Below are 121,896 nucleotides of genomic sequence, written 5' to 3'. Positions count from 1 at the left end.
GTGAAATATTATGTCTGTAGTATAACACAATTATTGCTTGACCTAAAAAAATACATACTGTTTTATATAGATCACTTTCACAACCCATTTGATCCCCAGATGCAGCGCTGGGTTTGCCTATTTTTCACAAATACTAAATTTATTTTTTTTTTTGGCACTGTGTTAAGGAAATCACAGAATCAAGCCTGGAAAAATGAAGGAAGAACCCATAAGAAAAAACTAAGGCTGGTTGCTTGATCTATTTATATGAGGAAAACCAATATATTCATGGTTTTTTCTGTTCTCATAGAGGAGCCTGTTTTTTCGGGAGGATTATGCAGATACTCTTAGGAGCACTAAATGCAGAATGATTAAAGAAAATATAGACAAAAAGGAAAACTTTTCATCGTAAAAGCAACTGAAGCCTAGATTAACTTTTTAATTTATGACCAGATTATGGTAAAGAAAAAAGTATCATCTAAATTTACATTTTCAATTTACGTTGAAGCTAAAAAGAAGTTATCCTGCTGTTAAGAGGAACCATTCAAATTAGACCCACACTTCATAGTCTGCTGTTGAAAGCAGATTTCAAAACGTAATTTTCTGAAATGCCAGAAGTTGATGATTGCCTTTTGTGTTTATCACAAATCCCTATAACTCGGCAAAGAGTTATCACCACAGTGCTTATTTGTAAAATGTGTTTTGAGAAGCTGCCCTTTGTACTCTTCTGCCAGGAAAAGGTGAAAGAGTGCATTAAGAAAGTGAAAGAAGAGTTCAGTCTTGTTAGTATTTAGTCAGATTAAGGGGAAAAAGCTTTTTGGAAGCACTTCAAGCCAAAGAACAAACACTACTGCTGATGCTCAAAAGACTGTGAAAGCCTACAAAGTTCAAATGAAGCTAGTAAAAAGAAATATAGCATATATTCAAAATAATGCAAGTCTGTCTCTCTACTTCAGGGCTCACCAGTTCCTTCTTACACATACATTAACCCCAGATCATTTTTCCACACACTGGACTGGATTGTGGGTCAACTGAAGGATCAATAGGTGAAAAGTAGGTGGTGAGTAAATAGGAAAGGACTTTGCCTTTAGAAAAATAATGGGTGCAAAAGTTATTTTATGGTGAGTTTTCTGTGTTCTCTGTTTCATGCATATGCTGGGGAAATTTTTATTATTTTATTTTATTTTATTTATTTTATTATTTTTTTTTTAATTTCAGTTCATCTTGTTCTATTTTAATGTAGCTTTGGACTGGAATATTTTCCATATTCCTGGGAATCAAAATCCTACCCAATCTGAAAAATCTGTGATACCAGAGAACCAGCACAACGATCATTTTATACAAACTCACGGACAATCAAATAAAGCATAAGAAATTTTAAGCCTAAAAAGTTATGTATGCATTTGCTCTTTTGTTTTTGTGAGAGATGGAGAGAAAAATCCATATTTAATTACAATTATTTGTTTATATTTTGGAGAACAAATGCCTTTTTAAGAGTCAGAACACCTCCTTAAATTCAAGTATAGCATGGTCATGCAACACATTGACATGGATCACCGTTAAGTGCACACGTGTACCTAGCCATACTTTACAAGGAAGCCAAAGTGTGCAAATCCAATTAAAAACAATTGAAAGCAAAAAATGGCTTTTGCAAAGTCACCTTTAAAAGGCAATCTGTGAAAATGTCTCACTGTGAGTTCATAGTTGGCTATTTGTATAGCTGTACAAACAGATCAGGGTCCCTGACAAACAAGCCAGCCTGGACAATGGAAAGCAATTCTCCTCCTCCCTGATAAAGATTGGCACAACAGTGAGATTTTGGTGTGACCCCACCATGCAAAGTTGCCTTTCCAGTGACTTCAGGAATAGGAAACCCGTGCTGGTTGTGTTGACTTTTCAGCTGGGATATCTCTGTATGTGTTTCTCAACAAGAGGGTATTGGAGTGTTGACCTTGTGAATGTTAACTGTTTTTTATTATTATTTTTTATTTCTCTGGATTAAAATATAAAGGATCCATTAATATTTGTTTCTTTTCCTTCCAGTTTTAGTCACTGGAATCACTCAGTGATTGCATCAGCCCTAATCTTGGACAGTAGCCACATAGACCTAGAAACGAAACTGTCTCTGAAATTGAACCTTAGCAAGCTCCACAGTTTCTGCTGCTCTTAATTAGCTTCCCTCATTCTCTTTGTTCATGCAAGAGTGAGAAGTTCTTATTTTACCAGCTGCAAGTTTAACAAGCCTCTTCTGCTCCCTGGGGAGAGCATGAGCCCTGCTCCCAACAAAACTTCTTCCACAAAACCTCTGTCTTTGTCCCGAGCATAGACCATATTGGTGATGAAAATCGCCACTGTTCCTCACCATCCAGCTTGGGTCATGGAGGCCAGAGGCCCTGAGGAAAATTATGTGATTTTGACATGGAAATAAATTGTTTTTTTCAAGGCATAACTGCAGAGGAAATGAGAGGGTGGGGAAGGAAGGCAGAGTGAAAGTAACTTTGGCCTTAACAGTTCCCATTTCTGATCTCCTGCAAACATCTGAAAAGCATGGATTTGGACCCGTAGGAAGGTGAGGTACCTTTTCTCACCTTCTCCCCTTGTCTGACAGCTGAAATGAGAGTAGAAACCACAAGAGAAAGGGTGAAGGCAACTGTCTCTTTGAAAAAAGCTATGCCTAGAGCAGGCAAATCTTAGCCTTTGCTGAAGCAAGTTTGAAGCCAGAAACATTCTTGTTGCTACTGCTGCTGGTACTTTCTGGGACCACCAATTGACAGAAAGCACTTGCCATCCATCTGGTTTTGAGTCAGAGGGAGCTACAGCACTTGTGAAGAGCCCAGTGTAAAACAGGGAGCTGGTTTGTTGACACCTTACACCTTTTCCTATTCCCCTACCTCCTTGTCTAAAGCAGCTTGTCTGAAGAGCAAGGAAAGGTATGTCTCTTAGGCAAGGAGTGGGGTGAGATGCAGGCCTCTTCTCCCTCACAGTGCCAGCAGCCCTTTCTGCGAGCATGAATTTGCCTTACAAATAATGTAGTGGTGATTTAAGGCATCCATTGCTAATAATTATAGACACAGATTTAAATGTGGTGTATTAAAATGCAGTTTATCCCCAAAACTTTTGGATGGGCATGTAATCATTTCTGGGATTTGACCTTCCTGTTAATCAGATGGGCAATTTTCCATTTTCATTAGCCAACAAAATTATGTTTGTGAGACAACAATCCAGTAAAAGCTTGCAAAAATGAAACCCAGTAAGAGTTTTTGTTTGTCATTTCATTTGCCCTTGACCAAAACTGAATCCTGCACAGTTATTCCTGATATATATTTTGTCCCCTTTTTTGAGTATCTTGCCTTTTAAGAGACTGCGTCTTTCCTACAACCTGAAATGTCTTCAGCTGATGAATCATCTTATGTGCTCATGCTAATATGAGACTAATTACACTCTGGAAAAGCCCTCTGTCTTGACCATAAAGCAAAACTGGGCTGAGTAGCTCAAAGACACCTATTTTAATTTCACTTAAGTTAAAGCACAAATGCCATTAAGAACTACAGACCGAGACTGAGTTGTATAGGTAGATTTCCAGCACAACTCCTTTGGTGCTGTCTAAACTAGGATCTTTCTCTCAACTTTGGTGGACCACAGAGATGCCTGGAGCTAAGTAGAGAAGACCTGAAGAAGTAAAGTTCATAGAAAAGGGACCTGTCACTTACATTTGTCTCCATTTAGAAGTGCTTGACAGACACTTTTTAGTCATGGTGTCTTGTTTAATTTGGGGATTGACTTTGCCACATTTGTGAAAACTCCTCTCTGCATATGACTTCTAGCTGCTATCGTGAAAACACTGAATCTAGGAAGAGAATGAATGAATAATCAAATGCAAAACTGTGGCTTAGGCCAGAATGTCTCTCCCCAGGCTATTTAATCTGTGCATCACAAGCATGTCCATCATTATTGGTTGCACAGTTTTGCTAGTTATTAATAAATAACCAGCGTAGGCAATGTTCTTTGCTGCATTGTGCCATCAGCTCATTCCTTACAACATTCCTTACAACCTGCAGCTCAAGGGGAGATTGACAGTGGCTCTTTGGTGTTTCTGTTTTGCAGATGTAGAGTTTTGCAATGGAAAGGCTGGTATTTTTGATGAGCTATTGTTTGCTGTTGTCCAGTGCACAGCAAGCACCATCGTAAGTACATTTTATTAATAATTCTTCACTCCTAACAAATTGCTTGAAAGTAAGAATGCTAAAGGTTTTGATAGACAATCAACAAAGACTCTTTCTTTGACCACTGAGAATTTGTATTACCTTAAATAGGCAAAAAGTAAAAGGCTTAAAACTGGCCTTTCAAGGAACTTGTAAGGGGAGAGATTTCCATTCTGCAACAAACAATTTTAAATGTCCTACTGAAGCATGACATTCATGCTGTTATTGCTGCTTGCTCTTCTTTAGTTTATGACATTTACTGGACTGGAAAATCTTGGGAAAGAATAACTCTCCTTTCTGTAATTGATTTCTGCAGTGCTGGAAGCAAAGGTCTCACTTCTGGGAGAGATTCAGAATTTTTCTGTATTTATCTTCTATTTGAGTGGATCAAACATATGTTGATACTGGTTCTTCCAGTTCGACAAATTCCTCTGTTTGGGAAATAGATGTAACTAAGAAAATCAATAGAGCATTAGCAAAGTCCTTCAAATTGACTTTGAAGAGGAGACTCTTATTTTGTTACGACCAGGATCAAGTGTATTTAGGCGCTTGCCACGGCCAGACAAGAGCTTTGATGAGATATTTGGGCAGAAATATCAAACCCTTCTCCCCTTCCAAGTCAGAACACCTTTGAGGTTGTCTCCAGCCCCAGATACTTATTTCTCTGCCTGCAGTCTGGTACTGACCTCCAGTGTCCAGAGTGTTTACTCTGACTCACAAGGGGATGGACTACATGATCTCCACTGTCTCAAGCTTCACTATTCTGTTTTTTTCTTTAAAATTCATATTGGTTGGGCATTTCTGAATTATGCAAAAATAATCCTTCATGCTGGACAATCTGTTTTTCTGTTGGTTTAGATTTCTTATTACTGCCCCAAATGTGGTACATTTGGGTATACATGAGACAATAACAGCTCAAGTCCATGGAGCACAACATCCTGTGCAAGTTACTGCATACTTCAAAGATGAGACAAAAAACCAGCTCCTATCAGAGAGGGTCATCTTTAACCTTAACCAAAATAACAACTATCAAGACATGAAAAAATTAATGGTGAGTCTACCATCATAGTGATGTAAATGTTTTACTTTGGTGATAAAAGAACCATAATCTATACTAGGAATACATCGGAACAGAGACAGCACTGATCCTTAGACATAGATGGCAAAACACCAATCCCAGTGTCAGCAGCACCCTATTCACCCAAACAGCTAATAAAACAATCCCAAATATAATTTCAGTGATGATTGTGAGTGCTGTTTTGTGCCCAACTAGCATGCTCATCACACGGTGGTGAAGGAGCTTTTCATCACTGTAGATCTGTGATGAAATTAAATTTTAAAACGTAATTGTTTTATTGCTGTTTGGTTTTCTGCATAATTTAAACCAAGACTGCCTGTGGCATACTGCCCATTTTTACAAAACAGGAGAAACCTTTAAACACGTGCAGTCTCTCAGACCAAAGCCTGTGATGTTTCTGCAAACCTGTAAATTGATTAATTCTTTACATCCTGCTTTGCACCATTTGCTTCTGGCATGTCTCTCTGAAGTTTGGCAGCATTTAGTTCAGGAGTACTTGTTTGGGCTATTTGGTTGGAAAACAGCGCAGAGCAAGACTCAGTTTAGCTCTGATTGATTACTCACAAAGCTAAAACCTGAGCTTTCAAATCAGGTTCCTCTTGAGCATGATGTTTAGAAACATTGTATTAACCACCATGAGGTAAAGCTCTAATCCAATAGCCAAGATTTTAGCAAGTGAAGGACTAAAAGATGCTGCTACAACTTTGAAATGACATGGTAACTAGAATTTAACATGCACATAGACTAAAGAAAAAAGACTACTTAAAAAAGAAATGTTCACCCAATTAGAAAGATACAACACCCAGTGAGAAAGATATAATTTAGTATCTTCAGTTGAATAGTGCTCATAAAATGATTTAAACACTTCAGCTGTTTCGGGCGTTAGCTGTGTGGTTCCGAAATTACCAGGTTCTTGGGGGGGCTTTTTTCTTTTGTCCTCTTCAGGTCAAGCCAGGAACTCCACGACAGGATCTGTTCAAGAGGAGTCATCAGCCACATGTTCTGCTAGTCGCTGAAAGCAGAGACCTTTATAAGCAGACAGTTCAAAGCACTCGCATCCTCCTGTCTTCCAAGAAAGGCTACATTTTTATTCAGACAGATAAGCCTATATATACACCAAATTCCAAAGGTTAAAATACAAATGCTGCATTTCAGATGTCAAATATAAATATTACAAGGGCATGATTAGAAAAAGTAATAATGACTTGAATCTTCCTAGTATACATCCGTCTCGTTTAACCCCTGCTACTTCTGTCCTTACCAGCTGGTCCAGATTTTAAACTCACCTTTTACAGCCAGGGCTTCTACAGGGTCTGCTCTGCACATTGTATTAATCCATGTGGAAATGTCACCAGAGTTATGAAGTCATTCTCTCTTCTAATAAGAGCCAGGCAAAATCTGCTCCTTTTTAGTCAAAAAGCCTAACAATGGCTTTCCTTTGGAAAGCAAAATTGTGAGAAACCTGCAAAAAAACTCCTATTGCTTCTGCTTTCAACACCAGTATCCTTTGCACTTAAAGACCACAACTGTTTTGTTACTTAAAAATCTAATTAACAAGAAAGACAAGTCAAAAAAGTTCTTGAATTTGGATGCAGGCCTTGACTGCAAAAGGAATACAATATTGAGTGAAGCTCCTTGGGTATTTTTTGAAATTTGCTTCTAAAAGGTATCTGTCTGGTCATGCAACATGTAAAGCATTTTTTTTTTTTTATTTTCTCAGATTTCTTTTAATTAAAAGAAAATGTTTTATCTTAAATTTAGTAACCCATTTCAGAGCTTGTAATAATTGCTACCTAGAAAGGCCAGAAATGAATATGTGAACAAATTTATTCTTCTGTTAAACAGTAAAATACAGGATCTTCATTCTGGACAATGCTATGAGGCCAGCAGATGACACAGTTACAGTCGCTGTGCTAGTAAGTAGACAAAAACCAGTTAATAAGTGATTCTTTGGCACACAAACTATGAAAAAGATCTAAAAGTAAAATTATAACTATGCCTTCTCTCCAGAAAACAGTATTTACACATTTTGAGAAATGTCTACTCATTTTTGGCTAATTTCAGGAGCATGGAGGGAAACATAATGTGAATATTAAAGCAAGAAAGCAAGGAGAGCATTTTCTCTTCCTTAGGACTAGCATATGAACCTGAGCTTTTGGATGCAGACTTTTGACACCTGGTGTATAATTTTGTTTGTTTTTTCTCTCTCAACAGAATTCAAAAGGAATGGTGGTTAAAAAGTCAGATCGGAAAATAAAAACAGTGTTCACTGAAAACTTTGAAATACCTGACGTTGCTGAGTACGTTACTGCTGTGCCTTGAGCATTGAAAGAGTTCGCATGTCAAAATGTCTCTTGCAGCAGAACTATCTTCAAGATAAAAACAAGTCTTGTCTTTCACTTCCCCTCTTTCTGCAATGCTCCTGTTTTCCTCTCTTCTTTTTCTGTATTGTCTGCTTTACCATTTCTTCAGAACAGGAGGTGCACTAAAGAAGACAGTTGTGCTCTTATTAAACCTGGGAAGCACCATGGCACACTGGCAGCATGAGACACTAGTTAGCAGAGCATGGTTGCTCTGGGGCCTACTGTCATGCAGGGGTCTATACCTAAATGTGTCACCCCACGCTCCCTTCTCTGACACGGGAGAGACTTCAGAGAGACCTTAGAGCAGCCTTCCAGTACCTAAAAGGGGTCTACAAGAAATCTGGAGAGGGACTTTTTACAAGGGCATATAGGGATTGGACAAGCAGGAATGGCTTTAGAAAGGAAGAAGGTAGATTTAGATGAGGTATTAGGAAGAAATTCTTCACTGTGAAGGTGGTGAGACACTGGCACAGGTTGCCACTGAGATCCCTGGCAGCATTCAAGGTCAGGTTTGAATGGGGCTTTGAGCAACCAGGTCTAGTGGAAGGTGTTCCTGACTGTGGAAGAAGGTTTGGAGTTTTCACTAGAGTATCTTTAAAGTCCTTTCTAATCCAAGCCATATTATGATTCTACGATATTTAGGCTGTGATTCATCTGAGCTGTTTTAGATGCCTGTGTTAGGATGAGATGAGCCACATCTCATCACTGTCTGTTTTTCTCCATTGTCTGCCAAGGAGCCCAAGGGGATCTATGCAGATTAGAGACCTCACAGTGTAACGTTTAAAGTGAGGAGGACTCATCCCACTTCCTGTTAGCAGGATCAAACCATCCAGATTCATTCACCTTCCCTGTTGAAGTACTTAACATTTTTAACTGCTGATTTGAGTTACCTTTCAAAACTGATTTTCTCTCACCATGGAGCAGGGATTGAACCTATGATTAGTATCTTTTTACCTTTAAGCACCTTATCTTATAGAGATGAGTCCAGAATTTGATGTTAATATGCTGCAGTTAGTAACATTTCTCCTGGTAAGGAACAATTTAGTAAACTGCTTGCCTATCTGCTCAACCATATTGACTACACTGAGCAGAGCACTTCTGTAAGGGCTATGCTGGCAAAGTGTAATTAATTACCTCTGATTTCAAACAGTCAAGCTTTTACTTAATATTCAGTGCATTCTTGCATGCTAGATTGATTTTGGCATCACAGTGAAGATAAGCTATAGGAAATATATGGTGAATTACTTATTTCTGGGGGCTTTTCAAAGGCAGTGCATGCTACATGTGGCTTGCAAATATCTTATCTTGCAGTTCCTCATGAGTCTTTTTGAGTGTTTCCTAGGACATTTGAAAATACATTTCTGGCTTCTAGCAAAGAGAAATCCATTAATAAATTAGTTTGGGATGAGATCAAAGCAAGGAAAACATTAGCATTTAGTGATAATTTAAATATATTAGCGTCATAAAAATATCTAAAGAATCCTAATCAACCTTTTTCTGCTGAATCTGATCTTCAGGCCTGGAACTTGGAAAATCAAAGCCTGGTTTCATGAACATGACATGTCTAATGTTTCTGCTGAATTTGAAGTTAAAATTTATGGTAAGATAATAGGTAATTTGTGCTATAAATATATGAAGTCATCTCTATGTGTTAAAAGATATACTATAGTGATTAAACCTGGCTGTAACTAGGTACTAAGAACAAAATTCATAGTGTTTCAATTTCTCATTGCTATCTCTGCTGCACAGAAGAACTCTGGTTTTGTGTGTCTTCCACTTACAGCTCAAAAAAACCTTTTTTTTTATATAAATTAAGTAACTTCAATGTTTTTCACAAAATACCCTTTTTTGGAAGGGTTCTACTCCAGAAAAAAAAAAAAAAAATGGACATGAGCTCCATTTTAAAATCATTGTAATTCTGACCAAAGCTTTCAGTGAAGACTAGAATAAAAAAGAAAGCTGCCTATTTTCTCGCAATAGAATTCAGTTTGGAAGTTGTTTAGAGTTGTACCTATACTGAGAGAAGCTTTTTTAAAGTAAAGTAAAGTAAGGACACCGCAAAAGAAATAAAAATGTAGGAATTTAACAGTTCAGGGTAAGAAGTGGCTTGATTTATTTGCAGTGTAATTTAGTGTGGAGTTATTTTTTTTATTTTTTCTTAAAAGAAATTCTCAGGATTATATTAAAATCTCAGTTTAACAAAACTGGTCTTGCCTTAGCTAGTGGGTATAACATTATAGTGGAGGCTACAGCATCCTCTGTAAACACATCCAGGAGCAAATTCCTCTGTTTGTATTTACAGTAGCAGACAGGCTTTATAGGAACAAATTGCAGAGTGACACAGCTGATGCTGAGGACTTCATCCACATTCATTCCATTTCAGGGTGGGTTTACCTCAGATAGCTTCTGGTTCAGGACACTTAATGTCCATTTGTTAGCAGTTAAAGCTTATCTTCTGGCTTGTTTTCATTGTAAATGAAATTTTTATTTGATTTTTTTTCACTGTAAATGAAAATGTAAATCATTTTTGTGTGCTTGAAAACTGCTCTACTATATGAAGTAAAGCAGTATATGGGAAGGTGATTGGAATTTCCTTCAGAACTGCATTGCTGATTCAAAGTAAAACATCTTCTCAGCACAGCTGCATCCTCTCAGAGGGTGTTATCACACGCCAGGAGTTTAAGATAAGTTTGAAACTCACATGTCATGATCTTTCATCTTCTTTTTTTTCATGTAGAACTTCCATCTTTTGAAGTCAAACTCATCCCACTTCAGCCATACTACCACATCTGGAATGACAGCTTTGTGTTTGATATCGAGGCAAAGTATGTGTGCTGACGGCAAGGCTGTTTTACAAGGCAGAGAAGTAGATAATGAACTTTGCAGGTTCCTCCTTTTTCTCTTCATTAGCAATTAACCAGCTTTTGGCTTTACTTGAATCTGACTTTAATCCTATATACTCTGTGTTTCCACTAGTAACTTGAGATATTAGTGTAAAATGCTATCTGGGCCCAAGTGGAGGTGATGAAAATGAAACAAGATTTTCTGAATACTTTAGTTTGATAGTATAAAGTTGACTAGGATCCTGCTCTCTGTTGCTAGATAAGGTTCCAGACAAAACAATAACCGGCTTTTCTTTACACTTTTTGCTTTAAACATTTGGAAACATTCTAAAGCTTCAGATGTTGCTATTCAACGTAATTCAAGTAGAAATGGGTATGAAATTTTCTCAAAGTCCAGTGAAGTTTGCAAGTAATAAGGTACTGCTGATTTGAGAGTAATGATTTTGTGCTAAGATGTTTCCATGTGAATAAACACAGCTGACCAGAGGACTTTGCATGACCACGCTACAGGCACATGCAGTACTGCAGAGTGGTGCAACACTGATCTGGATGAGAGCTACAGATGGATGATCTGGATGAGCTACAGAGCTCAGACCTCAAACTGGCCAGATTATGAGGCAGGGCTCCATGGAGACTAAATTACACCTGATCCCATATCAAATTAGAAAGTTAGAATGGCCTCAGACATCTATTAATTTAGCAAGTCAGACAACAAAAATTTAACTCATCAAAATATTTTGAGTACTTCGGAAGAATCAAACTGAACCTTAATTGGATAAGTATTTTGTGCTATGTGGCTCAGGTATTTTTGATCTCATACTGGCAGATCTAAATTTGCTGGATGATCTAACAGTAGCTCATCAACATACATCAAGCCTTCTTGACTATGGAACGTTCAAGTTTCTTAGGAGTGGAAATACTAATGATTGCCTTCAAGGAGAAAGTTCTTCCTTTATTTACCTCTCAGCTGCACGCCAAAATGACTAGAAATGTCTTGCCCACCTCGCACATGAGGAAGACGGAGAGAGAAATAAGCTGGAAGATGATTAGATTTAGATTAGATATTAGAAATAAGTTCTTTACTGTGAGGGTGGTGAGGCACTGGCACAGGTTGCCCAGAGAAGCTGTGGCTGCCCCATCCCTGGCAGTGTTCAAGGCCAGGTTGGACGGGGCTTTGAGCAACCTGGTCTACTGGAAGGTGCTCCTGTCCATGGCAGGGGGGTTGGAAACAGATGGTCTTTAAGGCCCCTTCCAACCAAATCATTCTATGATTCTATGCTCTTTTGAGATATAATTTCTTAGATGTTTTCCTTCTATGTGGAATTACTCTCATACAGTATGAACTTTGCTTGGATTTGAAGGTAATACCGGAAAAGGTATTTGAGTAGCCTAGGTAGTAAATTAGGCAGTTTCAGGGAAGATTCCTGAGCCCGGAGTTCAGCTGCTGATGGCTTGGCTGGTGCGTGGCACAGGCTCAGCCTCAACTATACAGCTCTCCACGAAGAATTCCTGGAAACATTTTTGGAGGAAGCACAGACCAAGAGACACCCCAGGTCTGAATGTGGCCACCTTGCTGTGGAAGACAGGACATTTAGTAGAGCAGGAATGGTCTGTGCTGTGCTAGCCAGCTGCAGCTGCACAGCACTGCACTCAATTTAATTTAATTAACCTGGTCCAAACAGGGTGCAGTGGCTAAATGTACTACATTGACCCTGGCACTGTAACTAAGTGGAAGACTGATCCTCCAGCCCTCCAGTACTATTGGGTTTTATTTCTAGTCTAAATTCATCCTTGGCCAGCTTTTACCCTCTTGGTCTTCTGCCTGCTGTCCTTGAGCTCTTTGCCTTGATTGTGCTGGCCCTTCCTTTGCCCAGCACACCTTCAGAGTGCTCGCAGAACCCTGTATTCACCTCCTTTTGCTTGGCTGAACGAACTCAACTCTTCTAATCTCTTTTCGATCACCTTCACTTCTTTTTTTGGTTCTATTGAATAATAACTAGCTTTATTCATGATTACTTGATATTGTGATATAAAGTGATATCAGGTAACTGGGTTTAATATTTTAATACTTTCTAAGGTTTCCTCTGTATGTTATTGCAGCACTCACTTTTGAATTTATGGACTGTGCAACTCCTTCATATATACTTCACTACTCATTAACGTTGTAATTATTTAGTAGGAAAAATTGCAATTGAATAACTGGATAACGTTCTTTTGTCTATAGGACAAGGTTCTAGTGGTGCTACACCGGCCTGCCTGACTTTCATCAAAATCAGCATATGGAATTCATGATAATTGAACTTATTTCTCTGAACTGGGCATGCATTAAATGAACACTTATTTGGTATATTGACTGTTGTTTCCCATAATTACTAGTTCTGGCATTTTAAGCAGTTTTCCTAAGAACTGCCTCTCAGTTAGTTTCGTTGGTACAGATCAGTGCTGCTGATCAGGTCAGTTTGAAGGAGCCTTTGTTTAAACAAAAATAAGTCATTACAGAACTGAGATGAAGCAGTATTTCCACAAGTAAAATACAACACCATTGTTGTGACAGGTCTCACGGAGCACATTACATGCTGTGCTGCGGGAGGATGCCATCTACCAGGGTTTTGTTGAGTAAGGAGCCTGCCAGGTGCAATAACATGCTCTATCCACTGTCTCCATGACCTATGTGGAGAGTTCAGAGGTTTTCTGGACAGAGGTTCCTATGCTATACCATATAAATCCATAGGAGAGACATGGATCAGAGGATGTCTACTCTGCCTAATGCAGGTATTAAAATATCAGCAGGTAGTATCTGTCTCTAGAGGTCTTCAGAGCTACCAACTACTTTATGTAGGTCTCTGAGATCACAGAATCACACAGAATCACAGAACATTAGGAATTGGAAGGGACCTCAAAAGATCATCTAGTCCAATGATTCTCTGGTCCCTTATTTTAAATGGTCTGTTCACGAGGTTTCTTATACAAAGGAATTAGCTGTTCATCCAAGCTAAATACACTGGATACCTCTCTTGCTTCCTGTGAACGGGATGAGTTGTGTGAGACCTCACTGTGCAACTAAAGTTCTTATTAATTTGTAAAAGAAAAAACAAAAACAGAAAACCAAACCAAACCAAATTACTCTGGTGTAAATTCTGTCAGACAATGCCTTCACATGTAACTCTGCCAATGGGATTTACTCTATATATTTCTCTGCACACAGACCACTAAAAGTCTTCATGTCTGAATTATCAGTAAGTGGAACTAATTTTTGTTTCCAAGTTATTTCTTACAGATGGGATGCCTACAGATATCCCAGTTTTCTTTCAGCATAAAATAATTAGTCTGATTTATGCTCGCTTTTTATTAATGTAATGATTCATCTCCTCACTTTCCTTCCTTCCAAAGACACACTTACGGGAAAGGTATTCAAGGTGTTGCATTTGTGCGATTTGGCATAATGGATGAAAATGAGAGAAAAGTCTTTCTTCCAGGCCTGGAGCAACAGCTATCAGTAAGTACTGGAGTTCAGTGGAACTATTCTGATTGTGGTGACCTGAATACTGTCAGAAATGATCAAAACATAGATCCCTATAATACCGTAGTCATGCAATAAGCAACAGTTTTTTCATTCTAATGGCAACAAACCAGTAGAGGGTTGTCGCTTTTTTTTTCCCTCCACTTTTAGATTCAAAATGGAAAAGGAAGAGTTACTTTAAATAGTCCACTTTTGGAAGAGAAATTAGAAAAGAGTATTTCCACTCTGGAAGGACTTCATTTATATGTTATTGTTACCACTGTAGAAACTGCAAGTGAGTACACTATGCTTTAGCTGATACAGTCTGGAATATTTAGCTTGATTTTTCTCTGGTATAACCCTTAGTGTGTCAAATCTTGTCCACTGTACCAATCTTCACTGCAAAGCTTGCTCATACTATAGTGCATGACAGTCTTTCTCATCTGACCCCCTTCTTTGGACAAACTTTATCTTGGGTGGGATTCACTTATCTGAACACAAATGTCCAATGCTACTTTAAATGTCCTATGTAATCTTATGTGGTATTCCACTGCTGCTACAGAAGTGCTCAGGTCTACCGTAAGTACTCTCCTCTAGGGTCTGTCCCATGTTAAACATCCCTGTGAGGATATCTAAGGTACCCTAGTCCATCTGAAGTGATATCAGACACCGGTATGAACACAGATAAATTGCTCCCCTTGAGATCTTCTTTGAGTACCTCAGCCTCATCTATTCCTTCCATACAAAGAAAGTTATTAGTTGAGCTTGGTATCTTTGCTCGCTTTGTACCTCAGGTGGCTGAGCTATTAGTCTAAATGTAACGAATATGTATTACATCTACTGTGCAATGCAGATGATCTAGCCCTTGTGAGTCCTACTTGTCCTTTTATGCCTTCCCACAGTTTATCAGTCCATGATACTTCATATATGCGCAAGTACAGTCAACTCCAAATACCTTTGCCTTGCTGTTCATCTGAGATGAGCATGGAGCATACCTATCCAGAAGTTTTTCAGTAGCAATTAATCTTGAAAATAGAAATGATGGATGCTATGGTAATATGTGATCACATAGTTCCTGCTCTCATAGCAACACATACTGTTTGGTATTAACAGGTGGTGAGATGAGGGAAGAGGAACTCAGCAATGTGAAGTTTGTGAAATCTCCTTATGCTGTTGATCTGTCTAACACCAAAAAGTATTTTGTGCCTGGAGCCCCCTTCTCTGTTGTGGTATGTAGTATTGAGCTGACTGTTTGCCTCCATAGCAAGGGATTTATATCTGCCCTGTTAATAAAATCCTTATCTGATCCTGTGGGAGATCTGTAGAACAGAGACCTCTAGGAATAGGTCCAACACAGAGCTTTTGTTTGTGTGCCTGGTTTGTCTCATTTCTGCATGCACAGATCCTAAGCAGGGAAACTGAAGCCAGAAAATGCTCTTTTTCTGTTCTGGAAGTCATCTGTGCAGTGCTGCACAACAAGGCTTTATAAAATGTGTAGCAGTCTCTTCCTCACTTCCGTATCAAAAGATTAAAATAATAATGTATCAAATTAATCCCATGTCAAATTCAAATTTTGAAAACTAAAACAGGGTACTGTCTTCAAAAAAAAAAAAAGTTTTTAAGTTTTTTAGTTTTCAAACTTCAGACCTTCAAGTTTTTCTACAAAGTTTTCTACAAAGACTTAAAGTTAGAAATTTACCTTATTATAAGGTAAAGACAAATATCGCTGGGATCAGCTGAGATCTAATAGATGCTGAGTGAGAATCTGGGCAGTTGTTGTGTTCCAAGATTTTTACCATTAGCTCGAGCCCAGACTGAGTCAGTTGCTACCCATTCCCCCAAAGCCCAAATTTTCCAACACCAATGTGTTTTGTATCTTCCCAGTTTATAAAAGTAGTTGATTCTGGTTTGTGGGCAGTTTTTAAACCCAGGCATTTTGTCAAAGTAACAGATTAACATTTTTTTCCAATAGGCATCTGTCACTTCAGTTGATGGCTCTCCTGCTGCCTCTCTACCTGTCACTGCTACAGTTACCTTGCCTGGACACACCCCAATGAAGAAGACTGCAATTTCTAATGAAGAGGGTCTAATCCCCTTTAAATTTAACATCCCTGGAGATGCTCAGATGCTTGAAATAATGGTAAAGAAAACCCAAACATCTAGGTTTAAAAATATGCCACTGAGAATACCTCATAAAACAACCATTAATGACTGTGAAGATGATCTACTTTCATTAAATTAGCACAGAGAGTGGAACATGTTTTCTTACACTATCTGCACGGCTTTGTTCAGATTGTGTGAGGTACGTTGGAGAGACCAGGGGCCTGAAGGATGTCTCACTGAAGTGGACACTCTTGTACATTGGAGCTTTGGGAGTGCATGCATTGGTGGTAGTGGTGGGATTTTTTTTTTGTGGTTCAGGTATGTATTTTCCTGACATGAAGGATGGAAATGGGACTGAAAGAAGTATTGCCATGAGAAGTGACAGGAAATGATAAGAAGGTGAGGGAAAAATCCTGAGCAACGCAGACAGTAGGCTACATTTGAACACTCAGAGTTCTATTATGTGCACAATATAAAAATAGATAAATGATGTCTAAGTACAAAATCACTTGGTGATTTTGAGCCATTCGTTCTCACTCAGAAGGGGCAAAGGCTGAAAAATATCTAGTACAAATACAGCAAGAGACAAAAGAGGGAAAGAGAATAAAGTAGTCAAAACCCTGTTGTTTGATGCCAGGTTTTGCTAATGAGTTCTCAGCAGTGATTCATCTCATTTTCCAGCTGTTTCTGAATAACCTGCCAAGATTTGAATAAAGGGTGACACTATACTGTCTCCTGAAGGACACTTTACTTACTCCATCTTTTTCTTCCCTGACAGGTAAAGGCTGAAGAGGGAAAAGAAAAATTAGAATCACCAGAAACGAGTATCAGAGCTGAAAGATACCAGTCTGCTTCCCTGAACTACCTCAGCATCAGCATCCCGCACACTGTTATGGCACCTGGAGATACTTTACGTATCACCTTGAATGACATTCGTCAGCCTGGCAGTGGAAGCATTGACTATTTCTATTATATGGTAAACAGAATAGTAGCACATCAGTAATTTCTTTTAGAAACTATGCAACCTACAACATCTACCTACTTACTAGTACATGGGAAATCAGGGGGGATCCATCAAAAGGCATCTGAGATCAGAGTGTCCCAGAACAACCTGATCTACCAAATCAGGATGAGGGAATTGGGCTTGTTCAGTTTGGTGAAGAGGCTAAGTGAGTTAATAGCAGCCTAAAATTACTTGAAAAGGAATTACAAACGTAAAGGAGACACACCTTCCTAGGTGGTGCCATGCAATATAACAAGTGACAAAGGCTACAAATTATGGCCTGGAAGGTTCCTTTTTAAAAAATCTTATCACTAGTGATGAACCTGGTACTGGAAAAGGTTCCCTAGAGAGTTTAGAGAACGGTCATCCTCAGAAGCACTCAATACTCAGCTAGAGAAAACAACATCTGACCTAATCTTATGTTGGTGATGGCTCATCTTACAGCAGGCCGGTGAAGTAGAGATCTTCATCAGGCCCTTCCAGAAACTATTTTTATGATTCTGTTATTTTTTATATCTGCATATGTTTTGGACATGCAATACACAAATTTTTGTAATTTTTTTCTTCTGAAGAAAGACACATAAGTGTAAATGTTAGCCTGTAGTTTCTAATACAGTCTAGAGCAAGTAAATCCATATAGGGTAATTTTTGAATGCATAATTATGTGAACATTTTTGAAAGATACTAAATTGAAAGCTTGGAAGTGGAAATTCTAGACAGATAACTTCTATATCTGTGGCAACTTGATTTCCCTTAATCCAGATCTCATTCTTTCCTGCTCATACCAATTTGTATTCTTTCTTCATAATAAGCCAATGCTAGATATCATTTTTACTGGTCTGATTCACGTAAATACTTTTTTTCAGCTATTACAGAACTACCCACCTTGTTGTGGGTAGATCATACATATACAAAAGATTCTGTCCTTGCAATTAGAAAACCTAGTTGTATTCTAGGAGATTCTAGGAGGCCTCGACTATCTCAGAAAATGCCTTTTATAGTTTATTTAAAGGATAACACATAATTCTTATATTACCATGGCTCTGTATTACCTGCACCTGATCTTAGTTAACAAGTAGGTCAGTGTTATCTCCAACAGATAATGTTGCAAAGGACCCCTGAAGGCCCTGGCTGTTATGGCCCTTAATAGCATCCTGAAATTAGGTCTGAAAACTGATTCTATAGACAGAAAAGTGAGGAAACAATCCTGATCAGCCAGGACAAAGAATGCAAAGTATTTATTTTGCTGAAGGAGACAAACGTGTTCATGGATACATTCCAGGAGTGAATTTGTTAAACATCAAATGTGTTTAATGGCCTTCTATCTTCTTTGTCCTAATTTTCCTTGGCAGCTTGAATTTCCCAGGATGATAAGCACCACAGGCACCAGTTCCCATTTATTTTTAATAGGACTTTGATATATAGGAATAGTTGTATACCTAGGAGTTAAATTTAGATTTGTGGGTTTATTTTCATTGACTTACGACAGGGTTGGAATTGCTGCTGCTGTGCTATGGGTAGGCACAGTGCTCGGCAGACAAGGTGTGTGGAAGGGGTGGTGGGAGACACTGTTACAGCTTGATGGTGAGGCTCTCTCCCAAACTTTGGTCATCTACATAAAGGCAGTGAGGGTTTCAGACCAGGCTGCAGCATGTCTTTGTTTCTTCCTCAAGGCCATTTGTTGTGTGTTTAGGAAAGCTTTGTGTATTTTGTTCAGGGAGGAGCACTATCAGTAGCGCTACTGTGTCTGTTTTCTACTCCTCTGACCAGACGTGAATATAATTACTATAATATGAGAAGAAAGGAATTAAATAGTGAGAGATGGGCTGAAATCAGTTGTGGGCCAATCTATAATACTTTGACCTGAATAATACTTTTGGGTGAAACCTCCTGGTCCAATCCTCTCACACCATCTGAAAGATTCAATACTGATTACACATTAAACAAAGCTGATATCCTCTTGGAGGTGATGACCTGTTATTGGAGAAGGCAAAAATAAGACTGTCATCTGGGGCCCCCTGTTCGAGCTGTAAGACTGAGTGAGGTGTGACAGATCTGTGTTCAAACCTGGGCCTCAGGATCAGTGCAGCAGAGGCTTTATCACTACACTCCTGTGCTAGAAGCACTGTGTGCTGGTCTTCTCCAGGCTGTTGGTGTGCAGGTTGGGAATTAAAACAGTTAAGTGTCATCAGAAGAAAATAAATTTTAAACAGAAATAGTCTTGGAAAATTCTATATATGTATAGAAAAATATGCAATATAATGCCCCATTTACTGTGTATTCGCTATATTTGATTTCTGTTTGTTTATGCCCTGCAGGTTGTGACAAAGGGACAAGTTGAGCTTTTGGGAAGGGTCCCCTCTTCAAGCAAAATAATAAACCTTAAAATCACCAAGAAGATGGTGCCCGCCTTTCGCTTTTTAGCTTACTATTTCATTGCAAATGAGGACCGTCAAGAGATTGTTGCCGATTCTGTCTGGGTGGATGTTATGGATGTCTGTGAAGGAAAGGTACTTTCAAAGCAAGTAGCTTGTGTTATTGTATTCCAAAATAAAAACAAAAACATGGAGTATCAGCAGAGCAAGTGCAGGACTGGAGTAAAAAAGTGAAAGACATTTAAGTTTTACTGAAAAAGGGAGTCATCAGAAGTCTGGCTAGAAGATATAGCTGGGACTAAGGTACTTAAAAGAAATAAGTTCACATTAGAAAATGAAGTGTGGACAAAATAGGAGCCCCTTTAAGCCTTTCTTTCACCTTCGTGCTTCTCCTTATGTTGGTATCATAATGCAAAATGAAAAAAAAGAAAAAAGACACAACGATCATTCCCGATAGCATGAAACACAACTGCCAAAAAGTGTCAGCTGTCTAAAATAATGTTTTTCCAAAAAGAAAGTTGGTTTTGGTAAAAGAATGTGATACTACATTGGAAAAAAAAAAAGTTTTCAACAAAAATTATCCATCTCTAACATACAAGCCAATTCTTCATTTGTAAAATGACAAAACTCAGTTACATTCAAGTTAGCATTTCCATTAATAATTCCCTATTTATTCACAATCACTGTGGCTTCTTTCTCCTAAACCATAGAAGTATCTACATCAGATGTAAACAAGATCTGAATGCAGTCATGTTGAAAAATTCAAGTGTGAGATATTAAGGAGGTAACCATTACCTGGTTTAAACAAGCTAACTTTATACGTTAATTAGTCTTTTGCTGTATTTCATTGTGATTTTGTTTCCACTGGAAAATAATAAAATTATGAAGGCCTTAATTCAGAAAACCCTTTACACATGCCTTTAATTCCCATTGGTGCTTAAGTGTCATTGAAAGGCAGCACCCATTATTCTTCACAGAGTCATCTTTTAGCCTCCCGCCGTTGTCCTCCAGTAGGAGATACCTGCATCTACATCTTCCAAAATGCAGAATCCCAGACAGAAACATCACAAAACAGGAACATCCCTGTTGACAGTATTCCTAGCCCAAAGAGTCTTCGCTTTTTATTAACAAATGTGATATTTTTCTTTCAATCTTTTCTATTTAGATTAAAGTGCGAACAGAACGAGAGATGTATGAACCAACAGAAAAAGTCAATTTGCAGATTGAAACTGATCATGCAGGAGCAGTTGCCCTAGCTGTGGTTGATAAAGCAGTTTTTATTTTGAACAAGAAAAATAAGCTTACAGCTAAAAAAGTAAGATACCTGTAAGAAGAAATATCATATCTACTAGTCAAGCAAAAGTTTCCATGATTAATGAGAGAATCAAAAATATAATTAATGGCTATTAATTGCTGAATCACAGCTTTGCTAAATCTGAAACTGTTTTTGCTTTTGCAATTTAGAATCTATTTCAGATTAGTGATATATTTAAGATAGGGATTTCCACGCTACAGCATACAAGCTTTTAAATTAAAAAGGTATAACTTGGAAGCACTGCCAATCTAAAATATCTCTCAGCTTTAACCTCAGTTTGAAATCACTGCTTGTACCACCAGTTTGTCTTGCTTCTGCATGTCACTGACTACAAGAATTTTTCTAATATATATAAAAATAACCAAAACTTTTCAAGCATGTCCAGTCCACCTATGCTATTTTATTTGGTAGGTATTTAATGCTATGAATTCGTATGATCTTGGATGCTCTGCAGGTGGTGGTGCAGACAGTGCTCAAGTTTTTACTGATGTTGGTCTGGCTTTTTTATCAGATACAATTCAATCCAAAATTCGGGAAGGTAAGTGTAACCTGCCCTTTACTTTAGATGTTTGTACAATATCACTATAGATCTGGGGAGACTGATTGCTTAAATACCAGAAACATATTATCCTGATATTGCAAAATCTTCCTTAACTGTGGCTTTTTTCTATTTCTATTCTTCCACTGAGTGCTGGCAGCTCAGTTAGCCCAAATCATGGCTGCTGGTCCTTTGGTACCCAGCTTAGGATACCTGAGGCAGGCAGCAGTTGGGTAGGGCTGTAAGGTAATTCACCAAAATATGGGTCTTCTATGAATGAGATTAAGTCCCAGGATTGGTCTTCCATGAATGAACTGAATGATCAGGCTGTTACTGCCATAATATCATGACCAAGCTCTTCTGTGTTGCTTTCTCAGGCTATAAATGCCTCCAGGTTACCAAAAGGCAGAAGAGATCTTTGGATTTTCAGAAGAAAATGTCAGGACTTGGTATGTCTGCTCACCTGGGTGGCCTGAAAGGCTTAGCAGGGGGATTCAAAAGAGTCTGGCTGGGATCTAGGGGGAAAGAAGTGATGGAATAGTAAAGGATACTAAGATATGTTCCCACTTCTTGCATTAAGTGAAAAAACCTTGCACAAGTGCATATACTGTGTTGTGAGACCCAATGCATCATCTATCAAAATAATAATAAAAAAAAAAAACCCACCAAACCAAAGAGTGGCTCAGCTGCAGAAGAAAACGAATTTATCAGTTTATAATCCTAAATGTGAAGTACCTCTACTAGATAACATGTCATGGAGTCAGTCATGGTTTCAAAGTTTTTCAAAATTGTTTGTGTGGCCGAAAAATGTTTTATAGGTCGTATTTGTTTTCTTTACATTCTGCTTTGAAGTTGTGCTGCTTTTGGTACTTTGTGCTCCAGTTAAGAGAAGAGCAGGTATAGTATTTGGTATAAAAACCAAAACAAAATTAAAAAAAAAAAAAAATCAAACAAGCCCCAAAAACCCCCAGTGTACACAAATCTATATTTCCTTGCCAGGACACATGAAGACTTAAAGCCAGAATCTTTCCTACTTCTAAAATTGGTCTCTTTGTTCAAGGAGAACACTGCTATGGCTATTTCTATCAAGTTATCTCATTCCAGTCTGCCAAGGAAGCATTTATAATTCACAGTCTGAATTTGAAGAGAAAGCTTAGAATAGAATATCTAGGATGCCATAGGACCCATGCTTTCCTCCTGTGTTTGTGGACCGGTTTTAGAACAGAGAACAGGTCCCCAGCTGAAGGTGGTCTGTTGCAATAACAACTAACTGCAAAGAATGACAGGAATGAGCATGATAAGCACTTTTATGCTACTTCTACAGCACTAATTCTGGGCTTTAATTATATTGCAGCCAGAAAATATCAAAACATTGATCTACAAAAATGCTGTCAAGATGGAATGAAATTAAATCCCATGGGGTTTTCTTGTGTGAAAAGGCTAACAAAAGTGGCTGGCTCCCCTGAATGCAGAAGAGCCTTCCAGGACTGCTGTGAGAAAGCCACAGCCCTCAGAAAGAAGGAAAAGCGGACTAGGACCAGAGTGGGCTTGGCACGACGTAAGGAACTGTGGAATGCAACTGTCTACAGAAAAATGCCTTTCTCTTGGTGGCAATGAAGGGTTAAGGGGCATTTAATGCTGTGGGCAGAGGAGGAAGTTTTCACATCAGTATTTCAGTGCTTCTATTGCATTTTCACAACTGTGCATTGTGAAGGTCAGAGTGGGATTAATAACTTCTTGGGGTGAGAAAAGGCAGGAATCATCTAGCCATCAGAACAGCTTTATGAAGGAGGTCTTGGCCGCTGAAGCACCCCAGGAGGCTGCAAATAGAGTAGCAGAGAAGAAGGTGGTTGTTTTTGTTCAGGGCTCTGAGTGATCTCAGATTCATTATTTTATTAGTGATTCTACTGTTATAACAACCCAGTACCTCCAAAACACTACCTTGTGAGAAGGGGCCGCTTCAGCCAGGGACAATTTTGCCTTGCATCCTTTCTTCTTCCCAGAGTTCCCCTGATCACAAAGGAATCATATAACAACAACAACAAAAAAAAAATCCACAAAACAAACAAACAAAAACCAAACAACCAAACAAACAAATTGTGTTGACAATGACCTCATTCCAAGTGTAATTTCTGCTACCATTTTTCTCAGAGCTCCCTTTCATGTGCAGTCTGTCATGAATATGGGATGGTGGGAAAATCTTTGTTACACGCTGGTAAAGGGGAATGTTTTTTGTTTGGTAGTGTATGACCATTGAACTTGGAAAGTAGAATTAGCCCTTTGTTCAATGACAAGCTTTAGTCATTTTTTCTCTTCTTTAAGTTTGGTTGTTTGGTTTATTTAATGCACAAGATGAAACCCAGATGAAGACCTTTCATTCAGAGTATTTTTCATGCTGCTTTCTCTTTGACAAACTGACAAACCTTACCCTGCAAGGGTAAGGGTAAGGTTTGCAAGGCAAGGTAAGGTCAGCAGCCAAAGACTTCAAACAGAATCCTCGCTCTTGTGTTACAGACTATGACGACCAAGAAGAAGAGTTTTATGAAACCTCTCCCAACTTGCGGAGTTATTTTCCTGAGAGCTGGTGGTGGAATATTGAAGAAGTGAAAAACCCTGGAAATCATAGGTATTGTACTACATGACCAGGTGAATATGTCTGCATTTCTACAGTGGAATGTATATAAATATCAGTTTGATACAGATGACTTCAGAATATTTGGAAGTACTTTCTTTCCACAATTGAGGGACTATTTTTTTCCCTTACAATACTCAAGCTTCAGCAAATAAAAATGTTTGCATTTTATCCATCCTTCCTAATATATTTTATTTTGTGTTTCTTAGCATAGGAAATTTTGCTCCTGACTCTGTAACTTCCTGGGAAGTTCAGGCAATAAGCATATCTCTACAAAAAGGTATAAATATTGAGTATTTTATTGTGTTTTTTTGTACAGATGAATAGAGAGTGTATGTTTTTTAAAACAGAAGTACAATGTTGTGTTGACAGAATGAGACAGCCTGTACTGGAAAGCACAAAAGTGTTTTGGTTGTGACATTTACTCCTGTCTTTTATGCCATATTAAAGCCCAGCCAGAAACTGAGGGATAGATATTTTTAATTATTATCATTTATAAAAAACAATACAAAGTGGACTCTGAAGGAGGATGGATTATACAATCAAAACTGTCGCTTATTCTTTCCATTCTACGAACCATCTCATTTTAACTTCCACATGGCCAGGAAGCCACAAGAAACTTAGTGCTAATAGCATCACATTTCATCCACAAAAGCTACAAACATTCCTGCTAAATTTTACCAAAAATCAAAAATCATGGCAGTGACTCCAGAGGGCAAATCATCTATTCCTGAGATAGGTCTCTAGTGCAGGTGAGTTGAATGGATATACCTGTCTCCCTCTCCTGCTCTTTAACTCATGGATGCCCAGCCAATGACTTTTGATTAAACATTCAACCTTTTATCAGCTGATGTTAAGTGTGTAATTCTCAACTCTTTTTTTTCTCATCCCAGGATTTTGCGTAGCAGAACCCCACACCTTTGCAGTTTTCAAAGCCTTTTTTGTATCCCTGAGACTACCATACTCAGTCAGACGACATGAACAACTAGAAATAAAAGCAGTGATTTACAACTACCTGCCCAATGATGTCCAGGTAGTATTAACCACCAACTGTTTTGCTATAGAGATCTATCTAGCTAGATGCATGGCTATGTAATAGTTTAATGTAAATGACCCAAGCACATTTGAGTGCCCTCCTACAGTGCAGACATAGTGCTTCCATTTTGAAATTCTGCCCAAGGACAGGATCCAGTTCTATCTGCTAATCAATTTTAGTGTATAAAATGGATTTTATTTACCATAGTACACAGCCAAATTCCTTGCCTTCAGGCATGTCTTCTCCCCCTTCATTGAAGCAATCGACTACTTTTTTGCTGCCTGCCAATCTGGGCAACATGCAGCTGTTGATAAAGCAGATACACAGGGTACAGGGGTAAATTATTAGCATATAATCCAATGTTAGCCTCAAAATTCATTATGCATATAATAGAAAGCCACACTTTGTCTGCATATGACAGCTATCCAGCTCTGCCTATGGCATGGCCACAGTTATCACTGGGCTTAGGGCCTCCATGATCCTCAGGCTGATGCTTATTTTTTCATCTCTTCCTATCTCAGCCAGCTCTGCTTGACCAGTATCTTCTGCACTACATTGAATGGTGTACAACTGGGATGTATAAAAATGTACTATTCTTCTCACTTCCCTGTGGTTCAGAGATATGCCAAAACTATGTTGAAAATTCAGTGTAATGAAGAAATACTATCTGATTTACCTTCATGGCCATAGTCAATGCAGAAGAATATTAACAGACTATAGGATCATAGAACAATTTTGGTTGGAAGGGACCTCCAGTGGTCTTAGTCCAACCTGTTTTTCAGAGCAGGTCCAGTTAGATCAGGTTGTTCAAGGGCCTTGCCTGATTAGGTAACGATACCTCCAAAGATGGAGACCCCACAAACTCTTTGGACAAGCTATGCCAGCATTTGATCACTTCTTGGTGAAAAAGTTTTCCCGTTTTATAAATGAAGAATAGTAAACTCAGGTGATTGAAGTGAAAAATGCTTTCTGTCTTGCAAAATGTCTGCATTGCTTCTTTTGCTTTTTAAGCAAAAGCTAGTTTCCTGTTATACTTGTTTCTTATTTTCCATTCTTATCTAGACAGGCGTGGTAGAACTGGAGTATTTTTCCTGTGTGGTGTTGCACTAGGCCTGATTGTAGGCATTGCTTTGTCTCTGCAGGTTGTAGTGACAATGGAAGCAGCGAAGGGGCTGTGCACCACAGAGGCTATGGACAAGGCTGTGCAGCAGATTCTGGTGGCTAAAGGGAACTCTGCAACACCAGCCTACTTCTCGGTTGTCCCTCTGACTGTGGGAGAAATCCCAATTACTATTGTTACTTTTGAGACATCTTCTGGACACAGTGATAGCATTAGGAAAAACCTCAAAGTTGTGGTAGGTATAACTAGTTGAGGTCAGGCACTTCATAAATCATAGAACCAACCAGGTTAGAAAAGGCCTTTAAGATCAAGTTCAACCTTTACCTGAGCAATGCCAAGTCCACCACTAAACCATGTCACTAAGAGCCTTTTCTACTTGGTTTTTGAACACTTCCCTGGAAATATGTGTTTCTCCTCAAATATAACAGTCACTATGTGCAGAGCTCTTGTGCAGGGAATGAAATCATAGAAACATAAGGCTAGAAGCAATCTCAGGAAATCTGTATCTCAGCAAGGACTGAGCTATAGCATGGAGAAGAAATTTAACCCTGTGGTGAGCTTGTGTGTAGTGAATATGAAAAGAATTGTTCTCTACAGCAAAAAAGCCATACTTCTACCTATGACACAGCAACAACTTCCTTCATGCAGTCAGTGCTCATCTCGTAATCTTTAACTTCCACCTGCTTCATCAACATTTGTAAATTTTTTTTGTCCCTTATGTAGCCAAGATTGAATATGTCCCTCTAGCAATATTTTGAGAAGGAAATACTATCTGCTAGCCATGAAGTCAAACCCTATTTTATTCCTTCTAGTTAATGTATCTTCAATCTTAACAATTGCATGGGTAAAATACATACAGACAAACAAAAATGTGATAATTATTTAATACCTTACTTCTCTTCCAAAATGATGAAAGGGAGCAGACTTCTAGAAAAGATGACTTTCAAATGTCAACACTGACTGGCAGACTCACTACAATACGCAAGCCACCCACTGAGAGCTATTTTCAACCTACACAAAAAATGCAAAACATAAATCCCTGCACCATTAATGTCAGCATAATGGAGGTAAAGACGAAGCATGGGGTGCCAGGAACCTGATGTTGTTACAGGCCATAACTTTTCTAAGGATAGACAGAGTCTCAGAGTTCAATGGTACACCAAACAATAAAGGTATTTGTAAAAACAGCTTTATTAAAATAGAAACTCTAGGAAGAGGGATGTATGGAAGTCGAAGATAAAAAAAAGTTCAAGTTTTACCAACAGGATGAACTCAGAACTCGGTGGATTTCATAGATGATAGGTTTGTAAAAATGAGTCCAACTATGAACTTGACTTGCAAAAAAAACTCAGCTCACAAAGCTGAGAATAAACTTTGAAGTTTAATTTTTCTGGGTTAGTTTTGGTTAAAGGAATTTCATCCAGGGAAATATGTCAATAATAATAATTAAAAAAAAAAATAATTCAGTAGATTGTTTTACCTTTACCTGCTGAGAAATCTCACTCAAAAATTACTTATTTCTGCCACCTGCTGGTCTGGTGAAGGACAGAGGTTGCACCTTTCATGCAGTTTGCTTTCAGGTGCCAGTGTTTGCAAAAGTTTTGACCTTTCTTTCCTCAATTGTGCAGGCTGAAGGTGTTTTACAGAGAGAAGAAAAGACCATTTGCATTAACAGTGACTGTAAGTTACAGGCGATGTAAAGCCTGGTGTAAATATCAGATGGGTGCAGTTAAATACTTAACGTACAAGTGTTGTTTTGTTTGATTAGAGCTTGTCACAAATCTCTTAATCCAATAAAAAAAAGATTCAAGGAAGAAAAATCATTTAACTCTAAATGTTTATAATTGATTTGTATTACTTTTTTACTTCAAAGCACCATTCTTTAAATATTGTAGGCATTTATTTAATTTGCTAATGGTTCTTATAAGTTATTAAAACCAAGCCTCATTTTAAGGCAAAAAATACTGCTAACGATTAAAAACTAAATCAACTTCAAAAAGATAAGTATATTTCTTCTCATAAATTTCTATTTAACATTTCTGATGACCTTTTTGCTCTAATTGCCATCAGCTGTGAGATGCTTAATGAAAAACATGTTCTAAAATTGCACTTTAGGTTTTTAGGTTTAAAAAGCCTAGATGTAGATCTCTATTTACTATTTGTTTACAGTAAAGTCCCATACGCTGGACCTGAACAGACCATCTGATATGGTACCGGATTCTGATAGTCACGTGTTTGTTAGCCTGAAAGGTAAATGGAATTTTTTGTCAATATCTTCTCCATAGGTGACAAAAGACATCCCCCTTTGTGTTGCTTATTCCTGAATGTCCAGTCTCCATTCCTTCCTAGTTTTTCGGCTATGGCTCAAATGGGCTGTGCTACATGCCCAGATCACAAAACAAAACAGCCCGAAGGCTGATACAGTACCTTTCCTCTTTCTAAGTACTCCTTCTCACTTGTACTGGATAAAACCTTTATGTAGTCCTTTCCCACCTCACTGTGCTCAGGCTAAATTTATGGGAAGGCCAGAGAAGAAGGGAAGGGTTCACCTTCTCTAATAACCTCACACTGCATGTAGGTCTGTAGAAAACTGCTTTAGTCTTCACAAATAAGGATGCCAGACTGACGTGAAAGTTCTGTTTTTCTGAAGGGAAGATATCTACAATAACATATTCATTTAATCAAATAATTTTATACATATATATATGCTCATGTATATGTATTTTAAAAACATGTACTAGCAAGTACTCTTATTAATGATTAGAATATTTTTTCCCGGAAAATGAAAGTTAATGCATTCTAGACACAATGATTATTGGCTTCCATTTGAAATCGCTGTTCTAAGGTATGGAGATGCTTGAATTCACCAAATGAGAAAATTGCAGAGAGGAAAAACAAACCAAACTCTGCAAAATGTTTGGGATGATCAAGGCACAATCATTTTGCCTCCTGTGGGAGGATCAGATCTGGTTTGACAAGACTTTTTCAGCTCAAATCTGAATTACCAGTCTTTCCTGCTTTCCTTGCTTCCCTGACTCCAGTAGTCTCAGGACTATTTCTCCTTCATGCTCCTTTACTGCTCCAGTTTCCTTACTCCAGCTTTCCCAGGGCCTGGCACCTTTTTCTCCACCATCTTTACAAAGTCTTAAGTAGCTGAAAAGAGTATTTAATAAAGAGAAGTATTGGGCCATGCTGGAGTGCCAACCTATAGTTAGTACGATCTTTCTTCATGTTGCACTAGCTAGCTTTACACATGATATGCACTATGGCTTGTATTTTTTACAACAGGAAATATTATGGACGAGTCTGTTGGAAATTGTCTTAGTCTCAATGGAGTTGAGAAACTTATTCAAGTGCCCACAGGCTGTGCAGAGCAAACAATGGTGAAAATGGCCCCTGCAGTCTATGCTATTGAGTACTTGAATGCCAGTGAGCAGTGGGTGAACTTTAACCCTGAACAGAAGGAGAAAGCCATTAGCATGATTGAAAAAGGTATGAAAAAAAACCCAAGCCAAAACAGAAAAAAAACAACAAAAACAAAACCAGAGAACAACCTACAGCATCTTTGTTATCCTTTTTCACTGAATCTTGCCAAAGGAGTGAGCATTGTCTTAACATAGGCACACAAAAATGCCTCTGATTATCTGCAGACATGGAACAGAGCTGATGGGGATTTAGAAGACTAACTGCCCACATCTGACATTGTGCAGTATTGACATTCACAGTCCACCGTCCCTCTTACCTAATTTAGAAGAAAAAGTAAAATCTGAGCTGATCAATGTCTACTCTTTTCAGAGTAAATGGACAGAAAAGGCCGGTTGTTCATTTCCTCCTAATGTAGATGTGCAAAATAGATCAAGACTAATCATGTCCTAAAAGTCCTTATTTCTCCCCATGGATCATAGACAATCCTTAGGATGGCCAGTTGAGATGGAGATACCCCTGCTGGAGATGTCTCTAGTTGACAAGAGAAGTATCACTAAGGAAACAGTGGTAATCATGATATTCAGATTTTCTCTTCCACACTCATGTATTCATTACACAAGCTAGAATGACTCCAGCAGCCTTGGACCAACCCAGGAGGGAGTTTCCTTAGGGAGAGGACAGCTGCAAGGCTGCTTCTTAAAGAGCACACTTGAAGACATGATCGAACTGTACAGCAAAGCCAGGACCACAGCATGTGGAAGCATAGGTGTTCCAGCTCACAGGGACTAACACAGAGCTCAAGAGTTATCAGTGTTGCTTTTTCTAACTAGAATGGTGTGCACATGGTATAAAGCAATATAATGCACCTGCTTTCAAGATCTTTGGACAACATGTGACACACATTTCATCAGTGAAAAATGAGGGTATAAACAGAGACAAAAATATGCTAACAGTAGCTGAATGGAGGTCTTATTGCTTATTTATCTAAGATTGCCTAAAGTGACATAAAGTCCTGCTGATGAGTATTTGGTATTGTCAGGAGCATTTAGTCCGTATGTTATGCTTTTATTGATTCTTATTGAAGTTCACCAGAGTAGAAAATGAGTTGTGTAGCTATGATATACACTTTGTCAAGATAATCGCAGTCAAGATCAGAGTCCACAAATCATGATTTCTAAGCCGATGTCTTACGCAAGAGTTGATGGTTTGTATATGTTTTTGATTCTATGCACCATGAAGTCAGGAGCTTGAAAAATTTTCAGTAATAGGAAATAAGTTTCCCAAGATTCACTGCACAGAAAATGCTTTTTAGCTACAGATGCCTGCAGTTTTCAGGCTATTTTCATGGCTCAATTAAGTCAAACAAGACAGAGCACCTTCTGTCAAACACCTGCTGATACAATCATTTTCTCTTTAATGTACCAGTGAAGACCTCCATGTACTCTTCCAGTAGTCAATACTGAACATGTCCCTGTCAATACAAGTGAGGTATCAAAATGCCTAAGAAATATATGTATTCTCTGAACAATTATGTGCTGTTCTGTCCATGCAGGTTATACTAGAATTCTTGAGTTTCAAAAGGCAGATGGATCCTATGGAGCATTTAAAACAACTCCCAGTAGTGTATGGTAAGTGTATTTTTCTTCTTTTTTTTTTTTTTTTCCCCAAAATAAATCTATTATCATTTAATGCATCAGAAGTTGGATCTAGGAGGGCTGGATTTTCAAATTCTGGTGGCCATGGTGCTGCCTGTATAACTTTGTCGTAGATGATCAGCCCTGTAAGTCTCTGAGCACATTTAGTCCTTGATGAAGGAGATTTATATTGAGCAACTGATTGTTTTGCATTTGCCACAGACTAGAAATTTTCACACTGATGACAAGTGATAACTCACTAGGTTCCAACAAGTGCACTGTATCGAATATGAGTCTATGTACAAAATTAGTATGTTTATTTTCCTGCCAATATAGTCTTCTATAAATACATGCCAGCACATGTTTGAAAAATTTTCTTTTGTGCAGGTTAACTGCATTTATTGTTAAAGTACTCACAAGGAGCAGAGAATACATTAGTGTCCAGGACAGTCACATACACAACTCAATTTCCTATTTGGTCAATCAACAGCAGCCAGATGATTCATTCCATGACCATCACCCAGTATTGGACAGGACTATGCAGGTAGGTCATCCGTATTTAGAAGAATTTGTTCCACATCTAGGGTTGTTAGGGATTTAAAAGAATACTGTGAGCTGTTGAATAACAAGAAATGTATCTAAAGAAAAGAAACCTGCAATGTAAGAAGTACAAAATCTGTAATGTAAGAATAACTTGTTAAAATGTCTGTTATGTCAAAGATGCATAGCTAGCCTTCACCACCTTTATCTTCTAATCCAGTCTTAGATCATTTTGTAGCTGACCTATGCCTCTAGAGCACTTAGGAAATTAATCCTGAGATCCTTGTGTTTTGTAAAAATGTGTACATGTACATTTAACTTTTCCTTTTCATGTTTCATCTTTCAGGGAGGCATTGGGTCAGCAGAAGAGGATTTGGCTTTGACAGCCTTTGTAACTATAGCACTGCAACAGACTTTACAGGTCTTCAAGTCACCTGATGTGGTAGGAAGCCTGACTGTTTAAGTTTGAAGGCTATTGCAAACAGTATGTCCACCCTGCTGTTTTTAAGTATTGCAAATGAGGAAGTAAAAGTCTGTTTACAATCTGTGGTGGATAGGAAAAGATGCCGTGGCCTAATGTACAAGGTGTTTCAACCTACACGCACCATCATCAATAGCTTTAATCACTATATTATTATAAAATTATTAAAATTTTCTCAAAAATTACTACAATGATGTATTCTAATTTCCTAATACTCTTCCCAGCAGCAACAGTTAATAGGTCTGAATGACCTTTTTAAATGGATCCATTATGTTTTCACAGGTACAAACGATTAGAGGAGCAGTGGCTTACATGAAAAATCAGCTTTCAAGAAGTACTAACTGCTATTCTACAGCCATCACTGCTTATGCTCTGACACTTGTGCAGGCTGATAGTAAAGAAGCCCAGTCTGCAAAAGAAAAATTAAGGGGCTGTTCTGGTTTTGATGCAGGTACTGGTGACCATTCTTAAAAGTTCATTTAGAAAGTACTTTTCCTAATTCAAGCACTTTGAGCACTCCTACATGAGCAAACCAAATTCAAGTAAATGAAGACTGTTTAGTTTTACAGAGGCATGTATGTGCATGGGTAATATACTTAAATTACAAAATTGAATATTTCAGTGCTGAAATTGTAATATATCATTTGTATAACGAATATCACTATTAGCATTGTGAAGTTTGGAATGTCATCTCATCTGATACTGGAATTTGACAGAATCATGGTATATAGTCATTTAACTTCTTCTCTTGCTGTCAACAAAATTTTCCACACCCCTAAAGTGCATTTAAAACAAACAAAAAAAAAAAGTCCAAGCCAGCTGAGAAATAAGAAACTTTTGATGGGTAAATAAGAATGAAGAGCTACATATGGCAGCAGTCTAGACTGGATTTGTGATCAACAGACAAACTGCCTTTTCCAGCCCCACACCAGTTCTGTGTGCTTTGTTCCAGTTCCACATGGTTGTCACCTCTTTCCCCCCTCAGCGAGCAGCTGTGGTCAATGCTGAGTCAGTCGGTTATGTGGCTTCACTGACACACTATTAATTTCTCCTAATTCATTTGGTAAATACATTATGGTTTAATATCCATAGTTCAAGCAAGACTGGATTTCTGGCCATAATTAATACTATTATCTATCAGGGACCACCAGACACAGTGTTACCACTCTATCAGATGGGCATCACTGTACAAAGGGATCATTAGACTATGGTCTAATGGACTTCGACTTTTGGATAAGTCAAAATTGAAAATTGTGTGTTTCCTTTTCCATTATCTCTACTGTACAAATGGTTTGTTGCTCTTATGACGGCTCCTCAGCACTATGATATGAAATATCTCCTGTGTTGAACAATAGTTATTTTGGGCAAATGTCTTTACCAAGGGGATTCAGCACTGAGTTATTCTTGCAGCAATGCAGCAACGCTACTGGGGAAATGGCAATGATGCAGTCTCAGTGGAAACCACTGCCTATGCATTGCTTCAAACATTGCTCCTGAAAGACATGGATTATGCAAAGCCTATCGCTACGTGGCTGACAGAAAGAAGGAACTACGGTGGAGGATACTGCTCTACACAGGTGCCTGACCAACAGTCTGGGTGGAGTTCCAGGGAGAGGGAACTAAACAGAAGCCCCATAAAGACTTCTTCATTTTGGTTTGATAGCATCATAACAGTTGATAATAGAATCATAGAATGGTTTGGGTTGGAAGGAACCTTAAAGATCATCTGGTTCCAACCCCCCTGCCTTCCAAGTTGCTCAAAGGCCCATCCAACATAGCCTTGAACAGTTCCAGGGATGGGGCATCCACATTTCTGGGCAACCTCTTCTAGTGTCTTTCTACTCTCATAGTGAAGAATTTCTTCCTAATATCTAATCTAAATCTCCCCTCTTTTGGCTTAAAGCCATTCCCCCTTGGTTCTATCCCTACATGCCCTTGTAAAATGTACCTCTCCAGATTTCTTGCAATCCCAAACTTGTTGGGTGTATGAAGCACTAAAAATTTTGCTCATTAATAAAAATGGTCCAAAATAAAATCGATATAAGCCAGCAAAGATTCTTTGTCATTATGAAGACTTATGATAAATGAAGGTCAGAACTCCAGTGGTTTTAGCATTTAAACGATAAAAGAAGAAGCTGGAAAATGAGGTGAATAGTCTGTGCATGTAGAAATAGAGAGATACAGGAGAACTTCAAAGCAGCAAAATACATAAAACTGAATAATTGCTCCAGGTTACTGATCGTGTCATCTTACATACTGTTGAAATAACCTGGCATAATTGCTAGTTATTTTGCATTTCTTTCTCACTTAGGACACAGTGGTGGCCCTAGAAGCTCTGTCAGCATACAGCATACAGACATTGAACACTGGTCCTACCAACCTGACTGTAAAACTGGGAACACCTGGAAGACAAAAAGACTACAGTATTACTCTGACTGATACTGATGAAGCAATTCAGAAGGAGCTAGAGGTACACAACCATCCATTGCGTTAAGCTTTTTTTCCTCAAACAAGAGAAACATTGGCTCATCTGGTTTAGGTTTTGCAATGTTAAGCAATTACAATGTAGCTATTTTATAATAGTTTTAATACCTTAATCTGTAAAACAGGATATTTTTAAAGAATAAAAATCTCAGCAGAAGCTTAGCAGCACACTTCAGAAGCTCTCTCAGACCTCTTAGAGGATTTTGGTGATGTGAATCTCCCCCAGTAGTGAAGAGCAGCCAGGAGACTAAGTCTTGCTAGGGAATGAGAAAGAAGGGAAATATTCTGATATTCAGTGTGTAGGGACCTGTTAAGATGTCAAATCCAGGCTACAGAGGAGAGAATGAAGTTAGGAAAATGTGTCTCCTGGGACCCAGGAAAGTAGCACAGTATATTAAAAATCTGATGACATGAGGTCTCATAACTCCTTCTATAGCTAAAGGTTTTCCCTACTCCAGTTCTTAGGGTTAAAGGAATAGAAGAGCACTAAGATTGCAAGAAAAAAATAGATCAAATGCTGAGCACAGACTAAATATTTTCTTTTTTTTTCCTTTATGCCTTTGTCTGCAGTTTGAACTTGGGAGAAAACTTGAAGTGTCTGTACATGGCAGAGGAAATGGAACAATGAGTGTAAGCTTTAAATCAGAATTTCAGAGTCCAGCTGGACTTCTTTTAATCCCTTTCTGAAAACAGCATCCTTTATCCTTCCTGTTCCTACCTCCAAATTTCTAAAATTCAGGGCTTACAGACTGTCCATCAGGGCAAACAATTTTAACTGCTTATAACTTTAAGTCCATTAAATGTCAATACTGATAGAAGTGGTTGGAGTTTGAAAGACGCCCTTTGTGGTTGGGAATGGAGAGTTATCTCAAAGGTGCCACACTATTTATAATTTGCACTTGGGACCTCTCCTGCTTATACCCATGACAGTAATCTGCAACTAGTATGTGCCTCTGGGAGACTGGTGTTTCTCTCCACACTCCCATCAACATTTGCTGGATGAGTAAACCCCTTGTCATTTAAACAATATTTTTAGTGTTTTTCTGTTTATGTGTTCATCTTAGATATTAAAAGTGTACTGGTCATCTGAGCTGAAGAACAACACATGTAATGATTTGATTTTGACAGTGGAAATGGAAGGGAACATTAAGTACTCTGGTGAGTGAAAAGGGAAGTGGTTGGGTCTCAAAGATGACACATTTAGACAGCTGCTGATGATACTCATTGGCTTTCCAAACTTGGAAAGTGCAAACAAATGAATGAAATAAGGAAAGAGAGAGGCCTCTGAACTTTACCTCGATATTGTTTCTTTCAGCTTATTAATATTTTGGAATAGTTCAATAACTATCTGAGTGACTGTAGGTGCAGCAAGTACCTAATAGGTACACAAGTACTATTAGTAACTCATCTTTGTTATTGGGAGACAATATTGGGAGACCATCTTTCATGGTGCTCCTGACTGCCATAAGAGGAGAGCCCAGCTCAGCTCCCTGGATAATAAGGGACCCACCATGTGGCCTTAAACTTCTTTTGGGCAGATCTGTCATAGGTCTTTTCATATGAGCAAGACTGTGTTTTCCATCCCCTGGTGTGTGTATGCATCATCCTCTCTGCTTATGTCTCCTTTTTTTTTCTGTTTGAATAGCTAGCTTTTGGAGGTAGGGATTGTCCTTTACATATTTATGCATAGCCTAGACCCAGTTATTAGCTAGATCTGTCGGTTATTCTCTACCCCTAAAATTTTAACTCTGAATTAATTAGAAATGCTGAGATGATATACAGCAAACTTACAAAACCCATAGACATGGCATGGTTGCCCACTGGTATTTATCATTATACAAAAAGAAGCCAAGTTACCAGGTCCTCAGTCAAATTTGTGCATGGCTGACCATGTCTGTCACCTCCAGAAAATGCATACTACGATGAAAACAATGATTATGAGGACTCATTTGATGCAGAAAACAGTGCGTTTGAGCCACAGTCTGAAATAGAGTGGTTTGATATCCACAGCAGAAGGAAAAGGGATGTGGTCTTTCCCAGTAAAACAGAACTGCTGCAGTACAAAGTCTGTGTCAGGTAGGTCTGCAAGATCAGCTCTTCATTGTAAAATGCATTAATATTTTGTAATTCTTCTTGGTCACCCTCACATCTGCAATCTCAGCATCCAACCTGGTGATCTTCTGTGAGTACACGCACATGGTGAGTGTGCTCTCTTTCCCATGGCAGAAGAAAAGGTTTCCACACAGAGTATTAAGTTTACACAGTTTACATAGACCTCAAATGTCCATTGCAGATTCTGCCCCATCAGACTCTGGGGAAACTCTAAAGCACCTGGCTGGGTAATCATTAGAAGTCTTTTATTAAATAAAGTAGATATGACTGGAATACAGTAATAACATGTTTACGGAGTTTTATGGCTTTCTGGAGAGATGCTGTTCCTTCCTTCATGAGCATACTTTGGCCTCATAAAAAATGAAAAGATGTCTACTACTATCTGGGAGACAAAGAAGCACAAGGGGTATCCTGTTGCGGCAACCAAGAAGTAGGCAAAGACAGAGTTAGTGAGAAAGAAATCCTCCCACGCAGAGTAACACTGAAACATTTGGGTTTGCTCCCTTTCACAGTCTGGCAAGGATCACAGAACCACAAAGTGGTGGCTGTCCTCAGTTCCCCTTCTAGAGAGATGAAGAGTGGCAGAAGCAGGTTATGCTTCCCAGAATTTAGCTTTTCCACTGAGTTTCGACAAAGCCTCAGAGACAGTGGGTTTTGTCCCCTCTCCCAGACAGTGGCATTAACAATGAGGGGAGGACTGAGGTTACCCTAATTCCTCGGTTTCACTCTCCCTAGTTAAATGTGTATTCAATGATTTGTGTCCTGGCTGAAACACAATTTTCCCCATTAATTGCTGTGTAACATTCATCAACTATCAGATCCACTGTTCTGCAGGACTTTGCTGAGTGCTAGGGTGAGGCTTAAACAATAATGCGAAGCTCCCTTTGCTGTAGTCAAGACACAGGAGAAAACCTGATGGCACTGACTACATAAACATCTCTGCACCATAGTATATCTCTTATGAGAAAAGGAGTACCAAAATAAGTTTTTGAAGTAATGCTAAGTGTATGCAGAATATCTAACAGCAATGCACCCTATGTGAATGTAGAACAACTTAATTTTCTAGCAATGATGCAACTACCTGATTTTTGAGAAGAAAGAATTAGAAAAGTTTGGAAATCTAATGTATTTACCTAATTGATAGTTACAGCATTGAAGATTGGATAGACTCAATTCCTGTCTCCACACTCTAGGTTATAGAGAACAGATACTTTGTCAGTGCTGTTTGCCTTCTCTGTCTTCAACAGTGCTTTTATGGTGGGATTAACTGTCCTTTGAAGGTGATTGTTTCTGCCTATCAACTATAAAGAAAGCCTAGATGACAAGCTCAGGCAAGACACCTGATTTTTGTGTGACCATTTGACAAGTTTAGATCACTAACTTTGCTCCATGACTTTTAAAGAGGCAGCAACTAATTTTCAATTCAAAATTCACTTAGGAAAATTATACAGAGCAAAATATTTTGTTTCACCATTAGCAAGCCTGAAGAGCCAAACTCTTCAGAACAAGCTGGCTGTTTAGTGCAGATGTTTACTGGTAATGGTCTCCCTTATAAAGGTCCACAGGTTCCAATCCACCAAAGATGTCCCTGGTAGATCTCCCTCTACTGAGTGGCTTGGAACCTGACACAAAGGATCTCGATCAGGTTAGAAACACACTTTTATGTTCAATCTTCTATAGCCTTTTCTATAAAAAATTTGTCTTTTGAAATATTACCAATATTAGAATAAAGAAAGGAAAACAGATTTTTGGTAGACTTATTTTCATTTGAATCATAAAATAGTTAGGGTTGGAAAGGACCTTAAGATCATCTAGTTTCAACCCCCCTGCCATGGGCAGGGACACCTCACACTAAACCATGTCACCCAAGGCTCTGTTCAACCTGGCCTTGAGCACTGCCAGGGATGGAGCATTCACAGCTTCCTTGGGCAACCCGTTCCAGTGCCTCACCACTCATTATTCTTGTTCTAATAAATATTTACTGAATATGTACAAGAAATTAAAAACTTGTGGTGAACAGAGTTCAGCCTTCTCAGTCCCTTCTAATAGAAATGAAAGCAAGGCACAGCAGGGCACTTAAATATATGCCCATCCTTAACAAATATTTCTTCCCCTTTGACACTGCTGTCTTGAAACATGCCAGGACAGTTTGTCCTGTGCTTGCAGGGGAGAAAGCAAGCACATCTTCTTGAGGTGGTTGCTGGGAGGGCACAGTGACAGGGAGAGGAGCCACAGCGCTCTGCAAAGGTGGCTGCATAGTTTTGGGTTCTGGAGCCTGCACAGCTGGGGAAGGTTTGCTCAGGTTCATGCTCTCAAGGACTGTCTCCTTTAAGGAGGAAGAAAGAGGGCAGAACAAAGCAAACAGCTGAACAAAGCAAACCAGAATATAAAGGATAGTAGCAAAGGTGTTCCTGTTGTGCTAGGGGTTTGTTCTCATTTTAATTGTTTTCCTGCAGTTGGTGAAGTCTTCAGACCAGTACATTCAGCACTATGAGTACAAGGAAGGAAAGGTTTTGCTATACTTTGGTGAGGTAAGAAAACCCAATGATTTTCCAATCTCTGCCCATATCTGTTTCAGATAGCATATATAAATTTCATTTTAAACCTAATCATTATTGATTTTCACACTCCATTACCTTCCTGTGCTTTTTGTGATATATTATTATTGAACAGCTCAGTTGAAACAGGGTGAAGAAGAAGTGAAACATGCACCTTCATCCTCCACCTTTCTATATTCCAGGAGATGTAGTCCATGTTTGAGATTTGGGCTTTGGCCATAAAAGACAAGTCCTCTCTACTCAGAAGAGATGCTTTTTGTCCAGGATTAAAATAGTGTTAACAGTACTGGATAGGCTGTGAACATATATTACAACCACTACTCCTATGCAAGGCGGCTTTAGGCAAAAGCAAGAAAGTAAACCCCAAAGTAGTGATGATGTGAGCCTGGAACGAACAGTTTCAGGGAGAGAAGACTTGCACACATCTCACAAAACTGCCTTTACCAGGCTTATCTCATCCACAAAGTCTCCCAATAAAATCATGGAAAGAAGCGCCTTCTTCAGGTTGAGACTGCAGCTACCAGGATTAACTCACCTGTGCCATCAGAAGCAAGCATTCAGCAGCTAGTACAGGCAGCAATGAATAAGGAACTGACTGGGCAGAAAGAGTTAATTTACTTGTCATAACTATTGTTCTTTTTTCCTCCAGATTACAAGCGGACCAGACCCAGATTGTATATCATTTGGAGCAAAGCAAATCAATCCTATGGGCTTGGTTCAGCCAGCAAATGCCATCTTTTATGATTTTTACAACCCAGGTAAGGGCACAGAAAAATCATACATAACTGATTGAAAAAGAGACCCTCAAGAACAAGCTCCAGTCCATAGCAAGGTGGTTTCGATGTAGTGTGTGAAACCACATGATTTTGTTGAGTGTTAATATAACCTGCCTCGAATTCTGTCTCCTCTACTGCCATGGCTTAAGATCATCTAGATAGAGACCCTCTCAGGAAAGGCCTTTATTACAAATGAACTGAAAATACAAACTTTAACACTCACAGGTTTTTCAATCAGGTTTCCCGAGTTCCTGTTTCTCATGGTGCTTTTAATTGTGTTCTATTCACGTTTGTTTTTGGTTAGGCTGTCTTTCTATGCCTCTAAGATTGGCAACCTTAGAAGTTTGCCTTATGTACTGTGTTTGCTGGGGGAATCAGTTTCATTCCCCACTCAAAGGTAAAATGCAAATCATCCCCATTTGGCAGAGTTATGTAAACAATATTTGAAAATTAGGCCAAATTTCTACTTTGCCTGAAGCTGAGGGATCCAGGACAGTTTACACTACATTTAAACCACTAACTCTTGGTGATCTTATCTCCTCTCCCTGAAACAGTGATATCCTCACTGTAGCTTTATGGTCTGAAGATGCTTCTTAAGACAGATGCTTTTCACAAGAAAAAAAGAAATTAAAAAAAAAAAAAAGAAAAGGAAGAGTACAGCTAAAAAAAAAACAAACCCAACAACCAATAACAAAACCAAAAAAAACCCCAAAACCAACCAAACAACAGCAACAACAGAACCCACAGAAGCAAAAATCCAGGTTGCTGCCCAGCTGAAAGGCGAGGAGATCCCTGAACTCTAGGTGCCTAAGCTATAGGCCTTTGTGGACTGCTGATGTGCATCTAACCCCTTAATGCCCTTACTTATCTGGACCAAGGAATAGTTGACCTTCAAATGTAACTTCTACTGCATAGGTTTTTCCAATGGAGCTCTCTGAGGAAAACCATTTTGTTTCTTCTCCATAGACAGAAAGTGCAGCGTGTTCTACAGTGCTCCTAAGAACAGTGCCATGCTTTCAAAGGTGTGCCACGTCAATGTTTGCCAGTGTGCAGAAGGTAAGGAATGGCTACATAGACCACTCTAAGATAAGATAGCTATTTCTAAATAATACAGGAGTCAAAGCATCCTCTAGTATGTTTGGTACCAAACAGAAAAATTTTTGTTAAGATATCCAGGATTGACTTGATAGTTGAATACGTGTGTAAAAACCCTCCAACACACCTCTAAGAAAGTTGTTCTGCCATTTTACTTTATTCTCTGTTATAATGTTGAGTAAATGAGTATGTGTAAACTATATCTATCTAAATATCTATGCTTACTCAGACAGATGTATCATTTATTTATATATAAGGAAGAGATAAGATTAGATATAACGAAGAAATTCTTTAGTATGAGAACACTGAGCCAGTGGAACAGGTTGCTCAGAAAAGCTGTGGCTGCCCCATTTCTGGCAGCATTCAAGGTCAAGGTTGGACGGGGCCTTGAGCAACCTGATCTAGTGGAAGGTGTCTGCCCATGGCAGGGGAGTTGGAACTGGGTGATCTTAAAGTCATTTCCAACATTAACCATTCTATGATTTATTTTCTTCACTCTAGGTCCCTGCCCAAGACAAAAATCAACTTTCAGTAAAACTGTAACGCAAATGTCACGCTCTAGTTTTGTCTGCTACTACCCTATTGCAGATTATGGTAAGGCATGAAAGACATCTGTCAATTTAGTTTAAACATTGTTCTTTTTAATAAAGATAAATTTCTATTTTTATATGCCCCTCTCCTGAAATGGGTGAGGTTTCTGTATTTGGCCTAGAAGCTGAGTTGATGAAACAACGCTGTGTGTTATCACAGTCATCAGGGGGGTGAAAGGGAAAATTAAAAGCCATGGAAAGATGCAATGGGATGCTGGGGAATGAGCAACATCATGTTACATGGTTTCGAAAAGACCTGTGGTGTGAGCAACACCATCCCTTACATCCCTAATGTTGCAGGATGGAGATAAAGAGTAGACTTGGCATGGCATGCCACAGTTCAGTGACTCCTTCTGCAGAGCCAGATAAATATTTTCTCCTTTGTTAATTTACATTTCTGGCCTTTTCTTTGGATGGAAAGTTGGAAGAGCTACTGAATGAAAACTGGTTCATCAGCTTCAGTAAGTTAGATGCTGACAGAGGACAGGAAAAAAAGTGAAAACCCAATCAATCATACATGAGATTCTTTAAAAAAAAATAATATACACAAAAAGAATACCAATCTCGAGGTTGATGATTTTCTGACTGATGACCTGACTTTCTAAAAGCATACTAGGTATTCAGGATTACTATCCTGTTGTCTTTCATACCCCCATGATTTGTGAACAGATGGTACACAGGGGTCTGTAGAGACATCTGGTAAAAGCATACCTATTTTTCAGGTTTTGGATGCAATTTCTTGTTTCCATCTGGCCTCATACAGTTGTTGTCTATTGCAGTGTACGAGGTGGAACTCCTGAATAGTACTCAGAAGAATGTTTTTAATTACTATGAGGCCAAAATCCACCGAATCCTTAAAGCCAGTAAGTATCAAAAAGTCTGGCTCCTTTCATTTACCTGTAGGAAAATTAGGTTGATTCAGTGTTAGCCAGTACAAGCCATTCAGATCCCTTCTCTTGCTGTAGGAAGTAGGATCAGATATACTTCTGTACTTAGGCTTGCAAGGAGGACTGATTCCTCGCAAGGCTTGTTTGGTGCAGCTACCTCCCTGTTCCTTTCAGCTCAGGGGTAGGTTGCTTCAGCTCACATTGTGCAGCAATCTCAGAGCACAAGAGCTTCAGTCTTTTCAGATGAAACTAAATCAGAAGACACATTCCAGCTGCATGTAGTCCATGGCTCCAAACTGGAGGTAGTCTAAAGATAAACCCTCCAAAAACATCTATAGTGCGGATATTAGGTCTTCTATATCAGCCAATTCACTTTATAGGTTGCTGTTATTGATTCACATTTTTTTTCTATTGTAGAAATGTCCACTGACCTCTGTTTTGATTCTAGATGAAGATCTGAAGTGCTTGTTACCCAATAAATTGTTAATCGCTTGCAATCCTAGCAGAACAGGCAGAGCTGTCCACAATGACTTGCCTGAAGTCAGTGAACACAGGAAAACTTCTAGAACTTCAATTTAATAGATGTGATAACAGGAAAGAAGCCTCTTTATTTTTTTAGGTGCAGTGTAAAGCTTTGCACTGCTCTCAGGCAATGTACTTTTGCAAGCCTGCCATCCCAGCTGTCCCTATGTGAACTTTATCAGCAGCGCCAGTGAACACTGATACTCCTCAAAGTAATTTCTGAAGAGTCTGTCATCTCAGACTTCAGCTGCTGTGGTATCACATGGTTGTCAGGTTTGAGTTTGGTAGCCAGAGATTGCCCTTAAAAAGCAGCTTCAAAGATTCTGAAACTTTCCTGGTCTGGAGCAGAATAATCAACCCACTCCCTTGATCTTTGTCTAGGGCACTGGCAGCGTCACCAAGTACTTTATGCGCACAACTTGTGATCTGTGCCGAGTGTTTGGTTTCTGTCTGAAAATGAGGTCCATACCTCGTGAGTTCAGAGACAGCATCTGTTCTACAAGGGACTTTCCATATGCAGAGAAATGATAATATACCTAATGATCAAAACACTGGCTATGAGAGATTAGAGTACCACGATGGAAAGTTTCATTAATCCCTTCAGAAAACCTGAGGATCTAAAGGATTTAGAGCTCTGAGCCCCAGTGCATTTGAACTCTCAACTCATAGGAAAGCACTGGAAACATTTTGTTTCTTGGCAGCTGAGAGAAACATCCTTTGATTGTGAAGTTAAAGGGAAGAGATGACTTCTCCCATTCCTACCTCCTCTTTATTTTATCCCTTAAAATCTGCTTTGGTTTGTGCTGTATGATGCAGCTTATGAGCATCAAGAGGCTTTCAACAGGCTTGGGAAAAGCTGGGAAGAGACATGAAGCCATGAGGCACGAAGAAAAAGCAAGGCATTTCATCCAAATAAGCTCATGACTAACTAGAGTTGTTATCTTTTGTTCTTTTCTGTACCTGTTTTCAGTGAGGTTGGTCTCTGTTGCCATCACCAAGGGTGATGAATTAGCAGGGTAAATTCTCATTGTCTAGACCCCTGGCATTATTTCAGTACCAATCCTTGCAAATAAAAGGTTGGTTCAGAAGACAGATGGAAACACTTACTTATGTAAGACAAAGACAGTTTTGCAGATGTGTACTCCTCAGACTACTTTGATTATTAACAAAATTAGTGAGCAGTGCAGTGCCCTGATGAATAATCTTCTGGGGCAGAATCCAGACCAGGATCTTCTAAGTTATTTTATGTAAAGTTCAGGTCAGATGCACTAAGAGTGAGGTTTTAATAGTGTCTGCTGCACTGTTGAGCCTCAAGATGTTTGAGTTTAGTTTGCTAGCTTTTAAGACCTTTATGAGCCTAAGCAATGTGAAAGATAGGAACATGTTTCCCTTGCCTTTTTCTTTAATCTCTGAAATTTAAACAAACTCCATAGGGCCTGAAAGTTCTTTATCACAAAACAACCCCTTCAGTAACTACTGAGGAGGTTCAGACAGCCAGCTAAGACAAAAATGGCTTACTTTTTCTCAGGTAATGTTAAGGAAAGTATATCCTACCATAGCAGGGCAATGTATTCTCATGCCAAGCCACAGCTCACAAGAGAAATATTACCTTGGCTTAGCAAAGTAAATTAGTAAATTAGTAAATGATCATAAGGGGTTGTGTCCTATGGGCTAAAGTTCTATATTAGAAAAGTTGATGAGGTTTTCTCTTATTGTGCCACAGCTAGGGATGAAAGCATCCAAGTGGGTGTCCACCGACAGTTCCTAACACGCTCTGCATGCAACTTAAACATGGTCGCTGGCAAACGGTACCTCATCATGGGGAGAGATGGGCAAACGGTTGATTTCCGCAACAAGTGAGTGCAATGATTTCTGAGCAGCAGTTATCATGGACCCTGAATCCAGAGGATACTCAGCCTCTTAAAATACATCCAGAAAGTAAAGGGAGGACCAAATTTTTTAGGGACCAATTCTGCCGGCTTTAGTACTATGAAAAGGGGCAAAAGGGTAGCTGTGGGGAACAGCTGAGACACCCAAACCTATCAGCTTATGGATCTGTGCAGAGCCTCATTCCCCCATTTGTCAGAATCAAAATCTGTCTCTGAGTCCACTGGGTTAAAAACTCACAGCTAGAAAAGTAGGATGGGAAATGCTCCATAGTTCCGTCTACTGCAGATGCCTTCCACAACTCCTATGGTTGCAAAAGAGATGGGTGGGACCATGGCTAAGAGCAACTCTCAGTTTCTGTTATATCATCCATGCAAATAGCATATTCTTCTGATTTCTCGTTGTCACACTTTAATGAGAAAAGAGAATTGATTTGAGGAGGAACTTAGTCTGGCACTATCAAATATTCAGTTAAGAAGACATCTTAAATGTTTAATTTTCCTGTGTGGACAAGGAGAAAAAGTAGTGCCTCTGAAAATTTCTAGGAGGGAGATCTTCTCAGTCAAATTATGACTGCCACTTCCTAAAACCTTAAAAAGTCCCTCTCCCATCTCTGTACTACAGCAGTTAGTGCTTAAGTCAGGGGTCTGCTTCAACAGAAGCCTGCTAAAAACTGAAGTCTCACAAAGACTTGTAGCTTCCAAAATCTTCTCCAACCCAGTCATAAAATGCCAGAAACTACACGGCTTATCACCACAGAAAATTAGGAAACATCTTGAAATAGTCTGTTGAAACTAAACCCCCCTTCACTGTGTTTCACTGGTGTGTACTGGGGCTTTTTGTTCTACTCCAGAAAACTAATAGAAACTCAGCTCAAGCTTACCTGGTGTCACCCAAAACACACATAGTTTTTTCAGTTAGTTAGGCCCAGTGTGGCACTGACACTTCCCTGACTTTATTCAAAGCACAGCTAACCTGCTGGTGAAACTTGGTTTCAGACAAGTTTCTTGGCTGGTATAACTCCTCCTGCTCCCAGAGATGCTTAAGTGGAGGGATACAGCACCATGGGGTTTACACTTTCTCATTGCTCCACATCAGTAGTCATGACTCACCTCTTCACCTGTCCCACTTACACTCAGGATGCAGTACCTCCTCGATTCACAAACCTGGGTAGAGAAAATTCCAGAAGATAGTGAGTGCCGCACCACCCTGCACCGGAAAGCCTGTGCTGACCTGCATGACTTCATGGACACATCTGAAAACCTGTGCTCCTTCTGAACCATTGCTCTGCTTCCCACATCCTGTCCGTGTGACTGCGACGTGGCTCCTTTCAGAATTTTTCTTGCTGACTCTGTTTTGCTGATTGGGCTATTTCTTGTCGACATAGGCCGTGGTGGGGGAGGGAAGTGTAATAAAAAAAGATTGCAGTTACTCTAATACTGATTGTGGGTTTTGTCCTTGATACTGGTGAAGAGAGCAGGAATTTCTGTCTCCCTGATCCATTATACAACAGTGCAATCATCTTGCAGGGGATCAAACAAAAAATCATTATGCTTGCAGAGCTTATTAATTCCTGCAGTCATTGTCACTGGACAGCAAAAGAGGCCAAGAAATTTACATGGGTCAGAAAGAAGACTAGGCATTCATGGAATTACCAAGTACAGCATCTGTTACACTGCTACTGAAAGAGATACTAACACTCATGCTTCAGCACATCAGTTAATTTCTGATTTTAATTGTGAGTCCTCAGGTAAAGAAATGAACAACCCCACTTACACCACAGCAGAATTCCCATACACGCATCTGAAGCTGGAACTGGCGCTGCATCAGGGATGAGCAACTGGATTGGATATGTCCTGTGCCTGACTCAGCAGTCCTGCATGGGCTAGTTAGCGCTGGTAGCTCACTGAGGGCACAGAACTGCTTTTTAATTGCACTCTGTAGTCATGTCTTTCAAGCTTTTCTTTTTTCAGAGTTTAATTAATTTGCACTACTTAAAAAACACCTGACTCAATCTGTGGTTGTATTTTTCTAAAGCACTGCTGCTACTGTAGCCATGCAAAGAGCTCTGTAGTAGAGATGCAACATTTGCTAAGGAAAGGTGGGGGTTTTGCTGCCACAGTTATAAAGACTTCGACAAATGGCAAACCAAGTTGACAGTGAAAAACAACTCCCCAAAACTCAAAACCTCTCTTTCCTTAGGATAAGAAAAAGCCTGTAGAAAGTGTTTTGATAACACTGATATATAGACGGTTTGCAAATACAGGTCTTAGTTCTTCAGTTTGCCAGCAGTATGCCACTTGACAGTCATGTCTGAAGCAGAGCAGAGAAGAAATGAAAAGCTGTGTTTGCTGAATAGGTCACCATTCTCAGATGCTCATAGCACTGTCCTTGTGCCAGCAGCTACTGACTGCAAAAATTTGTCACCTGGACAGCTTTGTGTTACACTGATGAAAATAAGAGGGACCTGTATCAACAATATGATAATTAGTAGGTCCATGCTGATCTAGATTAATTTGGAGTTAAATGACCCTACTGGATAGGAGGTGCAGCAGTAAGCCTTGCATGGACAAGATACTACATGGCAGCATCACCTACCAGAACATCTACGCCATGAGAGCCTTCGGATTCACAGCAGACAGCTCATCACTGTGTGCCAGTGCTGTGAACTGCCCAGCTGAAAGCTGTAAAGTATAACGACAGCTGAACTCAGATATCAACGATGTTCCCCACTGCTGCCAGGTGTTGCATGGATAGAGGGTGAGAAAGGTTTTCATTATGAAAACCTGAACCTCTGCTTCATGACACATGCAAAGGAGGATAAGAAACCTCCTGAACGTGCAAGACAAACACTTAAATCAACATAGGACAATTTGTTTTCCTTGAGGTTTTCCCCAGCTTTCAGATTTAGGAAATCTGACTGTAATGCCTGGACATATATTCTCTTCCTTTTATAACAGATCTCATAGAAATGTCAGTGATGGCAAATGGCAAAATCCAGCTGAGGCCAGTAAAGCAAGTGTTAATTTCTACTCATACGAGACAAACAGGCTGTTCCACTGACATACCATGTATCCAGTAATTCTCCTAGTCATTATGAAAGAATACCTCTAAGGTTAGGGCCTAAATCTTTCTTTCCACTCCACAGAATGTGAGTTAAATAACACTGACTGGCCTCCTTTTGTGTGGATTACTTCAAAAGCTCAGAGGTTCTTGCCTAGCAGACAAACTACCAAATAATTTCTATACTCAAGACTCTGTAAAATGTGGTGAAAGCATCATTAAAATTTCATACTAGGTCTAACGTGCATTTTATATATTTTCTTCCATTTCACTTAAAGATAACTCAGCTGAAACTGGTTAGCACCTGAACTTTGCAAATGCAGTCATAAAATGTTGGAGCTATGTGTGATTATTTAACTATTTTCACTCTTATTTTTGATACAGGGGATCCAAGCATGCTTCTACTTTAATTCTGGTAGTCTGGAACCCCTAGAGTCCTGGGAAACCATTTAAATCTCTCTGTCCAAGAAGCTAGCATAGAACAGTCTCTAACCCCCTTTACTTTTCTGCTCCAAAGTCACAAGCATATTTATAGGGAGACGGAAAACAATGGTGGAATTATTTTTTGATGCCAAGGTTGTCAATGTTTGCAGGTAGCACAGCTGGAGATCTGCTGGAGACTCAGCCAGCACCATGGAGGCCTGCTTGAGGGCTTTAGAAGCATTTATTTCTCCTTCTGCTGCCACAACCTGTAAAGTAGGAGAGGTGGAAATGGCTCTGTGACACTGTCCATTGTGGGGAAACCCCACCTTTACAATGAAGAGAAAAAAAAAAAAAAAGAAAAGGCACTTGGATGCCTGGAACAAGGATTCAAGAGCTTGGGGGTAGACACTGCTGTGAATCTCACCTTAGCTCTTGTCTCTCGAGCAGCCTCTGCTTCGGCTGCCATGGCCCTCTGCATGGCCACAGGAATCCTGACATCTTTGACCTCCACACAGGCCACTTTGATTCCCCACTGCTCTGTAGCGCTGTTGAGGATAGCCTTGGGACAAACACACAACCCATCACAAAAGGCGCAGTGAGGGCAGAGAGGAAACCATGCCATGTACCCGCTTCTAGGACAGAAGGAAAGTCAGCATGCAAACCTGCGTAACAGAAAGATGGAGCCCTACCATCCAGTGGGTGTAAGTACAGCGGGTACCACAACCTATGAAACTCTTGCTGATCAATACATGTCTCCTGTGTGGCTTCTCTACTGCCTCCTAAATTATGATCCCCATCCTTTCTTTAGGTGGGTGCTGATCAAACTTCTGCCTTTTACAAAGTAATTCTGTGGCAACTTCCTAAACTAGCACAACACAGTAAAAGCACATAAAGGCACACTATGAGTGAAAGACACAGCACAGCCCTGTAGCACTGGCATGCTCTTCTGCGCTCAGGCTGCTATGCGCTACTGTGCCTGTGTTGCCACCATGACCCTGGCTCTGCCCACTGCTGCTCTCCTGGCTGGAGAGGTATACAGTCTCTCTTTGATTTGACTGTGCCTCATCTCTGACTGAAAAAAGAGTAAAGCAGGTTTTGGATTTCTCTGCTTCCTCCCTGGCTACCAAATAAAATAGCAAAAACAGATGGCATTTTAAAGCATAAGCCAACTCAGTTCTGTACTGTATGTTATGACAGGAGATAAAGCCTTGTCTTGATTAAACCTCAGTCAAAGGTCTGATCAAGACAGAGTTTCCCACGAGCAGCAGACTTTCTCACCACTTGCAGCAGCCTCTGTGCAAAGACTAAACTGACTTATTCAAGTCACTGGATAATTGCAGAATCTTTGTTGCTTTTTGATAGGAAATAACTCTTCTACAAGAACCTGGGGAAATACCTTTAGAATAATTCTGACTCTAGGCAAGCAGATGCATAACTGAAAGAAACATAATGGAAAATTTTGTTATTTTTGAAAAGAAAGAGAGATTAGTTCTGATTTGCTACTCCCCAGAATACATCTCCGTGCTTGTCAGTGAATTTTGAGAGCTGGATTTACCTGGATACTGTGTGCAATTTCCTCACGGCCTGCCAGGAGCTGAGCCAAGGTCTGCGTACCCAGAACATGTCTCAGGGTTGCCTGTGCCAAGAGGAAGGTAGCTGAATGGACATCAGTGACGTTAGCAACAGCGCTGACAGCACTGTGGATCCTGTAGTACAGCACCCCATCGACTTGGGTAGTAACAGCATCTTTTGTGAGAATCGGCATTCAAGAAATGTACAGAATTAGAGAAGGATCCAATGACACATCTTTTGCCAAGGAAAGGAATTTTTTTTTCCTCTTAGTGAAAAAAGACCCTGATAATGCAAGGAAACCAAGAATTTCTTTTTGTTTCTGTGTCATTCCCCTGAGAAATAACTTTAAGGAAGCTATCCAGCATCACCAAAGTACATACCCTTTAAATAACTCTTCCAACAGTAAGTAAATCTCATAACTTGAATCAATTTCTTCTGCAGTGATAGTTACATGATCATGGTTATTCTCCTCCTTTCTTGTAGCAAGGGCCATTCATGCTTTTATACATTACACACAGTTTAGAAAAATCTGTGCTACTTCCCCTAAACAAAGTATTTCCAAGAAACTCCAGCAAATTAAAACAAAAATGAAAAGCAAAGTACAAGAAATTTTGCACTTTGAAATTTGCAACAAAGAAATTTGAAAAATATTTAATCATTCACAGAGAAGTTGCGTCACCTTTTGCCAGACAGGTCCCCTGTGCTTCAGCAGACAGTTTGCCTCAGCAGAGCTCTCATGATGATCCGCTATTTGTTCCCTCCTCGACATGTTTTGTCTTCAAGAAGTTTTGTAAGCAGTTTGAAAGTCAGAAAATACAGCAAATAAGCTAAATTCTGTGGTAGTTTACAGCTGTACGACTATAAAACACCTGCATTACTTTAGATCATGCCATGAATCACCTCTACCTTTTATGTCTGTCTTAGATGGCTGCTAGAGAATAGTTACCTCTTGTGGAGGAATGTTACAGGTAACCTTTCTAAGATCAACCTTGACGAATGTATCTGTACATGGAAGTATAAGGATTATACCTGAAAAACAAAAATAACTACATGAAATGCCACTGAAAGCTAACTCTAGAATCAGGTATCCTGCATCAAGCAAACAGATGGAAATATCCACAGGGTGGGGAAATTGGCCACCTTGTTACTACAACTGTACTTTCTGCAACAGGATGTGACAACAGTGAAGTTCTGCATTTTCAGGTAACTGAGGGAAATGCAGATATCTGCAAATAATGTTAGTTTATTGGAGCTTAGTGACCTAGGGCACTGGACTGGAAATGGCAAGAGTGCAGCTGTGGTCCCAAGTCTGCCACGAGACTTTTGACAAAAATTCCTTCTGTGCCTTTGTTTGGTTTCCCCTTCATAAATCATAAGCCATATGTGTCTCAAGGAAAGACATACCCCAGGCCCAGATTCCTGCACCGCCTGTAGGCTGCAACATGAGGAGCATTGTCCCAGGTTCTGACACATCCTGTGAAGGAGTTTCCACTCTCCTTTCACTGGAGAGGGAGGCTTGACATTGCTATTCTTCTCACCTCAGCACCTTGACTAGGTGCCCAGAGCCATCTAGAAGAGTTCTGCACCTGCCCTAGCTGCCCTTTGGACCACATGGTTGTTATTCAAGAGGAAAGACAGGACCTGAAAAGGACTTTTTTACCTTATTTCAGCTTCCAGTTTGCCCTGTTTCATTGCAGAAAGGTGGTAACCACATCAACACAAATACCTCATGTTGCTGGGTTTGGTCTGTATTTGTGATATATAACCTGATCCTAAGTGACTACACGAAACTCTGTATAGATGCAGAGTGTCCCTTTCCTGACACATTTACCATTTTCAGAGCAGAAGACAGCTAAATTGCTGGCAGCAGCCAGCAGTGTCGGAAGTGAGGCACATGTAGAGTGAGCGGCCCAATCACTCAAAAAAGTTCTTAGCAGGCCTGAAGACTGCATGTAACCCTCCCTGGTCCCCCATCAGTGTCTGCAGCATGAGCTCAACCTACCATTCATTGTCCAACCTATTCAACAGCAAAGCCATACCTAGTATCAAAGTCTTCTGCTGTGCTTCATGGACCTCTGCAGTTCTTGATGTGATCAGAGTGCATGGTAACAACATAAAACCAGTGTATCTTAAGAGAATAAAATTGAATGCACTCACCTGGTCCCTTTGCTTCCTTAGACAGTATACGTCCCAGACGAAATACAACAGCACGTTCATATTCTCTGATAACCTAGGAAAATATTTTAAGTTTAGAATTTTGCAACTAATTCTATTCCTACTCTCTGGTCCAATTTTTTTTTACTCTTTGGCATCCATACTATATGTAAAAAAATGTATAGATAATATTGGAACCAACAAAACTGCAAAACACTCTGCATCTTACATCTTCTCACCTGTTGCTTTGCTGGAAAAACTCAAACCCTGCTTCTCAAACAGGTTAAAAAAAACAGACAAAATACAAAAGAATTGCCACTCGTATGAGGCTACACACAACTCTCTCAACATCAGTACTACATTCAGAGGCATACGCCTCACCTCAGATAACCCAGCTAACTGCTTCAGTTAGTGTATCAGGACTCCTCAAGGCCTGGTGTTCAGGGCAATCATCCTGGTAACTCATCCTTAAAAACTGATTTAAATTACTCTTGTCTTGAAGGGGTATTTTGTGGCTTTAGGTTATAGAGCTGCTCAATGCAGGGACCCATGTGCCCATGTACTCATGTTAATTACCTGCAGCATCAAATATGAGTTCTTCAGAAAAGTTTGTAGATTTATTCCCTCAGTGTTGTAAAGCAAGGAAGTTTAACTAATGATGAAAGTTGAGATTGGAAGAAATCAAATGAGTAAATTGCAGTGATATAGAAAGTTAGTGGAAGAACATGGATCCCAGTCCTAGTCCACATCTTCACTAGAAACAATTATGATTTCCAAAAAGTGAATGTGAAGTGCCTTGTCTTAACAAAATCAATAAATCAATTAACATAAGTAACAGCAGTAATAATTGTGTTCTTTGTGTGCCTCAAATCCCACTAGCTTACCTTCATACATGCCCAGATGGAAATAGGAAAGGTAATAAGCACCAGGAAGAACGAAAAGGAAACCAGGATTCAGCCACAGACACCAATTCCTTCCCGCTTGTCAGCTATGAAAAAAATAAGGAAGAGCAGCAATGAATGCAAATTTTGAAGAGAGTTGTCCTAAGGATGTAGATCTAGCCCAGTGTAATCATGAGGGATTGCAAAATCCACAGAAACTCATTCCCTCTTCCTCCTTTTCATTGCTCATAGAAAGCTATGAAAGGCCTAACCAAACATCCAACTTCATGGCACTTCTGTGCAAAAGAATAAAAGGCTCAGAAAGTACATTTTGCACCAGGTAAGAAAGAAGAAAAATGAAAGGACTGCTACTGGCTGTGAAGGAGAAATAAATTATCAGGTGGAGTATCCATGGATGTGAATCTGTGTCAGTTTGCCATGGCTGGATTTAATTAGTATGAAACAGGTAATAAGGAAAATGAGGGTAATTCCTGCTGCCTTTATATGGGCATTTTGGGGAATACTGATGGTCCAGTTCACACACTGGACCACCAGAAGCTTCAAAATCAGTACTTGTCAAAATGCTCATGCATTTGAGCAGTTCTCCCCCTGCATTCAGCTTGTCTCATCCCAAAACTTCATTATAATGAAATCTCACTCAAATCAAAGTCAAAATAATTTCATTATTTTAGTGTCTGAAGGGAAGGCCCTGGTGAGTGTTTAGGAGGCCCTTTGTAAAAAAGGGTCATCAGGAGCAGCTGCTGTTTGAAGAGAAGAGCAGCTGGAGCTGCAGCGATCCTCAAAGAAGAGGCACAAAAGAGGGCAAGAAGTGAAACAGGACAGTCCTGATACCACAACAAAGTGTTGTAAGGTCAATTCAGTATTGCTAAATGCAGAAATGCCTTGGATCAGGAGAGTCATAAGAAAAGCAGAAGCAGCAGGGATGTAGGCTGGGCAAGACCCAAGGGCTGCCTGTCCGCCAGGTTTGGGCCAGAAGAGGATTTTTGCAGGTGTGAGCATCAAGAGATAGGAAGCCGAATGCCACAGCTTCTTTCCCAACGAAGGGAGAGAGGGACAAAGGCTCAGAGGTCTCCTCAGAAAACTTCCCCCGTGCTGATGAAATGGAAAGAAGCAGAGTGCTTTGGTTATGTTACTTTGTAGGCATAGGGTAGCACTGGGAATTTTTGACATCAAATAAAATTAATATGCAGATAGAAACTGGTAAATAGAAAATAATTCATTTTATACCTTGTGAGAAAAAATCTTGTCACCACAGTGAAACATGGTGAGGCTGCCTGATCTGTAAGGCACAAGCTAACAGACCAGCATAGCAGGACTTACAGGTTTGTGGGAAAACACCCAGCAGCCCTGGAGGACGAGACACAAGGCAGCTGTCCTGTAGCTCCTTCCCCTATAGATACCTCTGTGCATAGCTGGTCTGCACCTGCTGGTAATGTTCACTGCAAACCTGGGTGTTGCCACCAAGACCTTTGCTGATTGTGGTTTTGACCATCCTAATTTTGACAGCCCTGCTGCAGATTTAATGACTCACACATAAATATGTGTTCAAGACCTAGTTAAAAAAACCCCACCATAAATGTTCTCCAATTACCCTAAGTTTCAAACCATTTAGCCACAAGACAAATGAAAGACCCTAGAAAAACACAATAATGTAGAATAAGGACACTTGTAAGATTCAGTTCCTTTTTTCTTGAAATGCTCAACATGGTACATCATCAACACACTTGATATAGAAAATCACAATATGTGTGTTAAATCTGAAGAGCAAATGAAAAGCTCATCTCAAAGTTGTCTTGTGAAGAATATAAAGAACTCTAAGCAAAAACCTCCCAAGTCTCCCAGAGCAATGAAGAGATGGAGTAGACTCAGCCTCTTTTAACCACTAAGCAACCTCGTGCTTCCTACAAGTACCCAAATCAATCCTGCTGAGACTCATGCTTGTCCCATAACACCATTTATACTTATGGCTAGGCAGTACAGTGAAAACAGCATGCATTGCCAGCAATAACTAGGTTTGACATCAGTTCTGTTGCTTGAAGAGAGCATCAGATGTTCCATCACACAAATCCAAACACATAGAGTCTTTTTGGGGGGCTGAAAAATTCTTATACCTTTCTCTAACTTATATTTTCCCCTTTCCACCCCATCCCTACATACAGAAGTGTATCAGTAGCTGAATCAGCCATTTTAGCCCCTGGGGTTATTTTGCCCAAAGGAGATGCTGATACATGCTGGCACAGCAGAACAAGGCAATTTAGCTTCACCCACAAAGGCAGATCCTGAATTTTTCTCTACAGCCTATGTGGGAGACATGAGGAATGCCTGGGATCAAATTAACTTTTTTTTTGTTTGGTTAGTTTTGCTCCTTTTTATAGAGAAAAAACACACACACACACAAAGTGAGGCTTACCAATTAGGTGCTCTGTCTTGTTTTCTTTGGGTTTGTCTTTCTGGTGATCCATCACATTTGAGGGAAGCTCTGATCCCCTCACATGTGAGACAGCAGCATACCGCAAAGCCTCACAGTGCTCATGGGAATTGCTGAAGTGAGAAGCAGGGTGAAAGAAGGAAAAATCCCCACTTGTATGAAAGTCCTCTGGGAGTGAGTTACGCTGGTGAGGAGAGGATGTTTACAAAAACATTCGTGTGGATAAGAGTTGTCTCTGATGTAACTCTGTGGTCTTCCGTGGCTGTCTTCTTGTCCCAGCTGGTTTTAGACCCCACAAAATGCAAGTTGGAAATTATTTCTATGAATCAGTGATATCTGTCACCAGAGAAAAAAAACAAACACAAAGAGAAAATAAAGAGGAAATTCCCTATGAGGACTGATTGAGGAAACTGGGGTTGTTTAGCCTGGAGAAAAGGAGTCTGAGGAGCAACATTAGAATTCTGTGATTCTATGATTCAATCTCTACAACTACCTGAAAGGACTCTTCTCCCAAGCAATAAGTGATAGGACAAAAGGAAATGGCCTCAAGTTGCACCAGAGGAGGTTTAGATTGACTATCAGGAAAAGTTTCTTCACCAGAAAGGTTGTCAACCATTGGAACAGGCCACCGAGGGAAGTGGTCAAGTCTCTCCTTCATCCCTGGAGGTACTTCAAAAGATGTGTGGATGTGGCACTTAGGGACATGGTTTAGTGGTAGACTTGGCAGTGCTGGGTTAACTGTTGGACTCCATGATCTTAAAGGTCTTTTCCAACCTAGTCAATCTATGATTCTATAAAGCCAGAGGGTACAGATTGATTACTTTTCCTCTGCTGTACACCTCTTAATATAATGGGGCTCAACTACTGTTCAGATCTCAAACACTAGCAACAGAACTAGTCCTCCAGTTGAGGTCCCCATGCCACATAGAATAGCTTATCACACATTTCTTGATACTGTCCATCACTACAGGTTGAACCCCATTGTGTTAGATCTAAAAACCACAGTAGAAGCATTTTAGCTCCAAAGTCTTAAAACTTTTCCCCAAATAAGGATATTTTCCACAAAACACTTCTTAATATTGACAAACCAACCACAGCATTTCAGACTAAGACATTTCCAAAGGCTGCAGCAGCAGGGAGCAGCCTTCTCAAAGGACACAAATCTGTTGCTTGTTATTTGAGAAAAAAATGAGAGGCAGCTTTTAATATGTAATTTATGAGTTTGATGTATAGATGAATTAATGATATAGCTGTTTTCTGTGGGCATCCATCATCTAAATTATGTTTGAAGATCTGGTTCTAGCTTCATTTCACTTAAGTCTTCATCCCTGCCAGTATTCACATTGGTCCCAGACGGATCATTCAAAGCCAATTGCTCCCCCGAGACTCCTTTCTCAGCTTCACAAGAGAGGAAGCTACACCACTGAATGCATGTTTTAAATCATCATGAAAACCATAACAACAAGCAGCTTGCAACACTGGGATTGACATGCTTATTGCAATACCCAAATACATTATAATATCCATTTGAAGGCATTTGTAGCATTATCTTCATTACTAGGCTTCTCAGGCTGAGCTGCATGATCAAACCTGTTCAGAGCAGATGCCTACTAGGAGGGCAGCAAGGGTAAACAGAAGAAAGATATGCTTTAGAAAAATGGCTTTAATTATTGCAGAAGCAAAAACATCTGGCTGGATGGCTGCACGCAAAGAGTTGTGGTCAATGGCTCGATGTCCGGCTGGAGACCAGTAACGAGTGGTGTCCCTCAGGGATCGGTGTTGGGACCGGTCTTGTTCAACATCTTTGTTGGTGACATGGACAGTGGGATTGAGTGCGCCCTCAGCAAGTTTGCCAATGACACCAAGCTGTGTGGTTCGGTTGGTACGCCAGAGGGAAGGGATGCCATCCAGAGGGACTTCGACATGCTTGTGAGGTGGGCTGATGCCTGTGGATTGGCTAAGGGACGGTGAACGTTTTGTGACCGACCCAGACGTCTTAGCCTTAGGAGACGGTGGACATAAAGAATACAGCTGAACTATGGACATGTGAGCAATCCCAGCTGTTTGGTTTTAGCCAGACTCTGAACTAAGTTGCAAGGCCTGAACTTAAGTTATCCAGGCTGCAAAGCCTAGCCTTAGGTTACTAAAGGACAGTTATGTGCAGTAGAATAAGGAGCTTGGCATTCGCTCAAGGTTAACAGGTTGTGGGAGCAAAATGGTGAAACTGCAAGTTATGTGGGAAAGGTAGCAAATGGATAATTTTAGCTTGCTTAATATCTCTGCTTCACTTTTAGCTAGCTTGCTATCTGCTTTAGAAAAAATGTGTGGATTGCACTTTTGAGCCAATTAGAATCTGTATTAGATGCTTCAGCTAGTTCTGTAAACTATAAAAGCTCTCGGTGTGTGTGAATAAATTTGGCAATCGCTTGATCACATTGATCGTCTCTGCGTTGTCTGTGATTCCCGCGTCAACAGATGCCAACCTTATGAAGTTTAACCATGCCAAGTGCAAGGTCCTACACCTGGGTCAGAGCAATCCCAGGCACAGCTACAGGTTGGGCAGAGAAGAGATTCAGAGCAGCCCTGCAGAGAAGGACTTGGGGGTGTTGGTCGATGAGAAAATGAACATGAGCCGGCTTCAGTGTGCGCTCGCAGCCCAGAAAGCCAACTGTATCCTGGGCTGCATCAAAAGGAGAGAGACCAGCAGGTCGAAGGAGGTGATCCTGCCCCTCTACTCTGCTCTCGTGAGACCTCACTTGGAGTATTGTGTGCAGCTCTGGTGTCCTCAACATAAAAAGGCCATGGAACTGTTGGAACAAGTCCAGAGGAGGGCCACGAGGATGATCAGGGGACTGGAGCACCTCCCGTATGAAGAGAGGCTGAGAAAGTTGGGGCTGTTCAGCCTGGAAAAGAGAAGGGTGCATGGAGACCTCATCGCAGCCTTCCAGTATCTGAAGGGGGCCTACAAGGATGCTGGGGAGGGACTATTCATCAGGGACTGTAGTGACAGGACAAGGGGTAACGGGTTAAAACTTAAACAGGGGAAGTTTAGATTGGATCTAAGGAAGAAATTCTTTACTGAGAGGATGGTGAGGCACTGGAATGGGTTGCCTAAAGAAGTTGTGAATGCTCCATCCTTGGCGGTGTTCAAGGCCAGGTTGGATGAGGCCTTGGGTGACATGGTTTAGTGTGGGGTGTCCCTGCCCATGGCAGGGGGGTTGGAACTATATGATCTTAAGGTCCTTTCCAACCCTAACTATTCTATGATTCTATCATATGCAAAACTACCCCAACATTTGTATCTTAGAAGAACTCAGTTTTACTGAAAATAATTTTTTTCCAAGCCATCTGAATAGAACAATCTACACAGGTACTTATATTGTCAGATAGATGAACAAAACATATTACAATCTAACAGAAATAATTGCTCCCTGTTTATTGAGAATTCCCTGATGTGCCTGTAAATACAGCCCTTGAGAGGTAACTAAAGCAGATGGTGTTTTTCTTTTACATTCAGGAACATTGCTGTATTAGTTTCTGTGTGTTAACTTCAGCTGTACCTTAATTCCCTGTTTCAAAAATTCAAAAAGTCAAAGGTAGGGCCATCTTAATCCTTTCTCCTAGGGGTTACACTGGGGCATGTGGGTAACTCGCCACGAAACTCAGAGAATATACACGAGCACTCTGGGGCAAAGCAGTTTACAGGCTGCAAGTCCACTTGTGCTGAAGAGCCTGGCGCAGCCAGAGCTGTACAGCTCTGGTACAGCCAGAGCAGTACCACAGAGAAAACTAGTTTGAGTTCAATGCCACTTCAGCAGGCCTCATTTACAAGTAACATCAGATGAATGTGGCTCGAGTCACAAGCAGTTCAGCTATTTCTGCAGCATGCTGACGCAGCTAAAGCCTTCAATTTCTGTTCTGAAAACAGACTGAAGGCTCAGTTTGCATGGCGATTAGGTGCTTACCTGTAAGGAGGCCATTTTCCAGCACTTCTCTGCACCAACTGCTACATTTGCAAATGACACCAGTCCTTCAGACAAGAGGATCCTTTAGATCTCCTTTTCTCTAAAGTAGGCAGTTGCTCCCATTTATCATCCAGTTGCAAAGACTTAATCCTACAAACCAAGCACCCCCCACTTCAAAGTCTGTTAAAACCAGAATGGGGATTCTTACACACAGCCATTCCTAAACAGTGTCAATCCCAAAGGTATCAAAAAGTCATCAGGCAGTCCTCACATGGAATTTGCATATAACAAAGTTGTAGGTTTCAGTCTGTCTTTTTCTGAACCTTTTAGGCTAGTACCACTTTCCTTCCCATACACTGTGCTTTAGCCATTCCCTAAAGATTTTTCAGCCTGGTTATTTCCTGGCCCTGAATTCTGCCCCCAGAACAGATACTGGCCTATTTGCTTCAGGCTCACCATTCGTTTCCCCAGGTCAAAATTTACAAAGGACAGGACACAGAGTACATTAACAATACCACCCTATTGCTCCTCCTTATTAAGAGATTAACAATACACACGTTGCTCCTCCTCCTTGTGGGAATGGCATCAGCATTCAATAGCTGAAGATGGGGAGATACCAGAAGGCACCCACTAGGCTACATTTTGATAGAGCGTAAGTAAATGAGAGACAAAAGGATTGCTCCTGTCTCAATCCAGAAAGGAAGGCAATTTGCAAGGTAAGGACATTCACACCATAGCAAGTTTTCTTCCAGGCCCAGCCAAACTCACAACACTCACTTGCAAATCAGAGGAAGAATCAGACAGAAGATTGCTCTGTCTTTGTCATACTCACAACAGCTGCAATTAAAGTACTTGAAAGAAACATTGAAACTTGTATGCAAACACAAACCCAGTACTTCCTTAGTTGTTCCAAACAAAGATTTTATTTCAAAGAATATTTCACTCCACCTTATCTTTGCTGCCTGTCAACATAGCTGAAACATAGCAGTAATAACAACTTTAACAATGACACATCATAGTCCAGAATCAAAGACACACAGCAACTACCTCTTCCCAGCACCGGCTTAGTGTAAGATCCATCACGGTTTGTCGTAGGAGCAGACTTTTCCTTGGCTTTTTAAAAATGGTGCCCAAGTAAGCATGAAAGAGATCAGGACAAATCACCCCCTTCAGAAATCCCAAGGCTGGGTCACAGGAGCTTGCTGCAATGCAGAACATAGACCTTATTCCTGAAGAGAAAAAAAAATTAATAAAACACAACTTTACATCAGGAGAAATGCTTAAGAAATTGAAACTTACCTTAACCCTAACCACTGGAAAGTTCAATTTACAAAATCCTGCTCAGTATGATTCACTAAGAACCAGAGAGCCTATTCTAGACACAAAAACCAAGACACTTCAATGCTTCTTAACCTATTTGTTCACTTGTCTGACACTGTTAACATGCTTCTATGTAGAACTACACCAGCTGTGTACGAGATACTCTTTTTTTTTTTTACAGGTAAAGTGGCTAGACACCAGTTAGCAAGTAGATTGTTCCTGGAGAAGAGATTTTAATGCAGTAGATATACACTACTTCTCACTTGTTTTCATTTGGAGAAACAGGGCTTCACAATCTCAGGTATCTTTGAGCTGTCTAATGTTCAGACAGAAAAAAAACAACCCACACCCCATGACCATTCAATAGACATTCAATTTTCAGGAACAGATGTAGAAAATGCTTAGTTTTTTATAAAGCACTGCATAACATCTGGTATCCGGTACTTGCTTTTGAGTACAAAGTGATATGAATTAGTTCAAACTTTGATTGCTTGATGGGGAAACCAGGAATCAAATTGGAGATCAAACTCAGCACCTCAGTAAGGTTACAAAATGCTTAATGACTTTGAACTACTACATTCACATCCATGAGACAAAACCCAATTTGCCCTTAAGAACATACCTATATTTTTATTTTCTCCTTCTCTAATTTATCTACAAATCTAGAAATAACAAGCCATGAAAAGAATGAAAAGGGAAACATAATGAAAGATGGTAGAGATTTTTTTTCCACAGATTTCTTGAGTCAAGATATAAGGCACTGATTTTAAAAGAAGTTCAGAGTGGAGAATCACTAGAATTAAACCGGCTTCAGAAAGTAATGTCAAAATGCAATACATTTTTACCTTTAAAGTAATATGTAAATTTGATTACTAAAATGAAAGAATACCGAATCACTGACAAAGTATCGAGGACACTATCTAGTATTTTTTTTTTTTATCTGAACACGTCATAGGATATGTTTCTATTGCCAGTCTTTAGGAAAACAATTTTATAATTCAATATACAATCCTGTATCGTAAAGAAACAGCATAAGGAAGAACAAACATTAGGATGTGTCTTAGTAAAACCAAGTTTATTAATTTGTCTTTTAGGCAAATATGTAAACAGTGAGCAAAGCCTTTTTGCCATGACTGTAAACTTTTATTTAAAAAAAATGTGTTAAAAACCAATACAGGAATTTCCGTTAATGTTCTAAAAAAGTTTGTTCACATCTGGAAAGAAAATACATCAGCAACAACTCTCAGCAGAATTAATCTTTAAAAAAGTAAAACTCTAGGTGCAGAGCTTTTCTACAGTATAGTATCCTCTACATTTTAATTTAGCCACAAGATTGAATATCATTCATCTCTATTGGCTCTAGAACATGAACAAGAGTGTATCTTAAATAGATGATATTCAATGATGTGTTACACGCTGCCATAGGTGCTAACATTATTAGAAGAGTGCACAATGAATTTCACTAACAAAGCAAGACCTTTCTATATGCTCCATCATAACCCCTCCTAACCAATACAGTTAATTTAGCTATATGCCTTTAAAATCACATACATTTTCCAAGGAAAAAAACTAAAAAAATCCATGGTCCAAATTCTGCTCTCACTTATATTCACAGGATAAATAAAGCGCCATCAAGTTGTGGGGTTTAGCCAAAAAGCATATAGAGAACCAGTTCATTTAAGAGTATAAGGGAGAGAAGAACTTGAACCATGTCTGTAAACATTCACAAAAGTCTGCAGTCAAAAGTGCTGGATAGGTGTCCTATCCGCAGTCCAATTATTTCATTCACAGAGAGGTGTGGGGGCAGAGAGAATGTTATGGAACATTTATTTTAGAGGCAAATTAAAATGTTTTCATGTACTTTGGAAAGACACATTCTCAGCCAGCTAAACCATACTCCAGTAAAACAGAATACTCTTCTACCCAAACACAGTACAGCATCATTTCCTAGCTCTCCTATTCAGATTCAGACAAAAGGACTCAATTCAGCAGCAAGCCTATGACAGTATTTTGAAACATAAGAAAATCCCCACACCCCCCCAATGTAGCCTCTCCTTAACATACTGGTGATGCTAACAGGAGATCCTCACACATATGAATTAAAAATTCCAAAGAACCATAAATTTACCTTGATTTATGCACACACAAGAAGTGTGCATCTAGATGAAAGATCATCTACATCTTTAAGAATCTAGTTTCAGTCTAGATCTCATTCTATATTAACCACATATACCTTACAAAACATAACAGGATAGGCGTTTATGCACACTATTAAGTATACTTTTTCTCCTGTTCAGCTTGACAGCCACTTGTTCTATTTACATAAGCATCTGTTTGAATGTTTCTGATCCTGTACGACACCAAACATTCATCTCATAAGCTACAAGAAGAGTCAAGGATGCTCAGCAATTCACAGAATCACACCCTGAATCAATTGAATGCAATCAAAAATTAAGTTTGACATCTGACACAGCCTCCTGGAATCATTTTACCCTTGTGTTTTCCCTCCCTCTTTCCCCAATTCAGACCATGCTCCCACTAACGTTGAGACAGCTTTCAGAGTGAATAGGACCAGGCTCTGTCAAGCAACCACTGAAGTCTTTAAAATGTCTGGTTATCTTATTGCCATCCACTCTGGGGCAGACTTGTCTGCAATGAAAATGGTGTTCCTGGTGCTGATGGATAGTTAGCAAACCCTTCAGGCTGAGTTGGATAGTTCTCCAGAGCAGAAGCAGAATGTGCCTTCAAGGAAGAGAAGAAGTTAGGAAACAGCATTGATAAAAACAAAGAAACAAACAAAAATCTCAATTAAGCAAAATTTCAGGCACAGTACCAGTCCTAGTCAAGCCAAACCACAGTATAATCTGAAGTATGCAAAGAACAGAGATGAGCAATGCACCTATATGCAGATGTTAAGCTTTAGAGCAACAATTGCACTGAAATACCACAGAATGAGGAAAGCAATTGGATTAAGAGAAAACATGAAGAAAGCATTAATGGCATTTATGTTCCACTGAAGTGTGCACCAGATGATCTGGAAGGCATAGCTTAATCAGGAGCTGTGGTATTTCACCAACTCTGAACTTCATCTTCATTGCTTGAATAGCTGTTAATTTTAGTGACTGGAACTTGTGAACAAGAAAACTGATGTTTCTTCCATGCAATCTGGATACATAGATTTCTACAGAATAAATAAATTCCCAAGCTACAAAAGCAGTGTGGTCTAGGCAAAGAATTTTTTTCCAATCTATTTCCCCTGATACTTAAAAGATATCTGACAATACACTCCGCATACAGAACAGTACTGAGACACATGCTCCATTAAAAAAAAAAAAAAAAAAAATCAATGGATCACATAAGAGAGAAAATATTAACTCAAGACACTCAACTGCCTCTTAGTATTTTGTAGAGGACAAATTTCCTACCAGACTCCTTAATCCATACAGGGGCCATTTTTTACAAAAGGCAAAGTAAACATCTAAATACAAACTCTAATGATAGTTTCAGTTAAGCTTTGTAGGTTGAAGAGTGAAACAAGCTCTTACATGGACAAGAAATGTTGAAACTACACATCACCTAAAGCCACCTCAAGATTATTACAATTGCATTTGTGAGAACTATCAAGAGAAGCACAACCACAGTAGACACAAATTCATGACAATCAGACTGCACGTGTAGGGAGGCATGTAATTCACAACAAAGTGGTTTTCCACAGAAATCTGTAAGTATTAAAATGTCAGACTGGAACCAAGCACAAATTTTGCAACTACATGGTCAGTTCATTAGACTGAATACAAACCTACAAAAATTTCACTTGCATGTCTTTTCTTTTACTCCTCCCCATTTTACAAGGAGTTTTCAAAATGGGTTTAATCCCACTCGTAACATCCAGAAGCACTGTACATCGGCCTTGAGTAAGAAGTTAATATGAGTTGTTCTTTATCATCATCCTTGTACCAGTTCTCAAACAGGTTAGGGGTTTTAATAATTTACTGACTTAAGCGTTAACTTCTTGGGATTAGTTTAAGTACATGCTCAAATGATTACTGGAAGCAAAATAGCATTAATAAATGGGCACATTACCTGTAGTAGTGCTGACTGTGCAGCCGCACTATGCTGCAATTCCTGTAAGGAAGATTGTGCGGCACTTTGGGGAAAGCCAGGGATACCAGGGAGAGATAAAAGACCAGGAAAAACTGCATTTCCCGGTGTCTGCAGTCCAGAAGTCAAGCTGAAAGAACATCAAGATGCGGCTATTATCAGGAATATCTGCATCGTGTTTTACTTTAGGTTTCTCTCTCTACAAGCTTGTGTCTGTATCAGTCAAAAGCGCTTCCTTTTCTAAACCTCACGAAGGCCAGAATTTCCAAACAGAAGCCCAGTCTCTACCCACCTACAAATTATTCATGCACACACAAACCAAGACTGTCTAGAGCACATCTAAGAAGGGAACTCAAAAATTTTTGTATTTTGACTGTGCACACAAAAATTCGCACACAAAAAGTCTTCAGACAAAAGTTAATGCTGAATACTTCCTTAAAACATAGGAACATCTAAGATATTGTCTGCTATTACCTGAATATGTCAATGGATGCCCACATGGAATCCACTCTTGTAAAAATCTAGGAGGTGCCAAGTATCCCCATCTGGGAAATAAGATCACTCAGCACCTTAATGGATTAGTCTGTTGCAACAGGGACTACTGAGGACAGCCTATTTTGTAATTACGCTCTCAGTTTCTAAAGACAGGTGGAAAACTATTGGTGAACTCACTTTAAAAATTAACTGTAATTAGTTACTACGAGTGAAATAACATCTATGCCTAAGGTAAAATCAGTGTTTTGCTCAAGAGAAAAAGAAATGGTTCTGACCTCCTTCAGAAACAGAAACATACCCAGCCTGTGCAACAAGTGCAGAGTTGAAGTTTGAGCTAAAGGCCGAGGCAAACCCTGGCAGGACCGGAGCAGGAGATGGGGCTGTGGCAGCTGCTGGCAATGGTGCAACTGCTGCTACTGCAGAAGATGCCTGGAGGCCAGGGAAAGAAGGGAGAGCAGGAGTGACAGAGGGTGTGTTAGAGACAGGAAAACCAGGAAAGGATGGGTTTGATGATCCCAGAGGTCCCTGGGCAACAGAAAAAAGGGAAGGGACGGCACTGGACAAGTTAAGCGAGAAGGGTGGAGCAGTGACTGTTGCTGAGGCAGCAAGTTCTGAGAGTACGGCAGCAGTGGAACTCGTATGAGGGGCAGACACAGCTGAAGCAGTTGTAGATGGAGTAGCTAACAAAGACCCTGGGAGAGTGATGGGTGGCGTAAGTGCTGGATTACCAGTAAAAGCAAAGTTACTGGTTAGAGATGTAAAAGGAGGAAGTCCATTGAACACAGGGGCAATGGGAGCAGAGGAGCCATGTGAGGCAAGGGAAATGGAAGACAGAGAACTGGAATTGTTTAGAGGAGCACTCAAAGAAGAGAGACCTGATAGCGCTGGATTCAGGGAACTGGGTAAAGTGACTGGCACTGAAGCTGCTGAGGTGTATGCACGCCCAAGCGCTGACAGTCCTATAGCACCATGAGAAGGGCTGGCTGAATGAGAAGGACCCTTGAAGGCTGAGAGGGTAGGACTCATGGGCTCAGTCTTGACCATAACTGGGATACTTGTGGCAGCTGGGGCTGCTGAGAGCTGCTGATCAGGATTAGCAGGGCTTGCGCCATGCAAGAGGGAGGCGGATGAGCCACAGCTGACTGGCATAATCGATGGTGAAGTGGTTAAAGGTGACTGTGCAGACAATGCTGGAGGAGTGGAACTGGAATTGGTTACAGATGGGGATGGAAGACCTGGAAAAATGGCCAGCCCAGGTGTGGAAGAAGGCTGTGAAGTGGGGGTGGCTGATGGGGTGTAACATTTGACAGAGGAAGTGGGAGGGTCAGAGCTTTGATTAGCAAGAGCAGATAAAGAAGCAAGTTCACTTGTCATAGCAGAAGGTAAAGCAGATGAATTAATTAATGAAGTGTCATTTGATGTCAGAAATCCCTTTAAGACAGACAAAATTGGGTTAGGCAAGCTAAGCGAACCAGGAATGGTAGTGGCAGGAGAATTAGCAATTGTGGATGGAACAGGACTAGAAATCCCTTGGACACTGGGTGGCAAGGACAAAGGGAGGCCAGCAAAAACTGATGACAATGAAGCTGGATTATTAGCGGAAGCAATTGAAGAAGCTGCAGAAAATGGGAGGCCAGCAAATGGTGCAGTAGCAGATGCGAAAGCTTCACTAGGTGCAGGTGTAGTGCACGGTGTGGAAGAACTTTGCAGAGCTGGTGTAGCAGTGGGTATAGAAGCCAGCCCAGAAAAAACTGCAGGAATAGGCGTAGAGGTTGCATTGTGAACAGATGTGACAGGAACACCAGGCAATGAAAGGGATTTGATGACAGTAGGGGTTGGGGTGGATGGCTGAGATGTATGGATGGAAGAGGAGACCTGTCCTGGGAAAACAGGAAGGACAGGGGTAGACATGTTCATCCCAGAGATGAGTGGAGCTGCGGGTGCTAATGGATGGCTTATTGCCTTGACAGGTGATGGGGTAGGGACTGGAGTAGCAGCAGGTGTTGAAGGGTTAGAACCATGAGGAGTAAAGAGCTGATTCGCTTGTGCAGAAAAAGCTGCAAAGAAACAAAACTGTTAAGAATACTTGAAACTGTCAGAAATACTTGAAATCAACACAAACATATTATATAGCATTTCAAAATATAATACACAGGCAATAGCTAGCAAACAATGTCTGCATATAAACAATGAACACAGGAGCCTATGAAAACACAACAAAAAGATACACACAAACACATCACACAAGTTGTACAGCACATAGGCTACCACGCCTCTTTAAAACACTTTGTGACATCTACTACCTCTTCATGACCTCATGCAAGACAGTTAAGACACTCGTAAGAGTGTCTAAGTGACACAGGTAAACACCCTCCCTCTGGTCCCTAACACCTGGAAGTACCCAAAACAGATCTAATATTCCATGAGTATCAAATCACCTGGGCTCCTCTGCATCCACTCTCACTGAAGGTCAGAATTTCCTTCAGAAACAGTTAATTCAATGTATCGTTATTTCAGAGAAGTTTAGTCAACAACTGAAGAAAGCTGATTTCAGGTGCTGGTATTTTTCTTTCCTTCAAAATCAGGTCATTCTCTTCACTGTGTTTCCTTCAGATTTAGACTCTAAGAAGGTACACTTTTAAATTCATGTATCATGCTACAATATTAAACTAACATTGGCACTTTATCAAGAAATATTTCTGTAAGTCCTTAGTCAGGTGTCTGTGATAGAGGCAAGCACCTGCCACTAGGAATATCAGCTTATATCAACCCTCCAAAGTAAGTTAGAGGCATCAGTCAAACTGGAGAAAAACAGGCAGACACTCTGCAAATGGGGATATGGAGGTTAATGGAAAGAAGCTGCACTTATGAACACTGTCAGGAGCCTAGATATGCCCCTCTCTATTTTCCTGTGGAATATGAATGTGTAAATTAATAATTCATCTCAAACAACCCTCATGCTTTATTTTACTTTTAAAATAATCTGTTCAACTGTAAGCAAATCACTGATCCAACCAAACTCATCACCCTCAACTCTATAACATCGTAGATTTCTTTCTTGCCCAAATTCTACATCTGCACACACAAACCCAAAAATGGAATCTTTAAGTTCATGACAAACTCCTGTTTTATGTATCTTGAAAATCTAGAACTAGTAAGTTTGCAAACTACCTCCTTTTACACATTACTTTCCAAAACCCTAAACCAATTGATCAGCTCTGGATTCTGTTCTTTCCTCATCCTGTTTCCATGCTGAAGACTCTCCTAAAGATCACAGTTAAGATAATCACCAGAGAAATATATATGCAATAGAACCCAGAGCTGTTTCTGAATTTCTCTTCCTAAGTGATGATTTTATTCCTTACACTATATTCATTTAGCTGTACAAACTATCCTGTAAACACATGTACACTTAAACAGGTATATATGAATAAAGTGATTCTTTGAAGTAGCAACATTTCAGTAGGACCTTCCCTGGGCATAGAGAAGAAAAGACAAACCATATATATATTTGCCTATAAGCATTTACAGGAGATAAACTTATCACAGCCATTTAATTTATTTTAGGCATTTGTTAATAGGCCTGACTCAATAGCAGATACTCAGTTCCTATCTGTCAAATCTAACAAAGTATTATCAAAGCCTTTAAATAAATAGTGCAAATCATAATAAATCCCGTTATGAACTAAGTGTACAAAGCACACAAAGAACCACACAAATAAGAGACAAAAAAAAACCAAACCCATCCAAAAAAACCCCAGCAACCAAAAAAGCACAACTCTTTCTTTCATAAAAACAATTGGATTTTAAAGGGTAAGACAGAAGAGGAGGTGGACTTAGTTGAACAGTCCAGGATAAGATTCTACACAGGTATTTCAACAAACTATAAAAAAGGAATCTGTCCTTCTTGTATTCCTAACTTGCCACTGAAACTAATATATGAAATGAAAACATGAATGAGTTTTCAAATAATGTCCTGAGTTTTAACAACTGCGAAGACATTAATGAAGTGTTTCAGTGCATTACATTTCAAAGCTTATTTTGATTGTTTTTTTACATGATTTCTTACACACTACATGCTGAAGAATATAAAACTTTCATGAGGTAACACAGAAAGCTTAATTTTAATGCTTCAACACTTTTAAGTGCCAAATGCCCGAGATGATTTTATTTTTCCACTCTCAAAGGATCCTATTCCAACAGTAATTAAATACATAGAGGCTTATGGAAATCCCACTAAACAAACAAGCTGTTTACACTTTCTGAACAAATGACAAAGATAAAATCAACATAAAAATCCCCATGTGGATTTGCAATTTACCTTGATTTTGGGAAGGTTTTGCCTGGCTAGAAAGGTCCTCATTTTCTAAACAGAGAACAACAGCTTGTTATTTAAAAGCAAGTAGAACTCCAGCAGTGAATGATCCATTCACAACAATGAATTAGAAAAAAAATATCAACATTTTTAAGGGTATGCATACTTTACCTGATACCACCTGAGTAGCAGTGTATGGCTGAGGAGCTGGTAGGCCTGGAGCTATGACATTAGCCATTGGAACTAATCCAGCATTGTTGTAAGCACCTAAAATATCAAATGCATTCACATCTCAGTCATCAGAAGGATCCATATCTAAATGAACCAGTGTCTTTTCCTTTAAAAGAATATTTTCAAGATTGTAAGACATTCCTTCACTAAAAAGCTATACCAGCATCACATGCTGGATGCTGGCTTTTGCCCATGTCTGTCTGAATGACCTGCATTATGATCCAAATTTTAATAAGGGCAGTTCTCTTGAAAGAGACTGAAAAAGTCAGGTTTCAATTGTTTTCAATTCCTTTTTTGCTTGAAAAACTCAAAGGGAGGAGTGATTCAGTGTCTGCAGCATTATTTGCTCTTTTTCTATTTCTGACTTAAAGGCTGTTGCAACTCATCCTTTAACATTAAAGCCTTGACAAACAAAAGAGCCAAACATACACTATGTCCGGCCCTCCAACACTAATGTCAGAAATTTCAGAGAAAAATGTTCCATCTCAAATACTTAGTCTCTCATTCTTCAATATTTCTTTAAATGCTAAGAAATTCAAGTGGACTAGTAAGTCATTTTAATGTAAAATACTTATTGTACTTGAATTTATGTTTCATGGGGAAAACGTAGTACTTGAGCAATGCTTTAAGTGCTTCTGATTTCACACTTTCATAATAGCTCAAGTTAATGATAAGATTTCTTGCCTGACAACTCTTGGCTGAAAACCAATAAACTAACAATCACTGTGTCACCCAGGAAGGAAATGTTAAACCGATATAGTAAGAGTCAGAAAACAAAACATCATTCTGACCATTGCTTGAAAACAATCACATTCAACAGTTTCAGGTCAGAGTCTGCAATCTCATTAAACACATTTATTATGTACATAAATATATCATCAGTTATGAGTTCTGTGGTCTCAAGGGTTTTTTTTTAAAAAAACATGTTGCTGTCTGGTAAGACCCAAAACTCCAAAAGCCGTTTCATATCCTAAAATGTAGTAATACTTACATCCAGTCACAGGCCAAATTCTGTGCCTAACTGACTTTGGATATGATTTATTTAACATAAGTTTGAGCTAGTCTGCAATTTCCTGTACACTTTCCTGGGAGCAAGTCATCTGTAGGACACAAATCATCAGACTTACTTTAGCCACTAGTAGCACCCATTTTTCCAAACTGACTATAGAGAGACTTGCAGACATCAAGTTGGTTAGATGACTCGCCCTTCAACACGCATGCCAAGAGCTCTAGCACACTTTCTTATCAAATACCTTAAAAACACCCTGAAATCTCTAACATCAATGAAAAGCAAACTTCCTAACCAGAGCATTCTTTGTTTTGCAGTACTGAATTGCAAGATTAGGAAAAGCTTTCAGCAGCTGGTTAAAAAGACCAGAGTCTGACTATGTAAGTACTCTAACCTTTTCTTCCGCAGAACTGACCATTGCCTTGTTCCCTTCCGAAAATATCTGGAATCAAAAAACTGATGCAGCAGAGAGAAGAGTTTATGAAGAAAGACTCAATGTGTCTAAGGCACAGGGCTAGGAATAGCCAGATCAAACACAGGAATAGGCAATTACTATGTCCCTTCTGAGACTGAAATTTGCATACCTGAACATTTCTTTTAGGAAACTTTTCTCTCCATTGTGATGGAGAGAATGTAATGCTGAAGGCAACTGAGAAAGAAATATCCCCTTAACTGAGAAGCAGATTACTGTCCCTCAGCAGCTTCAGAGCTGTGTTTAACCACATCCTCAGTTTGGTACAACAGCAACAAGACTTGTCAAGCTACAGTTCAAACCTTGGTCAAACATTACAACAAAGTCACAGTCCTAGTCTTGTCTCACATGCACAATGCCTCCCATACAAGACATATTTTGTCATCCAAACAGGATTCTGAATTTTCCTTATGTGGATGTTGGAAAAGATGTTACATATTCCTTTTTCTATAAAATCTGCAGTCATGAAAGGAAGAAGTAGAAACCAGTACATAGAGTACATTTAGGGAGCTAATTTCAGGTATGATCACAGTCAGAGAAACTGACATTTGACACATTACTTAAAAGGCAAGTAGAACAATAGCATCAAGTTAAAACACATAGAAGCCTTACTTGGTGCAATAGTTGCATGTGGCCGACATGGTGGGATGGGGTATGGAACTGGTTTGTGAGGATTGTAGGTTGATGGAGCCTATATAAACAAACAAAAAAAAAGGAAAAAGCAATAGTGAAGGCATTACCTAATGTTTCTCAGACAAAAAGTTAACATTCAGATACAAGCAGTAGTGGTATCTTTTCTTCATTGGAAAAAGATTTTATGTCAAATTTCTTCATAATATGCATAGTAACTGCAAATATTTCACTCTTAATGAAAAGAATGAAACAAACATCACTAGTATACCTTTAGGTTTTAATATAATAATGAACACCAAGGGAACTTCTTCCTGCCTTGTAATCTTTACAAGCTGCAATCTTGGACTGACTTCTCACTTTAAAGATTTAGCGCATTTAAAACTAACCAAGACTTATGACACTTGTTCCTTTAAAATAATACAGCTTAGTGGGAAACATCCAACAATAAAAGTGAAAAAAGGTTCACTGAAAGTTTTTTGCACATGCTTAAAGGTTTTGAAATACAGATCAGCTGTCTTGTTAAGAAACAAGAACCCCCTAAGGCACTGCTGTAATTCAGGTTTCCAAGATGCAGGCATTTTTTAATGCTCATGTGGGAAACCCTTACTGACTGTAATAAAAAGTTTCACATATTTGTATCTAAAACTACAACTAGCTCATGATGGACTACTAAAAATGCTTTTAGTTTTCTAGTAGTCTTCTACTTCTTTTCTAGTAGTCTTCTACTACTGTAATTTAAATTCTGCTTTCAAATGCACACACACTGTATCCATTAGAGAATCCACAGACATAAACTAAAGCATCTTTTCAAGGTAAATAAAAAAATACTAGGTCACATGTATTTATTAGCTAAGATTAGCCTTGTTTAAATTGCTGCTCTACAGTCTTGTTACATAACAGCATTTTATATCAAAGCCTAATTGAAGTAACTAGTGGTTACTCCCCCCCCCCTTAAAGTTTAATTAATTAATTTATTTATTAGACATACTGGTTTGGATGGTCCAAGTATACGGGCTGCTATTCCCTTTCCTTCATTGATATACTCTTCTGTGTCCTTTTTGATAGGGGTTCCCTAAAACAAAAGAAAACTAAACAATTAAGTATTAATTCAGAAGTATATCTTGCTACAGGATTTCTGCCATATTTGATTTTTTTTTTCTAAACTACAATTGAGTTTCCGAATATTCTGAAACTGATACTTAATCATGTTTGTTATGGAAAAGAAACTGTGTTCTAGGGTTGTAAAATGGTAAGCAAGAGCATTTCAATAGCTTAGTTTATAACACTGAGCTTTTATAAAGAGATGCATATCAAACAGTCCATGTGTCTGACATACTTAGAACTCTGCATTTTGACTTGTGGACATGATAACTAACATTTTGCAGTTCCCTAAGGGTTCACAGGAAATACTTCACATGGTTGTTTAAGAACTACACTAAGATTAGCAGCAGTACTGTAAGTGACCATATTAGGTCATCTTATCAACCTATCAGTAAGGCTCTTTACACTTCTCCTGATTCTGCTAAATACTGCTACAGTTTACAATGTTTTCTTTGCATGAACGATGTCTTATTTATGCTGTAACCTTTACTTGAAGCAGCATGGAAAGAACAGATAAATAAAAATAACACAAGTTTCTATAAATGTGAAATGCAGTAATAAAAATACCCAACAACATTGCTTTTGATTCTACTCCTCCTTCCACATACATTAATCCTGGTTTTGGTTGTACTGTAATGAATCCTAAAGCAAAAACAGAGGATCATGCTTACTGGGAAAATTCCATTTATGCGGCTTGGTTTGCCCTTGGGATAAGGGTTGCCTGGAATCATGCCACAGGATGATATCATAGCATGAGGAGCCTTACAACCCGTTTTTGAAGCCTGCAAAATAATCAAGAAAAGACATTATTTCCTGTCACAGTCAATGCTTTAAGGAAACGAATTACTACTTTATGACATTAAGACTGCACGAAACAATCTACATGGAACAATTCAAAGCTTTGTCTCAAATCTTCCCAAATAGCCCAAATAGTGTAAGGTTCTGCTAAAGTCCCCTTTGTTTTGAGCAACTGTACTCGGACTATCTCTGATTTTACTGGACTTGGGGTTAAGTACTTGGTGTTCCTTCAGCACTGGTTGCAGTTCTGTGCCCCTTTTTCCATATGATCCTAATGCTTGACAGAAACTTTCTTTTTTTTGCACATGTATGAGATAGCTCCAATTGTCTTTTTGCAGCTGCTCCTTTCAGCTGGTCTTCCACCAGTAGTTCCCAGCAGTCCTCATGGAAAATCCTGACCCCACAATTACTATATGGATGGAAACAATACCATATTTGAGAGAATCAAGGATACTAGAGTATCATGACTACCTGTTCAAGAATTCTTCTGCATCTTTTCTTCTCTGACATATTAATTCTGAACAGATCTTCAATAAGGCGATAATTCTGAGCATCAACAATGTTGCTATAAATGAAAACACTGACAATTATTGCCACCTCCTACACTTAACAGAAATAATGGACTACTGAAAAGCAATCAACACATATTCAGCCAGTACTAACATATATTAAAAAAACATAATTAGTTAAGATCATAATATTACTATTAATATTAAAGTAAAAATCCCAGTCTTAAATATGGACTCCATACCTGTAAGTAAGGCATGGTATTAGAACTGAGTATCAATATGGAACAATGAACGACAATGGCTAAACTTTATGGCAAAAAATACTGTTGACAAAGTGAATTTTGCATCGCAACAGTTTGTTGGAAAACTTTAACTGCTACTAGCACACAACTCCCAGGACAGCAGAAAACCAGCAGCTACTTCATTTGCCACTGTTTGTTGCTAGACTAGATGAAAAATAAATTTTCACCTTATTTACTCTAGAATGAAAAAGAATAAAATACTGGCAATTCCCTCCATGACCTGCAGAGTTAGTGAAACCCCTCACATACATAGTTCAAAAAAGTACCCTTCCTTTCTCCTTGCTCCTTTCCTCAGAGTAACACTAGATACACTAAAGAGAACAACCAAATGTGCAAGTGCCTGATTCTACCTGCCTTTTTCAAAACCCTGACCTCAAAACCTTTACTGCTGTCAAAAATTACATGCCCCATCCAAACTACTGGAAATACAATATAGGTCCAAAAAGGGAGACTTCTCAAAAGAGGATAGAAGAATTGGAATCAACAGAATGTTGAACAAAGAGATGAAAACCACCTCAAAGAATAGTATTAAAATGTGAACGAATGATGAGCTTTGTTCTCTAGTTTTAATTAGCAAAGTAAGTAGTACATAGATTTGGGTTAGGAATTCCCTGACTCCCTTATTATGCTCTTACACTGTAGAAATTCAACAGTTAAAGAAGTTACCTCACTTTCTGCTCACACCATCTGAGGTATAGCAACTAAATGAGTCTATGAGTTCCAATCTCATTTCAAGCAAAACAGGTTAGTTTAATGAACCGCTGGACTTCCTTTAGGCTACCATGTTTTGTTTTGGTCTGAAAGAGAGTAGGAGCATTCATACAGCTTCTAAAAGATCAACTCCAAAAGCAAGATCGTGTCTACATCCTGTTTCTTATTTGTTTTATGGTATCTGTGTAATGAACTTATGTATCCCAAAATGCTCAAGCTGGCTGTAATATATAGCATTCATAGGCAAGGCAGACATACTTAATGCAACAAAACAAAAAAAAAAAACCACCAACAAACAACAACAAACCCCAACCTCAAACAGAACAGCACTTAAAATAATAAACCCCTCAAAGCAGGAAAAGTTCCAAAATAAACATATGTAAAAGGTAGATCCTTTAAAGCAGCTATGTTCAGCAAAATACCCCAACATCCTGTGTAAATATAAATATAGGATATCTATACAGCTTCTATCGATCTGTAAATTAAATTTTTCAATTTAAGAGAATGATTCCCTTAATTCATTTTTACATAGGTAATATTTAGAGGGCTTTTCAAATGTACAACGGTCAATTCCCAGAATACTCTGGTCTCAAGCCTCTTACATTTCAATGAGCAGAAATAAGCTTAAGGCCCTCTTTCATTCTCTACAAGATCTGAAGCCGCTGTAAAACATTAGCAAAGTAGCAGTTTTCCAGCAGGCAGAAGCCCACATAGCAGCATGCTCAAGACTTAGATGAACTATGCAGTTTTACATAATGTCTACTTCTAAGCCTTCTTTTTGCAGCCCTGTCAATAAGAGATTTGTGCTTTACCTTACCTGACACCACAGTGTTTCCTTCTAGAAGTATCTTAAGTTTTATACACTCAAACACCAGTAAAACCAATACAAGCTAAGGAAATACAACATGAGAGATACTTACGAAGCTAAGATTTCAAGGGCAATAAGTTTATCTTTACTGAATGTGAAGCAGTTGAGAATATTAACCATTTTCGATGCTGGAACTGCCACTATTTTCTGAGAAGTAAGCAAGAAAAAAAAAAGTGTATATAAAATAAGGCAGTACAATTATTTTAAACTCAGAATGCAACTCAGTAACAGCTTTATATATTTAAGTAAACATTTATTCAGTAAACATCTGCTTCCCATTGATAAGACGACTTTGTATGCTAACTTCAAAACTCCAAGAGGCACTTGCCAAAAGTAAAGAAATTAGGAAGTTAACAATAGTTACAAAGGGCTACATCTATTCTTGTGAAACACAGGAAAGTAAGGATTCCCTAGTTAAAGATTTTAGTCAGTAAAGATTCCCTGGTTAAAAGTATGAAGTTTCATATTTTGACACCATTGAAAAAGAAAGAGATGAAAAGGAAACTTTGAAGATAAGGGCAGACTGAGCCAGCAGTTGCAAAAGTAGAAATCACAAAACTAAAATGAGACTAAGTGGGCAAATTTACTCCACAAGATTATGTCACAAAAACTTACATGTTGTAAAGCTTTTATTGCCTTAAGCTGTGGTTCAGCCCAGGAAAAGTATCTCAGTAACTCAACAACCTGCAACAGAAAGATCTTCAATTAATCGTTTATATATATTAAAAAATTATGCTAACAACAGCAATAGGATCTTTCCATTTTGGGGGTATAGTGGTATACTGATAAAAAACATCTTTCTGTGATGTTTGACTATCAGTGCCTACCAGCATCTGAAGTTGGTTTTATTTATAAGGTGCTTTTGTAAGTAGGCACCTAAGAATACTATGTTACAAGAGATACCTTTTATATGGTAATATTCAAAATAGATACTTACTCTTCTCTATATATTTGCATATATGTACAGCAATTGCCAAGGTATTAGAATGATAATAAAAATAATAAAAAGAGTATTTCTGAAAAGGCTTCTGAACTCCCAGTATCTTAAACAGCATCTTCACCAAACATACACACACACATACACACACAAAAACCTAACAAAACAAACAACAAAACAAAGAAAGAAAAAAATCTATAAGTACCAAAATAAATTGGCTATCTGTTACTATGTGCCAGTTTAGAACATACATGCAAAATAATCCTAAATTCCATTATGATAAATATATCCAGTTTTCCCCACACAGCAAGAAGGACAACATAATAATATGGTAACAAAACAACTTGGAACTATTTTTAGCAGTTTAAGGCTGATATAATAATGAAGAATTAATCTTCTCAGTTAACAAATAAAAAAGCCAATATAATCAGCCTCAGTGTGACTGGAGACCCTGTCTTTCTATATTTCTGAATACACAAAACCAATAGCTCCCATTAAACCCATGATAGTGTTGGCTTTTACCTGTTCACTAGAAAAGTATCCATGAACATATTCAATAGCTTTTAATTTATATTCAGTCAGTACAGCCTAGAAGATATAGAAGAAAAAAGATGCAAAATTAGTCCATCAAAAATTATAATTATAGGACAATCATCTGGCTAGACTAATCTATTAATCTAAAAAAAGCCTGGCTGTATAAAGTGCTATTGCATCAATTACACTGCAATAATACCAAGTAACAGTATACTCTTTAGATAATTGAGAGAACAATGAAAAGCAGAGATATAATTATTTTGTAAAACAAAAAAAATATTTATTTTATTTTGCCTTTTTTTTTTTTTTTTGTTTAAAACTATATAAGGGAACATCATCATCACTCTTCCTCAAAAGTTTACATCAACTTTACGTTAAACAGCACAGATTATTATTCATACAGTATCTTTGTATGCTCCCTGTAAGATAAGTAGCAAAGCATCCTACTTCCACAAATTTATGAAGAGACTGCATATCAAGAATTAAGCATACAACAAAGCTTGTTGCAGAAGTTGATGCTGTCTTATCATTACCTTCCCATAGTTCAAACTTTAGTACAAAATCATACAATACAAAGGAAGTAGAGTAGTTTAATGCAGTACTGGCCACCACATTTTGACTTAGTGGCCAGTTTTCTTGATAACCATGTGGGCCCTCTCCTGGTCAGAGCTTCGTTCCTCTTCTCATACCCAGCTCACCAATATAGGTACAAGACAGCTGGATTCTGCCTCAATCTACTGCAAAAACCTTTCTTCCCCAGTTTTCCAGGCTTCCATCTATTGGTAGCTCTCATGCTTATTCTGAAATCACCTCCAGCTTCACCCACAAATCAATTCTATCTTCTTCCCACTAGCTCTAAACCCTACCCCTAATCTTTCTGTTGTTGTTCTTGTGCCTCCAGATTGACAGATGTGAAGTTCTCCATCAGTGCATCACTGCAACCCGACTGTCAGCAGCGCAGGTGCACAGAAAGCCACTTGCATCCTGTTTGAGACAACCCCTTTCTCTTCCGTACCTCATTAAGAGATTAACACTACCAGACACACTGGACTTCTTGCTTCATACTAATTTTTTCTTCCCTCCCTTCCTTCTCTTCACGTATTTTGGGGAAAAAAAAAAAAAAAAAAAAAAAAAAGGGAAAGAAAAAAGCCTAGTACGTCATATAGCAATTTCTTTACCAAAACAAATGTCACTCTTCCTCCTTAAATCAAGAACTGAATGATTTTATAAGAACACAAACAGAAAGCACTGATATGTATATTTATGGATAAACAAACAAAAAGCCCCCCAAAAAAAAAACAAAACCACTGATTCTGTTAAAAATTGTAAATATATATATGGAGAAAGGTGGAACTAAATTACACTTTAAGGCACTTAAATAATTGTTCCTGCTAACTGTAGGCCTGGAAATGGAATACACCAACACAACTGATTTGTGAATCACATAATAAAGAAGGTTATACCACAGAGCTAGAAATAAAGACCTAGCAACAAAGACACAAAATAAGCATTTGGAAAATGAGTACTGCAACAGCATAGCTATTAATAACACAGCCCAGCACTGATCCTTAGAGCAACAGTAAGTCAGGTTTACAGGAATAAAGGCAGATAGCATACAGAAAATATAACTGCCTAAAATCACTCATCAAAACCTTTTTGTTTGAAGTCTTTAGAAACCACAGAGCATATTCTTAAGGGCTGCACTGCAGCAGTAATATCTGAAACATTACTCCCACCATCAATTCTCAAAGTACTCATGCAGAGGTTGTTTCTTGATTTTTCCCCACAGACTTCCCATTGAAATTCTTAGTCACTGTGAGGGTGGTGAGGCACTGGAACAGGTTGCCCAAAGAAGCTGTGGCTGTCCCATCCCTGGAAGTGCTCTTGTTCAAACCGTTGTTCAGGTTGGACAGGGCCTTGAGCAACCTGGTCTAGTAAAAGGTGTCCCTGCCCATGGCAGGGGGGGTGAAACTAGGTGATCTTTAAGGTCCTTTCAAAACCAAACCATTCTATGGTTCTATGGAAGTCCACACCACGAAATCTCTTAGGCAGTCACGTTTTTATCTGGTTACACAGCATGGAAAAGACCTGTCTTATAAAAGAGAATTTATGACCACGACCTTATATAAAAATGCTCGTAAGTGCAGTTGTGATAACAAAGACTCATTCCTGGGGCTTTTATAAAGAGTGGTTTATACTTCAGCATGCTTCAAAATAATACTATTATAACTGTAGCCATTACTGCATCTAATGCTGAACAGAAGCTGACCTGAAACCCAACTCTCTAACATCCAAGCCCAAATAAAAGAAATGCCCTCTCCTAGATCAATCTATCATAACAAAAAACACCTATTACAAAAATGCTAAGTATTCCTTTTCTGCCATAAGGCAATCTTCTCCAAAACAAGCCTTTCATTTTCATAACAAGATAGCTCTATCAGGATACATAACTGTTCCACTGTGACACCTGAACCACCTCTTTGCTACAGCAAAACATGTTACCTCAGGTTTGTACTTCCCATTCAAGACAGTAACCATTAATCTCACAGGTGCTGATTTTTTTCGAACTCCTCTTCCACTTCCAGTATTTGAGGAACTACCCCCCACTAACCTCTAGCTTTCCTGTTAAATGCAAGCCTCTTTGCAGAAATGAGAGACCTGCCAGACATCAGGAAGCCAAGGTTTGTAACTCTGCTTCCCACAGTCAGCCAGTATTTTGCTCAGTGAGTTTTTACCAAATGTGCAAGCACAGTCCAGAGCATGCAGCAAAACCTGGGATTCTGTATCCTGGGGGAAGGTCTGCAGACAATCCTGAGCTGTGGGAGATGTGGCTTTGAACAAGAATAGCAGAGTGCAGCTTTCAAATTGAAACTGTCATGTCAACATGTGTGTTGTATCTCTTAAACCATCCTACAGAAGGCAGACAACTCACACTGTACGTCCCCATCTCCACTCAGGCCAAAACAAATGCAGTCCCAACCCCAAATACAACACTTGGCTATTTTTGCTTTTGTTCCTCATCTAGTGTAAACGTTGTGATAAACTTATTCAAGTGCTTGCTTTAAATGAGTGCTCTCCAAGCACATGTTAACTCAGTCGTAGCAGCCTGTACATTCAATCTTAGTTTTCTAAGAAAAATCAAAACATTTCAAAGAGAACACATTTTCATAGCAGCTTTACACTGCTACACCTGACGCACAAACACCAGGATACACCAGCAGCACAGGATTACAGTTCTTCATACCTAGATGAAACTTAGTCTTTATTGAATCCTGAAGCAATTATTAAACAGCACAAACACCTGACCTGGTGTGTTTATCCAGAGGCCCATTCTACCTTCAAATGGTTAAACTAACATGCAAACTGCGAAGTTACCTTTCTAATTTCATCCAGTACGGTTTCAAACGATTTCTTATCCATCTTGATCAGTTCGTTCAATGCAAATACTTAAATGTAGACGGGGAAAAAAGAAAAAAAATCCAGTCCAAAGATTTAAGAGTCTTCAGCTACCCAGAAAAAAAACCCCCAAACATATATATATGTATATATAATAATAATACTCAAAAGCAGCAGGGTAGGAAACGCAGCTTGGGACCTCTCCAGCCTCTGGAAATTTAGCGCTGACGCCTCTGCACTGCTGGACCCAGCGTTAGAGACAAAGGCAGACTCGCCTTTGCTGCTCGCCGCCACCCGCGGACACCCGTGCTCGCCTGATGTCCCGAAGCCGTTCTCCCCGGCCGGTCAGAATCATGAAGGGGCAGCAACCGCGGCCCCCCGGGGCGACCCCACCGCGCCGCTACCGTCAGCACGCGGCGCCTCCACACCCCATAGCTCGCCGCGACGCCGCCCTGCAGATTCCGGCGGCCACAGGCCTAGGCGCATCCGAAGGGCGGCCGCCGGGGAGCGCCGGGCAGCTGGACGGGAACAAGAACGCGCGGTGCTGCCCCTAACAGAGCACCCCTCTCCACCGGTCCTGCCGCTCGCCGTCGCGCTCCTATAACATCAGAGCGCGGCGCAGAAGGCCCCCGTAGTCACCCACAGCGGTGCCTGCAGAGAAGCAGCTAAAACTCCAGCTGGACTTGCCCCTCTTCCAGCCCCCGGGAGTCACGCCGCAAAGCTAAGCACTCCCGCGGGGCGCCACCGCGCTCTCTCTGCCATGCCTTCGTGCCGCTGCCGCTCGGCTCGGAGCAGGCGCGGTTCCACGCAGCCCGGCACTACGAGAATCGGCCAAGTGACACAAAGCCCCACACCCGCTCCCCTCGGCCCCTCCCGGGGGGGGAGGTACGTAGCTGCCATGACAACTCGGCCCTCCCCCCCGCGGCGCAGCACGCATGAGGCGGAAGCGGCTGCCGGGGCTGTGGTTGGTGATGGGCGGTGCGCTGCTGGCTGTGCTGGCCCTCCTCTGGGGCTCGCAGGTGGGCTGCGAGCTCAGCGAGCGGGCGAGGAGCAGGGTGTTCCGTGACGGCTTCTCGCCCAAAGGCGGATACCGAGGGAGGGTCCGGAGGAATGCGCTTGGGGGCGGCGGGGACGGGACTGCAGTTCTGGCTCACGTAGCGCTAGGCGTAGGGTTAGTTATGTGTTTCTACGGGCCTTGGGCGACATGGTCTAGTGTGAGCTGTCCCTGGCAGGGGGTTGGAGCTGGATGATCTTAAGGTGCTTTCCAGCCCAATCATTCTACTTATACAGCCCTTCTTAGATAAATGCGTACACGGGGTGATGCTTTTATAGGGGCTTCCAAGCAATAAGCTCTGCTTAAATGAAGGCGAACTTAATGATATCTGGGCAAGTAACTTTGCACTTCCTACTGTCTGATTTTCTCCGTGATTAAGTACTCTCGGTTTTCCTTCGGGGTAGTCTAGTCTTTCTGAAGCTGTTGGTGGCTCTGTGTGACGAACTTTGCTTCTAGCAAGGCATTTAACAGAAAAGTTAAATGTCCCTGGGCCTGCAGGGTCACCACTTGTTAGTTCTATCCCGATAGTTCTGTTTCAGTGCTGTGCTTGCAGCTGTGCTTAGCTTCCATTCTTCTGCTGGAAAATAGTACAACAAGTGAGAAGATTATAGTTTTCCATTATCCTTTAAAATATATACATGGATGCAAGTTTTGCCTTTCCTGGTATCTTACGCTTCCCCATTTTCAAGATGTGATTTTCCTTCCTGACCTGCATATTCCTTTTATTCTGATTTTCTTACTCTCATATCCTTTTGAGGTTGTTACTGATTCTGTTGTGTTTGGAACTGTCTCTACTATTTTCTTCGTTTTGGAGCACGATTTACAGATAGTATTAGCAACATCAATGCAAAAAATTTCAGGGTGTGTTTTTTGCCTTCTAATTCCAGAGCTCCCAAATCCAAAGGATTTCTTTAGCTAATTTCCAATTTGTTGAAATAATCTATCTTCTTAATTAAAATTGAAAAATCAATTTATGATGCTTCAGTACACAGTTGCTTTCTACTGCTGGTTATTCTGGTCCTGCTGTCATGGAATTTATCAACTACTCGATATTTATTTTGTATTTTCAGGTTTTAAAAGCATTTGATTATGTCTCTCCTTGGAAAGGACAGCAGCAGATGTACAAGTTGGACATAGCCTGGCCTAAAATTCCAGAATACTTCACTGGCCAAACATTTTGTGTTGCTGTTGACTCTCTTCATGGCTTGGTCTATGTGGGACAAGTGAGTGAGAATATTATATTCCCTATTTGTTGTTCTAGTGTATTTTTGCCTTTAAAGTAACTGGTTTAGATGAGGATATATGTGTGTGTGTCTGTGTATATATATATATATATGAATAATTATTTTGTCAAAATTAGTGAAAATACAAGAAGACTTGTTTCTGCTCTATTCATTTTTAAAGCAGTTCTGGCACCACACTTGTTTGTGTTTTTATAACATTAAATTTCTGGGGTGTGAATGCATGATTTAACTTAACTGAGTCACAATAGCTTCTTAACTCCAAAGGGCAGCTGAATCTTCCACTCTTTCAGCCTTTGTCCCATGAAATCAAAACCACATAGACTTTAGCCAGTTACAGTAGCTGCAGTTCAGTTATTTGCTGTACCCAGTTCCATGCATTGGTATCTCTAGGTCAGAGATGAAACATTCTCTCCATGGCAGGTGGTGGGATTTAATTATAAAGCACAGTATGAGTACTTGAGTGCTGTGCTACTAATAAGTACGGTTACAGTTTTTCATGCCTGTGTTACGCTTGTCGTATTTTTTAACAAGAACATATAAACACAATTCAAAATGAAGACCAGGATAGCTGCAGGAGCTTGGCTGCTCTGAAAACTGGACTCTTGATTCAAGTTGAAACTCTAGAGTGAGTGGAAGGATTTGCATGCTAAACTTAGACCCTTCTTCCTCTTTCCTTTTCTAGATGGAAAAAGTGAGATCTAGCAGACAGTCTCAGGAGATTCTTACAATTCATGAAGTGTTGTAAAAGACTTACAAAGAGTAATTTGAAAACATATGATTACTTGATTAATATGTTCTCTTAATAGACCCTTTTTTTTTTTTTTCAGCGGGGAGACAATGTACCAAAGGTACTTGTATTCTCAGAGGAAGGCTATTTCCTTTACTCCTGGAATGACACAGTTGAGATGCCGCATGGTATCTTTGTATTGAACACCGCAACAGATAGTTCAGTATGGATCACAGATGTTGGAACAGGTATGCATGGTGGTAGTATTAGCATTTCCTTCCCCACCTAATGCTAATGCTCCCGATACTACTTTAAACATCTCATTTAATGCTTTCAAACAATTCTGAGGCAGATTGGTGCTTTTCTTGTCATGAACCAACTTCTTAGGTGCTGCACAGAACACTCTGAAGGTTTAGGATTTGTGCTGTGTGTCTGCTTATAGTTAGTAAGTTAGTAAGCACTACCCCCACCCTGGCCAGGAGAAGTATCAGGGGAAAAATAAATGTTCTGGCTAGACTTATTGTCTGTCCTAGATCTGGTGACCCTAAAACAATGGATGCATATTGTAGCCTATGGGTTTACTAACATATTCTCACTATGGAATTTTATCTATTTGATTTATTAATATCACTTGTGAGTATCAGGAGATTTTCTTTTTTAATCTTTGTAATCTGTTGTATTGGTTTTGGTTTTGGTTTTTTTCATTCAGGAAAATATGGACACACTGTGAAGCAGTATAGCCCTTCAGGTAAACTTATGCAGATCTTGGGCACGCCAGGTAATGCTGGTTCAAGTTTGATTCCCCTACAATTTGATCAACCAGCAGACATCTTTGTAGAAGAAAGTGGAGATATTTATGTTGTGGATGGAGATGGAGGAATGAATAACAGATTGCTCAAGCTATCCAACGGTATGGAAAAATGAACTTCTGCAGTAGCTGATCACTGACAATTGAATTTTAAATAACAGAGCTTGAGAATACTTTTAAGTGAGGACCAGGTAGAGCTGTCATTTAACATTAGTTTGAAGACTTTGTTGAATCAGATCCTGTTTTGTCACTTGTCACTTCAGGAGAGATCTCCTATTCATTAACAACAAAAGGCTGATAAAATGAGTTTGTTCAGTCTTCAAGAGAGAAGGCTAAGGAGGATTCATGTTGCTATCTTCAGGTCTATAATGGGAGATTATAATAAGTCTCCATTTCTTGGAGATGCATAGTGAAGAATAAGGAACACTAAGCAAATGATACAAGAGGGGTCAATTACAGCTTGATTTTTGGAGGGAAAGGCTCACAATGAGGCTGAGCAGACAGTGAATAGTTTGTCCAGAGATGGTGTGCAATCTTCACTCTTGGAGGTGCTCAAAACTTGACAAGTAACCTGATCTAACTACAGAGTTGGATTTGTTATCAAGGTTACTCCTGCTTTGAGAAGCAGGTTGGACTGGATGACCTTGGATTTGTTATCAAGGCTAGTCCTGCTTTGAGAAGCAGATTGGCCTGGGTGAGGTCTGGAGATCTTTTATACTTAAATTATTCTGTAGTTCTAATTAGCTTGCTCATATTCCCCAGTTAGATGACCAGTGTTGGTTAGGGCAGTGAGTGAGGAGTCTGCTCTTGTCTATGGTTGGAAAAATGTGGAGGAGCTAGTTTCTCCTTTGTACTATCACAAAACAGTTGGTTTCGTAATATCTAGTTTGCAGATCGGTAAACTGTGAAAATGCAAAACTGACTCAAATCTTCAGGTAGCAAATGTAAAAAATCAATTTAGTAAGCAAATTAATATCATAATCATCGAACTATTTATATTTTTTCCCCTTTTATATGGTATTTAACCGAGCCTTGGACTATGGCTCTTTTATAATAGTAGCTACATTTCTGCAACCATAATCCTGAAACCATAAATAATAATCCAGTAGTCACTGTAGTAGTTCCAGTATTGCTTGGGTTTATGTGTCAGGAATACTGTGTTTAAAAAGTCTGAGTTTAGAAATGTCACCTTTTACAACTTAATCAAGGTAGCTTTGCCAAGGAATGACTTCAAGGTGGCTTATTTATTGTTTTCTTACTGTGTTTTATATTTTAATTTGATTTTTCATGGTTCTCACTGTTTAGATTACAGAGAGATATGGATGGCTGGAGCAAATGGGACCGGCATTGGTCAGTTCAAGATTCCTCACAGTGTAACAGTGGATCCTGTTGGACGGGTAAAGAATAAAGAGAGAATTTTTTCATCTTCCAACAGGCTTGTTTACATGTATTTGAGCAAAACAAACTGTATTTCTTTTTTAATTGAGCTGTTGTGATCTGGTTCATTTTATGGTAGTTACAGTTTTCAGTGTGATGGTGGGCATGAGCTGAAGTTTCATACTGCAGGTCTTACTGAAGTAGCTGACTCCAAGGCTAACACAGGGCTTCTGACCAGCGGTTATATTGTCAGTCCATGCAACAACAGGCTATTCTTCCTGCAGTTTCTAACAGGTTGTTATTGTGAGAGTACTGGAGAATTATGTTCAGTAATACATATCTACCCAAGCACTTACATTTTTTCAGGTGATTTAATTTCATATTTGGAAATTCTAAATAAGCTTAGGGTGGTAGTAAGGCTCTAGCTAGGTTGTGGACATCAGACCTTTTCTATATGCAGCTCAAGGCATTCAAGAGTCTACTTTTGCCAGATGTTAATCTTGGTCTGGCTTTTGCTCTGCTGCTCTTGTAGTCACTCCTTAATCTGTTTTGAGGAAAATTGATTGACTGAAACATCTTAATTCATTGGTTTGAGCTAATTCTGCTGATGCTGTCTGAACCAGAATAAGAAGCATATATAAAAATCACTTCTCTGCCAAAACCGGCAGGGTGGGAGGGAGAAGGGGAGGCACATGGTTGCTTTACATGAAGGGGTAACTCTGAGTATATACATTCAAAGACAGAAATTGTGATGGGCTCTGATTTTATTGCCAGCATAGTGTTGATCTGCCCCTGTTAAAAATAGTTGTTAATCCTTAAGAAATCTAAGGGAATGCTGCAGTAATGTGTCTCTTTAAAATTGTGGTGAAAGATCTCAGATGAACTTAGTTATTGCTCCCTTATAATGAATTTTATTTATCAGACTGATGGGCTGTCAACAGCTAAAACTTCAATGATTGTAGTACAAGAGATGCCTTCACTGAACTGTCTAGTGGTATTGCTAGCTTGCATTGTTTGTGAACTCAGCATAGGATGGGGCAGAGCTCTACAAAACTGATAAGACAAAACATGCTGAAAATACTCTTGGTGTTTAAGTTGCTCATATCAAGAGTGTTTGCAGATGCAGTCGTAAGCTGGGTCATTGGCATGAGACTACTTTTGAAAAACAAATTGTTAGCAAGTGACAGATCAGTATCTTCTGAGTTAAATAGTTAATACATCCTTGCTGTGGAGTGGGAATCCTACTAAACATATCCATATCACCGCCACAAAAATGAAGAGAAGGCATTGATTTCTCTGTTAAAGTAGTATAAAGTAATTTGTGTATATTAACTATATGGTGGTTTTGCTTTGTATCTGGAAGTCAGATTTACTTATGTACCTCCCTATTTAAAACTACATTCTTCCAAGGTGTACCTCTTTTTTACTACAGGATACTTTGCTCATGTAAGAAAGTAATGCATTTTGTTCTGTTTGTGAACAGCCATTATTTTTGTTCTTAACAGGTATGGGTTGCAGACAGAGACAACAAAAGAATCCAAGTTTTTGACAAAGTCACAGGGGAATGGCTTGGGTCTTGGAGCAGCTGTTTTGCAGAAGATGGACCGTATTCTGTCAGGTATTGTTGAACAGTTCTTTTGGACTTATGCAATTACATAAATAAGCTGTATTCTTAATGAATTAGAATGTTAATATTTAATGCCTGATGCCAAGGAATAACCAGTTTAATTAATAGAGTACTGGCCAATAAGATACTGCACAGTAGTATCTTGACAGGGAAATCCATAGGCCCATGGATTTGAGTGCAGGACTGGGAACTTCATTTTAAAGTTGCAGTGTGTTGTTGAGCTTACTGTTGCAGCTTTTACAGGAAGAGGGATTCTCTTAAATAGGCTTATTGTAGTATAATGTGTCTCAAGGAACAGCAATGTAAAGAGCAAGGCTTACAAGTTAATTCTCAGTGTTTCATTGCATTTAGTCTCCTGTAGCCTTCAAAAAGTTGACTGTTCAGGAGGTTTTTTTTTGTTTAAAATTGCATGGCTGTGTTAACATGAGGTGTCATGTGGAGTTTATGGTTCAAAATACATTTCTGTCTTTCACAGATTTACTGCCGATTACAAATACCTGATTGTTGCTCAGCTGAATATCAACCGGTTAGCAATCTTGGCAGCACCACTGGTTGGCTCTATTGGGGACTGTGTTGTGATCCAAACAATCCAGCTGGCAGATGAAACCAAGCCACACCTTGTGGATGTAGACATGAAGAATGGAGCAGTCTATGTTGCAGAGATTGGAGCCCAGCAAGTACAAAGATACATACCCTTAAGCTGATAGTTTCCCACAACTGCTGTGGCACAAGTTGTGTGATACGTAAGACCTATGGCCACATTTCCTTGAGTTTTCTATAGCTTGTGTTTCCTCAGACAAGCACAGAATATTGTGCTCCTGGAACTCCAGAGATAAGAATCTGTCCTAACTGTTCTTCAGTCCTGGAGAAATACTTGGTCTTGAGCTGCTACTCAATTTAGCAATGCTGTGGTGGCTTTTGCTTTTGTTGCTGCCAATTGTAAGATGACTTTGATAACCATCTTTATTATATAAAACTTTACAAACACAGCTGCTGTCCTTAAATATATAGGGTCATCCTAGGGCTCCTCTACATAGCCTGCTTGTGTTTGTTGTTAAATGAAGGTCAGAACTGTCTGAAAGAAGTGTATAAGTGTTTTCCTGGGAGGTAAGCACCTCAGTTTAATATTTCTTCCCTTTTTTTTTGTTTTGTTTATTTGTTTGTTTTTAAATCATTGTGCTGATAGTGTCCAACACTGAGTATAGGGATGCATTATGATGTTGAATAAGATGCTGCTGGATAGTGGTGTCAGTGCAGCCAAGTACTGGTTCTTAACTAGATCAATTCTTAGCCTGATTTGATTTTTATCAGCATGAGTTTTATGTTCTGTGAGATTTCATAGTGGAACATAATGAAGTTCAACTCAGTTAAGTTCCTCAAGATAAACAAATTGCAATTTACTGGGAGAACTTTAATCAGCATTAGGAACACACATGATATAACCCCCAATTTCGTGGAAGCTCTGTCAGTTAACAGTGGCACATCTATTTTGATTTGAGGATTTTCAACTGATTTATATCCGGAACTTTATCAACCCCATTAATGTCTACAGTTAAGTTTCTTACGCTGTATCCTAGCAGATGTCTGTAAGCTCTGTCCTAAAAAATGCTCTCTCTTTCCATTCCCAGTCCAGAGTGGTTCTATTCTCTTTACATGTTGCTACAAGGTTTTAAGTTAGTTCCCTTTATAGCACAGAGGGAACTGGGTATAGGGAAATGGGATGGGGAAAATAGCATGGAAGAAATTAGATGACGAATAACTAATTACCTCTGTAAAGCTATAGACCCACATTCCATGTTTATCTGCTAGCTCTTGAAAGTATTTGGGAGGGTTTTTTGCTGTTTCCACAGACATTTATTCTACAGTGTGGACTATTTTAATGCTAATTACCAGCTAAGAGAGGCTGACTCCTTTTCTACTTCCTTAGAAAAGGAGTATGGAAAACAGAATGATTCTGATGGGAAATACCCACTTTCGTGAACATTATCAAAAGCAAGTGCTTCTTAATTAGGCACATTTCAACTTATGATCACAAATCTGTGGGTCAGCAGATGGAAAATCTGTCCAGAAAAGTCAGATTCATATTTTCTGTGGAAACTCAGCCGTGGAGCCTGATGGCCTGATTTCAGTACTCTTGGAGATTAGTGCACTAAGTGGGTATTCTTTGTTGTTGGTTGCATCCACAATACCAAAAGCAGATTTTATCTGGCTGCCCTCATCCAGGCCTGAGAACCAGAGCTCCAGGGTTCTACACTAGCAAATTAAGGTCCGTCATTCACATGGTCTTGAATGGGAGCTAGTAAGCAATATTTATTAGCTGAAAAAGTGACAGTGCTTCCTCTAGACCTAGATGCATAAATCCACATTGCTTTGCACTGTGTTATGTGAATTTTCTAACTAGCTCAGGGATCTCTGCTTTGTGTGTAATGTAGCTATTTCTCACCTACACAAGGTGGATTTATTTTTGAAAATACTGCTGTGATATCATTAACTGTATTTTAACATCTCCAGGTGATGTAAGGGATCCAGGCACATCCATCATTCCTCACCACATCCTCTCCTTATTTATTTTTCCTTCATCACATTCATTAGAAACAGAACTCGAAGCTCTCTGGGAACATGCTTCTGTGTTCAGTAAAGGTGTAGTGTACTTTTGGATGTTGACAAACAACTTACCTATACAAGTTTATTTGCTGCATGGAACTGCTCCCAAAAAAAGTGTATTTTTACAAGGGCTTTTGCAGCACCTAGAAATGGGGAGCATTCATCCAGTTCTGTCTGGCTTTACTGAAGTAGGCCCTGGTGCTAAAATGTGCCTTGCCTATATGCATTTGGGTATCTGTGATAAGAAGGGATGCTCATTATTAACTGGTATGAGATGCTTAGACTTCTTTTACCTCTGTGTCTATGACCAGAAAATGATTGATTTGTGCAGTAACTTGCCAATTCTCTAAAGGTTTTCTTATGTATCATCTTAAAACTGGTTTCTGAAAAATTGCATAATAGGATAATTTGATAAAATAAATTGAGAATTTCCCATTATGAAAGGCTTGGCTGCTTTATTTCTGTACTAATAGCAACATTTTTCATTGCAATGGATTATTTTTTTTAAATACTGGGTCATCAGCACTTTAATAAGGTATGTAATATTTTCTGATACCAACATTCAAATGTAATCTAAAATTCCATGTTATCTTTATACATTACCTTTTCTGTGCACCATTTCTTCTGCTAACTTACGCATCAAAAAAGGCAGTAATTTTCATCCAGATGTTTTTCTCTGAGCAATTAGTAAAATAGGATGATGAGTTATATAATGCCAAGTATAAAGAAATACTTGAACTGTACCCTTTTGACACTAACAGGGAAATTAAAGACACACTAACAAAACTAAAAAATTCTTAATACAGAATAAGGTTTTATTTCCAGAAAAGATTTATTGAGCAGTCTGTTTAGTTTTTAGGAGATCAAAAGTGACTTCTCTATGGGTGAGAAATACTTGCACAAGAAGAAAAATAACATAGTACAGTATACAGTGCACAGGTATATCTGTAGGTCTGCTTGTTACTGTACATTCACTGCCCTAAAGTGGTTATTAACCTTTTGAAGCATGAAGTAGTTATCTTAGTGGATACTTTCTTAACAATATGTAACCTGAGAAGCCTTCGCAAGTGATCTATCCCCAAGAAGTGTTTGCAGTCACTGAAGTTGCTTGTACGAAACATAAGAGGGCACCAAACCCCTGCCCATGCTTGGCATACCCGGTGTAACAATATACTTGCAAATGTAAACAGATGGTAATTTCTGTACAGCTGGAGTAAGTCAACAAAGATAGTGGATTATTCCTGACTTCCTTTCTGTTTTCAACCTGGACTGATTTAAACATAAGCAGGTAATTGTATTATGGACATTTTGGTTTATTACTACTGGATATATGCCCATCTTTTATTTATTTTTGTTGTTTTTATTAGAAAAAAAAAAATCAGTAAATCAGTGTCCAGAGACAACTGGGTGTGGTGAATTGATTGTTCTAGTCTTTGTGTTATTGATTGCAATGGAATTACTCCTGATATCTTGCTTTGGAAACATAACAATTTTTAATAGTATAACTGTATCAGCATAATTATACCAAGAGAGCAATGCCAATGTATTACCCTACAGAGGTGATCCTGAGTGATATTAGAGCTAAGCTTACTGGGCCTCGTTTACCGATTTTATCCTACCCCTCCTTTCTTGGCATTTGTCTAAAAATCTAGCTCCAATTTTGCATTATTAGTTTATTCTACTTTGGAATTGCATCCGTAAAAATTTGCCAACAGTTGCCATAAAAATATTTTGAATGTGGAATTTTCTTCAGGTAAGGGATTCAAAATATTTGAGTCTTTCAGTGTTCATAAAGCATCAAAGTCATGTTGCTTGTGTGCAATTTTGAAGTAGGAGCATATTAATATATGCACACAGGATGATTTGTTACTGCATTAAAGCCAAAGTGAAATTGATAGAAATCTATATTTTTTAATTCTTCCTAGTAGTCAATAAACATCATTATAAAGGGAAGACTTTACATTTAGTCTGGATTCATTTGTCTTCAGCCTCATGTTTTCTGGTTTTGCGTAGCTTAGAGACTGACTATGGATTTTTTTTTTTTTTCTTATCCCCCATGGAGTCATCTACAGATGATGACTGAGTCATCTCTTGCTCTGCGTCTTGTTTAAACTATAGATCACAAAACTTGACTTGCAGTGGAAAACTGGTGAGACTTTAATTTCAAAATGTTTTCCTAGCACTTTTTATTAAAAACGAGCAAATCCAAAAGAATATTTACTGTGATAGGAAGTCTGGATACTGGAACTGCCAGCACTAAATCTACCTGCTATACAGGAGTAATACTATTTCACTTTGATTTGATGTGTCTGAACTTGTTTCTTCTACTAGTTTTCAGTACAGTACTGTCTCTGACAGTTGTCAAAGGATTTGGGTGACTAGGTAGTCAAGGTTCCCTTCTGGAAGAATAGACCGCAAAAAATACCACATTTTTAATCTGTGCTTGCTGTTGAAGTCCTTAGCAAATTTTCCATGCTGTTAACATTTTTTGACAGGGTCTTAATCAGAAGATCTGGCTGAAATTGAAGTGTCAGAAAATGAGTTATTGAAACAAACTGGTAAGTTGCTAGCAGATGTTAATTTCATTAAGGTTATTCATTATTTTCAGAAGATTTCTGAAATACTAATTTATGCTTAGAACTGCTTTAGTACCAGAGGAAAAAAAAAACAGCAAATATGACTTAAAAAAGGAAAAAAAACCAAACCAAAACAAAAAATAAACCGAAATCCACACCTGTGTGTGAGAATTCTGTAGAGATCCAAGAGAATTAATGGCTGTATCTTGCCAATTGACAGAAACCATAATGAAAAAGTAGATGTATTGGATACACAACCATGAAATCTATTACAAGTCTTTGGGAGAATCTCTGAGCATGTATGTCAGGATCACCTGGCTAATGAAGTTTGCTTAAATTTTTAAAAGGCTTTCAGCAACATCTAATGACAAGTGTCCATAAAGAAATTGTGTGGCATAAGAAAGAAGGGGTAATTATGGAAGACTAATTAAGAGATTTGTAAATGAATTATCCTAAAAACTAGTTTCATGCTACTCAATATATTGATAAATGACCTGGAAATGGACTTGGAAAGTCAGGGACAGAATTAACTGACTACCAACCTACTCTTTGCAAAGAGTTGCAGAAGGTTATAATGAGGTTGAATGCCTGGGCAATAAAATGGCAAAAGGAATATAACATTGATAAATATAAAACAAGGTACAATTAGTAAAAAGAAGTCTAATTTTATATAAACACTTTGATATACGTTGCCATATGGGAAATTATTCAGGCTCATAAAAGCTGAAAATATCAGCTTTCAAGCTCAGCAGCAGTCAGGAAACAAAGAGAGTAATGGGCGGTACTGGGAAAGTATGAGATAATTGTAACAGAAAGCATTGCAATGTATGTGGACTCTTGGTGCATGCTGATTTTGAATACTGCAGGCAATCATGGCTCTTCCTCCGCCCTTCTAATCTAACGAAGGCTACAGTGGAACTAGAAATAGTAGAGAAAAGGAGGAGAAGAGTATGTTAAAAATTCTTGACTATATCCAGCTACCGAGTTCAGTAGCATCAGTGTTTCATCATTCAAGGCATCTGCATGAACGTGCATTTTCCTTATAGCTGCTTCTCTGAACTGGTTTGGCTTCAGGACTCGATGAGGGCATACTGTCTGCTGGTGTGCAAAGGTGGGGTGGAGAATAAAGATGGGCAGAGATGTGGCATTTATTACACAGGTGTCCTGGGTTCAGCAGTAGCAGTCAGTTTTTCTCCTTAGTAGCTGTTGCAGCACTGTGTTTCTGACTTTTGGCCTGAGAACAGCTGATAACATTGATGTTTAGACTGACCAAGGACTTTGTGAGTCTCATGCTCTGCCAGGGAGGAGGAGGGGCCGGGAGGAAGCAGGGACAGGACACCTGATCCAAACTAGCCAAAGAGGTATTCCATACCACAGCACGTCATGCCCGGGGATGTAACTGGGAGCTACCCGGAAGGGCACGCCCTCTTTTTCGGTCAGGCTCTTTTCCGGCGAGCGGTATCATATTCTCTTCCCTTGTTACTTCCCTTATCATTATTATTATTGGTGGCAGCAGTAGTGATTTGTGTTATACCTTAGTTACTGGACTGTTCTTATCTCAACCCATGGGAGTTACATTCTTTCGATTCTCCTCCCCATCCCTCTGGGGAGTGGGGGGGGGGAAGTAGACTGCGTGGTTCTAATTTACAGCCGGGGCTTAAACCACGACAGCAGGAGAAGTTAGCTTGAAAGCAAGATAAGAGTTTGCAAATATCATAAGGCTTTAGTATTGAAGATACCTTTTAAATGCAACATAGAGTTACAAAGCCTAGTTCATTGCTCTTACCAAAAATAAAAAATTTAAGCAAAGGAGGCAGGAGTTGCCCTTACTTCAGTCTAGTCAGCTTTGATGTTCTCCCCAGGGGCATGCCCTGGCTGCCATTGTCCCAGAGATGAAAAGCACTCTACTCTCTGCATCAGTTAACAAAACTGGAAGGAGTGCTACATTTTTCTGTAACACATCATCACCCTTGCTCTGACACAAACATGAGGAGGGAGCACAAGCGTAGGCTAACTTTTGTACAAAGATCGGACCACTTGAAAAATCTTGGAATTAAAGTGAAGGTATTCTTTCAAATGCTTTAATAATTTCCAGCCAAGACATGATGCTGATGATTGTGCTGGTTCATTCTTATGCGCATAGGTGTAGCTGGAACCAGCAGGCAGAAAATGACCCAAATGGGGCCCTCCTTCTACATCCCAGCTGCAGCATTCATAGGCTCTGCAGGCAAATACCCATATCCATCTCTACAGGGATGCTGTAAAAGAGAAAGGAAGGAAGATTTCATCATATTACGGGCATGTGCTTCAATATGTGCTCCCGGCAGGCATGGCCAGCTGGCCCTGTCCCTAGCACATCCATGTGGATATACCTCCAGAACTCAGACAGCTGCAGAGGGCTGCCATACACTGCCTCCAGCATGGACTTACCTTCCTTCTGGCCTGCTGACTTCTGGTCACTGTTTTTTCTATTCCCACGCAGTTTTTAGCAATGCACAAGTCTTTATCCCTGCACAGAGGTCCCTCCCCAGCAGTGCACAGGAGAGAAGGATGGATTGCAAGTTGGGAAACTCTGGCAGTACTGGATTGGCTTATGTTAAATTCTCTTTTGTTAACCAAGTGTTTCAAAGAAAGACACAGCTTATCTGCAAAGGAAGACTTGCTGGCAGTCTTGGAGAGGCCACCTCTACAGCAGAGCCAGCCATCAGGCTGTCCTCAGAAGGCTGCCAGGTGCTGAGACCCATGCAGCTCTGCAGAGCAATCATGTAAGGTCTAGTGCATCATGTTGCTGCTCCAAGTGCCCTTTCTGTTCTGCACAGAACCCAAGGGCCCTTCAGTCATGATGGCTGCTCTCTGAGCATCACCTTCCTCCTTCAACAGAGGAAGCAATCACACACTGTTGTAGAACCCTTAATAGTCTGCAGACACAAGCACAGCAACATTTGCAAGGAAAAAAATAGTACTTAGCCCAGTTGAGGCAGATTAAAATGGAAGACGAGCTTCTGGGTATGCAAGACCTCATATAATTTTTTTAAACAACTATTTCTCCAGGTATAATAAAGGATATCACTTCCCATGGTGCTTAAGAAACAGAAGTCATATAACAAATTTAAGATTTTATATATTGCATCTCCTAAACACAAAGCACATCTATAGAGATAAATATATCAGGAGAGGTGTATGTGGCAGATGCAGTATATAGAATCTAACATTCATACGTATGTATGTTATTTTAATTTAGTTTTAATAGATCAAGTTTGGTCACAGGCATGCTGGGAGAGAAGAGTGGTAACAAATGTTTCTATAATGCAACTGCCTAAGCCACTCAATATCGGCAGCAGTTCCCTGCTGTGTTTAGAGTGCATATGCATGCAACAGAGACAGCCCTCGCCCTGAAAGCTATAGCCAGGGAAATGGGTTGGGTATAGAATTCAGAAAGACATATAAGCCAATCTGAAGCCTCCATGCTTTCAAAAGAAGGTCTGTTTTGGTGGGAGGGATCCATTAGATCAGCTCAGGTGTCCCAAGAAATGCCAGTGCACCAATCTAACTCGCTGTGTCAATTCCACTGTATGAGTTTTAACGGATTTTATAACATCCTCAGTTCTCACTGTTCTACCAGGGGGAAATTTCATCTGGGCTAGGAAAGGAATAATAGCTGCTTGACCCAAAATCTTCATCAGAGAAGAAAGATTTGCAGCTAGATCTAAAAATGTCAAATTGTATAATTATTTCAAAAGGAAAAAAACAGTGCTTGGCACTATACAATACAAGAGATAAAAGCTTCTGCCTTGCCAAGAGAGCTTGACGTAAGCACATTGCAGATAATAGAAACAGTGGAAAAATGAAGAGATATGAAATTCCAAGCAACTTCTGAAAAGTTTTATTATGAATATACGTGTTAGCCTGTGGAAGAATTTATTTTTCACTACAATTTGGTTAAAGGTGAATTTAAGTATATAAAGCATTAAGAATTATGTAGTCCACAGTGGCATTTAATGAAAGTACGAGTCAATGAGACAGGCTGGAAACATATCCTTTTTCTTAGACAAAGCTTTATGCAAGCCTAGTCAAATTAAATGTGATTACTGGTGCATATATTTAAAGAGCTAGCACCAGGATAGAGCTATCCCTGGGATAGTGATTTCAAATCTGAAGTGTAGATTAGTTTTCAAATCAGGAATGGTAACTGGTGATATTTAAATAAACACCAGCAGGCCCAGTAATGCCCCTGCTCATTCCTCACTAGCCCATGCCTCCTCAGCAGGGTGAGTGGCAAAACCGGGAACATCCTTTGAAGCGTAATAATTAAATGGGCTGAATCCTGAGCGGCCGGGTGTCCAAAATGCAAATGCTGCTGCTTTTTTAAATTCAGCAGAGAATATATTAGCCTTTTATAAAGAGAATCAGACACAATGGGGGAGGGATGAAGGGTAAAATTGAAGCAACACTGGTAAACCAGAAACTGTGGGATTGGGTTGCTTCATTCTTGTTATGGGCTAAGACTGCTTTAGCTGCTGCAGCTGGCTTAATTACCTGGCCTTAGTTTTTTACCTGGAGCCTTGTGTTGGCCCCTTACTTTTTTTCTCCAGTCTCTCTACAAAGGAAACGAATGAAGGAAAAGGGGAAGCTGGCTGCTGCTCCTGCACCTGCACAGGTGCCTCTGCACAGCCTGGAGAGGTTGCCAGGTGCCCAACACTGATGGCTTTTGCTGCAGAGCAACCTCACTCACCCATGGACCACCCTAAGGGGATAGATGGGGAGAGGGAATAGCACTGACCCTGAACAACTTCTCTCAGTTTCTTGAAAAAATCTTAGTTGGGGAGCAGTCTTTAGACACAAGACTCTGGTGTCCTGTTCCTCTTCTTCAATAAGGCTGCTGAAGAAACTCCCATGGACAAAGGTGGGCTTATCAAAATACCAGCTGTATGATAGGTAAAGTCAATTCTGTCACCAAACTGAAACTTTTCAACATTTGCCTTTATTAGGTGCTGGTTTTGCTTGCTTTTGACCTCCAAAGTTGGACTATGCAGGTTGAAATCATCCATCCGATGGATTTGCTTTATCTTCTGCTGAAATCAATGACTTCTGAGAAAGTATGTTGTTTTCCACTTATTTAGAAGAATTGTAAAGCATGGAGAAGCTCTAATGCCTTCCTACTAAATATGGCTTTAAATTCAGCAAAAGGCATGTTGTCTGCATGAGGTAATTTCCACTTGTTATTCCTGTGGAAAATATGTGGATGTTTGGCTGTGCAGTGAGCCTGGAGATGTCCAAGGAATGGGGAGCTGAAAGAGGAGCATCCAGCAGAGGACACTGGATAAGACAGGAGCTGTGGGGAGAAATTTAATTGCAGATCATGTTATTGAAGGTTGTAGCCATGATGCATGTGGGGAAAGGACAGATTTAGGGTAACACAGGCAGCATTAATTCTGACAGTTCCTAGGCTTTTGTGTGCTTGAGTTAGTAAACTTAATAAGTTTTTTAATGTGTGTATGTGCATGTAAAGTAATGTTTCTGAGATTGCCCCTGTAACCTGGTAATCCTTTTCACTATTCACAGTACCTTAGCACACAATATCACTCAATGAAAATAACAATTGTGCAAAGTGAACCCTCAGGAATAGCTGAGGAGCTTGTAAAATTAAAGTGCAAAGTGGGGTTTTGGTGTTACAGAGAAAGAAAACAATCTTGTCCCCAGACCTAGGCTGCTTCTTTGGATCTTATTCTCTTTTTACAGTTATAGCTATGTCTGATGATGTTTCCAGTGTATGTGCTTAAGTAAAGGGGAGAAAACTGTTCACTTGAAGTCTCAAGAACCTACAATAAAACATTCTTCCTGGTTTATCAGTTACTCACTTTTGTTACTTCTCTCATCAGCTCTATCTTTTGCTCCTTCTTAGCTTTAAATTTCCTTTTTCTCACTTTGGCTGTACATAGATACACCTACAGTCCCTTCTCACAATGTCAGTTTCAAAAAATAGCTTTTAGTGAAAGAAGATTCCAGTCTTTTGTAAACAGAAGTAGTAATTTGAGCCACAACAAGAAGTATTAAACAAGTAATTTCTTCTACTGAGCTGTAATAGGTGTTTTCCTCTCTATATATCTTCTAATGACTCACTATTATTCTTACTTTCTTATATAGCTTTAATGGGTTTTAATGTGCTTAAGATGTTTCTCCAGAGTATTTTCCTAGATTCTGGTGAGTAGAGATATTTTATAGTTGGTCCTTTTGTCTTCTTAGCATTTAAGTACTTTATTGGTTAAGATTTTATGAGTAGTTCTATCTTGCTAAAATTTGCAAATCCCTTTTAATTTAAAGGAGAGCGATTTGATGGTAGTGTCTGCTGGGTTCAGTTAAAATAAATCAAAACACAGTGTAGCTGAAATTGTCTTGAAAGCAGAAAGGCAGTTGCAGTGTAAATCTGTGGGGGTGGAGGTGATGAATTATACTGTGAAAGAAAATGAAAACCAGATGGCACTTGCCAAACAGCAACACAGTGTAATTGTGCATAGTGGAGGCACAACCACACAGCACATATACAAACCTGTTACCTAGATCTTCACCAGGCTGCTGAGTGGAGTGAAGTTTTGCTGAGGTTTCTGGAGCATCAGGGTTTTGTGAGATGAAGACAAAGCAGCAGCTTGGGCTGAATGAGCCCAGGATAGAGATGAGATGATGGACAGGCAGTTTGCCAGGAGCTCCCCAGCACGGATGACTTTGCCCAGAACTGCTGCAGGGTTTGGAGCCCTCATCAGCACTTGCAGCCAGGGATAAAACTGTCACTAACAGCTACAGCAGAAACAGGATTGCATCACAAAATCATACGGTTGGAAGGGACCTTAAAGATCATCCAGTTCCAACCCCCCTGCCATGGGCAGAGACACCTGTCACTAGACCAGGTTGCTCAAAGCCCTGTCCCACCTGGCCTTGAACACTACCAGGGATGGAGCATCCACAGCTTCTCTGGCAACCTGTTCCATTGCCTCACCACCCTCACAGTAAAGAACTTCTGCCTTATACCTAATCCAAATCTCCCCTCTTTCAGTTTAAAGCCATTACCCTTGTCCTATCCCTACATGTCCTTGTAAAAAGTCCCTCTCCACATTTCTTTTAGACCCCCTTAGGTACTCGAAGCTGCTCTAAGGGTCTCCCTGGAGCGTTCTCTTCTCCAGCCTGAATGAGCCCAACTCTCTCAGCTTGTCTTTTTAGGAGAGGTGCTCCAGCCCTCTGATCATATTCATGCCCCTCCTTTGGACTCATTATGCAAATACATCACCCTTTTTTTTCTTGTTGCCATTATGAGCCCATTTACTAGAAGCATAACGATCACAAGTAGGTACAACCTGGTGATGAGGGACTGACATAGGAGCTGGTTTGCTTGTGCTGCTCCAGAGCAGTTTACAGTCTGGGGACTGAAGCTGTAAGTGAACAGAGCTTTTGCACAGTGAGTTACTGCTTATTAAATGTCGTTGTTTGAATTTCCTTGCAACTTTAAAATAGATTTTCCAATCAACAGATGAATCATTCCCCTAATCCTCTTTGTTTTGCCAACAGGAAGTAAAAGGGACCAACTGATATAGTTTGGCATATTGCCATTTTATGATTCAATTTACGATTATAATTTTTTGTTGTTCTGCTTCGTTTCTGTGAAATTGATGGATTACAATAATTATTTTGCATATTGTATTTCTCTTTTAGTCTAGAAAGGTATTTGGAGCAGTTTTCGTGCAAGTGAACTGCAGCAGGGACATGCCATTTTTATTTAGAGATACATAGGTTAATCTTTATTATCAACACCTGCTATTAGCAACATTAAAAAGGAAAATCAATTCCCAAGAAATTTTTTCTGGGCTTTTTCCCATCAGCTAAAAGGTCGTGGCACTGCAGAGTTAAAACCTCTTCATCTCTACGTGACTATTCTTGCTGGGCTTGTTCCACTTAAAATGTCTTGTGAGACAGTCATATGACTGCTTTAGGACTGAATTAAGCAATTTATAGAAGATGTGTCTCCTCTGGTTGGAATTTTCCACCCAGCAGCCCAGATGCAGTAACTAACAGCAAGTCTGGTGCAAAGGAAGGTACAAATCAAAACAAGAGAGGCTAACAGATCATGTAGGTATACATTTGTAGGGGTTCTGCCATGCTGTGGCCCTGCAAGGTGCTCAAGTTGAGAAAGTTTGGTCCATTCACATTGTAAAACAGACCCATTCTTTAACTCAGCTGAATAATCACAGAATCAACTAGGTTGGAAAAGACCTTTAAGATCATCAATTCCAACTGTTACCCCAGTTCTGCCAAGTCCACCACTAAACCATATCACTGGGGGCCTCATCTACACAGTTTTGAACACTTCCAGGGACAGTGATTCCGTCACTCCCTTGGGCAGCCTGTTCCGATGCCTGACTATGCTTTAGGTGAAGAAAGTTTTCCTAACATGCAGTCTAAATGTCCCCTGGTGTAGCTTGAGGCCACTGCATCTTGTCCTATCACTCATTACTCTGGAGAAGAGACCAACCACCTCCTTGCTCCATCCTCCTTTGAAGCAGTTGTCTGTTGCATGTCGCAACATAGAAAGCCTCTCCATGGCAAGAGCTTCCAGACAAGATCTCGCATCTCACCACCTTGTGCAGGTGAGGGTCTAATAGATCTGTTAGCTACTTTTCCTGTAAGCCCCTCCTGCCAGAGGTAGCTAGGGGCAGGACGGCAGCGTGCCTCTGCCTGTGAGCTGGTGCTGATCTGGAATGTGCAGTTTCTGGCACAAATGAGCAGAAAGGGAGTGACATAAGTCAGATCCAGCATTGCGCATTCTCACTCACTGCCAGGAAGCAGACATTCCCATTGGATGCTGTTAGCTTAATCCACAAAGAAAAAATATAAAAAATTATATATATAGATACATCTGGCAGGGAAGGGATTTTATGGCTTTTAAGACAAAGTGCCTCCTGGGACTTTTCTTGGGGAGCAAAATGGATGCCCTACCTCAAGGTCCCATCCAAAATTATGGTTTCATCTTACACAAAACACCCTATTTTTTTTTTTTTTTTTTGGCAGAATACTTGAAAATTAATACGGCAGCACAATCGTGGAAATTCCTCTCTTTTTAATAGGATTTTCTGCCTGACTAATAAATAAATTGTCTTTCAAGTGAAAGCTGCCTCTGATTCTGTTCTCCCCTGGATTCCAGCCCAGTTAAGAGAGAAATTTTGCTGTCTCTGACAATGATCAATGCTGTTGAGTGATGGGTAATGGCAATCTATCTCATTATTTATTTATTTATTTATTTGCTATTGTTAATCTCTATTACACTGCTGCCTGCTGTCTCTCCCTACTGGTTTAAAAGAAATGTTACAATTTTCCTTTTTTTTTTTCCCTCCTACTACTTTTGCCACCTACCTCTTTTGTTGTTTTCCTTGACATTGCTGTTGTCTCCTATCTTCTAGCCCTGGGAACAGTTTTCTTCCATCCATGTTTTAGAGTTAGCTCTTGCAGTCCTTTTTCCCTAGAGGTGGGTGAATGAGTGGAAAAATGGGTTTAGCAATAAATGAGAGCAGCAGGGCTGCATACCCACTGGGGTAAAATGCTGACTTAATCAGCACTGCTTTAGACAACCAGTTTCTTCTTACTGGTCACAATCTCTACAGGTCATTGTGCTGTGTAGACACAAGCACCTCAGATCAAGAATTACACATTTTAACTTATCTGTGAGGCAACCAGCACTGCAGTGGCTCTTCTGAACATAGATGATTATTCACCTCTGCCATTGCCTTATGCTGTGCTAATATGAAAATGCAGTGATGATTTTGTTTATTTTCTGTAAGGAGATTGATGCTAAATTTCTCCCTGCAAATCCAACAGGATTGTTGCTGTTTAAGGTAATTGCATATCTTAGCATAGTTGTAAAACTGCAGTTGATTCTGGCACTGGAGCTTGCCTTTGATGTGCCTCAGGTTCATCTCCTGAAATTGAGTGTCAGTTTGTCCAACGATCCATCATTTATTTTTTTTTTTAAGTTTAAGATAATCACGATCAGTTTCTAGGGCTCTAGGGACCTGCCATAATAAATTATGCAAAAATGCCAGTAAGTTAAACGTCAGCAGTTCAGCCAGCCAGCTATCTACTTCCACTCTCAGCTGGAATGCATGTCTCTACCTCCTCTGAAAACCCTCTCACATGAATGTCTTTTGCAGTGTGCTTGAAAAATCAGCAAATTTGATGTCTTCCAAATGAGAAGAGGAACAATTTCCAGACCCATCAAATGTAACACATTGGAAGTTCAGTGTTTTTCCCAGTTTCTAGGTCCTAGAGTTTCTTATAAGATGCCATTTCTTGGTATTTCAGGCCCAGTCCAGAGAGGACCTTAGCGCGCAAACAGAACTGACAGTGTAAGAGGATATGGCACTGCAAATGCAAATTAATGAACATGGAGAATCAGTAAAATTGCAAGGGATGACCACAGATATATTCTCTCTGCTTTCCCAGGCAAACACCATGAACTCCAAGCAGGCTCTGAAGCACTGAACACACCTGCTGAGACACCAATATTTTATACTCTGTATCGGGTTTGCATGACTCTACCCACTAGCTTTTCATTATATTTTCTGTCCCTTCCCCAGCTGAGAAGGGGAGTGATAAAGTGGCTTGGTGGACACCTGGTGTCCAGCCAAGGACAAAACAGCACATACTCCCAAATGTTCTGCCTGGATTTCAGCTGTTAAGTTGCACGAGGTGTGTTAACAGCATCTAACCCTGAGGTATCCATCATGTGGATCATATTGTCAGTTTTTGTGCTCAAGACGGAAAGCTGTATGTGCCTAATGAGACACACATGATGAAAACTGGCTAAAGAAGATGCTAGCAAAGGAAGAACAAAGTTATATATAAAGCAAGCTTAAAAAACAGTGAAATTATTTAAACTATGACTTCTTCTGTAGAAGCTCTAAACTCCTGCTTTGTCCCTTAAACCACATGTCCCCAGTACCTCCTAAATAACTTCCCAGTATCCTATTTCTTTCTACTCTTGACAGAGCTGTGACAAAATGGTCAACTGTCACAAAATGACCTATGCTCATATTATTAAATTCCCTTACACTCCAAAATGTGTGGCTATGTCCAGTCTGCCTATTGGCACTGCTCTTTGATGTGTAGTAACTCCTGTGCTCATGAATCATCTAGAAAAGTGTTTGTGGGCACAGGCTAAAACCATGCCAAGAACTGTCTGCAAAAATTCAGCACCATTTGGTGAATTTCAGTTGCATGAAGCACATTCTGCAATCAACAGAGAGCAACAGATCATGTCCTGCCAAGGATGCTGCCCATCCAAAGAGACTCTTGACTCACGGATCTCAAGCTCTGTGGCTGAATCTGGGCTCGTTGCCACCTGCATCTTTGGTCACTTCAATAGCTGTGCCTTGGGATGGATTCTAAGAAGAGCCCAGGCAGACTATGGGCCCAGAATTAAATGGGAATAAATCACCTTTCTGAAACCTGATTCCTAAGAACTTAAAAGGGAGAGGTAATAGAAACTTGGCTGAATGAAGGCTTGACTTTGGCTAGATCCCTAAATCCCATTTTTCCAGATCTGATCTCTAGATCTCACAATACCAAGTAGAGCCACATACAAGCACTTTCAAATATAAAGGAGTTATACTCTCTTTGAAAATCATCAAGGCCACATCACAAATGGGGAGAACTGTGGGGTTCTATCATTCATTGTTTTGGTAAAGAAGCAGCCTCACAGGAATGCTAAACACCCTGTGAACAATACTGTTTACTGTGTAATCTTGGAAGGTCGCTTACCCTCTTCGGTATTTTGTGAATGAAAGACTCCTTAGAATGGGGAGAAGTAAAAGGCTGTAGACTGTTTCTATGTATTCAAAATAAGGGATTTAAAAATCAGAAGCAATAGTAGGGTCATCTGTTAGGCATCCTATTAACTGTGGCTATATATTGCCATTTCTAACGTGGCTTTGCTGAAATCTCTAAAATCTCAGCTTTGAAATCTTGCAAGAGCACTAAAAGATTATTCAGGGATCAGGAAGCACGATCCAGAGAACCAAAGTGGAAGAGTCTGTAACTAGTTTCGGTGAAATTACCAGCATACCTAATTCAATCACATGTATACATGCTGTATGTTTCAGCAAAGTTGCATTTAAGCTGCTTTTCTTCTTGAAGGACAGCAATAGCTGCATCTTTCCCACAGGGGAATATGGTTTAGATATGTTCATAGGTAAAACAGACACAGCAGCTGCAGGTTTAATTAAACGTTTGCCTCATCACATAAAAAGACAGTGATATATTTTCATAGCATCTGGCAGTTTAACCATTCACTAGTCATCCTATAATTAGCATGCTGGTGAATTTAATAGAAGACTGTTTTAATGTAGTGCCAGATGGTCCTTCTAGCCGACAAGGTGAATGACAATTTCTGCCATGTTTACTTCAAGGGTAGAACAGTCAAAAAGATCCTTCTTAGAGCACAGCACTGATGACGTAAGAGGTCACATTGCTGTCCTCAGAAAGCAATGGCTTTGAATGTTGCTATATGGAGTATAATTTATTAACGTCCATGAAAAGTTTTGGTTGGCTTTCCTTGTCCATTTCTCCTGTTTTGTAAAGACATTAGCCTGTTATGTTTGCAGAAGAGCTTTCTATAAGCCAGTGCTAGCATCCCAAGGTCCTGTGGGACAGGAGGAGGGAAAAAAAAGAGTAGATATTAGAAAGGTCTTCTCTGTAGCAAGGTCTGTGAGTTGACCCCTGACCATCTCAGTGGAGTCTTAAATTAGCCCAAACACCACACAAGTGACTCTTTGCTACAGCTCCATTAATTAGATAAACTAAATTTTACAGAAACAATTAGTGAAATGGCAAGGACACTAAAACGAGCAATATCCATGGAGAAGAAAATTAAAAGACAGAGACGTTTTTGCTGTTGATAAATGAAGACGATTTTTAGTGGCCAGTGGAGAATTTCAATAAACTTCATCATCATTCTGGAGTTTAGTGGAATAGTAGTGGTATAACAGATTTTAATAGAATTAGTAGTCAGACTATAGCAGTCTTGTTATCAAAGGATGTGTTGTAACAAAGAACTTCTGGGAGAAGATATCATGCATGACAGATAAATCTCAGTGGTTCTTTCATTTTGAAGCTGGATGCAGCCTGGTAGGCCAAAGACTCCTTCATAACAGGTATCAATCATGTTCCAGCTGAGATCCAACTAACGTTTTGAACATTAAAACTTGCTGACTGGTTTTTATTCAGCCTATCTCTGTGCAATTCATTTCTCTTAAATAATAAAAATTTGATTGATCCATCCATCTATACTGTCAAAATGTCAGTGTAGGGTCTCCTTACAGACTATTACCTTACCCACATGAGCAACACACTCCATACTAATATCCTAAATCCCTCTCTACGGAGAACAACTGCTCTTAATGTGAGGCCCTTTCAAAATGTAGCCAGACAGATGGAGATCCCGAACTACTTTTATGGACTCCTGCAGTGATCCTGACTGGAACGTCATGCACATCCAAGGATTAGTGATCCATGTGACAGCGAACCTGTGGAGGCACAGGTCAGTGCTGTGCATACAGCATCACCTGCAGGCCTGTGTTGTGCTCCACATCTCCCTCCGTGCAGGGCAGACACAATCGGATGATTGTGCTGGAGGAGCCTGCAGGCAGTTCCCACTTTGTACCAGCAAATACACACCTGCATGGCTTTGCCTTTGTCTCAGTGCAGCAACAAGTTCTCATAAGAAAATCCTCTCTGACAGAGAAAATATGAATGGTTTTTTTTAAGAAAATCCTGTAAGAGCACAAATGACCAGAATGGACTAATCCTTCCTACCAATGGGGTCTGCATGGCATGCTGCACGTGGATGGGAGGCCTGTCCAGTGCTGCACATCTTGGGGTTCCCAGCATCCAAAGGGATATAAGATGCTGGGAATACTACTTATATCTATTCTCTTTCTTTCTATTGTTAGCTCTAATAAGTGGTATTTTAATGATACTTCACAGCATCTGAATGCCTTTCTTACTGGGATCATAACTTGCTGGTGCAAAACGCTTGTTACAGTCAGCAGGTCCCAGTTAGAAATGCCTTTCTGGAGAAAGGACACTGGCTGGCCAGCAGGCAATCAGTGGTGGGGGCAGCTGCAAGGTGTGTAGCCCTGGTGGCTCTTGTGGTGGTTTAGAAAAGAGAGGAGGGGACAGAAGGGTTGAGGGTCCAGCCGGTGGTGACTGCTGAGGCAGGGCAAGGGGCAAAAGGGGCCCATGACTCTCTGATGCCAGGAACATGCACCTTCCTTTCCTCTTTCCAACTGCACCAGGAAAGAAATCTAACTGAACTCCCTTTCATGTATGTGGAGATAGTGAAATGTGTATCGAACAAGAAAAGGTGTGTGTGAGAGATCTGAATGTATTCAGCCATATCTCTATACATTTTTGCAATTAATCTTTCATTCTGAATATAAAACAGATATTTTCCAGGTTAATGGATGTGATGGTTTGCAGTTTTCCATGAGTGGCCATTGCTGAAGTCAAATGAGTGACACCATTAGAAATTGAAGCTGCACCTCAGTGGTCCACAATCACCAGCTCTCTGCCCAGAGACCCACAAAATCCTGTCACATCAAATCACAGAAAACTATACATGTTACCCTCCTGACAGAAGAGCTACAGCCTCAGAAAGCTCTTTATTGCTCAAGAATGGAGGAGGACTGAGGTGCAGGCTGTGAACAGCAGTAGTTTCTAGGATGTGAAGAGATGAAGACTGGCAACATCCTAGGGAGAAATTACAATAGTGGTGATACTGAGAGAGGAGGCAAGGACAGAAGAGGAGATAAGGATTTTCTGGAGAGGTGGAACGAAGGCAGAGTACTGTATGGGCTGACTGAATGCAATCTTTCACTCAAATTGTGCTAGCAAACTTGCAGGCAAGAGAGAGGTTTGAGAGAGAAAGTGTAAGAATCAAATGGTAAAAGCACATTGAAGGTCTAACGTAAGGTGGGGAATAGTATTGTGTTAGATGATGGTACAGTCGTTCAAAATACCCTTTCTGACTCAGAAACCTTTTCCAGTAGGTATTCAGCTGGAAATTGACTCCTCAGTTCAGCCATGTCTTAAGGAAAAATACCAAAAAATACCTGAAAGGCAGTATCTTATCCTCTTCCATCCTTTGTCTTTCCACAGAGAAAAGATATAAAAGAAAAGACAAAAAATTACATGAGCCAAAGAAGTTTCCTCTTTGGCTCTTCATGAAAGAAACTTCATGGGAAATAGCTGTCTGGGTGAATATACTTTCACAGAATGAGCTGTGCCACTTAACAGTCAGCAGTCTGAGTCTCCACCAGCCCAGGTCCCAGCTATTCATCTGCTAAAAGCAGCCTGTCTTAGTTAATTCAGGGAAGGAGCTAGAACACAGGAATAGAGCCAAGAAATGACTGTAAAATTTTTATTTCTGGCTTTTTGCCTTTCCAGGACTCTCTCACAACCGCACTTTCCTCAGGAAAGTATTTTGGCAGGGTGGATGCTCAAAGAGCCTGGGATGTGAACTGTGTGGGCTGCAGCCAAGAGCCCCTCCATTTGCTCCCTGAGTCATGCCTTGTTTTCTCTCTCCCATTGTCCCTGCTTGTGTTTCTGGGATGGCTTCAGGGTCCTGTCGATAGATCCAGGGGTTGGATTACTTTGTGCAGTCATGGCACTATTCATCTGAACAGTAACAGTTATTAATAGCATCATCAGTTATGCCCTGCACCATATGAAAAGCACACTAAAAACTATGGAAAAAAAAATCTGGTTAGCATTGAAATATATAAAATTATTTCAAAGACTTTTCCAAAACACTCTTAGGGAAGCTGGGCTGATGTGGCTTCCATACTCCATTGCCTTATGATGATCATTCCCATGGTGGGTAATAAGGTTTCAAATCTGCTGTTTAATTTGCAAATGTCTAGCACCGAGTGATGGAAGTTGCTACAGACACTGAAATTATTAAGCACTGGTAGAACATTAGGCACTAAGTCTCTGTGTAATAGAAAATGGCTTGTTTTTTTCATTGAGATTTTAAATTTCAATTGTTGCTTTTAAACGTCTGTGTCTCAGTCCAATTTAACTCATAATTTTATTATATATTTTGTAAGAAGCATTCATAGATTAGATTTGATTTATTACTACCTTGCTTAGTTGGCAGACAATATAACTCTGTTACAATGATTCACAGAAACACCGCAAATATAATACATTCATGATTTATTTCTTATTGATGTGAAAATTCCTTCCCTTCCCAGTTAAGCACACCTGTGCTGTAAGAATACAGAATGGCACACATTTCCCTGCTAGTACATAGCAAAACTGCATAGTCTACTGAGAGACATACTGGCAATTAGTCTGCTGAAGGGTTAGCATTTGCAAGCTAATTTTAATTAGCTCACAATTTGTAGGAAAAAAGAAAAAAGAAAAAAGAAAAGGATATTCAGTTATATTTATTTCCCAATCTGCAACCATTCATTCTTTCATTTAATTTCAGTTAGGAATAGAGAAAAAAAGAAATGCTGCATCACTGTGTCACTTTCATAAACTAAGCTATTTGTTAATCCCTCCCTTAGGAAGACACACAAGAGACCACTATTCTCATCACTTCTGTCAGCTATAGAAGAACTCAGCAGTGTAAGTCAAAATTAGACCTACCAAAGCACCTTTGATCACTTCATTGTCTGTCAAGTCCTCTCCAAAGCCAGCACTGTCTGGTGTAATGTACTGTATTACTTTCAAATGTCATATTTAATGTGTTTTCCCTCAGATCCCTCATACTGTCTGAGGTGCTGACTGTGTAGCACAGTGCTGAGAGACTTGCAGGTGGGTCTGTTAGTTTCAGTGAGTTCCTGTTTCTCAACAGCATGTGGTTTAATTGCAGAATTGGTGAAGCAAGGGCATCACAAGAATTCATCTGTGTTTTTCTGTATGTGTGCAACCACAAAGTCATCTTGCAGTGAAGGTTTGAATGAGTTATGGGACCATAAAAAAAAATACTTCATTTCACAAGGCTATCAGCTGTTCTTCATGAAACAAAAACACCTGACAGAAGAGTTTTATTTTTACTTGATAATCACAGCACAAATAGGCATGGGACAAGCCATCATTTGAAGGGATATTTTTATGCAGCAGGCATGCTGCAGAGGATCTGAGGAACCGTAGTCTAAATTTAGTTACTAATTAGAAAAACAGTTTTCACAGATGTCATTAATCACCCAACAGTCTGGAGAACTGTCTCTCTTCAAAAGGAAATGCTATACCTATTAGTAAAGTACCCACCACAGGATTTGACTTCTCTTGTCCAATAGCTCCAGCAATGGATCATTACTCATGTAAGTAACTTTTGGTTTCCACTGAGAAAATTAATTCTTAGCTACCTTAGACTAATAGTGAAATTCCATCCTTGGTCAGAAATCCCACAAAGAAAGTCCAGAAGGGCATAATGAGCCCACATTCTTCCATCACTTCCCAAAGTTTCGTGAAATTTCCCTTTATTTTCTGTCTTTCAGGCTGTTAGGACAAAATCAGATCTTAATTTCATATTTCTCTTTATTCGTGTATTTCTCTAATAAAACGTGATTCATACATAAGAGCTAAAATGCTGAGGTATTCATGTCATTCCAGGAGGCAGGTCTGTGAGAAGTCATTTATAGCACAAGGAAAATAGTGAAGTTGATACCTAGAGATGATTAAGTAAGTTGGAATAAAACTGCAGTATGGATAAAAGTTACTAGTGGTGGGAAACTGGATTTTTGTGCCACATGAAAAAACTGAAGAATTTTCAAAGAAAAGAATGTCTCAAATCTTTCAACCAAGAGAAAAAACCCTGTTGTTATGTGTTACAGTGATGATTTATATGAGCTGTGGTTCAGTGGCCATATGCACTCTGGGTTTTTTCTTTGTGCTAGGTCATATTTCCCATGGTGCCTCATTTTGGAGAGGAAAATGGCTCAGGAAACCTGTGAAGGATTGCATGGCCACAGGCACATTTCAGGAAATGTAAAGTGTACCTGGATACCCTGGAAATGGAAAAGTATAAGGACATGCAACATCTGTTCTGCAGCACCAGTGGGACACACTACTTACACATACCCTGAAACACTGGTTTCTTGGCCAACCCTTCATTCCAACATTTCATTCTTAGGCTCTCACTTTTCCAAAGAAAAATATGTATTATATGTGGGAAAGCCTGCTCTCTCAGGGGGAAAAAAAGAATAATTTTGAGTTTTGACAAATATTTTCCAGCTAGCCTTGCAAAACCTGAATGACACCTATTAACAAAATCCATGTCTCCTTCACTGTTCGGTGGGTTAGATTTTGGTGTTTTGTTTTTGTGGGTTTTTTTGGTTGGTTTTTTTTTTGTTCTGGGGTTTGTTGATTTGGGGTTTTTTTTCCTAAATAAATTTCAACTGATTTCTAAGCATATTGTTGGCCATATTTTAAAAGGAATTCACTGAAACAAGGCTACGGTAAATACTAAACAAAGGCTTTAGGATGTCTTCAGGGTCATGGCAATAGAAAATATTTGCAGAGCAAGTCAATTGTATTTCACAGTATCACAGTATCACAGTATGTTAGAGATTGGAAGGGACCTCAAAAGATCATCTAGTCCAATCCCCCTGCCGGAGCAGGAACACCTAGATAAGGTTACACAGGAATGTGTCCAAGCGGGTTTTGAATGTCTCCAGAGAAGGAGACTCCACAACCTCCCTGGGCAGCCTGTTCCAGTGTTCTGTCACCCTCACTGAGAAGAAGTTTCTTCTCAAGTTTAAGTGGAACCTCTTGTGTTCCAGTTTATACCCATTACCCCTTGTCCTATCATTGTTTGCCATTGAGAAGAGCCTGGCTCCATCCTCATGACACTCCCCCTTTATATATTTATATACACTAATAAGGTCCCCCCGCAGTCTCCTCTTCTCCAAACTATAGAGACCCAGCTCCCTCAGCCTTTCCTCATAAGGGAGATGCTCCACTCCCTTAATCATCTTAGTTGCCCTGCGCTGGACTCTCTCCAGCAGGTCCCTGTCCTTCTTGAACTGAGGGGCCCAGAACTGGACACAATATTCCAGATGCAGTCTCACCAGGGCAGAGTAGAGGGGAAGGAGGACCTCTCTCGACCTACTGACCACCCCCCTTCTAATACACCCCAGGATGCCATTGGCCTTCTTGGCCACAAGGGCACAGTGCTGGCTCATGGTCATCCTGCCGTCCACTAGGACTCCCAGGTCCCTCTCCCCTACACTACTCTCTAACAGGTCGTTCCCCAACCTATATTGGAACCTGGGGTTGTTCCTGCCCAGATGCAGGACTCTACACTTTCCCTTGTTATATTTCATCAAGTTTCTCCCTGCCCAACTCTCCAGCCTGTCCAGGTCCCGCTGGATGGCAGCACAGCCTTCTGGCGTGTCAGCCACTCCTCCCAGCTTAGTGTCATCAGCAAACTTGCTGACAGTACACTCAATTCCCTCATCTAAATCATTGATGAATATATTAAATAATACTGGTCCCAATACTGACCCTTGAGGCACTCCACTAGATACAGGCCTCCAACTAGACTCCGCCCCATAGACTACAACTCTCTGGCTTCTGTCCTTCAGCCAGTTCGCAGTCCACCTCACTACCTGATCATCCAGGCCACACTTCCTCAATTTAGCTATGAGGATGCTGTGGGAGACTGTGTCAAGTGCTTTGCTGAAGTCAAGGTAGACTACGTCCACCGCTCTGCCATCATCCATCCACCGTGTTATTTCCTCATAAAAGGCTATGAGGTTGGTCAAGCATGACTTCCCCTTGGTAAAGCCATGTTGACTGCCCCTCATAACCCTCTTATCCTTGACATGCCTTAAGATGGCATCAAGGATAAGGTGTTCCATCACTTTCCCAGGGATGGAGGTGAGGCTGACCGGTCTATAGTTACCCGGGTCCTCCTTCTTGCCCTTTTTGAAGACTGGAGTGACATTTGCTTTCCTCCAGTCCTCAGGCACCTCTCCCATTTCCCAAGACTTGGTAAAGATGATGGAGAGTGGTCTAGCAATGACTTCTGCCAGTTCCCTCAGCACCCGCAGGTGCATCCCATCTGGACCCATGGATTTATGGATGTCCAGATTGCTCAACTGGTCCCTAACCCATTCCTCGTTGACTAAGGCAAACTGCTCCAGTGACCTGACTTCATCTGAGGTCTCAGGAGTACAGGGCTCTTCAGGACTGCCTCTGGCAGAGTAGACTGAGACAAAGAAGGCATTCAGTAACTCTGCCATCTCTGTATCTTCTGTCACCAGGGCACCCATCCCGTTCACCAGTGGGCCAACCTTGCCTCTGGTGTTAGTTTTATCAGCTATGTATTTGAAAAAGCTCTTTCTGCTGTCCTTGACCCCTCTTGCCAGATTTAATTCTAAGGAGGCCTTAGCCATCCTAGCTGCCTTCCTACATCCTCTAGCAGCAGCCTTATATTCCTCCCGAGTGGCCAGCCCCTCCTTCCATGACCTATAAACTCTCCTCTTCCACTTGAGCATGCCCAGCAGTTCCTTATTTAGCCACGCAGGTCTCCTGGCCCTCTTCCTTGACTTCCTACGTGTCGGGATGCTCTGCTCTTGAGCTTGGAATAAGCAATTCTTGAATGTCAACCAACTATCTTGGGCCTCTTTACCTTCAAGCAGCCTTGCCCATGGGACTTCCCCTAGCAATTGCTTGAAAAGGCCAAAGTTTGCCCTGCTAAAGTCCAGGGTTGCAATTCTACTTGCTATTGTACTGGTCCTACCACACAAGATCCTGAATTCCACCATCTCGTGGTCGCTGCAACCAAGGCAGCCCTCAACCTTTACTGCTTCGACCAGCCCCTCGTTGTTAGTGAGGATGAGATCCAGCAGCGCTCCTCTCCTGGTTGGCTCATCCACCATTTGGATGAGGAAGTTATCATCCATACACTGGAGGAACCTCCTGGACTGTGGCTGGGTTGCTATTTTTTTCTTAGTGAGATGAAAAATGCAAGGATTTAATGTTTATTGATTCCTAAAAATCCCAGAGACTTTGACTGACATTGGTTTACTAAGACCAGCTAAGCTGGTTGTGCAAGCTTCCGTTGTTGTTAATGGAGACAAGAAGGTACCTTAAGAAGAAAATTCATCCTGTCTACTCAGATATCTTTTCTAGATATATCGGTTAAATACCCTGGTTTAAAAATCATTCAGGGCCATTCACTATGAAGGGAATTGGGAAGCAGTGAGGGAAACTGAACATTTTTACTCACTGTTTGTGTAGGAAACACTTCTGGATTTCCTTCACTCAAAAATGCTTCAATGCTAATGTTTTGCTCATAGAAAATGATGCACTTCTCCTTTGTCTGATAATCACAGCTCTCTCCAGGGACACATTTTGTCCAAATAATTTCTGAGCATGAGAAAATAAACGGCTATGTCTGTTTATTCAGGTTTTGTTCCATGGGTATCCAACCTACATTTTTGCCTAATCTATATACACATGACTATAATGTAAGTAAACACAGTGACAAGTACCTGCATTTTTTGCTTTGGGAGGTATCTATAAAAAGAGTTTTCTTTGGCTTAATTTAAGCAGTTTAAAGTTAAAATTAATCTGGTTCAAACCTTCCTAATTATTGGTCTGGGGATTCTTTAAGATGAGTTTGCTGAAAAGACTTAATCTTTGAAACCAGAAACATGTTGCTTCACCACAGTAGTTCATGCAGATGCAGCAGTATCATTTCTGTTCCCTGGCTTAGAAGAACATCTCAGCAAGTATCAAGTGTTCAAGGTATAATTTCAGAATCAGAAAACTCTCTTTCAGTATTTTCTTTCATGGACAGTCACCTCGGTGAATATTCTGACTTCCAAAGCCATTTACTAGTACACTCCTTGAAAACAAATCCAAACTCAGTCAAAGAGGATTAGCTATCTCTGCCCTGTCAGGTGGCTGTTCTGTTCCTGGCATTTTTCATCTCAGTTGCAGCTTTTAGTTTTTGAGATTTGTGGCTCAGTTCCCCTGGAAGCCAAGTTCATATATATATGTATGCAAAAACTCAGAGAACAGAGAATGGGTTGTCTGCTAATGTAAACACAGCTGTGTTTGTAAGTGACACATAGTTGTTTACATCACACAACAGACAAAATAATTTCAAATAAAAGAAAATAAAATTGTTGGTTTTGCTATTTCCTTTTACCTAAAAGTACTTATACAGATGCATATTTTGAGATTAGGCAAGAAGATAAGAAGAAATACTTTGTACACTTTTACAGGAGTATCATTTAATGATGTTTCAAGTCCTTGTAGGCATGGAGCCACTGAAAAATTTCTGGGAATGTGAGTGATGCTGTGAAAGACTAAGTAATCATCTTCCACCCTGTTTTTCTTTTTTTGTTTTTCTTTTTTGGTTTTTTTTGTTTGTTTGTTTGTTTGTTTGTACAAGGCCTATGAGTGTATTAGATGAGAATTTTGTATGTAGATTTTTCTCAGACATCTTTGCCAGCAATTAATACTAGCTTTCTACAGCCAGAATACTGGAAAAATGCTTCCAGTCCCAAGAGAGGAAAGTGTTTCTTGTCATTCTTATTTATCAGAATGAGCACTTATTGATCAAAATGAGATAGCAGTACTCATTATAGAGAATAAGACATCAGCAACGCTGCATATATTTAAATAAATTCACCAGAGTACTGGAAGCAGTATAGCTTTGTTACTGCTGGATTATATTAGACTAAGTAGCTGTACTAGTTCAAAATTAGCTTGGATAGCTAATATCACTGTGGCACACAAAACTAACCTTATATCCTGAGTATTTAGTCAACAGCCTAATGCTATCTGTTGTGGTACCAGGGAGAATAATTACCAAAAGAGGATCCCAAGAGGGCTGGTGAAAAATGCTTATAGACTTAATTTGAAGATTAAAAGAAAAAACTTAAAACAATCTTCCACTTTGGATCTTCACTTCTGCCTTTCCTTGGCAGATCTCTGAGCTGTTTTGATACTGGGACCACCAATGGCCTGGAGGGATCCAGAGCCTTATTCTCAAGTAGCTCTATTGGGTCTTCACAGCCATCTCCAAAGTAAGTAATGTCTTTCTGAGAGCCATGGATAAGTTTTGAGTATAGACCCACACAGCATTAACAGCAGAAAAGGTGAAATAAAATGCGTGTTAGCTCAGGTTAACAAATTTTATTTTAAATTATAATGAGAATTAAACAATTAAATAACTGTATTTAGTAACATTGTACACAGCCTACTGGGGTGTTAAAAACTGTAACTGAGCTGCCCACCAGTGATATGATTAAATGAAGCAGCAGAACCAATCTAACATCTCACCGTGAGCTAACTTGCTCCCCTTTTGTGAACTTGCTCCCCTTTTCCCCTTTCCCTTGCATCTCTCCCTGTATGTGTCCTTCCAGCTTTGCTCTACTTTCTTTCTGTTGAGGTGGCTGTCACTCTCTTCTGACTATGTACTGAGACTTTTCAACTTGAAAATGGTCAGAAAACTGCTTGGTTTTTGTTTGGTTGTTTTTTTTCCCCATTGAATTAGTTTTCAATTAGATCAGTGAGCTGAACTTGCTCAGCGTACAGTCAGAGGAGCAGTAGGAATAGTATAAGGAAAGAAGCAGTTTAAACAGTCATGGTGCAGGCAAAAAGGAAGAAAGAAGAAGAGAGATGAGAGAGGTGGCTGCTCTTTTCAGGGACAAACAGCCACCATGTCAGCTCAGTACTGCTATACAGTCTAGCCCCATTCCTTACTAATGGGGTTAGTAAGCTACCCCGTCAGCAGCACTATTTCAACCCAAATTGCATACTTCGGTTATTTATTTAAGTGGAGTGATTTTCATGTTTGAAAGCCTGCTACCCATCAATCAGTTTATTTTTCCTTCTTCTATCACTGTGGGACCAAGCATCTTGTCCAGGCATGCATACTGCAATACTTTATGAGAAAAATCATCCCAAAAGAACTCATAGGCTGACCAGTTAGGATATTGCACCTGAAATCGTCCTCTGTTTTGCATCCTATTTCATCTTTCAAGGGAATCTCTCATCCCTTTTGAAGCCATGTTAAAAAGTCAGGCTTGGTTTAAGATAATATAGAGGGATTGGTGATTCTTGGGATCCCTCCAATGTAAAACAAAACAACCGGGTGTCACAGACTTCAGTGTAACATAGCAAAACTCTGCTGTAAAGGGAGACAGTTCTGACAGTCTTATTATAGGTGTACTCAGCCAGAAGACTAATGATTGTAGAAGCTGGATTTCATAGGAGTAACTTAAACAGACAGCACTGAGCAGAATTCATCTTGTCTAGGATGAATCCTTGTCCCACAGTAAAGAGGGGAAAATGGATTCAACAATTAGGCAGAGATGCAGATCTGTCTAAATTTAGTTTCAGAGATAATACAGGCATCTGCTGCTTGTATTTCCAGTGATTTCCCTAAAGCAGGATCAGTCTGGGTAGTGCTTAATAGGTTATTCATGTCTTTATGTTCTCCGTAAGTTATACCAACTGTTTTTTTCTTTGCTTACCTCTGTTCATTAAAGTAAGCAGAACAAGAGAAGAAATCTTTCCATTAAGTTATATGTGTCTGTCCAAAAAAGCTTTCACTTTCACCAAAGATTCAGTGAATACTCTCAGGGTACACACTTAAAGTGCCCTGTGGTCTGTAAGAGGGCAGGAAACACCATGCTTTGTTTTTCAAGGAAGAAAGATGTGCATTAGTTCAAACAATGTCCTGACTGTAATGGGAAAAAAGCTGATAGCAGCAGGACAAGATAAAAGAAAACTTCAGAAGGAGCACAGAAGCAGCAGGAGCCTGGAGAATACAGAGTGGTAGTGGTGGTGGTTTTATGAGAAAAGTTGAAGGTACGGAGGAGAAAAAAATAGCTTTAACTTGGGCTTAATGCAGACTATAGGGATGTGGAGAGGCAGATCAATAGTCACAGCTGACTTGATTTAGTGTTAGCAGCAATCTTGCTGTAAACAAGGCCTGGGACAAGATGACCTCCAGATGTCTCTTTTAGCATTTCTGAGAGTCTTTGAATTCTTGAAGTGTCAGGTGAGGACATGCTGTCATGCTCTGATTTTTGTGTATGAAAAAATGCCAATACATTGCATAAGTTTTCAAAGACATTTCCTGATGGCTTTTGTGCAGGGATCCTTCTCCTCACCCAAAAGGCAGCTCACAGAGGAGCAGGTGATAAATACTGCATGGGGATGGGTAGGGATGTGACACGGGCTGGGCAAGTTGAAATGAATAGATTGATGATGGGCTTTATAAAGGGAGATAAAATTGTTATTTTTTTATAAAATGAGTAGAGAAAGCTGGTAACTATTATGCAGTGAGGACCATATGGTGCCGTGCTGGTGTGCCTGCCAGGTCAGTCCTAAAAGGAAAAGTTTCCAAATCTGGTACTAATTCTGATAAGGATTAGTGTAAGCTGGAAATACACTACATGACCTTATCAGAGAGGCTGAAGCCTGAGCAGCTGGGGAAAGCTCAGCTCTAGCTTTTATGCTTCATGTCATCTTTCCAGATGGTGCACATCCATGAGGTCACTTAAAGACCCTACATGTCTGGTAAGCAGAAGGGCATAGTCTTCCTGGGTTCCAGAATTACTACAGCTGTGGTTTGCTGTTTCTTTACTAGCCCAGGACAGGAGACATGTACCTCACTCAAATCCTGCCCCATCTCCTGACAGGACTGTCTTGCACTGAAGGAGCCATTCAGTAGAGCTTAGTGCCTTTCCCTAGGGTGCGAAGCTTCCACCTCCTGCTCCTGAGGGCAGCTGAGAAGTGTCCTGATCCGTTTTTCTTGTTCTCAAATGCAGGGACCACTGCCAGAAGTGAAAAACCCCAAACCTGGCAGAACAGCAGAGCAAGAAGTACTGAAGTAATGAACAGAAGCAAGAAGTAATGAACAATTACACTCACACCTACATGCCATAGCACACCTAATCATGTCTTGTAGGCACAGCCCACAGCAGCCACAAGATGCTCTCAGCCTCTGTTGCAAAAACCACCCCAATTACTATCAGACTTACTAGACCTGCCATGACTGGCACTCGGTCTCCTTTCCAACGCATTCCTTGACAAACCAAATCGGTCATGAATGTGTGATTTTGGTATTGCAGCATTTCAGGCAGTGAAGAGGGCAAAGGCTAATGAATGGCAAAATGCAAATACAGTATCTCCTGTAGAAATCTCTGTTTTCTGCAGGTGTTGTATATTGCCCTTCTGCCTAGGACCTGGCGGCTATATGGACACTAACAGCTGCAGTGACCTAACTGTGCCCATGTGTCTGCAATTAATTCTGATCAGCTTCTCAGAAAAACCTCCTTTCCTATATAAACTATGAATATAAATAGATGTGATAGTCAAAGGCTTAATTTCCAGAACAGAGGGGGAATTTCCTAGCTCCCAGGTTCTATTTATCCTAGTCACATCTCAGTTCAATTTTGGAGCAAGAACTGGGAATATGCTATCTTCTCCAAACCCTACATGACCCACTTTCCATGCAAAGGAAACCAGGGTGGAAGGAGCATTATGACCCAAGGGTATGCCATGACATATTACAGTAGGCAGTTTCTACGCAGCCTGCTAAGTAGGTCATTTGTTACAGACACTTAATTTAGGCATTATAACTTCTTTCCAAATTGTTTGAAAGGGGCATCATGGTCTGACAAGAAGTTGATCATAGCTCTCTTCATTGTTGCTTTGAGAAGCCAATAAAGTAAGTATTTAAAAATGGTGTCCTGAAAATAGTCCCAGGCATCTTCTATAATGTGCCAAGTGCAGGTCTCATCTTCCAAAATCTCAAAAGTTAGCTCCCTTACTTTTGGGGAGAAATTTTTTTGAATATTATACTTAAATCATGGGTGGTTTAGGTAGGAGCTAGAGCACTGCTCAGGAAATGGCAGACCTAGGTCTTTTTTGTTCTAGCAGATTCAAGTCTACAACTTCTTTCCTACTACCAGTATGATTTATGTCACCAAGTTTCTAACTTGGTTTACTGCCAGCACTTTCTAAATGCCTCCTAAAGGGCTAACTGTCCCAGGAAGTATTTGAGAATCACTAAGCCAAATTAAGAGAGAAGAGGTGCAAGAATAACTACAGAGTTTGGGTGTTTGGTTGAAAAAAAGGGTCCTGGTTTATGCTTTATGTTCTTACATCTGTTCCTGGGCTTTATTCTCATAACTGTCTGATATAAAATGAATGTGTGTATCTAAGCAAGGGCTTCTGGGAACCATACTACAGAAATGGAATTGCAGAAGGAAGAGACGAGATAACTTGAGGTATCCTCAAACTTCTGACGCACCAAATAGGTGAGAATAGACAAAATAAGTGGGATATACTCAAAGACTGAGTTGTGCTGGAAACCTGTACACATATCTACTGCTATCTTGACAACAGATGTACGTACAGTAAAGGAATTCTTTCCCTAATCTTGTATTCCTGGCTTATTCCATGATGTCCCTCAGAAGAGCTTATCAAGAAATTCAAAGTGCTGCAGTGAGGTGAAATTCAGCTAACAAGTGGAAGGTTGCAGAGTCTTGGTAGTGAGGCACCATTTATGAGAAGGTTGGGATAGGGAGAGTGCAGTGTTCTGGAACTGGCCTTTGGCAATGTTATTTGGGTACTGTTCACAATGTATAGGGTCTACAATATCACTGCTTCATCCAAATCTTGCCTAAGCAATGACTGCATTTCTTCATTATATACTGGTGTCTTCCAATAGAAGAACTGGGCCATCTTGAGACAGCCATCACAGGCAGTGTTAGCTTTCAAGACAAGTGGTAGATGTGGTAATCACCCATACTCTTACCTAGCAAACAGCATCAGCTGGATTAAAAAGATAACCTGATCTTCGTAGATGAGCCCCCTCAGCAAAACTGGGGAACAATGGCAAAACAATGTGGGGAAGCGCCATGAACATTGTACAGCATTTCAATACTTTTGTGGCAGGTTAAAGATACCTGAATTTGAACAAGATCTCTGAATGCCAGGATCTGAAAGCAGCTCACTGGAGTTCAAAAAGAAAAGCTGGAAGTAAAGGAACACAAAAGCATTAAATGATTAGCTTGTGTTGGCACTGCCAGCCGTGTTAGCAGACTGGATTTCTAATATTAATGCCAATGTTTAATGAGAATACTGCAGCCTTTTATATGAAATAAAGGAAGTTGATGTATTTGAATGAGATCAGGGGAGAATAGAAAGATGGGTTTTGACAACTCCCATTCTAGCCAGTGCTGGCACAGAGCTCTCCTCCATCCTGTGCAGCATTCCAGTGCTTTTATAACAGTCTATGCTGTAGTCATGATGCATTTAATACGTCACTGGTGACTGAAAATGTAGTCACTAGAGTGATACACAACTCAACAGGCTGCAAAGGTGCTGTTCTATGATTTAAAATAGCCCATATATTTTCTGATTTAAAGTTCCCTTTATGAAAAAAACTGACTTGTTCCTTCTCACACTGAGAAGTTACTTGGACTTACTAAGCTCTTTGAAGAGAATGTTTCCATCTAAATCTGTCCACAGTTACC

General features: G+C 39.8%; 4 protein-coding genes across 13 annotated transcripts; 2 read left to right on the top strand and 2 right to left on the bottom strand.

Annotated features, from left to right (window-relative positions):
* Positions 1-4,095: 4,095 nt before the first annotated feature.
* On the top strand, positions 4,096-46,356 carry LOC308219018 (complement C4-A-like; the record flags this gene model as incomplete). The annotated part of the gene is made up of 41 exons (XM_080613555.1): positions 4,096-4,163; positions 5,040-5,232; positions 6,205-6,388; positions 7,105-7,175; positions 7,474-7,559; positions 9,140-9,222; positions 10,360-10,447; positions 13,856-13,961; positions 14,136-14,259; positions 15,078-15,193; positions 15,937-16,104; positions 16,846-17,043; positions 19,389-19,580; positions 20,611-20,760; positions 21,172-21,298; positions 21,676-21,747; positions 22,653-22,856; positions 23,813-23,924; positions 24,140-24,210; positions 24,824-24,963; positions 26,109-26,321; positions 27,715-27,766; positions 28,256-28,336; positions 29,375-29,578; positions 31,065-31,140; positions 31,534-31,690; positions 32,033-32,128; positions 32,450-32,618; positions 33,578-33,744; positions 34,479-34,637; positions 35,222-35,281; positions 35,716-35,809; positions 36,559-36,727; positions 38,321-38,408; positions 39,220-39,294; positions 39,971-40,079; positions 41,064-41,153; positions 41,694-41,786; positions 42,562-42,649; positions 44,919-45,047; positions 46,218-46,356. The coding sequence occupies exons 1-41, from the start codon at positions 4,099-4,101 to the stop codon at positions 46,354-46,356; spliced, it is 5,058 nt and encodes a 1,685-aa protein (XP_080469681.1). The 5' UTR covers positions 4,096-4,098.
* A 2,273-nt stretch (positions 46,357-48,629) lies between these two features.
* Positions 48,630-55,654, bottom strand: STOML3 (stomatin like 3; the record flags this gene model as incomplete). Its single annotated transcript, XM_080613554.1, is given in 8 exon segments — positions 48,630-48,830; positions 48,989-49,123; positions 50,120-50,323; positions 51,083-51,165; positions 52,294-52,366; positions 53,175-53,243; positions 53,247-53,278; positions 55,603-55,654. Coding segments are annotated over 8 exon segments (849 nt in total).
* A 5,017-nt stretch (positions 55,655-60,671) lies between these two features.
* PROSER1 (proline and serine rich 1) lies at positions 60,672-82,120 on the bottom strand. Of its 8 annotated transcripts, none has more exons than XM_080614007.1 (13): positions 81,297-82,120; positions 77,910-77,975; positions 77,066-77,134; positions 76,503-76,597; positions 74,532-74,625; positions 73,934-74,044; positions 73,150-73,233; positions 72,141-72,219; positions 69,988-70,083; positions 69,823-69,867; positions 65,800-67,558; positions 64,989-65,136; positions 60,672-63,647 (listed from the first exon to the last, which is right to left on the bottom strand). In XM_080614007.1, the coding sequence occupies exons 1-13, from the start codon at positions 81,339-81,341 to the stop codon at positions 63,525-63,527; spliced, it is 2,814 nt and encodes a 937-aa protein (XP_080470133.1). In that variant the 5' UTR covers positions 81,342-82,120; the 3' UTR covers positions 60,672-63,524. The 8 variants fall into 8 exon arrangements, with proteins under 8 accessions (XP_080470133.1, XP_080470136.1, XP_080470137.1 ...); XM_080614010.1 differs by having other exon boundaries at positions 77,066-77,544; positions 81,297-81,335; XM_080614011.1 differs by lacking the exon at positions 81,297-82,120 and adding an exon at positions 78,937-78,950 and having other exon boundaries at positions 77,066-77,544.
* Positions 82,121-82,252: 132 nt separating this feature from the next.
* Positions 82,253-98,408, top strand: NHLRC3 (NHL repeat containing 3; the record flags this gene model as incomplete). Of its 3 annotated transcripts, none has more annotated exons than XR_013956443.1 (8): positions 82,253-82,336; positions 83,442-83,594; positions 84,443-84,590; positions 85,052-85,252; positions 86,456-86,547; positions 88,033-88,145; positions 88,630-93,316; positions 98,323-98,408. XR_013956443.1 is itself a non-coding variant. In XM_080613431.1 (7 exons), 7 exons carry the CDS (start codon positions 82,253-82,255, stop codon positions 88,856-88,858), a joined length of 1,020 nt encoding a protein of 339 aa, XP_080469557.1. In that variant the 3' UTR covers positions 88,859-93,930. The 3 variants fall into 3 exon arrangements, 1 of the variants encoding a protein (XP_080469557.1); XR_013956444.1 differs by lacking the exon at positions 98,323-98,408 and having other exon boundaries at positions 88,630-89,261; positions 93,254-93,930; XM_080613431.1 differs by lacking the exon at positions 98,323-98,408 and having other exon boundaries at positions 88,630-93,930.
* Between the last annotated feature and the right edge of the window lie 23,488 nt (positions 98,409-121,896).

This window comes from Psittacula echo (genome assembly GCF_963264785.1).
Source record: "Psittacula echo genome assembly, chromosome: 3".
Taxonomy (NCBI): Eukaryota; Metazoa; Chordata; class Aves; order Psittaciformes; family Psittacidae; genus Psittacula; species Psittacula echo.
This window is presented reverse-complemented; position numbering and strand designations above follow the sequence as displayed.

Bases quoted from the DNA above. Each gene is read 5' to 3' on its own strand.
- PROSER1 (XM_080614007.1), bottom strand. From the start codon at position 81,341: ATGGATAAGAAATCGTTTGAAACCGTACTGGATGAAATTAGAAAG. The intron at 72,220-73,149 runs GTATGTCTAATA...TTGTTTATATAG, and splicing joins TACTTGGACCATCCAAACCA to GCTCCATCAACCTACAATCC. The intron at 65,137-65,799 runs GTATGTTTCTGT...ATGTTCTTTCAG, and splicing joins GCACTTGTTGCACAGGCTGG to CTTGACTTCTGGACTGCAGA.